At 40.9% G+C, this 144,179-nt stretch overlaps 2 long non-coding RNA genes across 3 annotated transcripts; one reads left to right on the forward strand and one right to left on the reverse strand.

The window, feature by feature from the left end:
* Positions 1–35,232: 35,232 nt before the first annotated feature.
* On the forward strand, positions 35,233–91,544 carry LOC125632505 (uncharacterized). 2 transcript variants are annotated; one of them, XR_007355331.2, is made up of 5 exons: positions 35,233–35,309; positions 83,565–85,065; positions 86,792–86,831; positions 87,293–87,372; positions 88,167–91,544. It is a non-coding gene; the product is annotated as an uncharacterized LOC125632505 (long non-coding RNA). The 2 variants fall into 2 exon arrangements; XR_007355330.2 differs by lacking the exon at positions 87,293–87,372.
* Positions 91,545–114,539: 22,995 nt separating this feature from the next.
* LOC125632506 (uncharacterized) lies at positions 114,540–133,079 on the reverse strand. The gene is made up of 3 exons (XR_007355332.2): positions 132,714–133,079; positions 117,971–118,076; positions 114,540–116,729 (listed from the first exon to the last, which is right to left on the reverse strand). It is a non-coding gene; the product is annotated as an uncharacterized LOC125632506 (long non-coding RNA).
* Between the last annotated feature and the right edge of the window lie 11,100 nt (positions 133,080–144,179).

A 144,179-nucleotide genomic window follows, 5' to 3' on the forward strand; every position in this document is an offset into this window, starting at 1 on the left:
CTTCGTCCCCAGCCCAGCTCCCATGACAGGGAGATTGCACAGACTCAGGGGAAAGTCATGCTGCAGAGGCAAAGATCCTTAGGCACAGGCTTGTCTTCACTCAGGTGCCTTCAATGCTCTGATGCTTTTTATTTTTGTGTTTGAAGTCCTATAGCCAGTCGGAGGGCAGACTAGACTGGAACATTGGCTAGCTTTGGATGGCTTGTGTTATTCGCACACTTGTCAGACAATATTTTACACTCTTTTAAAAATCTTTATTATTTTGTGAGAAAGAAATCTACATTTACAGTGAAGTTCTCCTCTCAAGTGTGCAAGTGAATCTGAGGTACAGGAGATGGCAGAAATAAGGGCTTCTCTTGTCTGCAACAAAGCCATTATTTTTGCACCCCATTTTATGGCTCAGAGGTTTGCATTGCATGCATTTTACACCTGCACAGGGGCAAATACATCATTGCTAATCCTAAACATTCAAAAAGCATGAGTTATGTCCCCCCAGATCATGAGATATTTCAAATAAATGCATAAATAAATTAAAACATATACTGTATTATGTACATCTTGGTTTTTTGAACCTATAGGGAAGGTGCACTTGGGTCATGTTCTCAAACTTTTATCTGCAACCATGAACAACTAGAAGCTTATTTTTTAAAAAGGAAAGCTGAGAGTCTCACATATTCACATGACTCCAGAAGCGGGGTCTTTAATAAAGCCACCAAATATTGTGAGGGTTGGCAACACAGCAAATAAATTACTTTGAGGTGTGGCCTGGCCAGAAAGAGCACTGACCCCCATACTGCCCTAATTCATGTACTCCTGTCCAAACACCAGCTGAAAGGATGGGAAGCCCTGGTATCAAGGCTCTGTTGGAGTTGCTGCTAGGGAGCAGGGGTTGGGACTTGAGTTGCTGGGGCTGCAGAGCATGTGAGGAGATCTGTGCAGATATTTTGGAGGATTTGGGGGCTAGATCTGTTGCTCATTCTGCAAGGGAATAAATCCCAAATATGGGGGAAACTTTGCAAGGGAATCATAACTGAGTTTGCCTCCCTCTTAGCCACCTTCTGCAGGTTATAGGGAAGATCTGGCCAGATATTTTCTGCATAGTGCACTTTGGGACTTTCACTGCGCTGTAGCAGTGTCCACAGAGGACATCACTGTATGGCAAGCTGGTGCGCTGCATAGGGACTCCCCGGTTTGCTGCACACTAACTTGGTGTGTAGACAAGTCCTTATACCTCAGGACTATTTGGAAAATGTCCCTTCTGAGTTGCATACTATAGGTTACAACGTTTCTGGGTTGCATACTGTGGAATCTGAAAGTGCTTACAAATAATACAGTCGTATGGAGACTGGCAGCTTTCAATTTTCATCTGGGCATTCATTTCTATTTTTATTGTTATAGTTATATAGTATTTATGGAATTACATTAGTGTATTTTGGCCACATTTATGCTTTTATAGGAACCCCAACTGCTGCATTTCCTGACTTTGAAAAAATATGGCCTATGCAACATTATCATGGCATAAACAATTGCATCTTTTAATTGCATTATACTCCAGTGATATCACCCCTAAGTACCAGGTATTCATCAGTAAAGTTTCAATATGATGAAGCACAACACTAGGCTCTTATAGACCAGTAGATCAGCATTCGACCCTATGAGGAAAATGCTTTCAATTCATTATCTAAACAGTGAGTGTTTTCATACAATATTAACCTGCAGTGCGCAAAGCATCCTCCTATAGGTTATAGGCAGTGAGACTGCCTAAGAGTGATTGGGCAGTGTTATTCTGCAGAGGGGATAATGTTTGTGCTTATCCAGTAAGATTTAGAAATAATCTGACTTCAACGTGAGTGCCTGAATTTATATTAACACACTGCTGATTTCTTCAGGTTGCAGACATCCCTTTGAAGAGATTTGTCATTGCTCCATGCAATAGTCTAAAAGTATTGCTCTTTAATTTTGAGAAATATTTTTAAAACAGAATTATAAGCAGTAGAACTCTCCATCCCTTTTCCAGCAATACGATGTGATGTAGAAATCAAAATAGTGATTTACTTCATAGGGAATATCAGGAAGGTACAGTCCAATTTATGGTCTGAAACAACAGAGAAATAAATGTCAGAAAGTGATGGTAATAAATAATAATAGTCAATTAGAAAGAGAGAGCTTTAATAATTGACATTTGATGGCATGTTACAATACTTAGGATCACCATTTAAGGAATTTTCAGTATTAATCCTTGATCTAATAAATCTGAATAAGTTACTGTTTTGCTTAGAGGGTACAAAATAAGTTTTGACAATTAAAACACTGATGAATCCATATGTGGACCATAACTTAGAGAACAGAATATGTAAGATCTAGGAATGAACCAGCAGAAATTAAAATGAGAGTAGTCTGTAGTTTATAACTTGAGTTGACTGAAAATTGCTCAGGATCAACAGTGGATAACAGTGTTTAAGTATTTCCACATACTAGCCAAACACGCTGTAAGTGGGATCTGAGAGTCAGTGCCTGGCAGAAAGTTCTCACACGCTCACAGGTTGGGCTTTGTGGCCCCAACTCAGCAAAGAACGTAAGCACATAACTCTAAGTATGTGAGTAGTCGCTTTGACTTCTGCAAGACTACTTGCATACTTAAGTAGCTTGCCTGTAGTAGAGCCTTTGATGGTACCAAGAGAAAATGAGCAGGACCCAAATCCTGCTTGTCTTTCTCACATGTGAGGCCCTCATGAAATGAACAAGGATTCTGCCACAGATCAGCAATGCTGTTTCAGCAGTAACTGCTCAAACCTGCTCCCTTCTATGGAAGGCAGACTCTGGCAGTACATTTCACATCTGGCTGCTGTTTCTGAAATCATGAATAATGTCACTGTAATGTTTATTTAGAGTCAAAGGTTAAATAAAAGGTCTGTCCTCGCCTATAACTGATATTACAAAAGAGAATTGTTAGTCCTCATTGTATACTCGAGATAGAATGGTTTGCTATAAATACTCAACTGCTGAAATGCCTGTAGCCACAAAATTCCCAAGACTGCCTTGAATGGCAAGGGTGCACTGAAATAGTGGTGACAAGTGGTTTGTAAATAAATTGACCACTTTCATAACACTGTCTCGGAGCTTCAACAGAGCATATGTATTTGAATCATTAAACACCTTTCATATTTCTTCTAACTCTCTTATACCATATTTCCCCCCTCAGCATTCCTAAACATGGTATTGGCTATAAATCTTCTTTTATGTTTATGAAACATTTCTCAGCTACTGTTGCTGTTTTTTTGGATTTTTTGTTTTTTGGTCATAGAAACATTGCTGTTTTGGGAAATTACAGTATTTAGTCACATTTAGTCATGATTTACAAACATATATATATGATGCTCCATAAGATTGTGCATAATCTTGGCCAGTGAAGTGAAATTACATTCTTCCTTGTCAAGGACAGATGTTTGCTTATGTTTTATGCAGGCTACTTTAATTTTTTCCGTTAAAAAGATTTATGTTTCTCAAATATCTTTCAAAGACAAAAAAATGCAGCAGCAAACTATTAATCAGGAATGTAAAATATAGTGAACTGTAAGTTACAAAAAGATATGGGCTATTGGTAGAGAGTTACCAAGCCAACATTAACCTTTTCATGGACTTCTGTAAGACATATTTGTGTGTGTGTGTGTCTATGAGAGAGAGCGCATGAGTGCAAGAGAGGAAGAGGGAAAGGGGGCTATACTTCAGTGAAAATAACAAGCCAAATCAATCCTGTTATTTTTCTAAAGCATGAAAATCACAGCCTTCTGATGTCACAAGTGCAGACATGAAATGCCATTTTGGCATTTGTAGCACTAGAAAGATGTACGTTTTACACTTTGTAATCTGAATTTTGATATGTCGGAACATCATTTCCTATGTGATTTATCAGAGCTCTCCACTAAAATTAAATTTTACATATTTTTATTGGAAACTTAGCTTGTTAAGTTTGGTGTTTTCATAATTTTAAGGAAGCAGCTATCAGCTTCTGTACTATTTTAGTAGTTTACATTTTTATTTAAAAGATCAAATTAGGGCGACTTTTAATACCATAGCTAAGTAACAGCAATGAAAATGCTTTTTCAAGCCACGGTCTTACTGAGACCAAGTCTATGGATGTGCACTTAGAGATGGCTCTAAAAATAAAAATATATATTTTTAATAATTTACAAGTTATTCTTTTTTCCAAGTAAAACTTGACTTTTGAAGTACTGTCTCTACTTTGGGCTTAAGGAGCCCTTGCCTTTTACTAGCTTCGTTTTCAGAAAACTCATTAATATTCATTAATAAAATGTAAATGAAAAAGACCAAATGCTGCCCCGTGGAAGAAAGAAGTGATTAAGCCAATAATTTCAGCAGATCTTTACAGACTGCAAGGGCAACAGAACTCCTCCTGAATTATGGGTTGTTGGATTTTCACAGATTTGGGTTGTTTGCAGATCCAGCTATTTGTGACTGTGCAAGTCATTTGCAAATCCTTACCTTCGAAACACATGCTCTGTTATGAGCTCATGGTGAATCCCATGTCTGGGACGGGGACTAGGTTACAGCATTGTTCTTCTGCATTTAAGGTGCACCAATCTGGCTTTGAAAGACAGAATGGGCTCTCTGCTAATCTCTTTCTTGGAGATACACTAATTTTTATCCTAACTGGGGACACCATTATCTGAACCACATTGATGTTTGTGCCTATGTTCTAAAGATCCAATGGATAATTTAAGCAGTGATTCCACATTGGATTACCCTGGCCTATATTTACCAAAATGTCACACATAAAGGCATAATAAAGGCAAAAAGGACGTACCAGGCAATGTACCAGAAAAGTGCCCATGGCAATGAAATATGAAGAGGTGTACAATGTGTTGCACAATATCTGGAGTGTAAGAAGTTTGCATGTACTTTGCTCAGGTAGCAGTCTAGTGCCCCTTTCAGTATGATCATTGTTTAAGTTTCATCAATGTTAGCTTGCATCTAAACGCTACATTATGTATAACCATGCCTCATGTATGCCACGATTCTGCAGCCACAGAATATGCCATAGAACTCACCACTTGTAAGGGCTGAATTAATGCAATCTGTGGCCCTGTGCACACTCCCATTATCAGCCTGTCCCAGCCTGTGATCCTGTTTTTCCTTGTGGTAGCAGCAGGTCTCAGCGTTAAGACAAATGGGGAAGTTCATACCTCTTGGATTAGAACTATTGTTTCACACTGTCTGCAGACTCAGACAGGCATCAATTACACTCAGGTTATGTTTTCAAGCTATTTTTTTTTTTGCATATAGGAGGGCTAGAAACATCATATATAGTGACAATTTGGGGAATATTTTTATGTGAAATATGAATTCTGATTGATCTTAATGACTCTTTGTATAACTCTAACTCTCTGTATATGTTGAATCAGCCATTTACTAGCAAAGTCTGGTCACGTATTTCACAACCTTCACTGAAAACTGCTACAGGACAATCGAAATGTCATTAACATTGAATGGCTCTGCCTTGGTAGAACAATGAGTGTGCTAAAGAGAGTGGCCAAACTAAAGGAAACTGGTTCTCCCAGATGGTCTGCAGGAGGTGAAGCTGGAGAAAAGAAAAATCCAGAGCAGGAGTAAAGAAAGAGATGCTAGGACTGGCGCACATACTCTCTGAGCCCCAGAACCTTAGACCGCTGCAACTGAACAAGCTAAGAGGAGCTTGCTGAAGGGGAGAGAGAGACCCTGATCAGAATCAGAAGACTCAGTAGAAGGAGGAGGCAGGAAGGAGCTGGGATGCCTAAAACAACTGACCAAACCCCAAAGGCCTCTCAGAGTGGTGAGGACCCTAAGGGGAGGGGTTTGTGTGGAGGTTGTGTTATTTTTCTGTAAATTGGTGCTTTCTTTCTGAGTAAAGTCTGTGTATGTTTAGAAATTCCTTTGCAGAGTCTGTGGGTTACTTGCTTACACTGTCACGTAGCCCTCCTCTTCCCCTGTGTGGAGGGGAACAGTAAACAGTAAACCAGAGTATGCCACAACTTTGGTGCAATCCTGAGTGGATGCAACAGCTGGCAAGGCTTGGGAGAGTCAGCACTTGTTTCAGCGCCTAGATGACTGGACTGTGGGGTCAACACTGCCAAGAGGAGTGAAAGACACTGGGTTTGTACCTGGAGGGTATGCCATAGGCCCAAAACCATAGAGAGGTGGCCTAAACTCTGCCCAGCCCCAGTAAGTCAAGAGCAAGTGGGACCCAAGTTTGGGTCCAGTACAATGGCCTGGAGAGCATCCCAGAGGGAGGAGTCATCAAGGGTTGTGACATATCTCTCTCTATATAAACTGAAAGCTAAGATTTTGATCTCATCATGTGACTCTAGCAGCTGGAGCCCTAGTCACTGGCCTAAAGTGCCTACTGGTCTTAGTTCAGTCCTGACCTTAGTTCAGTCCTGACCATAAACAAGATTATGCACCAGAATCTCAGCTTCATTTAAAAAAATATTTCTAGCCCTCTTGGTTGCAAATAAAAGCTGGAAAGCATGGCTTCAGTGTGACTGATGCAGTATTGTTTTCATGAGTTTGCAGACAATCTGAAAGAATACCCTGTACATGAAAACTGCCTCATTCATCTCACTGAGGTGGATTGTTCGTTCTCTCTCTCTTTCTCTCTCTCTCTCTCTCTCTCTCTCTCTCTTTCTCTCTCTCTCTCAGTTCTGTGATGATCTCTGTAGGCTCTCTCTGGGTGTCATGTTTGCTAACTCATGTTTCCTGTTATTCAGATCACTTGCCCTTCTTGTGTAGTCACCTCATATGACCTGGGTTCCACCTCTCCTTTCACTCCTTCTGGTGTCACTCCTTCTGGTATCTCTCTAATGGTTGGGTTCTCACAGAAGTGCCTGTTTCCAGGACTGGTGGCTTCTTGGCTGACCTGTCATTCTCTAGTGCCTGCTTTCTCTGATTGTTGGCTATCTCCTCTCGGTAGGGTCTCCATCCTTTTGGCTGCAACAGGTCTCCCTTCACTGGTAGCAAGGTTTTGGTCCTTCATTCCATCAATGCCTGTGCTGAACTGTTTTAGCACCCCTGGGATGGGTTTTCCTTTATGCCAAAAATGCTAACAAGGGGTCTGAAACAGAAGAAACAGCCTTGCGTTACAGGTCTTAGCTGTTTTTAAGCTGCTTCCACCTTACCATTACTCTGTGGATATACTGGGGAGGAGGTGAGATGATCAAACTCACATTTGCATGCCAATTCCTTTAAATTCTTTTGAGGCAAAGTGGGGTCCCTCATCATGAATACAGTGTCTGGAATGCCTTGTCTCAGAGCCTTCAGTTAGCCAATCACTCACTTGCTTCTTGCCTCAGGCCAGGCATCAAGCTCTGGAAAAAATTGGGTAGTAATACACTGTAATGAAGTACTGCTTTTCCAAGAAGGTAAATCAGTCTGCACCCACCTTTTCCCATAGTCAGATGGGCAGCTCATATGGTCACAGTCTCTTTCTGGTGGTGAAAAGAAAAGGAGTACTTGTGGCACCTTAGAGACTAACCAATTTATTTGAGCATAAGCTTTCGTGAGCTACAGCTCACTTCATCGGATGCATACTGTGGAAACTGCAGAAGACATTATATACACAGAGACCATGAAACAATACCTCCTCCCACCCCACTCTTCTGCTGGTAATAGCTTATCTAAAGTGATCACTCTCCTTACAATGTGTATGATAATCAAGGTGGGCCATTTCCAGCACAAATCCAGGTTTTCTCACCCCCCCCCCCCCAAAAAAAAAAAAAACCACACACACACAAACTCACTCTCCTGCTGGTAATAGCTTATCCAAAGTGACCACTCTCCCTACAATGTGCATGATAATCAAGGTGGGCCATTTCCAGCACAAATCCAGGTTTTCTCACCCCCCACCCCCATACACACACAAACTCACTCTCCTGCTGGTAATAGTTCATCCAAAGTGACCACTCTCCCTACAATGTGCATGATAATCAAGGTGGGCCATTTCCAGCACAAATCCAGGTTTTCTCACCCCCCACCCCCACAAACTCACTCTCCTGCTGGCAATAGCTCATCCAAACTGACCACTCTCCTTACAGTGTGTATGATAATCAAGGTGGGCCATTTCCAGCATAAATCCAAGTTTAACCAGAACGTCTGGGGAGGGGGGTAGGAAAAAACAAGGGGAAATAGGCTACCTTGCATAATGACTTAGCCACTCCCAGTCTCTATTTAAGCCTAAATTAATAGTATCCAATTTGCAAATGAATTCCAATTCAGCAGTTTCTCGCTGGAGTCTGGATTAAAAGTTTTTTTGTTTTAAGATAGCGACCTTCATGTCTGTAATTGCGTGACCAGAGAGATTGAAGTGTTCTCCGACTGGTTTATGAATGTTATAATTCTTGACATCTGATTTGTGTCCATTTATTCTTTTACGTAGAGACTGTCCAGTTGACCAATGTACATGGCAGAGGGGCATTGCTGGCACATGATGGCATATATCACATTGGTGGATGTGCAGATGAACGAGCCTCTGATAGTGTGGCTGATGTTATTAGGCCCTGTGATGGTGTCCCCTGAATAGATATGTGGGCACAGTTGGCAACGGGCTTTGTTGCAAGGATAGGTTCCAGGGTTAGTGGTTCTGTTGTGTGGTATGTGGTTGTTGGTGAGTATTTGCTTCAGGTTGGGGGGCTGTCTGTAGGCAAGGACTGGCCTGTCTCCCAAGATTTGTGAGAGTGTTGGGTCATCCTTCAGGATAGGTTGTAGATCCTTAATAATGCGTTGGAGGGGTTTTAGTTGGGGGCTGAAGGTGACGGCTAGTGGCGTTCTGTTATTTTCTTTGTTAGGCCTGTCCTGTAGTAGGTGACTTCTGGGAACTCTTCTGGCTCTATCAATCTGTTTCTTCACTTCCGCAGGTGGATATTGTAGTTGTAAGAATGCTTGATAGAGATCTTGTAGGTGTTTGTCTCTGTCTGAGGGGTTGGAGCAAATGCGATTGTATCGCAGAGTTTGGCTGTAGACGATGGATCGTGTGGTGTGGTCAGGGTGAAAGCTGGAGGCATGTAGGTAGGAATAGCGGTCAGTAGGTTTCCGGTATAGGGTGGTGTTTATGTCACCATTGTTTATTAGCACTGTAGTGTCCAGGAAGTGGATCTCTTGTGTGGACTGGACCAGGCTGAGGTTGATGGTGGGATGGAAATTGTTGAAATCATGGTGGAATTCCTCAAGGGCTTCTTTTCCATGGGTCCAGATGGTGAAGATGTCATCAATATAGCGCAAGTAGAGTAGTGGCATTAGGGGTCGAGAGCTGAGGAAGCGTTGTTCTAAATCAGACATAAAAATGTTGGCATACTGTGGGGACTTTGTCCTTACCCATAACTATTTTACATTTGGGGACAATGTATACCTTCAGATCAGCGGCACTGCTATGGGTACCCGCATGGCCCCACAGTATGCCAACATTTTTATGACTGATTTAGAACAACGCTTCCTCAGCTCTCGTCCCCTAACACCCCTACTCTACTTGCAAATACTCCACTCCACTCCAAATACCACAGCCAGAAGCTCTTTTTGGATGTACCCCTGTTCAGTCTCTGACAGGCCTGTGCTTGCATAAGTAAATGGCTAATCCTGCAAAAGAGCTATACCCAATCCTTTCTCTAATGCATTGTGCTGGAGTAACAGTGGCTCTCCTGGCTGGTAGTATTTCAGAACGGAGCTTCAATTATCATTTGTTTCTGTGTGTCAAATACTTGTTTTAGGGAACCTGCCCAGTCCCACCCAACATCCTGTCTTGTGAGCTGATATAGGGGTTCTGCTACTGCAGCCAGGTGTGAACAGAACTTGGACACAAAATGTATCATGCCTTAGAAGTTCTGTACTACTTTCAAACCCACTGGAGCTTGCATGTCTCTGACTGCCTTGCTCTTGTTGGGATCTGTTTTCAGTCCCTCCATTGCAAACAGATGTCCAATGTATGCCACCTCCTGCTGTTTGGGTCATATTTTTTCTGGGTTGAATTTTATGTTCTTGTCCCTAAAACATTGTAGAAAACTTGTAGTTTTCTATTAGTGTCTTGTTCAACTTTGGTGTCATTGATCCCTTCACCTACAGTGCAATTATTTTCACCATAGGCAGTCCTTCCAGTGCTTGGGAGAGCATTCTCTGGAACAATTCTGGGGCTGGGCTTATGCCCATTGGCATGTGCAGCAATTTGTAGTGACCAAATGGTGTTGCAAAGGTTGTCAGCATGCTGGACTCTATATCCAGACTTATGTGCTAAAGCCTATTCCTCTCATCACAGACCCGAATGATTTTGGCTTTGGAAGGTTGTAGCAAGAGGTCATCAATTGTGCATAGTCCACAGTGGCATCTTTTCAATGCCTGGTCCAGTGGCTTTAGGTCTATGGAGATGTGTAATTTGCTGATAGCTTATTTACCACCACCATGCTGGTTATCCAGGTTGTAATGGCCTCTACAGGTATTATGATACCCTTGGTCTGTGGACTTTTGAGCTCCTTTTGTGCTGGATTACATAATGCCACTGGACTTTTGCCACTGCCTTATTCCCCTATAAGGTAAAATAACTGTAATACTTTCCTGTTGTTGTTGTCCTTTTGCAAGGCAATGTCTGTATACAGCTCAAACTCCTCCTTCCACTGGGTCCATCGCTGGACTAGGTTTATGTCTGAAAAATCCAGGGTTCTGGGGACCTTCTGGCTGAATTCCATGGCTCACACTGCCAGCTACTACACTTCAGCAAACTCACAGCTCCCGCACTGCCACCATGTTTCATTTGCAAAGTGGGAAGATGAATGCATGATAAGTGGAACTTCATTACATCTGTGCACTTCTCTGTCCATGTGGCTGAGTTCCTTCCAGCCAATCTTCCCTGTTCCACTGGTGTGCCATCAATAACAGTGTCCCTCCAGGGAACATGGGCCCTCCGACTCCAGTTTCACTGATCATGATGCAATGTTAACTCTTGAAGATGTCAACCTGTAGCAGATTGAAAATGGAACCCAACAGGCAGTATAAAATAACCAAGAGACTTCTGTGCTCATTGCATTATTCATTTTCAGCAAAACCCATGTTCCTTAAAAATCTCCACTTTAATTATGTATCTGAAGTTGCTGCAAAATTTTCATCAGTGTGCTGCAGAATTCAGGGACTTTGATGCAGAATTTAGGCCTGACTTGCCACACAGTCCACTGGGCCCTGATTATAGTCCAGAAATGAAGTATTAATGAGTTTTATATATTGCACGCTATGCACTAGTAACTGTCCTATTTTGTGGCCTAGAAGTCACTGAAGGCAGAGGAGTGATCCACACCTGTATTTGGCAAAGGTCAGTCACCACATGGCACGGTCTAGATGTCATTTCCATTGAGATATGTGCAATCTTTATTTGTGCTCTCATATAGAACGTGCTGTTCTGAAACATGAACTATAAAAAGCATAGGGACACAGCTATACTTGTTACAGATGGCAATACTAACTTTATGTAGAACTGTAGTAATCTGTTCACTGGTTTACAGAGCCTAAATCCTGCAGGGAGTGTCAGAAAGCCACATGATGTTTTGAATGCTGTACTTTGCATTTCTATCCCTTAATTAACTGTGAGATGCTTAAAATACATATACACCGGCAGTTTGCTGTTAGTAACATAACCAATGATGGTCTAGAAAGTAACATAGTCCAAAAAAGGTTGTGTACTAGGAGTATACTATTATGTTTGCAGTTTATGCTCCCAAATTAGCTGAATGGTCACTTGTTCAGTGACTCCTCCGGTCCACTGCAATTGCACCATTATGCTTGGGGGGAGCTCGGAGGGTTTTGGGACAGGTGAGCAAAGGTGATTTTACAACCCAGATTTTTCGGACTCATTAAAAGTTTAGGTGGGGCCAGGGAATCTTTAAGTTCCCCTTTCAGCTGCACAAGTGGATTCCACTGATTTACACTGCAGGTTGTGCGTAGATGCCAAAATATGCCTAAGTTCTACAAGGTGCATTTGGGCTATTGGGCCACTAATCAGCAGAGGTTTGAGTGTGTAGTCTGGTGGATTTTAGCACTCATACAGCACTTTACAAACATTAGCTATTTTATCATCACAGACCATCATGATCATCCAGTCTGCCCTCCTCCACATGGCAGGCCACAGAACGTCACCCACCCACTTCTGTAGAAGGTCCATATCCTCTGGATGAATTACTGAAGTCCTCAAACCTTGATTTAAAGACTTCATGTTACAGAGAATCCACCATTTACATTAGCTGTCACAGATTGGCTACATGCCATTGTAGGCAGTCTCCTCATACCATCCCCTCCATAAACTTATCAATCTTGCAGCCAGTTAGGTTTTTTGCCCCCCTGCTCCCCTTGGGAGGCTGCTCCAGAACTTTACTACTCTGGTTAGAATCTTTCATCTAATTTCAAGCCTAAACTTGTTGATGGCCAGTTTATATCCATTTGTTCTTGTGTCCACATTGGTGCTTACCTTAAACTCCTCTCCCTCCCTGGTATTTATCCCTCTGATGTATTTATAGAGAGCAATCCTATCTCCCCTCAGCCTTCTTTTGGTTAGGCTAAACAAGCCAAGCTCTTTGAGTCTCCTCTTATGAGGAAAGTTTTCCATTCCTTGAATCATCTTAGTAGTCCTTTTCTGCACCTGTTCCAGTCTGAATTCATCTTTCTTAAACATGGGAGACCAGAATTGCACACAGTATTCCAGGTGAGGTCTCACTAGTGCCTTGTATAATGGCACTAACACTTCCCTCTCTCTGCTGGAAATACCTCTCCTGATGCATCCTAGGACTGCATTATCCTTTTTCATGGTCGCATCACGTTGGTGGCTCATAGTCATCCTATGAGCAATCAATACACCCAAGTCTTTTCCCCCCTATGTCTCTTCCAACTGATAAGTCCCCAGCTTATAGCAAAAATTTTTGTTGTTAGTCACTAAGTGCATGATTTTGCACAATTAAATTTCATCCCATTTCTATTACTCCAGTTGTCAAAGCTGTCCAGATCTTCTTGTTTGATATTCCGGTCCTCCTCTTTAATGGCAATACCTCCCAACTTTGTGTCCCCTGCAAATTTTATTAGCACACTCCCTCTTTTTGTGCTCAGGTCACTAATAAAAATGTTAAATCAAATTGGCCTCAAGACCAGTCCCTGAGGAACTCCATTCATAACCTCCCTCCAGCCTGACAGTTCACCTTTAAGTATGACCCATTGTAGACTCCCCTTTAACTAATCCTTTATCCTCCTTTCAGTTCTCATATTAATCCCCATCTTCTCCAGTTTAACTAATAATTTCCCATGTGGAACTGTATCACATCCTGGTCTACTGAATTTCCCTTGTCTAAAAAAATCAGTTATCTTCTCAAAGAAGATCAGATTGATATGGCATGATCTACCTTTTGTAAAACCATGTTGCATTTTATCCCAGTTACCATTTACCTCTATGTCCTTAACTACTTTCTCTTTGAAAATTTGTTCCAAGACCTTGTATGCAATTGAGGTCAAATTTACAGGCCTGTAGTTTCCCAGATCACATTTTTCCCTTTTCTTAAAAATGGGACCTATATTAGCAATTACCCATTCCACCACTTCTAATTTCTTTACAGTCTACCCCATCATTAATATACAATGCTAGGTTTTCCTTTATTTCTGTCTTTCCTGAACAGCACACGTACCCTTCAATTCCTGTACCCCTGTCATGACTACTATCCACCATATTTTGGTTATCCTTATAATATTTAATTTAAATTCCTGCACCAGTAGTTCTAGTTCCTCCCTTTTGTTATCCAGACTCCTTGTGTAACCTTTGGGTGCATTAGAGTTTACTTCATTTCCCTTCTCCAGTGCCTAATCGTCCATCTCCCATAGAAAAGCAGCTGGAGATCCAGAATTCAGTCACTGAGGATTTTCAGCAAGGATTGTACAGGCTCAATCTCCCCACAATCAAGTCCAAAAAGAACAAAAGGAACCAACTTAATTCTTAGGTAGCAACTATATAAAATATTATGATAAAGAAACATAATAAATAGTAATAATAACAATTTAATATTTAAACATAACATAGCTACTTTGAGTTGCATACATTATCTTCACAGTTATGCATAAACATAAATAAAACAAATTAAATCTAAATAGGTCAGTCCCCACAGAAACACAGTGAGAAGAAACTCAGAGTTCCCAGAAGCTTAGGTTGAGTTCCCCTGAGTTTCAGTTAGAGTAGTTGATCACCAAATCTGCTGAGTCAAAAGCAACATCTTCCCTCTACTTGCTTGTAGAAATCTTCAGCTGGAATCCATGCAGATTCTTCCTCCTCCTCTGCTGGAACCAGTCAGTTAGTTTGTCAGGTAATCAATTAACCAACCACAAAAATTACAAGAAAATACAAAACTGAGAATATGGAGGAAAACTGAGAATGGCAAAATATAAGTGACTCTTTCCCCATTATCACATTTAAATAAGAGAAGCTGGTGACTCATACTAGTGGAAACATTTTAACTAAAACAGTTTGGCTAAAAATCAAACAACATTCAAAGTATACAATTAAAATAAAATAAATTATTTTCCCTCTGTTTTCCCTTTCTATAATTAACATGGCCAGGGCTTCCCTGTTGGAATTTTAACAATATCACTAATCTGCTGCAAAATGCTTCAGAACTAGGGAAAACAGTCAGCTTTCTGCTCTGGGGGCTCAATTCTCCCAACCCACACAGGGCACATGGCCTTTTGCAAAGCAGCTGTCCTGACTGCTTGCCCTCATGGAATATGACTCCGCAACAGGGCACCTACTGACAATACCCAAAACTACCACACCCAATTCCAGAAAATTCTGATTGTGGAGAGCTAACTGTGCATCTGCCTACCAACAATGAGCCAGCCACAACTCATTCCTACCCCCCTTCCCTAATAGATTTTTTAAAGAGAGATCTCCCTATTAGGCATGTGGGTTACACTTGCATTGGTGTTCAAACATCTCAGTTGTTTCTGCTTAGCTTCACCCACATTCCTCACCCAATTGGATACAGTCATTCCTCTGCCAGTGTCGCCTATCTGACTGTTTGCCGATACCAATGAAGCTCTGTCTTTCCTCTTAACATCCATTCTCCTACCCACAGCTGTTCCTTTCTCCATTCCTGTAGCCTTTCTTACTTGATTTTCCTCTGGCTCAATATTAGAATCGGGGTGGAGATTACAGGAGAATCTCCCCACTGCCTCCCCCAGTTCCCAGTTTAAAGCTCTTTTAATCAGTTGTGCCAACCTCCATCCAAGAAGTCTATTTCCCTCTCTACTCAGGTGGAGTCCATCCCATGAGAACAGTCCTATGTCCATTAATGCTTCTCAGTGGTCAAACCAAAGCCCTCCTTATAACACCACTGCCTAAGCCATCTGTTCATCATCATAATCTTGTCTCGCCTTCACTCTTCTTCTTTAGGGACAGGTAGAATCCCACTGAGGATCACCTGAGCCTCCATTTCCTTAAGCATCTTCCCCAGCCTGTCATAGTCTCCCTTGACATGTTCCAGCAACCATCTAGCCGTATCATTTGTTCCCATGTGAAAGACAGTCAGTAGATTCTTTCCTGCTCCCATTAAGATCCTCTTTAGCCTCAGGTCCACATCCCATATTTTAGGTCCCAGCAAGCAGAATTCCCTTCTGTCCTCTGGATCAGCTCTGGTGACAGGTCTGTCTGTCCTTAGTAGGGAGTCACCAGTCATGTAGACCTGCCTTTTCCTGGTGATGGTGTGAATCTCCAGCCTTCCCCCTTCTGTTCTTTCTGGCTGCAAGTCATCTTGGTTTTATTTTCTCTTGCAGTCTTCTGCAAATCATCCTGTATCCTCCTGAGGCTCTGAACTCTGGCTATCTCCATGGACTTTCCCCCCTTTTCTTATAGGACTAGCTGCTCTTCTCTTCTTCCTGGCCCTCCCACCGTCAGTTGCTACCTGCTGTGCCCCTTCTTCATTTTCCAACTCAGAAAACCTGTTCCTGAGCTCTATTTCTCCTTCACTAGCCCGTCTTTTCCTCTGCCTGGTTCTTGTAGTCACATGCTTCCAATGGCCACTTTCCTCACCCAGCAGACTCTCCTCAGACTTCTTCAGACCAGCTTCCATCTGTGAGTCTTGACTTTTCCCTTCAGCCTCCTCTTGCTTTCCCTCCATCATCTGGTTGAATCCCCTTTAAAACTCAACCATAGTGTCCACCTGCATCTCCAAACTTGGATCTTTTCTTCCATCTGCTCTATCAGATGGCACTTCATACAAATAAAGCTAGTTTCAGGTACTCACTTCAGGACTATGTACATCCCACAGCTTCTACATCCAGGCATCTTCATTGTCTCTTCTATTCCTTAGGTCACGTCCTTCCTGCCTTAAGTCTTCCCAAGGAAAAAGAAAAACCAAAACTAAATCAGACCACCACATTCCCTTCTCCCCCAAAACTCCTCCAACAGAACTGCCATTCAAACTCCCCTGTTTACAGCTCTGCTTACCACTGGCTGGCTGTTTGGCTGCCTTTATAGGAATCCTAATCATGGAAGCCCTGCCCCGGTGCAGGGTTCTGTGTCTCACAGCACACTGCCCCCTACCAGCCTTGGCAAACTGAACAGGAAAAAAAAAAAGGCAGAGCAATAAAACAAAACCACACAACACACATAAAAACTCACTTACTGCCCATAAGGAACAGGGACTTGTCTCCTTTGTTCTCCTCCAGGGAAGTGCTAGTTTCCCAACTGTAAAAGGATAATACAAAGGCAGAAGGTTTGTGACTTGACCAAGGCCACAGAGTGAGCCAGTGTCAGAGCTGTAGTTAATAATCCAGAGTCTCTCATGCCAGGGCTACACAGCCTCTCTTTACTACTGAGCTCCCCCTCTTTCTAGCTAAGGGTAACATTGGCAGTTCAGAGCGAAGCTGGCCTAGCTGGAGGCATCCCTGGAGGCAGCCAATAGGGAGGAAGCTTTCATCATCCATAATGTGTGACCCAGGAACCTCTTGGCACCAATTAAAAGAGGGCACAGGGGTGCATAGGGGTTTAGAGGGATCCCCTGCGTCTACATAATAGTGTGCCAAAGGGTAGCATGAGAGGTCTCTTCCAATAGCCAGTAACACGCGGGTGATTTTAGTCACTGTGTAATGTATATATGAGTATTATTCAAGTTATGTATCTACACTGGAAAGGTATGTTCTGAGAACACTTATAGTTAAAAGTAGGTCACCAAGAGGTGACTGGCCTTACACAGATTCTGTTCAGGCAGGGGATAGGAGACACTTATCTCTTTTTTGTCTGGTCAAATGTGTAGGCTGCATTGTGAGATACACAATACACATAATCTGCATGCAGAGCCTGATGCTAATTAAAAGATTGCCAGATCAACAAGTGAGCGAGGCCACAGGAAAGACTATTCAGCAGGGGAGTGTTCTGTTTATGAATCAAGATCAAAGGACTGTTTTGACCTATCTGGGATTGCAAAGAAACACAGAGAATCTTGCCACTGAGGAGGCAAGAGGACAGCATGACTTGTCTTATGAGTTGAAGATCACAGTCAAGCCTGGCTGTAATATGTTGGAAGGATTTGGGGTGAAGCTTTTGCTCTGTATGACATAACAATATCTTGTTAAGTTTAGGCTCTAGAAAGTGAGTTAAGGTTTTATTTTCTATAAAACCATTTGTTTCCATTATTTCTACTTGCTTCTTCTTGAATATCTGTTCTGTGTTAAATAAACTTCTTGTTTTTACTATAAATAATCTAAATGCTGTGTGTGTTGCTCAGAGTGGTGATCCTGAGGTGTAACTGGGAAGCTGGTGTGTACTATTCTTTTGGGAACAGCTCTGGGGATTCTTTGAGTGTATAGAGGGTCGGGGCTGGACACTCCAGGGAGATGCCTGGAGTGCCTGGGAGCTACAGTGTGTCTTTTGTGAACATGTAAAGAGAGAGTGGGGCCTAAGAAGGCCTGGCAGTCAGTGCTTGCATCACCTATGGCTGGTGGAACTGGGGAGCTGACCCACAGCAGGCAGGCAAAGTTTCCTCATGCTAAGGGCAGGTGGTAGCGAGATGCCTGACAACCCTGGGTACCCCGGGAAGCATCACTTAATTCCAGCATGGAAGCTTGGACAGCCATGCTTCCCATAGCTGCAAACTGTGTTGAAGTACTCCCACAAAATCCAGGTACTTGTGGGCATGTTTTTCACAGATCCCAAAGGCTAACCCTGGGTGGCTGTAATGATGTGAATAATCTGTGATCTTCATGAGTAACCAACGCTAAACTTTCAACCCTGGTGATCAGTTTATATAGTTTTACATCTGCAAAGTTTAGAAACGCATGAACATTAAGATACTCCTTTGTCTCTAGGTACCCAAATCAGGAGCAGCCATTGGATTCACAGGCCACAAAGGCTAGCTTTCAAGTCTCCTAAGAGGTCCACTATCCCTAACATGAAAGATGTGCAAGGCCATAGTTTACAGTCTATATGGAAATCCCATGATACAGAGTACACACACAGCTCAAGATCTGTATATGTCCTGTGGTTCTGAATGTCAATGCTTAAAGGGGTATCCCAGTGGAATAAAAAGAACAGGGGAGATGCTTAGCTTATTCTATATTTTTTGTGATACCGTGTATGGTGCAGATCTGAGAGCAGGCCTAGACCTTAATGGATCTATTCACCCTTCAGTATTCATGTGCAATTCCCACTAACACCAGTGGGATCTATGCCTGTAGAGAGGAGAATGTAGCCTTAAGTAATGAAAAGGCTTTGTTTACTAGAAGAATACAGTGATGGACTGTGGTATAACAATTTCTCCCCCATATGTGAGAGAGCTACTTCTACACATGTATAATGTGTTGTTTGAAGATGGTGGGAGTTTGGTCCTACATATGTAAACATTGCATGTGTCAAGACCTAAATAAAGCCCATAGGATTATGTCATTATACTGAGAGAAGGGAGGTTCCCATCATATATTCATTCCATTCACTTCCTTCTGACAGTGGCTATTACTCTGCTAACAATTGGATGTTCAGATAGAAGCAAATGTTGGACATATGTTATATTCGTCCTTCATTTGCAATCAGTGAGGTGCATAAGCTAAAGTGTAAAAATGTTTCCTGGTCGTTGATTTTTCTAACATGTCTTAATTCCTTTCACCAATATTGTAAGAGTTTTAGCTGAAATCTTACATATCAGTGAAAAACCTATCATGTGATAGCACAATATTTGTAAGTCTTAAGTGGTGCTTGACATCATTGTAAGAACAGTTTATTTTTGATTTCTGCTATGAGATGTGGACTTCGTTATTTGAGCAATTATATAGCCAGGCTAACATGGTTTTGTTAGGCTGCAGAAATGTTTTTATTTTTTTCAGAATGCATTCTGCTTTTAAATAATCTAGTTGTAATGAGACTGTTAGCAATAAACCTTGGCAGTGTATTAAATGTTCTTAACATCTACATTTACAGCTTAAAAGAAGCATCCAAGTCTCACAAAAGTTCAGTAAAACAGTTTTTCTCTAGCTTTTATGGAATACTCAAAAGAGCTATTAATAAAATGTCTTTGATATAGAGTGCATTTGTTTAGGCAGAGTGTCAACAGAGAATCAGCTTTTTAAACTTATTTTCTAGTTTATATAAGTGACTTTTTTCTTGAAAAGGCAGCATGGAAATGGTTACAGAAAAATTATAAAGGATTATCTGCCCAGGTCAACATATGGAAAAGCACAAGGACTTGGTTATGCATGAGGCCTATTGGCCATTTCAGAGGAGCCCCTCCGTGTCACAGAACCCAGCTGATGACAGATGGTCAGATTGTCCTTGCAAATTTTTCACCTTACCATGCTTTATGGAAATGTCCTATAACCACTAGGGATAGTCCAAATGTCCCTTGATAATTCACACAAACTGCCATAGTTTTAAATTTAGAGCACTTAGGAATCATTTAATGATTTCTTTATATCTAAAATTTGTATGATATACATATCTGTATTTCTGGCACATAAACAATACAAATGGCTGACTATATATTATAATAAATCTTTAACTATTTAGAGAGATGGGACAGTTTAGTACATGTGTCCACTCGGATAGTAATATGCTCAGAAAAAAAATCAGCAAGGATGCAATAAATTAAAAAAGGAAACTAATATATTTCATAATCTATATTCAGGAAATATATTCAGAACCCACCATTCACCTCACCAAATTTTGATCAAGCACTCTTATTGCATTAGCTCTGTGCAAGAGACAGAATTCTTTGATTTTGCATTCCATTTCTTTTCAACAGGAAAACATTTTCTGTGAATTCAGAACCAAATGCCACTTGATTTAGCTTATACCCATCAACGTCAATAGGAATACTTGAAGAGCAAGATCCATCCTTTTAGAAAGCTTAATACTGCTCAGGGTTACAGCTGACATAAATTACTGTGTAAAACAGTTAAATCTCCCACCAGGGGCGTAAGTGGCCTACTCAAAAGCAGACATCAACTACACATCCAGATCTAGTCTTGGCACGTTACCAGACACCCTCCCCTTATGCCCTCATGCCACATTCTTACTAAATTTGCAGTTTTGAAAAGGGAGGGCATGCTGAAGGTGAAGATAGGACAGGACCAGAAATGGGCATTAAGTCCAAAACTTTGCACTAAATCACGATGAGCAGCAGCCCTGTAAAGAGAAAATCTTGTCTGAGTGGTGAAGTGGATCAAACCAGGGCCTACGCTGTAGTGAGTGCTGTCCCAGGGGTGAGTCGCAAGCTACAGTTTCCTCCTGGTTTCCCTGTTGTGTACTTTACCTGCATGGGCACTGATTTCAATAGGTTCTTGTTCAAAAGGCTGCCCCATGTTGGTTGGCAGGGTAAATGTTGAGATACTGTGGTGATAGGTGGGATAGAAAATCCCAAGGTACAGAGATAGACTATCTTGTCAGTGCTTTTGTCTTGAGGAGATGGTGCTTCCCGTCAGTGCAAGCTGGTGGTACAATGTGTTCCACTCAAGCAATCCCTCCTACATCTTAATGTGTGCATTTGTGCGTGGGGACTGGATAATGCTGTGATTGTGCTAGCTTTGTTCACATGATGTGCTTTCCTGCCCTGTCCTGTTCAGCAATAGCTGGCCTGCCCCAGGGCTTTTACTTTTGCTATCATGCCTGGATTTACCTCCAATTTATTGAAGAGAGAGCTGCATGTGGAGTAAGTGGCTGATTTAATCACGTGATTGCGTGGCTTCCCCCGACACATATCTTCAGTACTGTGTACTCCTCCCTGAACAGGATTAGTCTCTGATTGTAAGAGATCATAGGGGATGGTTAGGGAGAGTTAGCTCTTTCTTCAAGGGCTGGACTAAGGCAATCCAGGGCCCTTCCCACACCACACATTTCGGAATCCTTCCATACCACTGGGCATTGCACAGCTTCCTCTCCTTGGGATGGCTTTGGCAGGGGCCACTCACACAGGAGCTGTCTGCTGAGATAGTGGGGGACCTACCATCCCTCTTGTTTGGGTAGGCTGGGTCTCCCCCAACCCAAATCATCTTTCCCTGGCTTCAGTCAGACAATGTCTGGAGAAAGGCTTTCATTCCCATCCTACGGTGTATATAGGACTCTGCATAGGAGGCCCTCGCTGACACCACTGTTGCAGAGCTGTTATAGGGTGGCAGCATCGAGGGGCCTGCCATGTAGAGTTCTTAGCTGAGGTGGTATTGGTGGGGGCCCCCAAGTCAGCAACGTCTAGAGATAAGATGCATGGGACAGTTCACACCTCCTTGAGCTGTTGTTTCAAGCTCTCTGCAGACTCAAGTAGATATTGATTATGCTTGACTCATATTTTCAAGCTTTTCTTCACAAACGTAAGGACACTCCCACCTTTTATTTTTAAGGAAAGGTGAGAGTCTGATCTCATCATGCAGCTTCAAGAGCTGGGGCCTGAGACACAGGCTATAGTGCCTGAATCTTAATCTGGCCCGGCCCTAGGGTTGAACTAAATTTTTGTTTGGAGAAAATTTAAGGACCGTGCCAAAAGAACTAACTCTCTTTCTTACCCTCTTCCTTTGCGTGTAGATAGGATGGTGGTCCTCCATGAGAGAGTGAATGGCAGAGTGAGAGCATGCATCTGTGAAGTGGGAGTTTTGCCTGATTAAGAATGGCAGAACTGACCTCACTTGAACATGAAATCCATATTTAGGTACCTAAGTAATTTTGCCAGCTTTTCAGAGGTGCTGAATACTCAGAACTCCCTTTAAAGTCAATGAAAGTTTTATTCAACAACTTTGAAAATCAGACCACTTCAATTTAGATGCCTAAGCATGAATTTAGATGCCTAGCTAATTTATGTTCCACCCAGATTTGACAATTTTGGCCTTTCAAAATGTATTTACACAGGCTTTGTCTAATTCCCTGTAACCACATCCAACGTAGATATAAAAACTATAAGGATAGATTTCTGACTTGCAAATAAAGATGGTTTAGGTTCACTAGAAATTCAGCTGCTCAATATATATTGTGTGTTTGGCCAGAAATGAAACATACTAAAAAGCTTTGATATTTTTTTGTTTTCTAAAGGAAAAAGTTAGCTTTTACATTTTTCCAGCATGGATTTTAATGAGGAAAAACTCTGCTGTCATTTCTTCACTGTCAGCATCAGCTACTGTAATTTGCTCATGTAATACATTGTGGCCCAAAGGTATATTGCCGACCAATAGAATGATTTTATAACAAAGAATCAATAGCTCATTAGTTTTGGATTTAGAATAGTTTTCATGTTACTTGAGAGATTTCATTACATTTAGGAGATTATTTGCAAATTAAAACAATCTTTGGATCAATCCGTTAAATTGTCTGCTAATCTTCTTAAATTAGACTTTGTTTCAAGCTCCATGTAAAAGGAATATTAATTTTCTTTTTGCAAAACATGTAGCAGAAGATTAAACTGGTTATCTAAGAGCCCGGATGATGATGTTAATGTCTGAGTAGTTGTTCCTCCTGTTCCATATAAAAATATCAACAGTATATTAGTTGTAAATATAAAAAGTCATTTTCTAAACTATTTGGTCAGACAATTCCAACATGCTGTACTGTAGTAACTAGGTCCCCCCAAGCAGTGTTGTATTGCTATTTCTGTTATCCAATAGTTGCGTTTGAAACAACTTTCTGGTTTAGTCTCCTACTTGCAAAAAGTTGTGCAATGCAGAAATACAAGCGAATAACTGGCAAACTACGTACATGTTTTTCAAATGCTTTTCAATATTTTAGAAAATGTCAGTATTTGGACGTTATTGGTCTACTAAACAAACATATAAATAAGGGCCTGATTCTGCAGCCTTTCCACAAATAAGTAATCCGTATGCATGCAGCTAGTCCCATTGATTTCAATGGGCTACTTATGTTGGAGGTTTGGGACTCATATTTTTCAGTGGGCTTCTGATTTACTGGTAATTAAGGTCCCAGTCCTGCAGTGTGTGCACAAGTAGACTGAGCCTGCACAAAGCCGTGAAAACTAATGTGGGACTTTAAACTACTTTTTCATGGTAAGGTCTCATCCTCTTCCCAGCCTGCAGCCTGAATAGATGAGAATCTGCTCTGAGGAGGTCTGCCTGGGGAAGAGATTCCTCTCCCTAGAGGCTATATGGAATAACAGCTTCATGGCTGAATTTTGCTCTCACGCCTTCCCCCTTAACCTGGCAGCAAGAGGAATGGTTCTGCATATACAGGCCCCAATCCTTCCCAAACAATGCCCCTGCCCCTATAACTTTTTGCTTCAGAAGGAGCCACCGCTGTTCTGCCGTATGCATTGAATTGCTGAATCATGCCTCCCCAGCTCACACAATGGAGCCACACTGGTTCCTCTCTAGTCATAGCCTTCTGTGCTTGCAAGGGAGGGAGAGGGGAGTTTTTCTCTAATGCAGTTACTTTGTTTGCCTGCAGTAATTTTGAGTGCATAAAAATCAGAAGCCCACTGAGTATTTGAGCAGTGATGTTCCTAAAGCATCTTTTTTGGCATCAGGCCTTGCATCATGTGGAGCATATGCGCTAATAATTAGCATGTGTCCTACCTTCAAACTGAAAATGGCAGCTGTCAGATGTGGAGGAAAAGCCTGCCAAGTGTGCAGATTGAGCCCTAGAGGCCAAAACCAGGGCAATATCAGTGTGCCTCTTGGCTGTATCACAGGCATGCAACAATTGAAAGGTCTGCCCACTACAAGTCAGAACTGTGCTCTCAGTGTTCAGATTCCACCATGTCGCCTGAATGCCACATATATCAACATTCAACCTTTCCAGTTCTTCAGCCAGGAGAGTCATTTTCCCTAACACATTTTAATGATCAAACCATCCATGATTCCACCTTTAGATACTAATGTAGCTACAGAAGTGGATATAGAGTCTTTCTGTCTGGTGCTTCCCCCCATCTGTGGGTTATGGAGGAACCGTCATCATGTGGTCTGCCTCCTCTGCATGTAGTAGAAGATTTAAATGAATACTGAAGCTTGGTTCCATTGTGAGTAGCAGATGAACCTGCCAGAGTGTTATGTCCTTTTCTTGTTCATGTCAAAGCTAGAGATGCCTTGTAGGGATGGGTTGCCAGGCTATTGCCCAACTCTCCCACTTTAGCTGGGCATGAGATTGGCACAAAGAACAAGAAACCCAATGGTATAGATCTTATGCATTGCTAGATGACATTATATCCAATATGTCACCCTAATGATATAGTCATCTTAAGAGAGATGAATGCGAGAATTGGCCATGCTACATCTGGATTGGAACTGGAACTGGGACCATGCAGCTTACCAGAAGAGAAATCAGATAATGATGAGCATCTATTAGCATTTGCTTCCACACATGGCCTATTTTTAATGGCTACCTGGTTTCAGCACAAGAGTTGCCATAAGTATACATTTCAATATCCATTGGGTGAAAGTGCAACTTTGGATCACATTCTAGTTTGGAAACACTTGACTAAACTCATTTTAATAAAGTTCCAGGGATGGGTAACTATTGAAGCAAAATGCTTCATTGACGATAAGCATTATCTTGAAGTGATTGCTAGTAGTTATGCAATAGCAATTTTCAACAAATATTCTCTATTGTGTGCCCAGGGTTCTCAACCTTTTTCCTTCTGAGGCCCCTCTAAGATGCTATAAAAATTCCACCGCCCAGCTGTGTCACAACAACTGTTTTTCTGCATATAAAAGCCAGGGCCAGCGTGAGGGGTAGCAAGCAGGGCAACTGTCCGGGGCCCCACACCACGGGATGCATCACAAAGCTAAGTTGCTCAGGCTTTGGCTTCAGCCCCAGAGACCCAGGCTGCAGTCATCCACGCAGGAGATTTGGCTTTCTGCGCTGGGCCCTAGCAAGACTAACACCAGCCATGCTTGGTGGACCCCCTGAAACCTGCCTGTCGCCTCCCCGGGGCCCCCAGACCCCTGGTTGAGTACCACTGTTGTATGCCATCTGCCTACCATGGAGGAAGAGTGGATTTTATTTCGGGATTCTATCTCAGAGATTGCTAGAGAACAACTGGACTCAGGAGAATGAAAAAGCAATGTTGGATTACAGATGATACCATCAAATTATGGAAGAGACAAAAAAAAGAGGTGCAGTGAAGAATGGATGCATTGGAAGGTCAGAGTCACTGAAGAATGGGGGAAATGGGCAGGTACAGAAAAAGAACAGTCTTTGAACAGTCAGGCGGCCCTGTCGAAATGATCATAATCAATTGTGGGAATAGTATGATGCAGTGCATTGAAGAAGCTTCTGAAAGGAATGGCCAGAAATGTGTATTTGAGACTTTGTGAGGGTCCTAACTGGACATCCACTCTCACAGATTCTGCCAGTTAAGGACAAATTGGGGAATACAGACAAATGGGGAATACAGCCAAGACATTAATGCAGAATGTAAGTGTTGGCATGAGAATTTTTGTGAATTAATGAACAGATCCGTCCCAAGATGTAAACTACAACTTAATCCAAAAATGAATCCAGGAGAAAACAGGCCAGTGACACGGGAGGCAGTGATGCTTGTGGTCAAACAGTTACAAAATGATAAAGCACCTGTGTCAAAGTGTCCTGCACTGACTCAGGAGTGCAAGTACCAACTTCAGGGCAGAAAGTTAAAAACCAGGGCACAAACCCCAAGTTGGTTGTGAGTTCTATACTTAGATTTAACCAACCAATTATCAAGTGTAAACTCCTCAGGCACTATAAGAGTCTAATCATGGAGCCACAAACAGTCCCTTTGGGTATTCTGATCTGTTTTACCACCCAAATAAGCCTACCTTTGTCATAGATAGTCCTTTATACCAAGAGTCACTGCAATATTCAGGTTATTCCCAGTCCCAAAGGACCAGTCACTTATTCCAGGTCAGTTACACCTTAGAGCTCACATCAAAAGCAATGCTTGTGGCCAATCCTATCATAACTATCTAATGATTTATTAAATAGGAAAAGGAAATGAGAGTTATGTACAAAGTTAAAGCAGGTAAACATACATGCACAAATGAGTTACAATCTAAATTTCAAGAGGTAATAGAAGCTTCTATAATAAGCAAGCTCTATATGTCCCGTACGGCTTTTCAAGGCTAAGCATCTGGGGATCCCTTGCTTATGCTTAGAAAACTCGCCTCCAGAATCCAAGAAGCATAGAGGTCCAGTTCCTTTTTGTTAGGTGTTTTTTCCCCTTGTCCCAGTGTGCTCTGAGCTGCGAAGTCAGCTAATGGGAGGAATTCATTTGCGTGACTCATCTTCATGGGGAGGGGGAAGAGTAGAACAACAAAGTCTTTTGTTTTCTTTAATGTTCCAACACTTTACACTAGTTAATGTCTCTCTCCTGACTAGTGATTTATACAGTCGCAGAAGCTTACATCACAAATATTAAAATATTACCTTACAATATGGGATACAGCTGTTATAAATAAGATTAATGCATGCAGTAACTCGCAAGCATTCAATAAAGTCTAAACACTAAACACATTCTTATATAATCCTAATATCTGTTTTAACAATATGAACACACTGGTGAGTCAGATTGATTCCAGCTATGAGTTTGTCAGTGTTCAGTTGAGACCTGGAGACCTTGGCATGAGATGTCACCGGTCTGCCAGCATCACAACCTGGTCTTGTCAGTATTTAATCAGAACTACTAAAAAGTGGAAGCCCAGAGTTGGTTCACTGGCTTTGTAGAATTACCTTTAAAGTTTGGGAAACTGGACAAGCTCGAGAAGGTTGGAAAAGGGGCTGTATCTTCCCTTCATTCAAAAAGGAGAGAAATCAGCTTGCTCAAATGATAGAGAAATAGCGGTGTTGTCAGTCCCAGGGAAGGTATTTACGCTCATGCTACCGAACCAACTTATATATTATCTCAACCCCAAAAATGAGACAATCAATGTGGTTTCTGTACAGGTTGATCAACAATCCATGCTATATATGCTCTGTGGAACGTTACTTACAAATGACTAGGATGACAAACAGAAGTTAACGTCACATTTATAGACTTTGGGGCCATTTTTGACTCAGTGCATCGATCAGCCCTATGGATACTACTATGTCAATGCGGGTGCCTGAGGTGTTGGTGACTAGTGGAGGAACTATACCACGGTACATTTAGCTGTGTCGATGGTTGTATTACAGACTGGTTTTCAGTAGAAGCAGGAATACACCAGGGATGTATTCACTCACCAATGTTATTTAATGTTCTAATAGGCTATCTGATGACAAAGCCCATTGAGGCCAAAGTAGAGGATAAGATATTTAAAGATTCATCTTCTGAAGAGTTCAGGTATGTGGATGATCGTGGCTTACTTGGAGAGACAACTGACTGACTGCTAGAAATGCTGGAAGAGCTGCAAAAAACTGCAGAATCTATGGGACTTAAGACCAGTGGTGATACAACCAAACCTATGCATGCCTCCTATAAAAAGGAAATGAATGGCCTGCCAACACTGCATGTAGATGGCTATGACATTGAATGGGGAAGTAGTTTTATCTATCTGGGTAGTCAGTTGACAGCAGGAGACTCTATATCTGAAGAAGTCACATGTCAGCTGAGTTTATGCTGTATTTAGTGTACGCACTGGTCAAAATCATGGCCCTATTCAGGTCAGCGGGAGTTTTGTCATATACTTCAATGGAGCCAGGACTTCACTCCAAATGTCTTACAATTAGATAAACTTTTTTATTAAAAAACAAAAACAAACAAAACCAAAACCGTCTTATATATATGTATGATCACTCAGAATGTTTATAATGCATTTTAGCTTTGGCACGCATTGTATTTTCTAGTAAATAGAGTACATTTTAGTGTACTGATCAAATGTTAAAACTGCAGGACAATAGAGTGATGGACTCTATATTTCTGACTATCTATATGTTAGAAATGCAAATTAGATTTTAGTTCACAAGAATACTTTGTCCAACAAAGACATTATAAATACATTATTATGCCTCTTCAGATGTTCATGATACAAATAGTTAATTCTAGAATCAAATCATAAAAGCAAAAATTTGAGGGAATCTAACATTTTGTCTTCCAAAATCTGAGTGCCCTGAAATAACATAAGCTGTTTCTTCATTTTGTAAATGTACCATATTATATCAAAGTACTGGGGGCCGATAGCAGAGATGTTTATTCCATTAGATGTCCTGGAATTTATTATTGTCTGTACTGTATTGTCAGAGTCTTTTAAGGAGATTTGCTGGCGAAAATAATTTGCCATGTCTTAGAGTTGATATTGTCTTTCAGTAGCAGTTTTATGTCCTGCAGTTTTATGCATAGAAGATTCCCTAATTGCACAAATTCTACTGCTATTATTATTTCTATTGTGGTAGCTTCTATGAATTCCAGTCATGGACCAGGACCCTGTTGTGCAAGGAGTTGTACAAACACAGAACTAAGAGAAGGTCTGTTCCCCAAAGAGCTGATGATCTAAATAATAATCTTGCCCCTTCTTTTATCGCTGTTTCCCACACTGCTTTGTATTCTCCATCTTATCCAGATATATCCCATATCCAGAAATGTTAATTTTCCAAAGGCCATGTGTCCACGATCACTCATGTCGGCAAAATTTGTCACTCAGGGGTATGAAAAAAAGTCCCTCTGAGTGACATAAGTTTCATTGGTCTTAAGCAGTAGCGTGCACAGCGCTATGTCGGCGGGAGAGCTTGGTTGGGAGTGGTTTAATTATGTCAACGGGAGAGCTCTCTCCAGTCGACGTGGAGCAGCTACAGGAGAGATCTTACAGCGGCACACCTGCCTTGGTCCACCTGTGCCACTGTAAGCTCTCTAGTATAGACATAGCCTAAATGTTGAGCTTGCAGTTTGTTGTTGGGTGATAACTGCACCTCAGCACCCGGACTCCATTTCAACTGCAACTAATCATTTTTTTAAATGAGCACTCAAAGTTTGCACCATAAAGCATTAGAATTGTCTGTCATGAAGACCTAGGGCTCGATCCTGCACACTTCCCTGCATGTGTGGCCTCCATTGTAAAGACCCTGATGGCTGTTATCTCAGCTGACTCTCAGAGAAATGAACCGTAGACCTCCAGAACTAAAAACATGAGCTACTACAGCTTAAGCTAAAACTACCTAGCTAGGGCTGTAACAGACTCACATCCTCTGTGGATTGGGCACAGAGGGGGATTGTAACACATATGAACCAGTTTTCAGAGTAGCAGCCGTGTTAGTCAGTATCCGCAAAAAGAACAGGAGGACTTGTGGCACTTTAGAGACTAACCCATTTATTTGAGCATAAGCTTTTGTGAGCTACAGTTTTGAACCAGTTTTTTACACCTGCGCCTGCACAGATCCATTTCGTCTTGTTGCTTCTCACCCCCTCTGACTGTGAGGTACAACTGGGGCAGGGGGAGGAGCAGTAACAAGGGAAGGGGTGGGAGCCTTTTATGCCTGATCATCATGCCTGAGAATAGCGCCTAGTAGCTGGGAGGAGGAGCTGCATACAGAACACCCTCCCTACACTAGAAAAGCTTGAGATTTTCTTCCTGGGTGTCATGATTCCCACCCCCACTTTTATGTATTTATTTAGATCAGGTAAATATAGGCTTCTGCTAGATCAGTCTGGATGATGGTGAGGCTCAAGAACTGGCTTCATTGCAGCCCACTGGGCTTCTCTGTTCTGTCCCTTTCCTATTTAACATCCCTCTCTCACACACAGTTGCAGCGTCTGAGGGACACCTCAGCTGAGATGAGTGGCAGAGTGACCGTGGCAGTAAATCCGTGCCTGCCACTCAAATAATTCCATGAGATGAGTGACTCCTGGCAGTTATGACTCTTCTCCACCAAGGGGCCTGGAAGAAGGGGTTGATCTGTCTGGAATCCCTCTTTGAGGCCCCTCTCCCCCCCACACCATTAGTTTGCTTAAAGTGTGCAAAATACCTGTTTTACCAATGAGGGGGAGGTTTTCCTGTATCTCAGAGCTGAGGATCATTTTTTAATAATAGCCACAGTGACAATAATATTATTGCTACTAGGACTTGCTACTAGGACTTGCTGCTCTGTCTGTTCTGAGGCAGCAGCCTTTCTTTCTTCTTTGCTGCACTCATTATTCCCTTCGCTAGGCCCCTTCCCCCACACAGAGAAAGCAAAATAAAACAGGGAAGAAATTCCTAGGCCCAACCCCCACGAGAAACAGGAGCAGTAGTGGGGTGGCAAAATTCTCATGCCTTCACCTTCAGGAAGTGAAAAAGTAAAGAACTCTGTGCCCTCCCCAGAAGGAAGGAAAGATGGGATCATCTCTATGACCCCTTCCAAGCTAACCAGCCCCGCTGCTCCTATCTCACCGTGAGTGGCTAGAGAAAGTGGGATAAGACTTGTAATAAAGTTGCGATATCCAGGAGTGCTGGTAAGAGACTCATGTTCATTTCCAAGCCCCAGTCACATGACATGCATTGGCATTTGTGATGTTTTGGGGTCCGCCCAAGCCAGTAAATGGTTCTGTTACCACTGCCCTGTAACTTAGGGGGACTTCGTGCTGTGCAGCTATGGTTCAGTTCCCTGATACAGTAGCTTCCCACAAGCACAAGGATACACACTGGCTTTCACCAGCCTTGCACGGTAACATGAACAGCCCTTCCAGGCCAGAGTCCCCCACAAATACATCCTCCCTGAGTTCTTAATTACCACATGTTCAAACTGTTCTCCTCTGGTTTGTCACCCACAAAGGCATGAAACCAGCCCCTGCAGTTATCAGCTCTCGTTGACACACACACACCACACAGTTTACACACCAGAGATCTGCTTGAGGTGAAAATAAAAAAAAGTTGATTTAATAGAAAAACGCAAGTTTCAAAGATGAATTAATAAGGGGAAAGCAAACATAGACAAGTTACAGAGAAAATAAACATAAAGATGCAACGTCGGGCTTTATGCTTTCATGTTAGATAAAACCTCTTTTCTAAAAAGAGTTACATATTGCCTTAAAACATTTTCCCAGAATAATCCCAAGATAAAGGACGGATCCATCTTTCCTTGCCTTGAGTCTTTCCCCCATGTTCTGTATGCTCTTCAGGTTAAACCCCTTTCCATTTTAAAAGGGTTTGCAGGTTTGTTCCTTCCCTCACTATAGATATTCAAAGTGGGGAAAACTGCCTCCTTTCTTAGCTTTTGAAGCCTGGGGTGTTCTTTTCAATTTCAAGCTGTTCCCATTTGCTTTGATGGTTCCTCATTGTTTTTCCTGGTCTGGACCATGGCCAGGTGCTTGAAGCCAGGTCTCATCTGGTTGGGGAGGTAGTCCCTCTCTGCCTGATTGCTCCACCATCCTGTTGTGTGGTAATGTTGAAGTCGCACCACAGTTACAATTATATTTTTCTGCATATATATAATACATACATTGTTCACCACACCCTCTAGACATATCTCAGAATGACTAGTAAGTTCAGTGCAATACAAGCTTTCACAAAAAACATTACTCAATACAGTAAAATAATGTAGTATTTTTAGGTGGTTGGTTTAGCTGCTTATTTTGGACTGGGGTAAACATTCTGTTCTCCCATTGGGGTGTCTGGACCCTGATTTTCACTGGGTTACCCAAGGCTAATACCCCATCACATGCACTAGAGGCTAGTTTTACAAGACCATGCTCCGGTATAGGATGAGAAAAAGAGAGAAATTAATCTGTCATCTATGTCCTGAATATGCCGGAGGAGGGCAAGAGATCACCAAGGGGTTAAAAAAAAGGGGTAAACAGTGAGGTGGAAAAATTGCAGATGATACAAAACTATTCAAGATAGTTAAGTCCAAAACAGACATGACAAAAGGATCTGGGTGACTGGGCAACAAAATGGCAGATGAAATTCAATGTTGATAAATGCAAACGAATGCACATTGGAAACCATAATGTGTAATATTAGTGTTCCTGCTCTTATGCATGGCCTTAGGTCTACATTCACGGTAGCAAGGTTGATAAATTGTTGCCTTTGTTAGTCTAAAAACGCCTCACTGAATAAAAAGTTTCTTCTAGCAAATCATTTGTTAGTGGACAACTACTGTAATCAATGTTTTTGAAATGTGCGTCATAGCCATTGTTGAAAAGTTTCTACTCAATGACGTGAGCCCAGCTGATTGGTACTTATTATGGCAAGCAGTGCCATGAGTCCCATCAGTGAAATCACGGCCTCACTGAAGTCAATGGTAAAATTCCATAGATACAATGTGTACAGTTCTATTGGGCAAACCCATCAGGAAGGGTTTGGAAGCTCTCATTTGAGACCTGGGTAATTATGATTTTCATGTTAGACATAAGGTTATCTGATGGCAACTATGATGACTCTCTCCATTTGAACATCCTACCTCCCATATTGCACATAGTGCAAGGAAGCAGCCGGGGAAGGAAGCCAATGCAAACCTTTTATACTGGCATTAGAAAAGGTTCAGAAAAGGGCAACTAAAATGATTAGGGATTTGGAACGGGTCCCGTATGAGGAGGTATTAAAGAGGCTAGGACTTTTCAGCTTGGAAAAGAGGAGACTAAGGGGGGGATATGGTAGAGGTATATAAAATCATGAGTGGTGTGGAGAAAGTGAACAAGGAAAAGTTCTTTACTTGTTCCCATAATATAAGAACTAGGGGCCACCAAAGGAAATTAATCAGTCTCAGGTTTATAACAAATAAAAAGAAGTTCTTCTTCACTCAGCGCACAGTCAACCTGCAGAACTCCTTGCCTGAGGAGGTTGTGAAGGTTAGAACTATAACAGGGTTTAAAGAGAACTGGATCAATTCATGGAGGTTAAGTCCATTAATGGCTATTAGCCTGGATGGGTAAGGAATGGTGTCCCTAGGCTCTGTTTGTCAAAGGGTGGAGATGGATGGCAGGAGAGAGATCACTTGATCATTAGTTGTTAAGTTTACTCCCTCTGGGGCACCGGGCATTGGCCACTGTCGGCAGACAGGATACCAGGCTGGATGGACCTTTGGTCTGACCGTATGGCCACTCTTAAGTTCTTATGTAAACTCAGACAGGGTAGCAGAGTCATCTACTTGGCAGCTATTAAAGAGAAGAGTATCCCCAGAAGTAGGCTGGCACCTTTCTTTCCCAAGGCAGCTATCTTGGAGAGAAGGGAGAATGTACTGCTACCTCGGTCTATCTATTCCTTCCTCACCTTCTTCTCTACCTGGGAAAAACGGGAGAGTGAGAGTCCCCTTCAGCCCAAGGTCCTGATTAGCACCAACCACTCATGTTGCTCTATCTGCAAATACTACTTTTTCTACACCCCCAAATATATATAATAGATATACATTTCTAGTGAAATATTAACATAGGAAAGAAAATCTATATCTTAAAAAAAAAAAAAAAGAAGAAGGCAGAGGTCAACTGGTTCCTGCATAAACTCCCCTTTCTCTCTTCACCTTCTAGATGTTTATGATAAATTGAGAGCATCTTATCTGTGATTTGCTTACATAATGAGGTCAGTCTTTATTATCACATCACTGTTGTCTCTGGAAAGAAAAAGGGCGTGCGTTGGTTTTAGATCTTTTGTAATTACAGAGAAATATGCAGCTAAGTCATGTTGTTCTCGCAGGATTCTCAAAGCTTTTCCATTTGATCTATTTTACTATTTTAAGAAGAAAGTGTTTGGAAATCTCTGTGGTTCTTTTTTCATTGCTCAGATGCTTTAATAATGCATGTTGTGATTGCATCATTAATGCCATACTACCTGTCTAAGAAGATAATGTTAAAATATTTCAGAGGGTGTTTTCTCCAAGTGATGCCTGCATGGAACTCCCCTTAATGTTAATGTGAGCTATGCAGTTATACACAGTGACTGAAGAAAAGGCAGAAGGTGTGATAGTTATGTTAGGGCTCATATTTTTCATGGTATGCTGACTGTAAACAGCAGACAAGTTTCTTGGAATCTAACTAATAGCCAAGTTAAAAAAATGCCACTTGTGTGTGATATGCAGACGTATCACCATTACATTTTATGCCTAAATCTTATTATTGTTGCTGATTTTATTACATAAATAGGCTTCTATTAAAATGTTGCTTTCCAAACTAGTTTCCATCATTCCAGTACCATAACTGGAACTCAACAAATGATTTTAATAAATTGTCATAAACTGAAAATTGGCAAAGACGGCATTTAAAACCTCCCCCAAAACTACTATTTCTAGAGGCAGCAATGAGCATGAATTAAACACTAAAGCAATATGGAAAAGGCCCTGATCCTGCATTCCTTCCCTATTTTGTACTGCCAGTGCAAATTCAATGGGAGTTTGTGTACATGAGGAATGTAAGCTGATATCCAATGTTTGCACATACAACATCTGGCACAACTTCCCCTAAATGAACAGACAGGTTTTGCCACTCAAAAAGCTACTTTCTGGAAATGTCACTACCGATGACTGTTTGCACCTACCATGGAAACAGAAAAATGGATTTTTAAACAATTTAGTGGAATTTCTAGACTCGATGCAATATTATAAGTTTTCACTTTTCCTGTAAAACCGGTGAAGTGTGAATTTTTGCATTTTCACACCAATGAATTAAAGACTTTATTGCTGCTAGATGTTTCTTTTCCTCTCTTGTCTTTTTTAACAAGCTCTGCTGAAGCCAAAATTTTCAAAATTGGGTGTGTATGTCTATAATTAGGAACCTAAATGAAGATAGCCTGATTTTCAGGGGTGCTGATCAACTACCCTTAAAGTCACAGAAGCCAAAAGAGTTCATTAAAATGTACTTCTTGAATTGTTCCGGTAAAAGTGATAACATTGGAGTCTTGAATGTGTTTTTTATAGATGGGAAAACTCCCTGTGAGCATGACGCGTGAGAATCAGCAGCTGTACCAAGAGAGTTCTTATAACATGTGTTCTTGTAAGTGGTGCTGCCTGGGCTTCTATTTATTCATATTAATAGTGAAGTCAATTGTATTACACGGGGACATGTAGAAGCTCCTATTGGAAACAGATGTGCTGATACAGACCCCTGTATCTGAGAGGAGTTCTATGGAGGTCTTTGTGGAGGCACCCGTATTTGAGATTGGGATTGGGACCTAGTAAGTAACAGAGAAGACAAAAATATACTGATCATTTTGAGGTGTTTGTATATGCATGACATTGACATAAATTGCCACTTTGTCAAGAACTTTTGTAAATTTACACTAATTCAGTTTTAATGATACGTTATACTGTTGTGCTCTCCTGTCCATGAGTGCCATTCAAGGGCATCTTCCATTGCCTCCTGAGCACCTTGAGTCAGGAGGGGACAATATTTGACCCTGGGGTCTCTGTCCTTTCTTCCTCCCTTTCATATCATGCTTTGGTTACTAGCACCTTTAAAATACCTTTCTTGGTGGGCTATCAGTAAACCAGCAAGGAATCTGCCCCTGGTGAGGACCCCGACGGTTACATTGCTACTTTTCCCATTTACCTGAGTCCATGATATATCCCTGGGAAGGGCACAGGCTTGGACACGAATGGAATGGTTATTGTTGGCACTGCTGAAGGGGAAGTACCCTTCTTCAAGTGAGGTGCAGCTTCTGTGACTGTGGAATCCAGGAGGCTAGTGGAACCTGCTCTGGATCTACAGGGTCAAATTTTGTCTGGAGAGAGCCTTCTGTCTGGGAGGTGTCTTCTTATAGTGCATAGATACCACAGTGATAGAAGCTCTATAAACACCTAAGACAGATTCTTTAAGCCAGTCTCAGTATTGTAGTAGCTTTCAGAAAAGATCTTCAACAGAAACTGGGAAGTTAGACACACACTTTTGGATGTTTGCTCCAATTCAGCAGGCTTCCAGTCCTTAGTCAAATCAGGATGAAAAGGATTTCTATTGTTTCTGCTGTAGAAAAGCAACCGTGATTTTAAAAAAAGATGGAATGATGTTGTCCTATTAATTTATCATCAACTTTAACAGTTGGCTTTGGAAAAGCTAAGAGTTACCCTAGCTGAACTCTCCTATTTTAAGCTGTTACTAGCTCGGGATTGTCTTCCCTGGGAATCTCAAGTCAATACAGAGAATGTAGGATACAACAGAAATTGTGCATTAATCTATTAGTTGAATCTCAATCTGTAAAAGTCATTCTTTAAAACAAAACCCAGAATCATCCACTTTTTTGATTTGTTTTTTTTATTCTACAACCTACTTTGAAACCCAGAAGTCATAAAGTTTTGCCTTGTCATAACCTATAAGTTATGGTGGCACAGTAATATTTTTTACTGTCCAGATAAAAAAGGAAATTACTAACTCAGTCCTTGCCTGGTGAAGCAGTTAGCTGCCTGAGGTCTCAGTGGTTTCACTTCATTTAACATAAGAAAGTATAAAACTGACATATAAAAATTCCCTTGAGGGATCACTCATAATAGTTTTTTTTTAAACTTTTTCTAAGTTTTTTGACCTTGATTTCTATGCAGTGAGCATATCCCCTCTAAACACACTCTAGAGTTCCTTACAATCTTTATCCATAGCTGTTCATTTTAGTTTTCCTTTATTTTTGAGTGTTGAACACTGGATTTTTCCTCTACACTCATCCTTTGTTGTCCATGACATGATCAAGTATTTCCATTGAGATTACAGCTGTTGTGCTTTTCTCCAAGCATTCCTGTGTGTTGTCGGTATTGGTAATGAGGCTTTTCTAGTTTCCTTTCAATAAAACCATCCAAACATTTCAGCTTCTCACCAGGAAATTTATGATTGATGCTATTTGGAGAAGCTAGCGTCCGAAATTCATTGACAGAGAATAATGCGGTACTGTTAGCAAGGAGTTCTTTCAGTCATGTGCAACTGTACAACACAGATTTGCAACCTTTAATTACAGCAACTATAAGCTTCTGCACTTAAAATGTTTAATTTCTTCAAGTATACTATCATTACAAGAATAGAAGATGTTCATGCTGTGGTGATTGGTATAGCCAGATACGAAGTATTTGGAGCAGTTACAAATATGTAATAACAAATGTGCTAGCAGTAATGATTTGTGTCAGGCATTGAGGTCACTATCAAAGTTTTTCCAACTGTGTTGAGCGTGTCAGACCTGAGTGACAACAATTCCATGAACGAGGAGAAAGATAGCAGAAACATGTCTGGTGGAGGAAAGTTTATTGTATTAGCTCATGAAAATGACACTGTCAAAGGTTTGCAGACCCAAATTTGAGCTGCCTAATTTTTCTTTCTGTCTAGTTATTAAGTACTTATAATTCCTTAAAGTATGTATTTTTTTTAAACAGTGAGTTGCTGCTGCTTTTATTCTGAAGTAAAATAGTAATGTCAATAATCTTGTACTACTGAGTAACAAACAACTTCACTCATAGATGCACTGAGGTATTAAGGCTGATAAGGAAAGATTGGCTTTTCAAGCTTTCAAGTGGCAGATATAAAGTGAGTTTGAAAACAATGAACAGTAACTGCAAAAAGAACAGGAGTACTTGTGGCACCTTGGAGACTAACAAATTTATTAGAGCATAAGCTTTCGTGGGCTACAGCCCACTTCATCGGATGCATAGAATGGAACATATAGTAAGAAGATCTATATATACATACAGATAAGTTGTAAGTTGCCATACAAACTGTGAGAGGTTAATTAGTTAAGAAGAGCTATTATCAGCAGGAGGGAAAAAAAAACTTTTGTAGTGATAATCAAGATGGTCTATTTAGACAGTTAACAAGAAAGTGTGAGGATACTGAACTTAGGGAAATAGATTCAATATGTTTAATGACCCAGTTTGTTTAAATGACAGTATGGCCAACTCTCACAATTTTATTGTGAGTCTTGCAATATTTTTTTTAAGTCTGTGCTCCAGGAATCATGTGACTATGTCGGAATCTCAGCTTTCACTTAAAAACAGTTTCTAGCCCTCATACTTGTGGAGAAAAGCTGGAAAATGTGACACTTCCCACCCCAAAAGGCACAAAAGAATAAAAATAGAGACCCAATATTTTTGGCTTTTTTTTTTTTTTTAAAGTCCCTCATGTTTTTAAGACAATCTTATGATTGTTGGGGGGGGGGGCACTGATAGGGGACTGACTCATTCTTTTGGAACACATGGGATTGGTAATACTACACTATGATCATTTAATCTTATTTCTGCAATAAAACAAAGCCTTTCTAATGATTTTAGTGGCCCAAAATGATCTTAAATCCGATTAGGGCACGCTGGCAAAAAAAATAGTAAAATTTACTCCTAATAATATATTTTTAATCACTATATAGGTGATGATAGTATTCTGCAATGTCAAAAGTGCAAGATGAGAGAGTAGAAGGGCTTGTCTATAAGGACAGTAAGTGCACAGCAAGCTGGGGTACAGTAGCCTGCTGAGTACTAAGTTGCCATGTGGACCCTTCTGCCATGGACGAGAAGTTCTGTAGTGTGGTTTGATGTACTGCTGTTCAAAACAGCACTAGCTCTTCATATAGACAAGTTCTAAGTCCCAGGCAAAAAATAGTTTGCAATTTTATAATTAAAGATTATATCATAATGCATATGCACTTGGGGATCTAATTAAGACACTTCCTAACTTTTGCTTGACTTCAACATTGATAAATGCAAAGTAATGCACATTGGAAAAAACAATCCCAATTACATATATGTAATGATGGCTTCTAAATTAGCTGTTACCATTCCATAAAGAGATCTTGACTCACTGTGAATAGTTCTCTGAAAACTTTAGTTCAGTCCTCGGCAGTGGTCAAAAAGGTTAACAGAATGTTAACTACTGGGAAAGTGATAGACAATAAGACAGAAAATATCATACCACTATATTAATCCCGACTGCGCCCACACCATGAATAGTGCGTATGGTTCTAGTTGCCACATCTCAAAACGGACTGGAAAAGGTTCAGAGAAGGGCAACAAAGATAGCCAAAGAAACAGTTGAAACAGTTTCTATATGAGGAGATACTAAAAAGATTAGGGCTGTTCTTAGTACAGAAGAGACAACTATGGGAGGGATATTGTAGAGGTCTATAAAGTCATGAATTGTATGGAAAAAGTGAATAGAGGTGTGTTACTTTACTCTTTTTCACAATTAATAAACAAACAAACAGGAGTCACCTGATGAAATTAATAGGCAGCAGGTTTAATACAAACAAGAGGAAGTATTTTTTCACACAACACACAACTAACCTGTGGAACTTATTGCCATGTCATGTTGCGAAGGCCAAAATTATAACTGGGTTCATAAAAGAACAAGATAAATTAAATGAAGATAGGTCCATCAATGGCTATTAGTCAAGATGGTCAGAGATTCAGCTCTATGCTCTGGTGCTCCCTAAGCTTCTAACTGCCAGATGCTGGGAATGACCAACAGGGGATGGATCACTTGATGATTACCTGTTCTGTTCATTCTCTGAAGCATCTGGTGTTGGCCACTGTAGGAAGACAGGATAATGGGCTAGATGGACCATTGGTCTGACCCAGTATGGCTGTTCTTATATTCTTATGACTTTGCAACCTTGATAATGTCCTTTTAATGTAGTGGTCTGTGTCATTTATGGTCTAATTATTACTTAGTCCTTCCTTGAGTTCAGGGGACTGGACTAGATGACCTACTGAGGTCCCTTCTAGTCCTACGCTTTTATGATTCTATGATTTCCTTGGTTTTTTAAAAAAGCAAACTGATAAAACAGAAATTCCATTCATACTGACACACACAGAGATCATCAGCAGGACTAGAAACTTTAGATTCCCAAACCTCTGCCATTTGAACTAATGGAGTAAATGATGGCTATAGTAGGCTGTCATCCTCTACAGGGACCAGCATTAGTGGTGGATGGGACACTTTGCCAGTGGGTTTAATAAATATTTCCTGACACCAGAGGAATGGTGAGCTCAGTAATCTTGGCTCCATTGCAGGCTGTGGAAAAGAATGTTCTCTAGTGGGTACAGACTTTTCTGCCCATTCCACTCCCCTGTCCTGTCTTTTCATCACACGTGGCTCTTAGTCCAATTCTCCTCACCTAGCCAGTCCCAGTCTCCACTCTTCAGGCTTCCCATTCCCAATCTCCTTGCCCAGCACAGCCTCATCTCACCCCTCTGGACTCACCATGCCCATCTCCCTCCTCCACTCACAGTCCCAGTCTCGTTGGCCAGCCATGCCCACTCCTGCCACCCTCTGGGCCCTGTTCCCAGTCTCCTTGCCCAGCCAACCAGCCATAGTCCATCACCTCTAAGTTTCCTGTTCAATCAGTGTCTCTCCACCGTGGCCTCTTGTCACTATCCCCACCTGCTTTCTACATCCAACTGTATCCCAGTTCCAATATCACACCCCAGGCTCCTTGTACAGTCTGTGTCCCTTCCCCTGGTTCCTCATCTCAATCTCTTCCCAGCCAGTCCCAGCTCTCCCTGCATACCTCAGCTCCTTGCTAGGTCAGTCTCTCCTCTCCCCTCACCTCCTTCCCCTCACTATATTGGTTCTCAGTCCGAGTCTCCTTCCCACCTATTGCCTCCCAGTCCCTGCACCGTTTCCCTCTTCAGCTCCTAGTCTCCTTGTCCAGCCTATCCCAATCTCCCCTCTATCGCTAGTTCTCATTTCACTCTGCACCCCTGATAACCTTCAGTCCCAGCTCATTTCCCCAATCTACTCCCCCTACATAGTCAGCAGGTCCAGCTGTTGTCTCCTTGGCATTCAAATCAGGCAACATCCTCCTCCACAGTTCCTGGGCCTAGCTGTCAGAGCACTGAGAGCACAGGAGAGACAGGCTCCCAGTCCCTGTTCTCAGGTCAGGTGCCTGGATCCGACTTCAATTGAAAGGAAAGTCCCATTAGGCCCCAGGCTGGAGCATGTTCAGTGCAGACAGAATCTTCAGGGTATTTAGCTGCAAAAATCTAGCAAGACTGTAAAGAGCCTGTGTGAACTGTGATTGTTCAAAGGCTTATAACTTGGTCAAGTTTAGGTTGATTTTGACCGGGCTAGAAAAAGATACATCCCTGCCACAAAGACTACCCTCTACCACATTTCAAGTCCCTGATCTTTGAAAAGCTCTAGGTTGCCAGAACTTGTAAACTTATATATATGAACCTGAGGCAGACACCCAAGAATTTCAGTCCAAAGTGTTAAAGTTTGGCAAAGTAATAAGCAACTGAAAAAAAGGTCTTATAATGTGAAGTGTCAGGTAACCTTACAAACAGGCCGTGCTACTAGCCCTACCTATAAATAATATATATCAAAAATACATGCACAATCTATTAACGCTAATTATATATTTTATTACAGAATTGTAACATGCTCCCAAATAGACAATATAGTCATCATGAATCTCATACTTATGACAAATATTTTGTTAACTATAGAGATACTTATGCTGTAAAATATTGTTGCAGGTATAATATATATTCTCCATAGATTAATACAAATATAATATATATTTATAATGTGTGTGTTTTTTAAAACATACAGCAGTGAATATTTGAAACAGATTTTCAATATATACTGCTTAGACACCATAGTTATCTACCGTAGAAAGGTACCTACTTAATATCCATTTAATTATATTTAAAACATTTTCAGTGTTGAATAGCTCCTTGGGTGGACAGCAGACATTCCCACAACATTAGGTGCTTTTTGGGGGTGCTCAGTATGCTGACAACTGTATTGCGGTTTCCCTAAAGAGATGCAGACGTGTAAACTAGGAAATCTCTGTAAATCACTTCAGTGGAGTGTCTTTGGATTTACACCAATGTAACAGAACACAATTTGGTTCCTGGAGCTTGTAAACAGGAAATGGGGTACTGGAGACAGTGTGAGTTTACTGAAAATTAGAGCAGTGATGAAAAGCTTTGGAGATTGTGACTAGTAAGGAAGATAGACTGGGAAGGTGGGTTACTCATACCAACCTGCCAGAGGATATTAGCAATAGCATAAGTATGCTGCCAAATGCAAATAAGCAACACATTCTGTGTCTTGCACTATGACTCTCAAATGGCACTGACTGCCAGCTGTTTGCTGAGTGGTACTACAGCACTACTTATAAGGGTGCATGTATTATGTGCTCCAAAACCTGCAGGTTTTATTGTACAGGTATCTTCTTTTATGTGCTGCTCTCTGAACATAGAGCTCATTTGTGCACAAAGCTTTCACATTTTGAATGGGCCCTTTATGTTGGGTGTGTGTCAGATGCACTTTGGGATAGCACATTTTTATTTGTGTGTGTGTTGCTCTAGGAAACTGTGTTAGGAAGAAGTTTCATCCCAGTATCAAGACTTGCACTGCTGTGGTGTTTGTTTGCTCATGCCTCCTCGTGCTGCTATTGTACCTTAGTAATGGCATAACCTCACTATGTTCTTAATACAGGAGTTCTTCCCTGTACACTAGTTTGTAGGGTCATATATATTTTGTTCACCACTAACTAAGGTTGCCTGGAGAATGGTCTATTTTTTTTGCAGTGGATTTCACTCGACATTTACACAAGTGTAACCAAGATCAGATATTGGACTTCAGTCTTAAATGTTATACTTTTGTGTGCCTAATCTGTAATATTTAGGCGAATGCCCTGTCTAACTTCTTATACATCCACTGATACCTGAACAGGATGTGGCCTGGGATTTTGAAACTGTTATCCAAAATTAAAATGTCTTAACTAAGTAAATTACATTTTAAAATGAATATATTAATATTAAATATTAAAATGCAAAATATTAGCAATATTATACCTGCCACAGAGAAAAAACATCTGTACACATCTAGATCACAGTAATCCAGTCATCGGTGTATTGATTTTAAGCCCTGCAGGGGCGTCTCACAAATTCAGGTGATGTCCCCCGGTGTTAGAAGTTTGCATTTCAATCTCTGTGCTGTGTCGCCTCCCTATTGGTTACACATCTGACTACGTTCAGGAGAATAAGTTATTCTTTTCAGAGTCAACAGTGATTTGCTGTGACTAAATGGGCTGCAGAATCATCTATTTTATAGAGTAGCATAGTTAGGAATATTTTTTTTCTATTATTGGGGTTTGGGGGGAAGGGGAAGAGAATCCACCATTTTGCAGTCTTCCCTGACCCTGTTGTGACCCTCCTGTGGCTGGCTGGCAATTCCGGTTTCAGGGGCAGTTTGTGCTTAGAGTGCAATCAGAAAGTGGCACCAGCACAGCCAAGGAATGAGGTCGAAGTGTGGATTAGTGAGGTGCTGCTTTATGGTGAGGTTGCCTGTTTTAGGTGTTTCTGCTGTAGTGAGACCTTTTCTGAAGCTTATGTCCCAGAATCAAATGTACTGGGCGTGCACAATGAATACTTTGACACGCTGAAGAAGCCCCTTTTCTTTGACAGGTCCTGCACCAGATTTAGTCTTAATCCACAACTACTGACCCTTATCACGGTCCTTTAGGAACCATGCTACCATTGTCTGAGCCCCCTGCAGTTGCGCAGTGTTAGCTATAGATAGGACCAGCAGAGGTTAATGCTTCAAGCTGTATTAACTCCTGATCAGATTTCCTTTTGGAGATCTGCAGGGTCAGCAGAGGACAATTCTGTGGAGCTGGCTGTTCCCTTCATCCACTTCTTCTCACCCCCAAAACACACTAGAGCCCTAACCCCACAGAGTTTGTGCAGAACAGTTTCTGCATAGCCTCGCACAGTGAAAAATGATGCCACAGAGGATTCATTCCCCACCTTCCACATGACCAAGATTGGATCTGCCACGTAAAGTTCCCTCCACTCACACAGGTGGTGAATGGGGTCTTAGAACAATAGTACCAGACAGCCCCGTTAGCCTTGTTGAACCACAGCACATGACTGCCAGCTTCCTCTTGGCCCTCATTCCTTAGGTCAGTCACTAGACCACATGACACTACCTGAGGAGGTTTAGATGTTCCTGTTACATTATCTGCTTGGTCTGGGTCCTGCACGCTTAGACAACTACTTGTATTAATTATCAGCAATTGGCTATGCACTATTGCTAAGAAAGCATTTGGGGTTCTCTCTAGCACAGACTTCACTTCTCAAGGATACAGTGATATGACCTTATTTCCATTGACAAACTACTGATACATAGCAGAGCCCCTCTTATAGCTATGATACAATGAAATGATAGGTGTAGTCTTTAGAATATACTGCTGAAATTCATTTACTTAAGAAGCCATTCATGTACTCAAGGGTCTTAAATTTTGTGTGGCAACTGGCGAGGGTGGCAACTGCTGAGAATTTGTGTGGTTTATAGGGACAGAGCTGAGATTTATGTTAGAATCTTAACTTTAAATCTTGTGACTTACTAGGTTTAGTTTTTGTTTTCTTTTTTAAATTATAAACATTCTATTAATGTTCTTACATTCTTTAATAGGGCAATATATTTTCAACCTTACATTTGTGTGTGTGTGTGTTTTTGTGTGCGTGTGTGTATGGATTTTATTCTCAATATCTTTAAAAAGCTTAGTGTGACAAAGGAATGTACTGTATATCAGGACAGATGTGAATTTATGGCCGTTAAGCTGAATTTTATTAAACCTATACACACATTGTAATAGTGTTTGTCTTTGTTAACAAGGTCTGTATATGCTGCAGTTTTACTGTACAGTTTATGCAGGACCTAAGTATGAAACCAACTGAAGTGCTCATATATACTATTAAACCAGAGATGGGTTCCATCCAGCAACGGCCCTCTGGCAATTCAAGAGAGCAGAGCTTCAACCAAAAAACAATGTCAAAACCACCTATGGTTTTGTACCTGACATTGAAAATTGTCTAGATTTAACAAGGCATCTGTGCAAGATTATCTTTCAGGGCCTTAGTAATAATCATCTATATGATTTCCAAAGTAAAAATATGTCCATTGGAAGGCTTTTAAGAAGTATGGTTCCTTTCATCTTTATTTTAAAACTCATTATTTTCCACGGTATGATTTTTTCTGACATGTAGCTGGAATGTTGTGAGGATATGACAACAGCAGCCCAACATTCTGGCAAAGTAGAAAAAGTAAAAATGCAAAAATGTCTAGAATTAAGCCCAATTGCAAAGTTAATTTCTAATATTTTTGTGGTAAAATGTAGTAACAGTATTCTGAAAAGGAGGAAGGATGGTCTTGTGGTTAAGACAGAGGCCTGGGAGTTGAAATACCTGGGTTCTACCACAGTTAAAAATTATGACCACAGGCAAGTCACTCCACCTCTATTAGCCTATTTCTTGATCTGTAAAAAAGGGACAATAATCACACATTTGTGTGGAAGCTATGTTAATCAATAATTGTAAATTGCACTGAAATCCTCAGATAGACATCTGCAGAGTCTAAAGGTCTGGGATCTTCACTCAGATCCATCTGTATTACTAAGGGCAAAGCCATATAGGTTTGGTGTAATGTTATATTTTAAATCCCTTAGTGTTCAATTTACACAAAAATAATTATTTAACAAGATTTTTAATTATATCTCTAATTTGTTGTGAAATTCAAGCAAGTATTTCTTCCAGAATCCTGAAGATATTTCTCTCAAGGGGCTTGGAAGTCTGTGGATATTTCTACTGAATATTGTGGTCCAGGCTTCCACTGAAGTGAACCTGAATTTGGTCATGAGAAAATAAATGCACATTTATACGCTGTTGTCACATGCACAAGGACATGTTACTTTTACAAATATACAGTTGATGTGTGGACTAACCTCTACTTCACTCCTATAAATGCAGGGGGAAGGGGAGGAGATCTTCAGCAGGTGTAAATTATGAGAACATAACACAAAAGTTGCCATACTCGGTCCATCTTGCCCAATGTGACAGAATGTACCCTGTGTCCATACCCTACACACTATTGTAATAATAATTTTACATTATGAGTCATCATTTGAAAACTCATAATTTGCTGGTCATTATTGTCCTGATAAAATATATGTGTCAACATTGTATAAGAAGTTATTAGATTCCAGTGTGTTGTTATTAACACATGTTCCAAACTGAGGTTGGCAAACAGGTCTGTCCTAAACAAAGGAATGTGTGCTCCAATTAATTTCCATTTAAGCAGTAAACAGAGTCATCATACAGGTGAGAAAAAGCAGCAGGGAACATCTTTCCCCATAGACTTTTTCTCTCCTGGCACCCAACTGTAAATGTTTTTCAAGAGGGGGATTGAATCTATAAAAAGGAGGGACAAAAACCCCAAAGCACCCCTCTCACTCTCCCTAACCATTGCATTTATGGCACCTGAAGCAACACAGGAAGCCTTGGATTTTAGATGAAGGGGTCCTGACCTAGAGGGTTTGGTCAGTAATGCTCCTAAAAGCACATGGTGAGAAACTTTGCTTGAATCTCATATAGTTTAAGTTAGGCACCAGTAACATTTTAACTTTATTTTCTTGTAACCATTTCTGACTTTTATGCCTTTTTACTTGCCCTTACTAAAATCTATCCCTTTGTAGTTAACAAATGTCCTTTATTGTTTTATCTAATCCAGAGTGTTTAAACTGAAGTGTCTGAGGGTGGTAAATTGTGTGTGTATTATTTCTATTAAAGAAATAACAGACTTTATATAAACTTTTACTGTCCGGGAGCGGGCTGGGCAGTACAAGACATACATTTCTGGAAGAAAATCTAAGACTTGGAATGTGTGGTGCTCACCCTGCAGGCTGGTAAGAGCCAAGGTGTGGCGGGCTGGTTGCAGCCCACATGCAGACATAGCTGGGAGTGACTTGCATGCTGGAGACTGTTCGTGAGCAGTCCAGGCTGGACTGCCTCAAAGCAGTTTAAAGGGCACCCCAGGTTAGAGGGCAGGAGTGACACAGCTACTCATTAGTCTGCATTAAACTGTGGTATGTCACACCCACTGTCCTGTCTTCAGCAGTAGCCCATACCAGAACTTCAGGGGAATTATACAGAACAGGGCAATTATGGAGTGATCCATTCTCTTTTGTCCACTCTAAGCATCTGGCAGTCAGAGGCTTAGGGACACCTAGAACAGGGGGTTGCATCCCTGATCATCTTGGCTAATAGCCATTCATGGACCTATCCTCCATTAACGTAACCAGTTCTTTTTTTTAACTGTTATGTTTTTTGACCATCACAACATTCCATGGCAATGAGTTCCATGGGTTAGTTGTGTGTTGTGTGAAAAAGTACTTTCTCTTGTTTGTATTAAACATGCTGCCTATTAATTTCATTAGGTGGCCCCAATGTCACAGCTTCATTACCCCAGCTGAAGAGCTGCCCCATCCAGTATGGTGCAGGTACTCCGCAGCTGTAATGTTGGCTACACATAGCTGCATACACACAACAGAATATATTGGTGGATTAGCAGTGTAGTGGTACAGGTGGTGAAAGCAGATATATGGCCCTTAGTTTGTCATTATATCCTTTGTGGTAGGACTGATATGTATGATGAATGAGAATGGAGGGTGATAAGCTCAGTGGTGAAGACTGGGATGTAAATTAGGATGACTACCCATCTTTTTGATTCATGTTTGATTATAGAGTAGACTCTTTGGATAAGACCAGGTAGTTTGAACATCTGACCATTGCATGTATGCCAAACCAAGCTTCGGGGCCAAATTCTCTGGTTGTTAACTACACTGAAGAAAATGAGTTAGGCAGCAGAGAACGTGTCATAAGGAATTTCATATTTCAGTAACATACATATAGCAAAACTTCCTAACTTCACATATAATGGTAACACATAATTCAACAGGATAGTAATGATCAACAAATCATGACTTCTCAATGATACCTCACAAGGCATATTTTGTACAAATCATAATCATATAACAGTGGTGTATATTTGGGTACAGTGTGTCATTTTGAGGTACAGTGTGACATACTATGATACTGGAATCTTCAAGTGTTCTTATTCTTGAAGACTTCATTGTCTAGTACAAGTGGAAATCAAATTAATTGGTTATTAAGCTCTGCCAATTAATGAGCTTAGTAGAACTGTTTCAGCATGTTATAGAAGATGTTCAAGAGAGGGATTACATGTTGGACCCAATCTCTTTTTGCATAGCTATCTCCAGGATATTTCTTGACCCCAGAGTGATAAATGCAGTGGGGCCAAGAAAAAGTACTTGGGTCCCACTTCTAATGCTTATAAGAACCGAACCAGATCTTGAAATTCTTTTAGGTTTGCCCATCACTAGTGTAAATGTTTCCATATACATTTCAGTTTATGCTGTCCATGCTTACCTCAGCACTTCTAACCATGTACATATCTTGCTTGAAGACTTCTTTGTTCCTAGATCAATGGTGCAGTGCACTGTCATGGCATCTCTAAGATGAGATAGTTGTGCACAAACTCCATAAATGAACAATCTTTTAAAAAATCTTGCTAAAAGTAAAAGTAACTTGAACATGAGTGATTCTGTAGTTTCTTCGAAAAAAGGAAACTATTCTTTTCTTGTTTTTACTATCCAAAGGCAATAGTTCACATCATTAATGAATGGACTGCAAAATGTCATTTAAAAATAAAAGATTTGAGTCAGAGGAATAATAAAACCATCTCTAAAAAGTATCCTGTATTTCCTTCTCCTTCAATTTAAAAGTCACTTTTCGCCCTTTCCATTTTACAAAAAAAAGATTCTTGATCTTAGGCTAAAACAGAGCGTACTAAATTACAGTCCATACCAAGCTTTTGGAATCAATTTATGTAATCCTGACAATAGTGGTTTAAGGGAAGAGACACTAACACATGTTTAATTCTAGCACTGTTAATTGCATTGCTCTAAGGGGAGATCTGATCTAGAATGGACAATAAGTTGGTGGTTTCTGTCCATTTCATAGTGAACACATTACAAACAACACCACTCTAATTTGCTCTAATTGGCACCCATTTTGGCAGTCTCAGTTGGACAGGAAGAATGAACTATCAACTCACCCTTCCAAGTGATGCTTCTTAATCAAAACTGGTGCTCATTGGAAAGGTAGTGTAGGAAAGCTGGCACTTCTGATGCCCTGTGCTGTTCCTGTTCTGGGTATAAGCCTAGTACTTGAATGTTCAGGCTGCGACTGCCAGTCTGGTTCCTTTTGCAACACCGCTACCACCATACAGTGCTTTTCACCAGTAGATTGCAAAGCACTTTACGGGGGAGCACAGCATCATTATCCCCATTTTTCACACAGGCAGACTAAGGCACAGGGAGTGAAGTGAGTTGTCCAACATCATCCAGCAAGCCCATGACATAGCCAGGAACAGAAGTCATGTCTCCCAAGTTCTATTTCTTTCTCCATTAGGCCACAGGGCTCTGAATTAAAACCATATGTACTGAAATTAACTTTACATTTTTAAAAAGAAAGCATAACAGATAATTGAAAATAAAAATGTACAAACAAAATAGCATCTATGAATGTATGTGGGTCTGTGTGAATGGTAAATTTGGAAGGGAATTAACCTAACCGTAACAAGAATTTAATATCCTCTGAAGCCTGTTTGTAGGAGTCCATGATTTTAAAGACACGGTATAGCAAATGTTTTCATAAAGAATTTCTTTAAAAAAACCCTAGAAATCACTGCAGTAAGAGATCTGGGGTCAGGGTGGCAATGGCAGCAGTTTACCTTGATTAGAGGAGGCTTTGTTGGAACTGCAGCACTGAAAAAGCTGACAAGGCATTTAATCTGGCTTTGTAATAATTGGAAATGACATGGCCTATTGGCCTGGGATGTGCATTTGGTTTTTATGGAGCTGCACCAAATCAGATCTTAAGGTGGAATCTCTGAATGGCTATTGTACAACACAAGGCTATTTCATGCTGCTTTCGTTTCATGAGGTAGAGTAATTATCAGTATAAACTCGGTGCTAGAACCTGGTAAATTTCTGTCAGTGCCAGAATATCCAAGACCATATGTAAACAAAGGAGGTCTGCATAATTAAAAAAATATATACAGGCAATTTTAAATGTCGTAATGTTGGTACTCGTGTTAAGTAAAATGTCTCTACAGCAGAGTGCATGGCTGCCAAGATTGTTTCATTTGACAGGCTGTGCCAATATTTAAATTCAAATACTCCAAAACCCAGGGGAGAAAAAAAAAGACATTTTGAATGAAAAGAGAGTGCAGCCTGTCCTCCATAACACAGTGAAATGTGCTCTGGTAACTAAATGTGATCAGCTAGCAGTTCTGCATGCACTAACCATATTCATCTCTGATGCTTATTAATATTATATTTCCTCTGCAATAAATCCAGGTTATTGTTAAAAGGATATTGTTTGCATGCCCTGGGGTTCATTGAGCTAGAATTAGATGTAAGACTAAACCCTTTCCTTAAGACTGAGTGTAGTGAACACACACAGGCTGATGTACATTTTCACAAAGGTGCATTAGTAGAAATTGGAATTTAAATGTAGCCACTATACCTGCTGATCGTAGATAGCAGCACTCTTTTAAAACACAATTAAATCCCTTTGTTATCAATTGCCTGCACCTGGAAGAACGAGTGGCAACGCACAGCACTTTCAGAGCTGAACAGCTAGTGCTTATATGCTCAAGAGAGTAAATTCTGATTCCACCAATAGGTCAGGAATGGTCACAGTGGGAGCGTCAATTTGCTTTTAGGTCTTACTGTGTCGGATGAGGGTTGTGTTTGAGACACCATTAGAAATGTCACTGGTGAGGACATGAGAAATCCAAGAAAGGTTTGTATCAGCTGGGGCCTTCCCTAAGGGACCAAGGAGAAGAACATTAAAATGACGACTCTTAGTCCTCCTCCTCTATTGTTTGAAAAGGCCAGAGGACTAGCCAGAAGGGCTGGCCAACTGGGCATTTGCCCATGAAACAAGAGAATGAGGCCAGAGCAAGAAAGGCGGCCAAAGGGGAATATAAAGAGGGTTTAGGTACTATCTTTAGTGCTCATACACTGTAAAATGCATGGTTGATAGGTCTGCCTACTGGCAAGGACAATAGTACTGTAATGATTTCTCATAAAGGTTATGATTCATAATAGGGTAACAGGGTGGGTTTACTTTACATTTTGTTAATATTTAAAAATGCTGCTTTCTCTCCTATCTTGTTGGTTGGTGCTGTTTTCATTTAAACAAAAGGTGGAGGAACATACAAATATTAGTGCAATATTGTGCAATTGTATCATCATTCTGATTAAAAATCCAGGCACCATGTTAAGGTTCCCTCCCCATTCTGAACTCTAGGGTGCAGATGCGGGGACCTGCATGAAAGACCCCCTAAGCTTATTATTACCAGCTTAGGTTAAAACTTCCCCAAGGTACAAACTTTTACCTTTTGTCCTTGGACCTTATGCTGCCACCACCAAGCGTGTTAAACAAAGAGCAGGGAAAGAGCCCACTTGGGGACGTCTTCTCCCAAAATATCCCCCCAAGCCCTACACGCCCTTTCCTGGGGAAGGCTTGATAAAAATCCTCACCAATTTGCATAGGTGAACACAGACCCAAACCCTTGGATCTTAAGAACAATGAAAAAGCAATCAGGTTCTTAAAAGAGAATTTTAATTAAAGAAAAAGTAAAAGAAAAACCTATGTAAAATCAAGAAGGGAAATACCTTACACAGTAGTCAGATTCAAAACACAGAGAATCCCTCTAGGGAAAACCTTAAGTTACAAAAGACACAAAAACAGGAATATACATCCCATTCAGCACAACTTATTTTATCAGCCATTTAAACAAAACAGACTCTAACACATATCTAACTAGATTGCTTACTGACTCTTTACAGGAGTTCTGACCTGCATTTCTGCTGTGGTCCCGGCAAAAGTATCACACACACACACACACACACACACACACACACAGACCCTTTGTTTTCCCCCCCACACACACAGATTTTAAAGTATCTTGTCTCCTCATTGGTCATTTTGGTCAGGTGCCAGCGAGGTTATCCTTGCTTCTTAACCCTTTACAGGTGAAAGGGTTTTGCCTCTGGCCAGGAGGGATTTTATAGTTCTGTATACAGAAAGGTGCTACCCTTCCCTTTATATTTATGACATGCCCCCCAATCACAGAGAGGTCGAAACACTGGCTGTGATTTCTTCCTGGACTCTAGGAGAAAACAGAGTTAATAAGACACATGCACCTCTAAATATACTAGCAAGTGTATAAAGACTAACAATATTTTCCACATCTCAAAGACGATTTTAACCAGTTGATTCTGGGAAACTTTCACGGGAGAGTGCATCAGCCACTTTGTTCTAAGCTCTTGAGATGTGTTGGATGTCGAAATCAAAATCTTGGAGAGCTAACCTCCACCGAATAAGTTTTTTGTTATTTCCTATGGCGGTATGAAGCCGCTGTAGCGTAGCATGGTCAGTTTGCAGGTGGAAATGCCGTCCCCAAACGTATGGGGGTAGCTTTTCCAGAGCGTAGACAATGACGTAACATTCTTTTTCACTGACTGACCAGTTGCTTTCCCTCTCAGACAGCTTCTTGCTGAGAAAAACTACAGGGTGGAATTCTTGATCCGGTCCTTCCTGCTTTAAAACTGCTCCCACACCACGCTTGGACACATCTGTGGTTACTAGGAACACTTTGTCAAAGTCTGGGGCCCTTAGCACAGGGTTAGACATGAGTGTCGCTTTAAGCTGGTTAAAGGCCTTCTGACACTCTTCGGTCCACTGAACAGTATTTGGCTGTTTCTTTTTGGTTAGGTCTGTCAGTGGGGCGGCGATTTGGCTGTATTGCGGTACAAATCACCTGTAATATCCAGCCAAGCCTAAGAAGGATTGGACCTGTTTCTTTGACTTTGGGACAGGCCACTTTTGGATAGCATCCACTTTGGCCTGTAGGGGGTTAATAGTTCTTTGGCCCACCTGGTGTCCAAGGTAAGTTACTCTGTTTAGGCCTATTTGACACTTCTTAGCCTTAACAGTTAGTCCTGCCTCCCTTATGCGCTCAAAGACTTTTTGTAGATTTTCCAGGTGTTCTGCCCAGGAATCTGAAAATATGGCCACATCATCAAGGTAGGCGACTGCATATTCTCCTAATCCTGCTAGGAGACCATCTACAAGTCTTTGGAAGGTGGCAGGTGCATTCCGCAGCCAGAAGGGGACCCCATTAAATTCATACAGCCCGACATGTGTGGTGAAGGCTGACCTTTCCTTGGCGGATTCATCTAGCAATACCTGCCAGTACCACTTGGTTAAGTCCAAGGTAGAGATGAACTGGGCCTGTCCCAGTTTCTCTAATAGTTCGTCTGTGCATGGCATTGGATAGTTGTCTGGGTGAGTCACAGCATTTAGCTTACAGTAGTCCATGCAAAAACGTATCTCCCCATCTGGTTTGGGAACTAGAACCACTGGAGATGCCCATGCACTGCCAGAGGGGTGGATTACACCCATCTGTAGCATATCCTCGATCTCCCATTCTATAGCAGTTTTAGCTTGAGGAGACATCCAGTAAGGTTGGACTTTAATTGGGTGAGCATTACCTGTGTCAATGGAGTGGTATGCCTGTTCAGTCAGTCCTGGGGTGGCTGAGAACATTGGCGCGTAGCTAGTGCACAGCTCCTTGATCTGCTGTCGCTGTATACGCCCACGGGTCATGGAGAGGTTCACCTCTTCCACGCCACCATCACTTTTCCCGTCATAGTAGATGCCTTCAGGCCACTCAGTGTCATCTCCTCCCTGGGCTGTAAACTGACAAACCTTTAATTCTCTGGAATAAAAGGGCTTTAGAGAATTAATATGGTATACCTTAGGCTTTTGGTTGGAGGTGGGGAATGCTATGAGATAATTAACAGCTCCCAGGTGCTCTTGGACCATGAATGGCCCTTCCCACGACGCTTCCATTTTATGGGCCTGGAGCTCCTTTAAGACCATGACCTGGTCTCCTACTTTGAAGGAACGCTCTCTGGCATGTTTATCATACCAGGCTTTTTGCTCTTTTTGAGCATCCTGTAGGTTTTCTTTAGCAAGGGCTAAAGAGGTTCGGAGGGTGTTTTGTAGGTTGGTTACAAAGTCCAGAATGTTAGTTCCTGGAGACGGTGTAAACCCCTCCCATTGCTGCTTCACCAACTATAATGGTCCCTTAACCTCGTGGCCATATACAAGTTCAAATGGTGAAAACCCTAAACTGGGATGGGTACAGCTCTGTAGGCAAAGAGCAACTGCTGCAACACTAGGTCCCAATCATTGGAGTGCTCATTTACGAATTTACGTATCATGGCCCCCAAAGTTCCATTAAATTTCTCCATCCAGCCATTTGTTTGATGATGATAAGGGGTGGCAACCAAGTGATTCATCCCATGAGCTTCCCAAAGGCTTTCCATAGTTCCTGCCAGGAAATTAGTTCCTGCATCTGTGAGGATGTCGGAGGACCAACCTACCCTGGCAAAAATGTCTGCTAGTGCCTGGCACACACTTTTAGCCCTGGTGTTGCTTAGAGCTACTGCTTCCGGCCATCGGGTGGCAAAATCCATGAAAGTCAATATGTACTGCTTTCCTCTGGGTGTCTTTTTCAGAAAAGGACCCAGAATATCCACAGCTACTCACTGAAATGGAACCTCAATGATGGGGAGTGGCTGGAGAGGGGGTTTGACCTGATCTTGGGGTTTTCTCACTCTTTGGCATACCTAACAAGACTGGATATAAGTAGAAACATCCTTGCCCATTCCCTCCCAGTGGAATGACCTCCCCAAATGGTCTTTGGTCCTGTTCACCCCAGCATGGTCATTAGGATGATCATGGGCTAAGCTCAAGAGCTTTACCCGGTACTTAGTTGGAACTACCAACTGTCTCTGAGGATGCCAGTCTTCCTGGTGTCCACCAGAAAAAGTTTCCTTGTATAAAAGTCCCCTTTCTACAACAAACCTGGATCGATTAGAAGAGATGAGAGGCGGTGGGTTGCTCCGTGCCGCAGTCCAAGATCTCTGGAGGCTTTCATCTACTTCCTGTTCGGTCTGGAACTGTTCCCTTGATGCTGGAGACATCAGTTCCTCATTGGATTGTGGACCTAGGCTTGGTCCCTCTGGAAGCGATGTAGGGGATGGGGCTGTTTCCATTGACTGTGAACTGCTCTCCGCTGGTGCACTATGTTGGGGTTCAGGCTCTGGCTGAGCGTCTTGTGTAGGGTTATCAGCTGCTGCCAGTTCAGGTTCGGTGGGGCCCTCTGGTGTTGGGGTTGCAAGTACTGGATTCAGTGCTGGCAATGGGTCTGGTGCTGGTTGTTCCGCCGGTTCCAGTTCTGGGACTGGCTCTGTCTCTGGGACTGAATCCACTACTGCTGTTGCAAACGTTGGCATGGGGTCCGGTTCCATCACCTCTGACCAGGTCCTGGTAGAAGTTTCCGGAACGGAGCTAGGCGTGATGGCTTGCTTAGCCTGGCTGTGGGTGACCATTCCCATCCTCTTGGCTAGCTTCCATGATTGGCCAAGTCTTCTCCCAACAGCAAGGGGATGGGATAATCATCATAGACTGCAAAAGTCCACGTTCCTGACCAGCCCTTGTACTGGACAGGCAACTTGGCTGTAGGCAAATTGAAAGAGTTGGACTTTTGAAGGGTTGAATTGTTACTTGGATCTCTAGGTCGATTAAATTGGGGTCCACTAAGAAGCATGGATATCCAACACTTGTGCTCCGGTGTCCCTCCACGCGGTGACCTTCTTCCCGCCAACACTCATAGTTTCCCTCCGCTCCAAGGGTATCTGGGAGGTATCTGGGCCTGAGGACCTCTACTGTGATTCCAGTGTAATGAACTGTAATCTGTTGGGGTTCTTGAGGCAGTTGGCCTTTACATGCCCCGGCTCATTAGATTTAAAACATCGTCCAGCTGACGGGTCACTGGGGTGAGGCGGGTTGCTGGAGAACGGTGTGGCAGGACGATAAGGTGTCTGGAGTATTCCTTGGTGTGTAGTTGGGGCCTTGGGCTGCCCCCGGTAGTAGGGTGTGGTCTTAGGGTGTCCCTTCTGGTATCCGCCCCAATTACAACCAGGGTTGTTCCTCTCTCCTCCCTCCACCCGTTTTGTTCTGGCTTGCCCCGCCTCTCTGGTGGTCTGGGACTGCTCGTATTGATCAGCATAAGAAGCAAGACTTTCTGCTGAGTCCATTTCCTTATCCCATAAACACCGTTTTATTTCCTCCTTGGACATATTCAGGAATTGCTTCTGAGCTATCAAATCACACATTCCTTCAAAGCTAGTGACACCCGTTCCTTTGACCCATTTATCTAACAGATCCTTCATTTGGTTTAGATAAGCCACATTACTTAATCCAGGTTACTTAAGGGTTCAAAATTTTACTCTACGTTTCAGATGTAATTTTGAAATTGCTTTAATACCAAATCCTCAAACTTATTATAGTCAGAAGCCTCATCAATAGGCATCTTATTGAATATGTCCAGAGCTCTTCCAGTCAATTTTGCAACCAATGTGGTCATCTTGTGACCTTCAGGAATTTTATAGAGAGTGCACAGTCTCTCAAAGGTGAGAAAATATTCAGCAATATCACTGGATTCATCATACTGTGGACATAGTCGCTCCCATTTGTGGATTGTTGGGGAAGGATGGTTAGGGTTATCCAGTAGATTCCATTCAGCCCTTGCCTTCTCCATCTCCAGTGCATGCTTCCTCTCTTTTTCCTTCTCCCCCATTTCTTTTTCCCTTGCCTTCATAGCTCTCCTGTGGGTAGCCTCTTGGGATTTTTTCTGCCTCTTTCGCTGCCTCCAGTTCTCTCCTGTGGGCAGCCTCTTTGGTTTTTTCTGCCTTGGCTCTGTCATGTTTGCCTCTCTGTTTTTAACTAACTTTACACCTGAGAGTTAGAAATAAAACAAACAAACAAAACTTGGCTTGTCAAAAAATAGGTTGTGTTGTAACCTGATACCTATGTTCTCTGATAGTTATTCTCAGCCTGTAATGAACACCTCTGTCTCCCGGCCAAAAACCCTATAGCTGCTCTTATCTAAAAAAACACCTCTTCAGGTCTGTGAAGAACTTGTGAATTTCCCTGCAGGAGGTTAACTACCCTGCCTTTAGGTAGAAAAACTCCAGCTCACAAAAGCAAGCTCTCTTTTATTATGCTTGTTGCTTTGTCCCCTTTTACAAAACCCTTTAAAATCTTTTAAAATCCTTCTGTGCTTCTGGTTAAAAAAAAAATCTCAAAATGATTTCAAATTAATCCCACCACTCTGCCTCCATGTCAGGGTTCCTTCCCCACTCTGAACTCTAGGGTACAGATGTGGGGACCTGCATGAAAGACCCCCTAAGCTTATTATTACCAGCTTAGGTTAAAACTTCCCCAAGGTACAAACTTTTACCTTTTGTCCTTGGACCTTATGCTGCCACCACCAAGCATGTTAAATAAAGAACAGGGAAAGAGCCCACTTGGGGATGTCTTCTCCCCAAAATATCCCCCCAAGCCCTACACGCCCTTTTCTGGGGAAGGCTTGATAAAAATCCTCACCAATTTGCATAGGTGAACACAGACCCAAACCCTTGGATCTTAAGAATAATGAAAAAGCAATCAGGTTCTTAAAAGAGAATTTTAATTAAAGAAAAAGTAAAAGAAAAACCTATGTAAAATCAGGAAGGGAAATACCTTACACAGTAGTCAGATTCAAAACATAGAGAATCCCTCTAGGGAAAACCTTAAGTTACAAAAAGACACAAAAACAGGAATATACATCCCATTCAGCACAACTTATTTTATCAGCCATTTAAACAAAACAGACTCTAATGCATATCTAACTAGATTCCTTACTAACTCTTTATAGGAGTTCTGACCTGCATTCCTGCTCTGGTCCTGGCAAAAGCATCACACACACACACAGACCCTTTGTTCCCCTGCCCGCTCCAGCTTTGAAAGTTACTTGTCTCCTCATTGGTCATTTTGGTCAGGTGCCAGCAAGGTTATCCTTGCTTCTTAAGCCATTACAGGTGAAAGGGTTTTGCCTCTGGCCAGGAGGGATTTTATAGTTCTGTATACAGAAAGGTTGTTACCCTTCCCTTTATATTTATGACACACCATATAGTAGCCCATACATCAACAGGATGGGGAATAGAAATATAAAGGGTGGAAAGGGAACATTACAGATAAGAACATAAGAACGACCATATTGGGTCAGACCAAAGGTCCGTCTAGCTCAGTATCCTGTCTTCTGACAGTGGCCAATGCCAGGTGCCCCAGAGAGCATGAACAGAACAGGTAATCATCAAGTGATCCATTCCCTGTTGCTCATTCCCAGCTTCTGGCAAACAGAGGCTAGGGACACCATCCCTACCCATCCTGGCTAATAGCCATTGATGGACCTATCATCCATGAATTCATCTAGTTCTTTTTTGAACACTGTTATAGTCTTGGATTTCACAACATCCTCTGGCAAAGAGTTCCACAGGCTGACTGTGGGTTGTGTGAAGAAACACTTCCTTTTGTTTGTTTTAAACCTGCTGCCTATTAATTTCATTTGGTGACCCCTAGTTCCTGTGTTATGAGAAGGAATCAACAACACTTCCTTATTTATTTTCTCAACACCAGTCATGATTTTATATACCTCAATCATATCCCCCCTTAGTCATCTCTTTTTCCAAGCTGAAAAGTCCCAGTCTTATTAATCTCTCCTCATACGGCAGCCATTCCATACCCCTAATCATTTTTGTTGCCCTTTTCTGAACCTTTCCCAATTCCAATATATCTTTTTTGCGATGGGGCAACTACATCTGCACGCAGTATTCAAGATGTGGGTGTACCATGGATTTATATAGAGACAATATGATATTTTCTGTCTTATTATCTATCCTGTTCTTAATGATTCCCAACATTGTGTTTGATTTTTTGACTAGCACTGCACACTGAGTTGATGTTTTCAGAGGACTATCCACAATGACTCCAAGATTTTTCTTCAGTAGTAACAGCTAATATAGACCCCATTGTTTTATATGTATAGTTGGGATTATGTTTTCCAAGTGCATTATGGGACCTGATTCTCTTCTCACATACCCCATAACAAATCAGGAATAACACCATTGAAGTCAATGTAGTCTCCAGTGCATGCAAGAGGAAAATCAGGTCCATTATGCGTCAAAATTATTTGCCCATCTCTGGGTTTTGAAGTGAATAGCCAACTAAAATGCTTTCAAAATGACATTCGCTGAAAATGCCCAACTGAACTAGTGCTTCAAATGATATTTTCTTGTGTTCTTTGAAGCACTTAGTCAACTAAATCATTCGAAATATATTACTATAGAGGCACTCAGCATCATCACTATAGCTAAGGGTCTATTAACAGATCCATTATGAACCTTGTGTTTGAGCATTTTCCACAGTAACTCAGACATTTTAATTTGCTTTGGACTGATGCATGACATGGAAGTTCTCAGTCCATACATGTTTTTCCCCAAAAATGCATTTAAAACAATTTAGCTGTTTTTTAGTTGACAAATTAGCATCTTAAACCCATCAGAATGGTTTTAGATTCTTCTAGCTAAAAAGAAGGCTGGCTATCTATCTATCTGTAGACTGAACTTTTTGTGTTATTATACATAGATTATAGGAACAATAATAATAATTATGAATAATTAACACTTACTGGCCTACAACTTCAAAAAAGACCTCTAATATTGCAGACATAGTTTTTCACCCATACTTAAATGAAGGTTCACTTATTTTCACACATAGCTGTACCCATTTCAAAGTTTAACAACATGGCCGTACCCACAAGTCAGGTGGTTAGGCATCCAAATGGGTGTAACTGTGGGCCCCAAAACTGTACCCACAATATTGAAGTTTAAGTTAACCAATAAAAACATAATTCCATAAAGCACTTCCCATCTTCAAAGCACTGTATACACATTAATTAATCTTTACAATGCTATGATTATGTCATTAAGTATAATAATTCCAGTTTTACAGATGGAGTGAGAGAGATAGTGACTTTCCCAAGGTCTGGCAATATAAGCCTGACCTTGCTCTATTGAAGTGAATGGCAAAAATCCCATCGTCAGATTCTCAAAGGTATTTAGGTGCCTAATTCCAATTGATTTCAAGAGGAGTTAGGTGTCTAAATACCTTTGAGGATCTGGGCCCCACGGAGTACCATGAGGGTAGGGTTCGGACCACAGTCAATGGGAAGACTGGAATTAGAACTCGAGTGCCTGGCTTCTAGTCTTATCAGTTCACTGGCCCATGTTGCCTCTCTGGGTTCTTTAATTCATCAATTTATCCTTGCATGTTCCTTTCTTAAGAAAGTAATTATAGTGTCCTTAATATGCAGAGTTTCAGCATATTATTGCATTAACTGCATAAAGTCTTGACAAAAGGCTGACCTTGCAATTGCTCCAGGAAAAGTGAAAGAATGCTCTAGTCACACTGTAAATGGTCCTAAGATCTGTGTACATGATACAATAGCCAAGGTGACTTGTGACACTGGCATTTCCTCCCTGTTGATGTTTTTTTTCTTTTTCTTCCCTGTTTATTTTGTGCTCCCATTTAAAAACAAAAAGAATAAAACACATCATCTATTAAAATAAGTGATAAGAACAGGTCAACATTCTTATCTCCACATGGTAGTTTTCTACTTTGATATTCTTCCTATCTGCATGGAGCTCCCATTGATGTCAAATGTGCTATTAAAAACTTTGCACCTTTGCATACATGAAAAATGAAGTGATGGTGACAATGTAGTAACTTCTTTGCTTTTGCTAGTTTAAGGTCAACATTCTCTTCTCAGATCCACATAGTAGCAAGTTTGGTAATCTGATTCTATTCTTATGGGAGCTCCTGGTATGAAATGTCACACTGTTTTAGAAACACCTGTAGAACATAGCGATACACTGAGCTCAGTTGAGGCTGAAAGGGCTGCTTTATCTAAGAACTTTAATTCTTTTAGTCAATTTAAGTCAGACAATTAACTCTATCTCAGCATAATTCTTTGTATTTCTTTTACTAAATTGATTTGAAGCTTGTTAAAACCAAATGGCAAGATTCTAAATTTGGTGGCCAAAACCCACATTATATACCAAAATGGATATAACCTACTGGATGTCAGACAGTATGTCCTTCTGTACATATCTTGGCCTGTATAAACCAAATATTTATTACAAGCACAGCTGGTCGCACCATCTGTCATTAAAGTTGTGTGAACTTCCTTTTATAAAACCCCCTGTTTCAATTGCTTGTAACTATGTCAAACTTTAACCATTTGGGCTGAAATTTTCTAGGCCAGATGTCAGTTCTGTTTTTTTAATTTCAGCAATAAAGTTTCAGCCACAACAAAGAACCAGGCACAGGAAAAATATATTGTTTTGCCCATGTTAAAAAATTCTTGTGACCTTTCATTTGAGAAGTTCTAGTGCCACTAGACTTTGGTGCATGGACTTAAAATTCAGCAGAGTGGCCATTTTGTCACCCATGAAAACCAGCCTAAATTTGGCCTAGTAACAAGCCTTTGAAAAATCACAGTTCATACATGCTTAGTACAGACTTCTTAGATTTAAGAAGCTAAGTTCCTTGAATATTCTGTCCACACAGGGGTCCAGCTCAGGGCTGAACAGGACTTTCCATGTCTAGGTTGTTGCTAAGGTTGCCACCTCTGAGGCACAAAAAAAAAACAAAACCCCAAAAAAACCAGGACACCCAGGATGATTCTGAGCCCATATAGCTGGATAGATGGCAGTGGGTAGTGAGCACCCTGAGAAGATTTCCCAGGACAGCTACCTCAAAGAAGAGATGATTCTGGTAAAACCTGGACCTCCTTGATGGGCTCATGGAGGAGGAAGCTGCTTGATTCAAATGAGAGGGGACAAGAGTTGGAACTGACGGGGGAGTAGTTTGGGACGAGAAGCCAGGAAGTGGGATTGGAGGCTGGCAGAAGTGGAGAGGGAAACTGGAACTGGGATTAGAGAGTGACTCTGCGACTGTCTAGGCAAGGAGACTGGGATTGGGATCCAGAGAGGGGAACAGGGAAGGACTTTGAGCCAGTAGATGGAGAGAGACTGAGATCTGATGGGCAGCCAAGAGAGATTGTTATTGGCTAGGCAAGGAGACTGAGAACTAGTGGAGCAGGGTGGAATGAAGTAATGGGGGAGAGGAGACAGATCTGAAAAGCAGCTGGGGTGCTGGGACACAACTGGGACTGGCCGTGAAAAGGAGCAGTGGGGGGAGAGGACACTGAAACTGGAGACTAGGGAGGGAGATTGGGCCTGGGAGCCAGTGGGAATGGGGAATGTAGGTGTGTGTGGAGGTGACCGGAGGCCATGCTAGGGGAGAGGGACTGATTTAGATGAGGAGCAGTGGTGGGAGGAACTGGCTATGTAAGGAGACTGAAGACAAGTAGCTGGGAATTTGGGGGGCAGAATTGAAACGATTGGGCAACAAGACTGGGACCGTGAGCGAGAGGAAATTGGGATTAGAAATTTGGGAGATTGGGATGACAAAACTGGCTAATGAAATGCCAATTGCCAGAACTCTGATCCTGGCATAACTCATGTGTCCAATGACTTCCCACTGAGTGCATCTCTAGCAAGAATGACACAGGGGAGGTATTTTCATCCCCCCCCGAACCATGAGAGTTTAACTAGAGGTAAAGCATATTACCATATATATAAAAAGAAAAGGAGTACTTGTGGCACCTTAGAGACTAACCAATTTATAAGGTGCCACAAGTACTCCTTTTCTTTTTGCGAATAAAGACTAACACGGCTGTTACTCTGAAACCTACCATATATATGTGACCAAACACTTGTGAAATAGCCTTATCTCCAAAGCAGTTACTTGGGATGTACACTGATGTAGGTGAGATCAGACTATAACACTGCGTGCATGCGTGTGTGTGTATTACCTTTATGCAAAATTGTCCATTGTTGTTTATCAGCTCTTAGTATATGCCCAAAGTATTTATTTGATTGTGACCTTTAATATCATTTTTTTCAATTTGCTGTTTAGCAGCTGCCTTCAACATATTTCAAATAGTGCTATTTAATAGAGCCCATTATAATTCTCCAACCTCATCATAATCTATTTTTCTAACAGGGTCACCTTTAGCACATGATGAGATGAATGTATTTTATTAACATAAATTCTTTTTCTAAGGATGTCTAATTTGAGTAGAAAGCTGAAAGAAAAATTCTTTTTTTTTAATCTGTAAGAAATACTTTACAATCATACATAAGACTGAAAAAAATTCAAAACGGGTTATTCTTGGATAAAAACAAACCATATTCTTCAAAATGTCTCCTTTCTTGAATAATATTTTGTAATCTTCCCATGACAACTGACTCTAAACAACATCTTATCTGTTGTGAGATATGCCATAAAACTGACAATGGTATAATATCTGTTTCTGCTGAAAAGGACATTTAAAATAGTATCCTACATAATTTAAATGTGCTCTATAGAAGATTCATTTTTTGAAAACAAGGCAACTCAGAGTTCCACTGCCGGAGCTTTCTGCTAATCTTCTTCTATTGTTTTGTTTATATAGATTTATGAAATCCCAACATAATTATATTTGTTTGTATGTAGCGCTGTAAACTACTTTGATATGAGGAGAAAGTAGTGTTTTTGCCTCTCATACACAAATGCATCAAACAGTTTATTCAGTTTCAGCTCCATTTGTTTAATCTGTTAGCCAACAATAAGAATTAAAAAAAAAAAAAAGCTGATCAACAGGACTTTTGTTTAGGCCAAACTCTAAAAATATAGATTTTTTTTTTAATCTGGTAGAAGGTTTATTCCGGTCTGCTCTGACAGAAGGGTGATAGGTTTCTATCTCTTAGTCTAATTAATACCTTTAATCTTTTTTAATGGTTAAACAGTCTCCCTTTGGATGCAAGGCAGACTAGAGATAAAGGCACATAAGGCTGGAGGTTAATCCCTGTATTTTATTTCTTAATTTCTGCCATTGGGATTCCCTTTCCATCGTTTGTGTTTACTTTTAAACACTCTTCAGATGCGGGGAGAAAGAGACAACAGAAAGTTTGATTAGGACTATCATTCAAGATTAGCCAGACATGAAACTTTCTGGACCTTAAAAAGAAATAATTGTTAGCTGAACAAATGGACTAATCTGATTCTACGTCCTTTTTTGATTATTATGTCTGACAAACAAACAAAAACAATACTTTTATGAGCATGGCTTTGCACAGGATAGTGCTGTGCCTAGAATTATTCTAAAATAAATAAATACATAAAACGCATATGACACATAGCAACCCCCCTCTTCCAGCCCACCCACACCCCACACACATATTTGAGTAGATCAAGAAATAGTACTGGATTAGGAAAGTACTATAAGTATTTTAGCTGGGTTATAGCCGTGTGAGAGATTGGTCCTCCTCGGATACAGAATGTAATGCCAATTTTATGTTAGTTTAAATATGAAATTAAAAATGTCAGAAAACTTTAATGGCATTTTATATGGTGTGATAGTAGTTTTACAAATATTGGTGTTAGAAGAAGAGGTTTGATTTAAGGAAACTCTTGTCTGTTCCAAAATGCCCTATACAGAAATAAACAAATGTATGGGTTGAATAGAAACCCACTGAAGAGAATGGGAGTTTTGCCACTGACTGCAGTGGGGCCAAGATTTCACCCATTGTCTCTTCTGAAAGAATATAACCAAGCTATTATGTCTCAGTAGACATTAACAAATGTGCTGAAGGCTGACACAGTCCCTTTAAAAGTTGTGAAAATGATCACACAAAGAATTTGGTAACAAAAATCACTTTTTCCAGACTTTTCCATTTTGAATGTTAATGTGTTTAAGTGAACTGTAGACATATGAGTATTCTGTAAATAAGATTAGAAGCTCTGATGTAACCCCTTCAAACAGATTATAAGATTTAGGATTTGGGCTCAGACACATACATGTCCTCAATAGAAGACTTGAAAAAAAGTTTTGACAATGTTTTTATTTTTCTGTGCAATGTATGTATAATTCACATTTCAAATACTGTCTTCCTCCATACAGAGGTGCATTGATGTTAAATTAACTTGGAAAAAAAATCTTCCCATTGTCAATGGAATTATTCTGGCAATAAGAGTTAATTTTTTTTTTTTTTTTTTTTGGTGTTTGGTAAAGTTTACTTTAAAAAATTCTATTAAATGGACCATTCAATTCTTTTTGTGATCAGCTCATTTTATTTTCCTCCTATGGGACAATTCTCTCAGAGACACATGTAAAATATACAATGGAAAAATAGGGCAAACAGACTAGAAAACAAAATTCCCTTGTCTCCCAAAGATACAGCTGAGATATATTTATAGGGAAGAAACACCATGAAAGATTACAAATCCTGGTGCTTAAGGTTGCATTTTGCTGTAGAAATAACCATTTACTAACCAAAAAACAGGGACCGCACAGCACAGCCATACCCTGCAATTTTCAAAGAGACATGCAGTTCCACCAGGACAACTCCACAGCTGAGTGGAGACTTTGGCCCATAATATTCTTTTCTTAGTAAAGCTCACTTTTCCAATAGTATGGAATGATTAGATAATTAGAAAATATCTTCATAAGGGAAAAAGAGGAGGAGTAAGAGTATTCTTAGAGAAAAATGTAGGGATTAGTTCCATCTCTTCCTCTCCCTCAGAGTTTTAGGAGGCATAGTAAATATAGTCTTTGCCTACAGTCACCGTACAATACAGAAGTACTCAAATAGTTAGAGCAGGATACTGGGAATCAGGAAATACTGAACTTCACTACTGACTTGTACATCCTTCTGTTTCTCTGTATGTAAAATTGGGATAAGTAATACATTCGTCTGAGGGGTGATCTGAGGTCTACTTAATTAAATAAAGACTTTGAAGTGCTTTGAGAGGTGTTGTGTAAGGGCTTAATCCCACAAAGTGTGGAGCAACTCTGGCCCCAGTCCAGCAAAGCACTTATGCATGTGCTCAACTTTAAACTCTTGAGTAGTCCTGCTGCAATCAGCTGACATTGCCTGGGAGCCATGGACTCCCCCACAGCCCACCAGGCTGGCTACCGAGGAGTCGGGTGAGTGAGCTGGCAGAAAACCAGATGGTCAATGGAACCCTGCGTGGGTTCCAGAGGCACTTTATTGAAATTTAACTGTCTCCATAAAACATTTAGCTTTCAACAAATTGGCAAATTCCAATGAAAAAGTGTTTAGAATTTCTCCAACCAGCTCTTCCTTAAAAATTCTACCCATGGAATTTAGTAAAACACTCAATAATGTCCTGGGAAATCTGACTATCATAGGGCCTGATTCAGTAATCTCAGTAAGGCTTAATGTGCAGTATTAGTTCATTGTTTGTTTGTGATCTGACTGTCTGTATCCACCTGTTGGTTTTTGTCCTGTACTTAGATTGAAACTCTACTGGGCTGAGACCATCTCTTTTTTCTGTGTTTGTACAGTGCCTAACACAACGGGGCCTTGATCCATGACTGGGGCCTCTAGGTGCTACAGAAATAAAAATAATTATTAATAATAAGTGGGCCTAAATGAGGGATTTAAAGGAGGAGAGCATATTGGCTTTATAGGCTACTTCATTAGCCGTGGAATTTGCATTACAAAAAGCCCAGTATAGTTTAGGGTTGCATAAACATGAATATCTATACGGCTCTGCCCCTGGAATTTTGCAGTTAGTTCTGAATTATTATCATTATCAGAAGGATATTAATAGGCTATTGTTTGAGAGATTGTTAGAAGAAAAGCAAGAAGAATAATTTGATGTTTTCTGACCGAATTGTCTCCTTAGTGTCTCTTTTATGGATTTTCCTGAGGAGGGATATCTTGATACATTGAGATCTATCTCCACACTTAAACGCAGTTTCTGTACACAGAATCATGCTCATGAACTATTATTTGACTTCTGCAACTGATTCTTTGCAAGAATGATTTGTAATTGTTTCTGTCTTAATAGAACATACATTTAAAATGATTAGTGGGCTGGAGGGATAGGTTTACTTATGGCAAAAGAGCTAAAAATGTATAATTTTGCAACATGATAATATTAGTCTACAATATTCAAAGGGTCAGCCCTCACCAGAAGTTATTTAATGGGTTAAAATTAAGAGTAATGGGCTGAAATTAGAAAGAGAAAATTTAGGCTGAATAGCAGGTAAAACTTCCTGACTTGTGGGTTGATTAGGCTTTGGAATAGTCTCCCAAGAGAAATGGCAGAAGACAAGAACTTGGTAAATTGAACATTGGACTGGAAAATTCCCGGTAGGAAAGAGTCCTGCCTTGGCAGGGGGAATAAACTAGGTGACCCGATAAGGCTTTTGAATCTCTCTTGTAGCGTTTGTATTAAAGGAAACATTGCTTCACTGGGCAGCTTTGGAACAATTGTCAATTCCCGTTTCCTGTTCTCCTAGGAACTAATGCAGCTTCTTAGGTCTGACTTCTCACCACAAAACCACAATTAGTATTTCTGATTTTAGATGCTTGTAAGTTAAGTGTCAGAAGTACACAAAAATGGCTTAATAGGTATCACTATACTAGATAGTGCAGTGCATTCATGCTGGACTCTGAACTAAATTAGCAAATTAAAAATCAAACATGTTAATGTACTTAATGAGGCATGAAGAACAGAAAGGACTACGAAAATGAGAGGTTGCTTGTAAATGCTTATGTGGATTGATTGGCGTAAACCACAAATATCTTGGCAAAACAAAATGAGATAGAGCATAACATCGTCATTCTTCAGAACATATCCACTGTTTATGCTGCTTTGTTCATCCATGAGGTATAGTTTTAATAAATTGATTTTGATACTGAAACAACTATGCTATAACACAGTATTTTTCTGAGATAATGATCACAGGGTGATCCAGTCTTAGATGAGATGTCCCAATTTTATAGGAATAGTCCTGATATTTTGGGGCTTTGTTTTATATAGGTGCCTATTACCCCCACCTCCTGTCCTGATTTTTCACACTTGTGATCTGGTCACCCTATCCGGTCTTAAACAGATAGCGGTCAATATACACCCATAAACTTCCCAGGTTTTCATCTCTTCTAACACAATGACTGTGTATTGAAAGCAGCTAATCTAGATAAGGCTGGAGAGAGAGGAAAACAAAACTGGTGTACATCTCTCTTATGAGGAATATTGTCTTATTGCTATTTTTGCTCTATTTTGTCCTAATCCTAATGTATAAGTCACCCTATGCTGCAGTTGCATTTTGCATAAAAACGAATGTTAAACATATGAATTTTGGCCAGGAGGCCCTTTTGTGTTCTGATAAGCACCATTTATGATTTTATTCAGATGAACTATGCTGTGGTTTCCCCCACAGCCTGGAAATACCTCAGAAGCCAAAAACACCATTTGTAACTCCATTTCCTTTTTAAAGGATTTAATTTGATAAATAGAACAATATAAAACAGCTTTGAGTGACAGCCTTCTCCTCCTCTCTCCAATCTAATTGTCAACTTCTTTATTGTGTAGGATATCAAAAATCTGGGTTGAATCTAATTTTGGGATTATTAAGCCCAAATGACAACATCAATTTCCAGGGATGGGGTTTTTATTTAAGTAATAACTTAAAGTAGATTTGACTTCGTAATCACAAAGGATATCATAGTATTTTCCAGGTATATGATCCTCAGTTTCCTTCAATTTATAATAACAACAATCCAGAATAAAAATAAAACACTTGCCCCAAGACATAACCACCCAGCCACGTAAGTATTTCCCATAAGTCTCCAATTTTCCTTCTGAAGACAGCCTCTTTCATTGGGGAGAGGATCCACCTGTTCTTGCTATTGAAAGAGGACCCACCTGATTAAGCTTCTTCCCACAATCAGATCAAGAAGAGGGAAGCAGTTGTGCCTGGTTAAGTCCAGATGTTTTTCCCCCTGTGTGGGCTTTTGGTGATGTTAAAAGGAGATGGAGTGTCTCTGTCCCAAAACAGTAACCCCTTACATTCCCAAATGGCCTGTACACCCTTGATTTATGTAATAGTCCATTTATAAAATGTCCTCATCCTCAAAAGTGAAAACAATAAACAACCCATTAACAGTATAAAACCAAACTGACTTCCTCCAGCAAATAGCTCTATTTCCTCCCTATTATCCCCCTTCCTCATTCAGGGAACAACCTGAGTAAGCGTAGCACACACCCTGAAGGACAATAGGCTTGAGGTCTGATGGACCATCAGTGGCAGTGAGTGTTGGAATCAAAGACCAAAAAACACCTTGCATCAGGTACACAGGCTTGTAGAGACTTGCAAAGAGTATTTCAGCTAATAATCTCAACTGTCATGGCAGCAAACAGGGAGAGGGGCCATCTCTTAGGTGGCCAAGGTTCGAAGGTCCATCAATGGCTATTAGCCAGGATGGGCAGGAATGATGTCCCTAGCCTCTGTTTGCGAGAAGCTGGGGTTGGGTGACAGGGTATGAATCACCTGATGATAACCTGTCTGTTCATTCCCTTTGGGGCACCTGCCATTGGCCACTATCAGAGGACAGGATACTGAACTTGATGGACCTTTGGTCTGACCCAGTATGGCCATTCTTATGTTCTTATGAACCATTTAGGACTAAATAGACCAAAACCAACAAATATGGATGACATGATAAGCCATGTTCTAGACTAGCTGAAGAGCTGAAGTTTCTGAGTAGTCTTTGAGTGTTGCACCACATGGAGTGGATTATAAAATCCAGGTGGGAGCCACAAAAGCATGGACAAATACTCTATGGTCCACATTGGAAAGAAAAATGGCCATTATAATTGTCGAGCTATTATTCTAATGATGAAGCTGATCAGGAAGCATTTTTATAGCCCACTGATAGGAATACCTTTGCAAAATGTGTATATTTACTTTGTGAATTAAGCAAAGAATGTGTAATTTCCTTCTTTCACCATTTCTTCATTAAGCCACAGTGCTGAACTGAATTATATTTGCTCTAAAATTTGATTGGTAATTTATTTCAAAATATAAGGAATGCATCTCTGTTTCATAGTTTAAATAGATTAAGCCTGCTAGTACACCAATTTTAACAGCGGAGTTTGGGTCAACCTTTCCTCTAAACACAGTGGGTCAGTTTGCTATATAGCCAGCATCTATGCCTTTTCAGTATTTGGACTACTGGAAGGCCAAATATAATATCTACTTTGTCAAGCAATGAGTAGTGCCCATCATTCTTGCTCAGAAATAACCACCTCAGCTGCTTATCTTTTCATCTGCACATGTATTTTAAAAGTAGTGAAGTAAATACTAAAATTAAATAAAGTATATTAAAACTAGCAGCTGCATATATGCATGCTTAATTGGTGGCTGGACTGAAGAGATGAAAATAGAAGGAGGATTAATGAGATGGAGAGCATTGTGATCATTTGAACTCAAGGAAGGTACGCAGATAATACATTGATGAGTGCCATATAAGTACCCGGGTAGGTAGATTGTGACTGAGTTACTGAGAAGCACTTTATTTTAAGTAAAATGAATATAATAATTAGTCTATGCTCTATAGTGGATACAATAATTATAGTACTTATACTACCATAGTGCTATATGAATATTAGCTATATGGTATATTGTAAAAATATATAATGACAAATTTTGCCCTCAGTTACATCCCATGCAATTCCACTGAGGTCTTGAGGGATGTGAGTGAAAGTGGAATTTGTCCCCTAGAGAAGACTTGATTTTTTTTATTTTAGCTACGTGTATGCTTCAGTGAGGATAGAGACAGTCATCTTTGGATGAAAACTAGGTCACAACTTTATTAAATGTAATTCCAAATTATCTAAGCATGAAGCAGTCCTTACAGCTTTCAGTGTTTTAACAGACAAGACAAAAACATTTGTAAATGCTTTTAACAAGAATATAAGGCCCATGTGGTGTTACTAGGCTGAATTCTCCACCACGCCTCCAGGACCATGCACTCTGATGCAGGTGACAAATTCTCACACTCTGCACTCCTCACACCATATAATGTGCCTCCCCCGATCCTCCCCCCCATGGAACTATTGGGGTATATCTTCACTGCATTGTAAACCCAGGTTTGTGGGCATAGGCGATGCATAGGGGGGGAAGTGCAGGGTCAACGCCCCCCCCCCCCCCCCGGCACCAGATTTCTGCCTGGCCTGCTTGGGAGGAGAGAGAAGGGCTCTGTTCTTCTTCTGCTGCACTTGATCCTCGGCACACTCGGCCCCTGTCCCTGGCAGCTGGGCTCAGGCAGAGGGGCCGGACCAGCCACTTCTCACACTCTCCACTCAGGGTCACTGCTCTGTGCAGCACGGCAGCTGCCTGAGAGAAAGCCTGGCTCGAGAGGCAGCAGCAGGCCACCCCTTGCCTGGGCCTGGCTGCCGGGGGACAGGGGCCAAGCAAGCCAGAATCCTCTCCCCCATCCCAGGCACATTTCTGGCTTGCTTGGCCCCTGTCCCCAGCGGCCGGGCCTGAGCAAGGGGTGGCCACCCCTGTCGACCCAGCCAGCCTCTGCCTCAGGCAGCCACCGTGCTGCACAGAGCTGCAACCCTGAGCAGCCAGCTTCAGCCGTATGAGAAATGGCTCTGTTCCGCTCCCCGCCCAGGCCCAGCTGCCAGGGAGAGCGGCCAGACCGGATGGGGGAGGTGGGGGAGAGATGCAGTGGGAGAAGGACAGAGCCTCCCTTGCAGGTAAGATGGGGCGGGGAGAGCATGGCAGCCCTGGTGGTAGGGTTACCAATGTTCTAATAGAAAAAACTGAACACCCTTGCCCCACCCCTGCCCCGCCCCTTCTCTGAGGCCCCACCCCTTCTCCAAAGGCCCATCCCCGCTCAATCCATCCCCCTTCCTCTGTTCCTGGCTCTCCCCAATCCTCACTCACTTCCTCATTTTCATCAGGCTTGGACAGGAGAATGTGGTGTGCGGTGTGTCAGGGTTCCAGGAGGGAGTTTGGGTGTGAGAGGGGGCTCAGGGCTGGGGTGGGGGGTTGGGGCACGGGAGGAGGCAAGGGGTGCAGGCTCCAGGCGGCACTTACCTCAGGCAGCTCCCAGGAAGCGGTGACATGTCCCTTTGGCTCCTAGGCTTAGGGGCCAGGGGGCTCTGCGCACTACCCCCGCCCACAGGTGCCGCCCCCACAGCTCCCATTGACCGCAGTTCCAGCCAATGGGAGCTGTGGAGCCTGCGCTTGGCGCGGGAGCTGCGTGCGGAGCTCCCGTAGTCACCCCTATCACTAGGAGCCAGAGGAACATACCAGCCACTTCCCGGGAACCGCGTGGAGCCAGTTAAGGAGCCTGCCAGCCCTGTGCCAACCAGACTTTTAACAGTCTGGGCAGCTGCCAAGGTCCCTTTTCGACCGGGTGTTCTGGTAAAAAAACAGACACCTGGCAATCCAATCTGGTGGGGAGGGGAGGTCGCTGGGCAGAGCAGACACATGGGGCAGTCAAGTTCCTTCCCTTTAGATTGTGCCCCCTCTCCCCAGAATGAGGAGGCACGAGTTGTCTATGTTTGTGGAACCCAGGTTTGTGGATACAGTGTTTCCACTTCCATGCTTGAGTGTCCACATAGTATTGTAAATATGGGTTTACAGCTGCTGGACCTGGGTCTCAGAGTCGTGCTAGCATGTCCATAGTGCACTACGCAGACCTTCTGACTCGGTTCTGCAGCTTGAGCTGGATTCATGCTTGAAAATGACAGGGCTTGGAACCGAGTCCCAGGAGGTCTGGGCTTTGACCCAGGCCCTTAGTTACGTCCTAGGACAGGGTCCTAAGTGCTTGCTGACCCGAGTCAAACTGATTTGTGTGTGTAAATGGAAGGGGTCTTTGGTTCAAACCTGAGTCAGAGTCTAGGCTTGATGCAATGTAGACATACCCATAGGTGCCGGGTAACTGTGTTTGTCTTTGACTCTCGGGAATCAAATGATAGCCTCTCTTCGTTAAATAAGAGTAGGAACCACTCGGCTCCCAGATGCCAGATCTAATTCACTCCTTATCGAACTGCAAGGGCTAACCCCAGAAGTCTTTCTCAAATGGATTGCATTGTACAAAAGAAAAGTAATACAGAAAAACCAGGTTGTTCAGGCAGATAAAAACACATTCAATTTTTTATTATAAGAAAGGAAGGTGGCCTGAGTGGGAGTTCCATGCATAGAACAGCGAGGGGATTGGGCCCAAAGTGAATACATTTAATTCATTTTATACCTCTTATTTCATTTTACAAGTTGTTTTAATAAAATATATCTGATAATTATTTTTTTCGATAAGGGGAAAGTATTGACAATACTTGCCAACAAAGGACCGCTCCGAGCAAGCTGCAATATAAATAGCCGTACTTTTTCATCTCCGATGGCTAGCAGTCCCAGTTACAGAGAGGACAATTTTCAAGTGTCTAATCCACTTCGTAGCCTAAATTCCAAAGTTCTTAGGTTCCTAAGTATACTTAAGAGTTTAAGACTAATTTTCAAAAGCATCTAAGTCACCCAGGAGCTTTTGAAAAATTTACCCAGTATTGCTATATGTGGCCTGAATCTGCAAACCCTTATGCAGGGTGAGTAATTTCATGCATGTGTGTAGTCCTATTGAGTTCAATGTGTGTAGTGCCAGAGTAGATACATTACAAAATAGCACTGGGAACTTTTCATTTAAGAACTTAATAGCCTTCTGTGGAAGTTCATTGTTTTTGTGATGTGTCTCAGTGAACAAAAATACTTTTTCTTTCTTTCTCCAATTATACATGGGTTTTTTTACTATACCCTTCCCCCCACACCCATGCTTATAATCATTGATATTGTGTGAATTTGTGAAGTAATAAGATTTTAATAAATAAGCAGAATCAATTTGTGGTGGTATGCTAGGAAGGATATTACCATGGCTATTGACTCATCAAAAAGCAGGATTCCCTGTTGCCATTCTATAATTCATAGTGAATGCTTCTTTATATTTTATATTTATTTCTATGGAACCAAATCAAATATGCTTATTTAAAGAAAACCAGAAATGGGTACTAGACATTTGCACCCAGAATTACTCTGTCAATTTCTCACCTTGGCATGATGTAACCCTCTTGCTGAAATGATTATAACTGGATAGTAGCATAGGTAACAAAACCGTTTATTCCTATTATCGGTATTCATGTTTTGATACCCAAAATGCAATTTGTAAAACAATTTGTACTAATAAGGTTCAGGGATGTTCCCAGTTTGTCTTGATGACTAGTAATAGATTATTAGTATACAGTACCGTTATCCATCTTTAGTCTAAAAAGTACTTGAGTTGGCTGTTGTCTATAACATTAGAATAGTGACGGACATGTAGGGTAATACAGTCAAAAGGCAGGCACTGCCTTCAGGAGATATAGAGATGAAACTGAATATTTACAATTTGCACAGCATGTTATTTCTGATGTTTCTAATTTGAGAATGGGTTTATTTAGGAATAGGGTAGGGTGCAGTAATTTTTAATCATTCAGAACAGATGGAATAGTTAGCTACTTACTGTTGCATATCTTTATTTTCCATAGACTGGTTATTTTCCAGAACATTTTTCATAAGTTGCCAAGAACGAGGACTGGGAAACAATTATAATTGTTGCTAGAAGAATTTTTTTGTTTCTTGAAACTTTTATTATCAGTTAGAAATCTTATGATTGAAAATGTGAAGATTATTTGATTAATATTAAACTTCAAATTTCTATGTAATTTTGATTTAAAAAGATCACCTTGCTAGTGCACAAACTTATTTTCTATCTACCTATGTTCTCACATAAGCGTCTAATTGTCCCTATTTGACTGCCTTCCAAGAATTCAAATATAGAAATAATAATAATAAGATCTGTTTCTTCATTTCCAGGCTGTAGGAAAATGAGCTTGATTAATTTAGAAGAGAGAGAAAGAGAACACAAGCATATGAATGAGTGTGTTATGTATGAAGAACTCCCTGGGGGAAAGCTAAATTCAAAGATTAGGTCTGAAAGCGGTGGGAACTCTGGCCATTCTTGTCTCTTGCCGGTGTGAATCCCACAGCCAAGGGCCAGCCCCCGTTAAAGTTCTGTCACCTGCACTCATCAGCCTCCTCCTATTGGTCGAGAGCTTCATTGCTGCAGTAGAAGGTCGCTCATGGAGGTTATGTTCACAGGTGAGAGAAGCTGTTCATGTTTCAAGTAAAGGAGCTGTGGGGCTGGGTGTCATCTGAGTATTACTGACATTTCACTCCACATCATTTCTCCATCTGTCTCACCAGCTTCATATAAACACTGAATAATATAATTGAGGGGATTGAGCCTTGCGGGACTCTGTAGGTGAGGGCTTTGGAGGAGGAGGAAAATATATTCGTAACGATCCTCTGTACTTGGCCTTTGAGAAAATTAACCCTGCAGCTTTTTGGCGGTCCAACAGGAATATGTGGCAATCAGTGATACCACATGCTGCAGAGAGGTACAACATGATGAGTGTGGATACACACCTGTCTATAGGTAAGAGGAGCCCAACTGCCAGAGCACTAAGTGCTTGTTTCAGTATCATGCCCTGGCCTGAAACCTGACAGAAGGATCCTGGAGCCTGGCAGCTGAAAGATGACACTGGAGACCTCGCTGCCCCAGCCCCCCGCCCCGCTAGCTTCTCAATTAGTGTAATTAGAAAATGGAGGTTAGACAATAGCTAAATAAGCTATGTAGCTGAATACATTAAAAGATCATGAGGTGTTCAGGTACTGTGATAATGGGGATGTACAAGAACCTGAGATAAAATAGAAAGACATAGAGTGGTCAATAGTTTGTGAGGTAGATAATTTGCCTCAAAGCCTGACTACAGTGTTCAAGAGAATAGGGTCTCACTGCCAATCAGGACTGTTTTAGTTTAATGAACTAATATTAACAAGCTTCACATAGTGTGTCTCTCACCACCTTTCTGTTGTATAGCATTCATTATAAAAGAATATGTGAAAATTTTAACAACAAAAACAGAATTTTAAATAAGGAGCAACACCATAAACATTCTAGAAAGTGTGTTTTCCTTTTAGAACGTGCTGTTCAAAGCTCATCATACCTTGGAAGACTGTCTACCACACCCTTACCTCTGATCTATCCCTTAAAATGAGGCCACCACATTGATTAGAAAGAAGAGGCCACAAAATTACTTCACCAACAAAACATTAGAAACATTATCCCATAGACATCTTGACTACGGACTAACACCATGTGTCAATCCTGCTTCTATTGATCAAAATGGGCAATGTTCCCCTCCCCATCTGAAGCCAAATCTTTCTCCGTACAGCTAGGACTCTTCAGGATGAATATAAAAAGGAGATGACATCCTATTTTACTGCTTTACTAGGCAGAATTCAACCCTCAATGCATTCAACAATAAACTCTTTTAAACATTTACATGACTTGAATTTGCTTACTTCAATGACCACCATTCAAGCAGCTACCACTCAGAAGTTTGTTCAATGTACAGCCTTTCATCCAGCCACAGCCCCATATGTGGGGTGGGCAGCTCAGGTAGAGCACAAGTGTTCTAAGCCTGCCTTTCATCCTTTCCTGGCTGGTTTCCATTCTCTCTTCTTTTGTCTTTTATGTTGTCAGTTGACTCCCTTGGCTCTTCCACTGCTGTTGGGAGATAATGAGCTACCAAGTGGCCCACTCATATCAAGGAAAGGGAAAGGGGACAAGCAGCTCCATTGTAGTCTCCTTCTTTGTAGTGAATTTATGATTTAATAATTTATTTTGTACCACTTGCCATGACCTCTGAGTTTACCTGCTTTAAAAACAATTAGGTACTAATGTCTGTATTGGTCAGCACTAATATCAACGCTCCTATCAACCACCCTAACAAACCAAAGGGAAAAGAACTCCAATATCCTTAGGCTAAAGGCAAGTTATTCTGTAGAACAAGTGACATATAAATAAATAGATTATATATAATAGTACTTATGATAGGTGCCAGACTTACAGCCCTGAAGACTGAAGTCCTCTGATTATCCATAGCAAAGATTCAGCATAAGCAACATCAGTGCAAGTTTACTCACACCATTACATCTACGTGCCTGAAGACTAATCGAGAGGGACCACTTTTAGGAGTATAGTTCATTGTCCATAAAGCAAGCTGCTAAAGGGAGAAAGAGGCTCCAAAAGCCTGAGCAAAGGTTTAAATTAATGAAGAGGAGGGAAGCAAGGGCCAATGAGCTCCCATCTTCTTCTGGTTGGCCAATGGGAGGTAGAGAGCCCTTGGAGGAAGAGGGCTCCATTCATTCCCCAGCATGTACTTCCTCCACCCCTTCTGGGGCTGCCTACCCCTCCTCAGGTCCAAAGAAGTTTGCCACCCAGGGAGCTGAATGGAAGGCATTTTAGGTCCCAGTCCTACAGTGCATTGTAGGATGAGCTTGTGCACCTTCACAAATTTATAGGAGTCAGCACTGGTCTGACAGTAAACTTCCCTCAATGCAGAATTGAAGCCTTAGTGACCAAAAACGGAACAGTTGAAAACATTTCTTCTAACTGCAAAATAAAATTTAACTTCCTGGGGGAAAAAAGGTCAGATGAGCCAAGGATACAGCTGGCTAAAACAATACATTAGGGTTTTTTCCTCCCAGCTATTAAAAAAAAAGGTGTAAAAGAATTTAAACTTTGTGATTTGCTGAGAAAAATGAAAATCATTATTGCATTTCATAGAATGGTAAATTGTACAACTCTTTATTTCACTAAATGAGAATTGTAGTAAAGTAGAAATCTAAGCTTAAAACCCTTCTTGTTGTTTAGGTGTATAATACTTTCTCCTGCTTTACATGTCTGGAACAAATGTGCCATTAAGTATATTCTAATTTTAAAGAATTTAATACATGCATAATCTGCTTTACAAGCAGAGATTAGATTTTGTTCATACTAAAATAAATCAGCAGGACAACTGAGAGGGCACAACTTATGGAATATTCATTTTAACAAAATAGGCAAAATCCTTTATTTTTAACATTCTTTTTAAAGCATTGATAGACTGCATCATTAAATGTACTGTGTACAGCTTTCGTTGAAAAGTTCTCATATACTCTGTTACTTAAAATGAAAAATAGAGGCCTAATGATTAATCCTAGATGCAAATTTATCATATGTATATACATGTTTTTCATATTTTATAAAGCATTGGAATTATGTTGCAGTTCAGAACAGTAGAGTCTTTTGCAATGAAACCTCAACCTTGCAAGATTTTTCAGAAGTAACTGGTGATTTGGGGAGCTTTTTTTGTGTGTGTTCTCAACTGGAGACACCTGAAAGTGACCTGATTTTCAGACAATTTTGAAAAACCCACTATCTGAAAAATCAGGCCTCTTTATAGGGTATTAGATTAGACATGTAACAATTGAGGACCTGGAAATCGTTAGTCACTTTCAAGAATCTTGGTCACCCAAATTCCTAGAATTTCCTTTTATCCTCTCTCATGGTAATATCATTCAGTATTAAAGCATGTGGGCAAAAATGATTTGGCAAACGTCCAGTATCTCCTCCCTGTGCCCTGTCCTTTTGTTGCATTATGTAAGTGAATCACTGAAATCAACGAGGAATACTCCTACCCTGCAGCAGGGGAATTGGGCCCTTAGTTTTGCATAGGTAGGCAGTCATCCCTGGGATGTCTTTCTAACCCTAAAACTCACAAAACCCCCATTGGAATAAAAAACATTCCTGTCAATGAATGGAATTTTGCAGAGTGCGAGAGAGAGCCCCTTGTTACTACTTAAAAGGCTCTCAATTAGTGTATGAACCTTTAACAGCATTCACCATTTTTATTTGCACATCATCTCTCTTATGATTTTTATAATCAACACATTATAAAAAGCTGTCATAACAATTTTACACTGTTTTTGCCCATGTGACCTCCTGCAGATCTTGGCCAAGGAATAATATCACAGACTTGATCTGGCTTTCACTGATGTCCCTTCTAGACTTTTAGGTAACTACATATGCTTATCTCCCTCAAAAGTCACAAGCAAACACAGCCTCACTCTCATTAAAAAAAATGAACAAGTTCCACGTAAGATTGTCATGGATACAAAGCCACAATCACGTTCCTTTCTCTAATATTTTCAGCTGCTCAGGTGGCATGCAACTGTAGCTTGCAACTGTAAAATGGGAGACTCCTGGGCTCAAAGCAAGCATTATATCACAGTTCCCTCTTTGGACCTGGATCAGCCCCCTAAGATTTGCAAACAAAAGGGACCCCCTGCATGTGTAACTCTCCTGTCCTGCACAGAAGGTGTCTTGGCCACCTCTGAGCCTCTATTCCTTCTGTGCTGGACTCCACATAGTCTGAGTTCTGTACTGGAGAAGTGGGCAGTGACTGGGAGGCATTGAGGTGGCATTGTCTTTTCTGCAGAGCTCTCAACCATGTGGTTTGTGGGGGCAGCCTCAGCCAGGATGAGTCTCTGGATCTGAAAATAACTCTCAAAATCTGTTAAATATTGACACCAAATGTAAATTTTGAATCAAAGTCAAGATAAATAAAGAAGCACCGAGTACTTTCCAGGTAGTGTAAATAACAGTTCCCTTAAGATGTCTTTAAGCAGTTGTCTGTCCTATATATGCTTTATATTGCAACATAATATCTGACTGCCAGATCACTACAACATAGATAAGATATAAGGGATTTTCAAAGTGACACAGCATTGTTACTATAAAGTGATAAACTGGGAAAGCTAACTGTGTTGAGGGGGTCCTCACACTGTCACCTGTAGGAATTTACTTTGGCTACACTCAGCTAAGCAATAAAACATAGAAGAATAGAGGCAGGCTGAAGAAAATAGAAATAGTTCTTACCAGAAGCATGAGAAATAATTGCAGCAATATTCTCTATATTTCAGTTTGTTCAAGATAAAAAGTGTGTACATTTTGCCAAAAATTCAATGTGTCATGATTTTTTAACTCAAAAAATGTTCCAGTGGAAGAGAACTCATTTCCAAGCAAAAATGGACCTGTTCTGGGCAAAAGGTGACTTCAAAATTCATAGTTTGAACTTTGAATTGTTGTGTGTTTTTGATTTTAAAAGGTCTTTTAATCACATTTCATAAAGGGAACTTTGAAGGGGTTCAAAATTACCCAAAATGAAATAACATTTTTTCATGGGGGGGATCTTCATCAGTTTTGCATAATTCTAGCTTTTATCCTGCTTTTATTGAATTGTTTTTCCTGCACATATATGTGTCATTAAAAGGATAATCATAGTATTTTTACAAATACTTGACACAGATAAAACTTGACACAGATAAAACTCAAGATATAGTCAGTGTGCCATAATATATAGTAGGAGAGTTATATGAGTACCTACGGTATGTACAGTAAGTAAATGTTGCTTTAAAGCATAAGAAAAAGTGGGGCATTAAGAGGGAGAGAAATGAGTGAATGTTTAGTGTATCACATGGCGCATTTGTGTATCATGCAGTATGAGGGTCAGCAAAGCAGTTCAACACATAATTAAGTGCTTTCCTGAATAGGGATGACATAAGCATGTGCTTAAAATAAAGTATGTGCTTAGTGAACTTTGCTGAATCAGGGCCTATCTAATGCAGGTATATTTTACTAAATGTAGCTTTAATCATATATAAGGAGAGAAAGTGTTTATCTCCCTCAAATAAAATAACAGGAGACAAGTTAATACAGTAGTCCATGGGATGGTGCATCCCTTTGCCAAAGACTGCCATGTACAAGTATTTCAGGTGAGAATTTTAAAGAGGTACATAAATGTATAAGTTGCCTTTCTATAAGATTAACCATTGCCATGCCTCAAACATATTCTTCACTCATTTCAGAAAAAAAGGGTTTTTTAAAAACATTGTAATAAATATGGTGGTACAGTACCAAACATTCAACCTGCAATTATTTTTGGTCAGCTCCACGGGTTTAAAAGATGAGTTGCAGGTATTTCAGTCTTTTCTGTATTTTAGATCATCTGTATTCCCGGGTAACTACATATATAACCGTGTTTTGCATTTTGAATTTATAAGTAGACTACAAAAAGGGACATAGACCCCTCTTTATATAGAGTGCTTTATTTATAGTCCTCAAATTACCAAACTATGCTACAGTCGATCCTTTACCTATGCAAATAAATGTAGGGTTTAATTCTTAATAACATGTACTGTAAACACCCAGATTAATTTGATGTCTTGATAATGACATCGAATTAATATTAGAAAAGAAGTTCTGAAAAACTCTTTAACAAACACATTTTGTTATTGTCTGTATTTATAGAAAAGATTTCTAGGGGAGCTTTGTTTTTGGTTTTCGGTTTTTTGTTATCAAATGAAAATAAAATCCTCCAAATATTTTTTTAAAAAGACCTCTATGTTGTTTTGGATCAAATTTATAAAATATGTAGATGTTTTTCAAGAATGAAACAATTACAATAATTTTATTAGACTTGTAAATCATTGTCAAAACATTTACTATAAGTTCTGGTAGCCATTATTTATGATAAGACTGAAGAAACAATTATTTAAATATTCAAGTTTTCCATTGATTATAAAAGTCATTAATTTTTTTAAAAAAATTATATTTAAAAACTAGATATGTCTTGTTTACAAATATTTTCCAAAGCCAGACCATTTTTTATTTATTTGCTCATTTATTTATTTATTTATTTCCTGTGTCATTTTTTTCCTTCTACAAATTTGTTCTTTTAACAAAATACAACATATTAAAGTCATCACACTATCATGCACCGGCAATCATAAATAGTATTTTTATACTTTGAAGCAGATGATGACGATTACTACAGCAGTAACAGTTCAAAATATTCTTATAAAGCAAAACGCAAACCTTCCAAATATCCAGAAGTGACAAGCTTCAAGATGCTGACTAACCAAAATATTCAATATTTTAAATCATGCAGCATAGCTCAGTTTCTTTCCAAGAAGGCTTTGGAATATTGCAAACATCCTTTGAATCATTTCTATCAAAATAGAGTGCAGATAGATTTTTGTCAAAGTGCAACATAGTTTTTTACTTGTAAATACTAAATTATTGATCACTTTATTTTTAACTACTATTTTAAGAAATTTAAAGTTTCAATTTAAATAAAATATGGTCATAACAAAAGCATTGTGTGCACATATTTAGTGCAGATAATGGAGTTTTACTATAATTATTTCTTACAGTAATATTTTTTACAAATGATTGTACTGTACATATATAGAGAAAATTAATGTGTATATATAATTTGGTCAGATGAAAAATATGGTTTTAATGGATACATTTTATGCATATTAGAAACTCGACTATGATACCTTAAAATGTTCTAAGGCTTTTTTACAATACATTTTTTCATACTACTATATTTGGTTTGATTGCAAAGATTACATTTGCTTAATCTCTGTTGTGAATTGTACAGAAGATAAAGCAAATACACAGAAAATTATTTATCCACAAAAATCATTTTTACTCACAAAAATCCCAAAAGAGCCTTCAGATCATCATATTTGCTTTAAATGTCCTTTTAAATACTCTGTGTACAAAAACATTAATTATTTATTTCTTAGTTATAAATGGACATTTTTATATTTTATATCCTACTGTTAATCAAAATACATCCATAGAATATTACATGGCCTAAGTTTTTGTTTTGGAATAATGACTATGACCTGTTTCTTTTTAAACTAGCCATGCAATATTGGTGTCATGTTAACTTTATAATCATTTGGAAACGATAGATTTGTTACACATACTTAATACTTGCTTTACAGAAAATATAAACTCCTAAAACTACTTAATGAGAAAACAATCTTTCAAATGCAAATGTACTTAGAAAAAAATCTTGACTTAGATTTACTCCAAATAGCATTTATAAAGCTATGGATAATTATTTTCAAAACATGTGATTAATAAGTGTCCATTTTCATGCCATCATTGGTAATAGATGCAATCTCACTCAGGCACCCTGCCATTCTGTTTAATACAAGTGTATCCTAGTGTAAAAAGGAGCTTGTCATACTTATCTCTAATGGTGAGTGATTTCACTTCCCCTTCATGAAGACACTTTGCACCCAATATTCTCCAGTCCTACCAAGTACACCGACAAAGAAGCTAACAACAACATAGGTAGCACAATACATGTATGTATACATGGCATATAAAATATATATAGTGTATAATTTTGATAAAAAACGTACATATGAAAAGACAGATAGAGAGGAAGAAATGCAAAAGTTTTGCATTAAAATAAAATACACATTCTGGCAGAGCAATATATTTAGCAAGTGTAATTATGTCACCAAAAAGTGAGAAAAAATTGACGGATGTCGTGCTCTTGGTACCAGTTCAGTGCCTCAAAAAGCAGAAAATGCTTGCAATTAAATCAGTGTTACAATTAATACTTGTAACTTTTAGTATTCTTGATGTGTGTTCTTACTTTATATATTTTGCTATTTTCAGGCAATTGTACTATTTGAAACTGACAACAATTGTTCTGATTCATGGTTTAGGAGGAGTAGCTGATTAAACCCATGTCAACACTCTTGACCCTGCATGGAAACTAGAATCATAGACGATCTGCTTAACAATATGTCAAAGGGTACAGTTGCTTAGTTTCTTTATTTTGTAAAATCTATAAATCACTTGTAAATACAATGTAAGTTACCTTACCACTATTCTTTTTGTCCTGATCATTCCAGGGTTATTTTGTTACGTAGAATATCTTGGTGAAAAACTACCACTCTATTAACATCCGCTTGGGTTCTGGTTTTGCTTTTTCATTCTATAAAAAAGAACTAGTATTTTTAGCTGTTGCTGTAATAGAGTTAACATGTTCTTTCTACCTTTAAGATCAACATCTGTACAACATATCAAAGCTGCAGGGGAAAGACACCTCAAAAGCTGTGATGGGAACCTTTACATTTTTAAGAATTGAGGAGCCAATCCTACAAACCCATGTTTGCATGAGCAGTCTTAACTCACAGGAGTAGTCCCATTGGCTTCAATGGGACCAGTTAGGTGAATAAGAGATTGCAGGATTGGGTCCTTACATCAAAGCATTTAAAGATTTAATTCAATTATTTAAAGAGATGCTTTGAGGAAATCATTTTCAATGTTTAGCGTTCTACAGTAGAGTCTGTTCTACAGACACTGAAAATAGTGTGACCAGATGTCCCGATTTTATAGGGACAGTCCCGATATTTGGGGCTTTTTCTTATAGGCTCCTATTACCCCCCACCCCCTGTCCTGATTTTTCACACTTGCTGTCTGGTCAGCCTAACTGAAAAAGTGTATGTTCCTTCATTCGTTTAAGTATTAAAATATAATATCTGGTTTATATTAGACCTGAAATTACAAGACAAACCAGATGGAGGAAAACAAACATAACAGTCATTTAAAATATAGTTCATGGGCAAGAGAGAACTGATGTATGCATTTTTGTTTTACTATTAAACCATAGTGAATCACCAAAGCCAATTCATAAATCTTTAATAAATTTTACATCTTAAGGTGTGCAATCCTATATGGCAACACCAAAAGTGAATGCAACTTTCATTATTGTAAGCCATGAACAACTAGAAAAAACAAAACAAAAAAAATGTTCATGGCATAAATAGATAAAGCTGAAATCTGCTGAAATTTTCTCATGTAAACTGCATAATAGCACTTCAAATGGCCCCTTTCTGTCATCCACTGTAACCATCACATTCCCATTTCTGCTGCAGTCAGGTGAACTGTCAAAGAGCTATTACGGTTGGCTGCATAGAATTCCGAGGAAAGACAAATCTATACAATTTTCTCCTTGGACAATAAATGGTTCTGTTGGTGCTTTTAGGTTTTCCTAAACAATTTTGGTAAAGAAATCATAAGATTTTTTTATTTTAATTTAATTTAATTTACTTTTACTTTTTTTTTTACATGTACATTAAAATAAAGGCTTTATTTGTGCTGAAACCTTTACTATGAATGTATAGCTCTTTGATGGATGCACATTAGCATTTCTGTATCTGGGTAAGATTTTATTTACTTTTTCCTTCTATAATATGTAATATAGCTTCAGCTATGCTTAGAAACATTATGATGTCATGTAATATTTTGGTGTATGTTCACTATTAAAAAATCAACACGCAGTGAACAGTAGAACAAAATGTATATACAACTGCAAAAATACCCAGTTTACGATTCAGAACTAATAAAGACCGTACAAATATTACATCTATTTAGTTTTCCATGGTTGCTTAAGATACTGCACGCTCAAAAATGAACACATTATTGTGATATGTAACAGTACATCTTCTGATAAGCCTTATCTCATAAATAAAAAAGATGTATAAATGATGAATTTCTGAAAGGCTTTTCTTCAGAGACAAGTATTTTGAACATTCTGGTGAGGCGTGTAGCTTAAGCAAAATGAGAGTTTGATTATGTCTTTCATAAAGTTAATAATAAAAAATGTGATAGTAGAAAACCACAATGAAGACTCCTCTGCTTGTTGTCTTGTATAAAAAAATTAAGTATTTTTAAAATTTCCTTTGCTTACCGGAATAATTTTTAATACAAGAATGTACATCGCTCACTGCAAGAATTTACTTTCCTGATAAGCAGAGGGAGCCAGATTTCTTATTCTCTAAGAAAGATGGCAGAAGACAATTGGCTCTTTATAATTTTTGAAAATTTCTGGTGTTTTTTTTTTCAGGTACACATTTGTGTCTATTAAAATGCTGCACGTTACATTAAAAAAAAAGTTGTCAAAAATTAGTAATTCCAAACATTGTTGTGTTTACCTTGCAGTGAATTTCCTCATAGTTTGGAGCTTTACACTTACAACCCTTCCAGACAGTAAATATAAAACAGGGCATTCTTTATATTTAGTTTGGAACTATAGAATAGTAGAAATTGATTTGAAGTAATTGATTTTTATCTTTTAGAAGATAAAATTTTAATTCAATATAGCTATTGGATTCCACATACATATAAGCACATTTCTTTTCAACATTATTACTATTCAGCATATAGCACCATAAATAGGCTAGCCTTTATAAAAAATAGTATAAAAAGTGTCCCTGCCCCAAAGAACTTACATTAGTGATAGAAACTTCAATAGCGAAGCATTGTCAAAGCATTAAACAAATATAAAAGCAGAGCACAGAACAAATTATATAGCACTCAGTAAAAGAATTTGTTTCTAATATCTACAATATCCTGCATTATAGAAGAGGCAGCTTTCAAGTGTCTTCACTAATCTGCTAGTTCTTTCTGCTTTTTTTCCCCTATGGAGATATGCAGCATCTCTGAAGATGCTGGATGTTTCTCAGATACTATAGTTTGGAAAATGCTGTTTGCAAGCTTATTTGCTTCTGTGTTGTGTTCATAAGCAGGAGAATATAATTCATTTCTGCATATCTGCTAGACTGGACAAATCAAGGTGACAATCCATGGTTAGCTCTGTCAGGCCCTTTGTCCTGCTGTTGCTGTGAATCAAAATACAATGCAAGCAAAGTGGAATATATAACTGTCCAGCTGCCTTGTTGTGACAGCACAGTCTTGCTATTATGGTGTGTCAGCTCTTGTTTGTATACTGGTAGCCAATTCACAAGATGACAATGCAAATTGTGTGAAAACTCTTCTGTAAGATAACAAATCATGTCAGTGGGAGGGGAAGGATTCAGATTTGTCTTGAAAAACAATGCCTTGTAAAAGCTTCTATTTTTGGTACAATGATTACTTTCTTACACAGGGCCCACTTTCTAACTATGGTATGCTTCTAAGAGACACAGGTAGGCTCTTGCACTTAAATCTATCACATGGTGTCTGTTTGCAGAGCTGTGCATTGATGTTACTTTGAAGGCAGTTTATATTTCATTTAATCACGCAATTAATCATCTTTATGGTGTTGGTGTGACTGGCAGCAGCAGAGTGATTTAATTAAATCTGAAATTATTGTACAGTAAATATAGGCTTCCAACTAGCCAGTCCAAATTAAATGCTGAGGTCTATTTCTTACCCATGGTGTTTCCAATTTAAGTGTTCATCCAAAAGGTTACACTTCGTGAATTGAAATCATTTTTGTGTTTTAACTGTTGTTAAACTAAAATACCATCTGTACAGAATCCTGGCATCTAGGAATATGTATGAATTATCTATATTTTTCATATTACATATTATATTTGTGATTTTGTAACTGATGTTCTATAAGCACCATTTTTCTTCTAATGCTTTTTCTCTTCTGTCATGTCAGCAAGGAGCTGCTTTTGCAAAAAAGTCTTTCCTCCATTTTGTTTCAGTCTGGTAATCAAGCAATTAGTTCACAAAATGGAGGTACTCTGCTTTGCTTTTTATACTGCATGTTACTTTGGGAGATCTTTACCTGTAGGGAAACAACAGACAGACCAGTTTGCTGTTGATCTTGTTAAATGGACCTCCAAAGAATCTTCCCATGATGTCGAATAAATGATTATTGCTTAAGGGAAAACTTAGAAGATTGAGACCTTTATGGGGTTAGCACTAGAGAATTACGTACAGTACATGCCATACCTGCGATATCGGCACACGATAAACAAGAGAGCAAATGACTGCATTGCTTTTCTGAAAGCATTTAATCGCTACTTTCTATAATAAACTTTAAACATTGCTAACTTCATGTTTTTAAAAAATGTGTTTTGTGTTACAGTTTTCCACAGACAATTTACAACATGTCTAGCAAAGCAAGGAATCAGACCAGAAACACAGTCTCACTCCTATCACACACATATAAATATATAATACAGCTTCTGAATACTGGAAAATTGGTCATCCGTTCAGTGCAGTTCAGGTCTTCTGTGTGAAAAGCATAAGCTTTTTTTTTTAATGCAGTGCTTCCATGTCTGCACTTTTTGAAATTGCATATTTATCAGGCTATGAATTATTTATGAAGTGGGAAAGTGGGGGGGTGCATAGTGGAAGGACGAGTGCAAGAACATATGCTTGGAAAGAGGAATACCTTAAATGTACACAGAACAGTCTTTTGAAGGAGTATTCCATGTAACTCCTCTTTTTTAAAAAAAAAAAATTTCTCATGCATGTTTCATTTAGTTTTGCAGCCTTCTGATTTTTTGTTTGTTTGCTTTTTTGAGGGTGTGGCGAGGTGTTTGCAGCTAGCGAAGAGTTGGAAGATTTCGCTGCGGAAATGAATTGAGCATTTCTTTGACTTCTGAAGGATAGGATGTTTAATAAATATTAATCCTTCAAATGTCAGGCTGCATTATTGTCAAGAAGGGGCTGACAGATTGAGGATTAATGAAATGTTTCATAAATTAGAAATGAAACTATCAACAGAATGGCCAAAGTAGGGATCAAGAGTGGACCAGGCTTATGCTTTGGACCAGCTGAATATCCTCTCTTTATCAGATCTTAGCTCAACCTCCAGTTTGAAAAAAAGAATCCTTCTGCTCTTCAATCACCAGGACCTGACATCGAGATCCTTTCTTCTTTGGGCTCTGTGTGTACAAAAATAGCAAGGTTGACTCAGACACCAGATAATTTGATTAGACAGAGTCAGATCCAAATTCTTTTTTCTTTCTGTTTCGTAAAAGGAAAATTGGGGCGGGGAGCAGAATACTTTCTGTTCAAACATCGTGATGTTGTATTTTCCCACTATGAAAAATACAGTATCACAGAAGCTGAAGACATGGAGTTATAATGGTAAATTGGAAAAATGGTAGCTGCCTCTTCAAAAACACACACAGAATTTCCTATATAAATTATGTATTAAAGGAAGAATGTTTGAATAAAACAAGTAGCAGTAACTTAACAGGAGGTGACAGGATTTTTAGGAGAAGCTAATGTACGTCAAAAAATATTGTAGTGTATAGCCTTTAATCAAACTCACAATCTCCAGTTCAAGGACTGAATGTAAAGCTGATTTTACTATATTTTCCGACTTATTAAAAGAAAATCATGCTCTGTATATATTGCTTTCTGCAATTATTAGAGGGAAATTAATTTGAATTTGTATAACATCAGGTCTTTTTGGTGTGGGTGAGTCAAACAATTATCTGAGGTGCCATTCTTTCTATCAGCACAGAGATGCACAATATGAAACTGGGCTACCAGAGTGTATAAAAATGTTTAGCCTAATCACTCCCTAATGACAGCGACTTATGTCCTTAGTGCAGTCGATTTGTTTCCTGGGTTTTAAAAGTAGATTATTTCCATGGTGCAGGCTTAGTGTAAGCTGTTGAGAAACCACAAGCACTGCACTTCAGCCTGAGTTTGGGACGTTCGCCAAGGGTAATCTGATTAAAAGGGCATTTTTTACAACATAGTGGTGCTTTGAAAATTCTGTGCAGCCAGATAGAGTGGGGCCAAAAAAATTGCTTTTTCAAGGCTAACAATTTCGCTCAGGCAGAATTAAAAGCGCGATAAGCAGCATCACACGGAAGATTCTCTTCAACAGACTGGCAACTGGGTAAACAAAGCATCCTTAATAACACATCTGTTACAGACCCACAAGCAAATTCATGATCTATTTAATGGGGCTTTTTTGCTTGTTTGTTCTGCCTTAAATCACCTTTGATTACTGCATAGGTGTGAGGTTCTGAGGCCTTGCTTTATCTATAAGAACTCAAAGTGTTTCCCTTCCTACAGTAGTTTTACTCTTCTGTGTCCTGACATTTATAAAAGTCCTACTAGGAAAGTGGTTATTTGTGATGTGCTCAAAAAAATCATTGTTGGGTACTGTTTACCTGAGAAGTTTAGCAGCTGTACATTGTTAAAAGGTAATTATACTATCTCAAATCTTGGGTTTCTTACAAAAGATAGAACATAATACTAATTAAATATGTCATGTTTGCACACACCAGAATACACTTGAAAGAACTGTTCTTGGATCATTTGCCTTGTTGAACTACTTTCATATTCTTTTGCAGTATCTAAATAGGGAAGAGCAGATAATAGATTCCTGTTCTTCTTTTCTCAACAGTCTTGTAGATCTATGTATGGCAAGTTCATCTTGGTCTCCACACGTACTAATAGTAAAGGACCCTTACACCAAAATGTTTGTGTACACAGCCTACTTCAAAATCATTGGGTTCAGTCAGTATTCTGTGCACCAGATCTCCCTGGTATGACGCCCTCCTGTGACAGGCAACATGTAATTTGTTTTCTACAAAACAGACTTTTTTATTATGCTTAATAAATATTGAATGAAAAGGCACAGTCTCTTATCTTCTGCTACATCACAGGATGGCTTTTTAAGGGAAAATGTATAATGAATTAAACTAGAACAAATTTTCAACACTCGTCTCTTAATTGTAATGAATAAAATAACAGATAACTTGCAAGAAAAGAAAGAGTACAATGCATCATAAACTATAATGTTGCCCAAATAAATACCAGTGATGGGATTGCAATTAGAATGATATTTCCTGCAAAATGAAGCTTTATATTTCATTTATCTTTACTTCATGTAGATAGGTCAGAACATCTATATCCCTTCAGTGTGTTTAGTTAAGCAAGGCTTCCCGCTCTTCAGGAACATCTTGCCATTTCTCTACCTATCGACTTTTCAAATGTGAGATAATTCTGAGTAAATCAGCCTATTCGAATCTCACTCAGATTATTCACCACAATCCTCTACAGTTATCATAGTCTTACCTCTGTGTATGTGAGTATATACCTCATATGCACAGGCATGTATTCATACATAAACATACACACGCATTATATAAATGCACAAAATACCTCAATTTTCAGGGAAGCGCTTCATGATATTTGACAGTTTCTTGCTGAACATATCCCACGTTTATGTATGAATGTGTGCATGTGTGACACATATACACACATACATAAATTATGTTACAGTAGGAAAAGAAGAAATGTTAGTAGCACAAAAGACAACAATAGAACCTAGCACCAGATTGTGCATGCTGGAGCCCTTAGTTAAACAGGATCTGGAATGTTTGGGTGCGATAATTTTATTTTAGAATATTTACTGATATGTGTCTTCAACATCAGTGAAAACAGTGTGAAGCTGTAAGATTCAGTCTTTTCCAATCCCAGTGACCAAGCAGCCTCCTGAATCAGGAAAATTGCTTCAGGATAACTGTATTCCATCAATTTACAGTGTGTGACCATTAAAAAAAGACAGAAAAAATGCTATTTTACTGGGGAGGAAGACTGAACCAAGGTGTCCTTGATTCATGCTCTGTATATGGCATGTTGTTGATCAGATGTGGAAACATAGTGCAGGCAGAAATAATTGTGAAACATCTGTTTCCCATCACTGTATATACCAAGTAGTTGGAACAGCATCACTTTCTAGAATATTGAATGTTGTTAACCAATTTTTATCTTCAAATTCAATGCATGTTTTTTTTCTGGTATTTTAATTTTTCCTTTTAAATTTGAATTTTGTACCGCTTAAAATGATATATTCATGTCAGAAAGATGACCTGCTGTTTGAGGGGAGGGAAGGAGAAACCATTAAAAAAAGATTTCTTGATAATCAAGTACATCTGTGATCCTGTATTACTTTCTAGAGCACAAAGACCTATAGAGCTGCTCTCCCTTCCAAAGTAAAATGTCTGTGATCCATAAGAAGCTCCCATCCCTCTTTCTCTCACCCCAAAGAAAAAAGAAAATTATGCACCAGCAGATCAGCTGCTCTGTTTCTTCTTTAAAAAGCTGAGGTTGTTGCTATTTAACATAAAACCTTGTGACCTCACTACTGTGGGTGATTTGAAACACCAAGCTATTTAATGATGCAAATTACAAACAGAGGGAAAACATCAGAAGAATCTATCTGGAAATTAGCTTGTTTGACTGAAAATTAGCTGGCTTAATCGAACTTGCTGGACGTAGATTTTCTATTCAGAAGCCTGGCTTGGAGCTTGTGTCCATTTGCATTATCTTAATGCTTTGTGGGACATTTGGAAGCGTGTTAAGACTTAAGGGACAAAATTATATGTGCAGTACCTTGTTTATATCTGATCTGCTCATATTTAGACCTAAAATGTTCCAACAGGAGTACCATATATTAGGCAATACTAAACTGTATTCAGTTTAAATCCCTTGGACAAGTAGGCCAAGTAAACACAGTGGACCCAATTCTGTACTTTGGTATACTGGTGTTAGGTCAGTGTCACTAAAGGTAGAATGTACCCCTCTGCCAGATTGTTTCCCCCACCCCCCAGCACCGTGCACAGAGGAGACCCTCCACACATAGATTTCTTCCTTTTTACAAGGAAGAGAGAGTTCACCTGCTTATGTGGCACTGGTTTCCCCCTCTGGGCCTTGTAGCAACTTTTCTGTGCTGTCCAGGGTTTACATTGAGGGAGGTGGAGGAGGCCTATATGGTAGACTGGGCAGGCTTGGAGCGGTGTCTACTGGGCGGCCTACGATGGTGTCTCCTGCTGATTGTTAGGGGGCAAGCCTAAACATCAGCAACACAGTGGGGCAACCTCCTGTACCCACCTGCCTGAACATGTGTGAGGATCTCAATGAGGGGATACTCACTGAGATTTCTTACTTCTAAGATCCCTCCTGTGGGTTTTGTCTTTGGAGGGAATAATGTGGGCCCCTATCCTTTAAGAGAAGAGGAAATCTAACACCTCTCCTTTCAATTTTCTAGGGCTCTTCTAACACTAAGTGCCGTATAATTTCTTTCTAGCCCCCAGTTGGAAGCAGGTGCCCATCCTACCTCATGGCATCTGAGTGTAGCATGACCCCTAGCTCCGATTTTTTCTGATCAGCTACCTACAGACCTCACCGTACACATAGTTCTTCTAACTGATTCTTGGTGAGTTCAGCATCCATTTCTTTGCTCCTCCTGCCTTTTCTGCCACCTACTCATCTTTACACATTCTCTTGTTCTATTTCCCTCGCCTGAAATTAACAAACAGAGAATAATATAACTGCAACCATTCTTTGACTGTTCCCAGCCATTTCACTTGAGAATCACTTAAAACTATTTCACCAGTGCTTAAAGTGTAAACTGCAGTTAAGTTAATAATGCTTTTGTCTCCTTTAAGGAGCAAACAAACCTTAACTGTTTCTTGGCATGATCTAGGCGAGGGTTGGACACTTCAGGGCACACAGGTGTTGTGCTATTGGCTGGCTGCTGGATTGCTGATTCAGGGATGTACAGCACACTGGCGCTCACAGTATGACCTGCATGCTTGGCCGCTGGCGTCCTGGCTGTGAGCCACAGCAGCAGGGCATTTTAGGTGCCCAGGCTAACAGAGCAGGTGGTGACACAACCCCACTCTTGTCTGGATTGCACCCCCAGAAACTGACAGACAACATAATACCCTAGAACTGTACACACAGCTTCCATTCATTTCAGCGGCTGTTCTGCCATGGAGTGAGGGCAGCATAAAACATGGTACCGTCTATTAAAAACAATGTTCTGCATGTCATCTGGGCTAGAGGACAGCTTTAAATGTATCTCTGTAAATTCATCTCCTGACTTTTTACATAACAAGAACCTAAATGAAGTTCATTTTAGTGCATTTGTGAGAACAGAAGATGTCTGTGTGGCTGTGATCTGAAAACTGGACTTACTGTGTAAAGGGAACGTTTAAAGGTTACTAATTATAATAGTCATACTCCATTACAAGCTGAAGTTAAAAGGGTGACTAAGTAGTAAAGAGCTGGCTGAAAAGACTCACATGCAAAGGCCAGAATTGTAAAGGCTGGTGCCTAAAGTTAGGTTCCTAAGTCCATATTTAGGCAACTTAATAAAAATGATCTGATTTTCAAAGGTGCTGAGCAGCTCTGACTGTCAAGCCATTTTTATTTAGTAACCTAAATATGGATTTAGGAGCCTTACTTTGAGGACCTAGGTTTAAAAATGTAGGCCAAAGGACAAAATTTGTTCTGCAGGCCAAAGCTCATGTTAAAGTCAATTGGAGGTTTGCTTAAGTAAGCATTGCAGGATTGCACCCAAGATGATGGCAAATTTGCTGCATATTTATAGAAATATTATATTTATTGGAAGCAGAAACATTTTTAGAATGTTTAGGAAAGATTCTCAAGTGTTGCCAGAAGTTACTGCAAAATTAAGGACCAAATGGACATTACACTAGTTAATTAAATTTGATACAATTTCACACTGCAACTATTTTCATGAATGTCTCCATTTTTTGCTAAGAAGGCCAGAAGCTCTGAACTGCTCCACCCAAACAACCACCATTGCTTTTCTGCTGATCTAACACTGCTGTATTCCTGCCTTCATTTGATTCAGGAACTACAGTGTATCCCAGTGCAAAAATATCCATAGATACAGTCATATTTACAAGTATATCTAGAACCATATTGCAGATGGAAATTCACTATCAAGAAACTTAATTGTGCCAAGCCCTTCTATCCTGCCACACTAACATGTTTATTACAAAGATATGTATAAAGAAAGATGTTTTACTTCTTTTATTCCACCATCTCCGCAGTTCTACCATTCCAGTGGCACAAGGCAGGAGCCATCAGAGAGATAACAGGCAGATATTTTTCATATTTCAAATTTTATCAGCAAGTCTTCAGTCCTACAGGGAGGAATGTCTGCTTGGACACAGGAATCTATGTGGATGATGAGCTCCTTGCAGGCTTGAGGTGTAATGGGCCAGTCCTGTAAACCCTTACTACTCAGCATAGCCTCTGCAGAATCCATCACTTTATGTGAATCTTTTTATCCAGCTCTACAGCTTGGCTGCCCGTTTTATTTTGTACCATAATGTCATGATCACATTGGCTTCAGTGCAGCTATTTGCTCCAGTAACCACTGTACTCAGTAATTAGAGGTTGCAGGATTCAGCTGCGAGGGCCAAACTCTACTTTTTGTATACAAGTAAAAGTACCATTGTAATGACTGTAATTACTTAGGTAGCTACTGCAGGACTTGGCTCTTATTGCATTTGCTCTGTGTAAGCACTAGAGGAATAGGCCCTAGCTGACATTTTAATGAATTGCTCAGATAAAAGTCAACCTGTGGAACTTGTTGTATAAAAGTATAACTGGATTAAAAAAAGAATTAGATAAATTTGTGGAGGACAGGTCCATCAGTAGCTATTAGCCATGGTGGTGAGGGATGCAACCCTATGCTCTGTGTGGCCGTAAATCTCCAACTGCCAGAAGCTGGGAGTCGACAACATGGGATGGCTCATGCAAAATTGCCATGTTTTGTTCATTTCCTCTGAAGCATCTGACACTGCCCACTGTCAGAAGACAGGATACAGGAATAGATGGACCATTGGTCATACTCAGTATGGCCGTTCTTATGTTATTAATTTCAAGATGTTGTTCATAGAAAATTAGCAATTAAAAAAAATTTGTAGGTAACAGAATTGAATATGTTTGTTTTCAATGCAATATAGAAATTCAGTATATCTCTTTAAGTATTTACCCAAATTTAAACTAGGTATAAAAATAAGAAATCAGAATATTTATACAGTATGGTGAAATCTGGAAGATGCAAGCTGATGACTTGTAGCATTTCACAGTGTAGTATTTACATCTGAAAATTGTTAAGTATAGCTACTATCACTGGAATCATACAATAACTATGTATACTTTAAAAAGAAAAGGAGTACTTGTGGCACCTTAGAGACTAACCAATTTATTTGAGCATGAGCTTTCATGAGCTACAGCTCACTTCATCAGAAGTGAGCTGTAGCTCACGAAAGCTCATGCTCAAATAAATTGGTTAGTCTCTAAGGTGCCACAAGTACTCCTTTTCTTTTTGCGAATACAGACTAACACGGCTGTTCCTCTGAAACCTATGTATACTTTGTATTTGCAATACAGCGCAGCTAAGCAAGTGAATAGTATTCACTATCTGGTTAGTCTTTTATAAATCTTTGAGAAATATCTCCAAGGTTTAATAATCAGAAATCATTTACATCAGCCTTTTTAAAAAAATGTTACCCTCTCCACAGAAATGATATGTACACACATTTCAGAATTTTACTTTACTATTAACTGGTCTAAATTTGGAGGAAATACTGAAAATCCCTTTATGCTGTTCCATCTGGTATTTGTCTTGTTTAAGTTTTAAAGTATAATTCATACCACTGCAGTGCATGAGTTAATGATGAGTCCCAGTTCAATGTGAAGTACTGAACTACACTAAAAACAACAAAAAGACTCCTGAGACATTAAAAAACCATTTCAAAATAGTCGCTGAAATAAATGGCAATGTTACAGAGGAGGAAACAAAAAGTCAGTGAAAACTGAGTCAGTGAAAACTACCAGTCTCCTACGTCAACTAAAGTATTGGCAGGTCTGAATCAATAGAAACCACATTTTTTAAATGAAGGTGCCACGTCAGCTATGTATTGCATTTACTCATTCAGTTCTCATACTATCGCCATATGGGGATTGCTTGGCCACTGACACTAAAGGATAAAAAGAAACTTTGCTTCAGAGCATGATAAAAACTAGAAATTTTATTCTGAGAAATTGATTCAAACATTAGGATTCTATCAGTTTGGACGTTAGGAGGAATTTTTTCATGGGAATGTATGGGGTTTAAGCCACTCAACTTTCACCAACTTCTTTATGTCATATGACCAAGCCCTACACAGTGTTTTGGAATAGTACCACTAAATGCATTCTTGGTATATAGTTCAGCCTCTGAATGTAAAGAAGGCAACCTCAAGGACCTCACTAAAAGGAGAACTGTGTTACTATTCTATCTACACTCAACACTGTGGCACTGATACTGTAGTTTTATCAATAGGAGAATACAATATCACAGTGTCCTGTATTACTTGCTCTAAGGGCACTGCCTTCATCTAAACATCATCTCTGGTATACCATAGCATTTAAACTCTTTGGGCCAGGGACTGTTTTTTTGTTGTGTGTTTCTCCTAGTACAATGGGGTCCTAGTCCATGTAATACTTGACTAAAATGAAATAATAATAATTAATACAAGCACTTTTGCTTTTTTTCCCAATGAAGATATGATCCTATAACGTGTTAAAAACCTTAACATAGCCCTCCATAATCATGGACTTTGCACAGGAAAATTTACATAATTATATGCCATATATTCTAAACTTTAAAATATGTGCTTCTGTTCTGTATGTGTAATGAATTAATAAATTATATACCCATTTCATTTAGATTTAATTAAACTGTCCTTGAAAAAGAACCACATTTACTAAGGACTTTTTCTGTCCTTTTAAAAGTACATTTCAAACAGATTCAAGCTGCTGATTTTTTCAGTTTTAAGACACGCCCTCTCTAAAGCCCCGCTCATGGGAATACTTAACCATGTGCATAGCTTTACTGATGTGTGACTAGTCAATTGAAGTCAATGGGACTAGTCAAATGAGTAAAGTTTGCTTAAGTATTACAGGTTCAGGGCCAAAGTTGGCTAACATTCCTCACAGAGACACTTATGAAAATAAGGGATTCCTACAAACTCAGACCTATATTCACAGTGAAAATCCAACTTCTGTAAATCCTAAAGATGTGAAAAGGGAGATTCAAAAAAGGGAGGAGAAAGCTGGCTTGGATACCCAATTTTTCACCTAAGCCAAACACTGAAGGGTCTAAAACATTGTTAACTTAGACATTATTTTTCATTTTAGCATCTCTCTGGTTCCAGCGGTGTCCTCAATGTGAAAGTGATGCCATGAAGGCATCTTTAGAGACCGTACAAGCCCTTATCAATCATTTTATCTCTTGTGATCAAGGGGACTATGGCCAAGCGTAAAGGTTTGCGAGTCTGACCTCGTGATGCTTTTGGCATAAAGAAAACCAGGGCATACTAGCAATTTCATAAGAAAGCCCAGTATCATGCTGTTTCCAGCTGAATTTTACAGGATTTCTTAAGTACCTAGAGTTTGCGTCTGAGTTTAACAAAACATAAGCTACAAACCTGCTGAAGTTTGCCCATCATCTGAGTCAAGAAAATGAAGCGATGCTTCCCAGCCTCCTTGGAATGTATTACTTCTTCTTGCACCGACATGATTTCCATTGATGCCAGACAGAACCTACCAGTTAAAACTGCTCATGACCACATTGCATACTGTGAGTAACAAGTTTAGTCTTTTCACCACATGGATTTTAAAGATATCGCACAATGGAATGCAGCAGGTTCTGAAAATAGTGTCCAATGTATATGAAAAAAAGTTTTGCTCTTTTTGTCATTGGCATTTCCACCGTGTCTACACATTGTAGTTGTTGTCTTCCCACCTCCCTTTAACAAAAGGAGAGCTGCTGTAAACATTTTTTTTCTGTTCTCTTAGTTTCATTTGTCGGGCAAAGATCATCATGCTCTGATTTAGTGTTTTCAAATAAGTGTGCCCTCTGGTGCAGCGTCTATTGAGAGAGAACACAGCCCAGACAGGAGAGTTCAGCATGGCCACTAATAAAACACAAGTGCTGCTTTGTCAGGCCACGAGTGATTACTTGAACAAGTGCCAACCAAGAAACCAAACATTAGAGCTCAGCTCTTCAGACCCTCAAGACAAAGGGCCAATTGACTTTCCTCATTAGTTTTTGTGCCAAACATGTAAACACAGTTTCCTCTCTATCTTTGATGCTCAAAACATGCCAGCTTGTTAACATCTTGGGTGGTATGGTAGTTTGTGAGCCTGTAAAGACTATTGAGTAATGGTTGTTTTCATCCTAATTGAAATGATTTATCCTATAAATGCCCTAAACCAGGATCTTTTTGGCAATTTAGAAATTCTGTCTTTGCTGTTATAGACTCTGATGAAGTGAGCTGGAAAAACTAGACCACAACTCCTAAAGGGGATGACATTAAAGTTTTATTGGAATTAGTATCAGTCCGTAGATTACGTTCATAAAATAAAAAGTTACCTTGAAGAGCTAGGAGCGGCTTTTGTTACTTCTAGTGAGTGATGAAACATGAATGGTAACAGTCATATGGAATGTTTTCTAAAATTATTTTCCTTTTCTGATATTTTAAAATACCCTTATTTGGGGGGCTGCTGACATTTAAACTTCCTTGCCCTTTTATTTCAGTCCTTCTTGCCTGTAAATGCTGTGACTAGACAGATAATGGAAGTCAGAATACGGAAATCAATTCCAAACAACCTGAAAGGTTCAAGGAAGGTGCTGAATTTTAGTCAGTATTCAGTGAATATGTTTCTTCCTGTCACTTTCCTCTGCATACACTTTCGCTGCTGGAAATCAAATCTGAGTAAAACATTTAATGTATCTGAAAGTGTTCAGCTCAAGAATGACTGTGCAAGATATTGAGTTTTATGGGCAGGATTTTCTTTTGTTTGTGCAAATGAAATACCCCGCTCTATTAGCTGAAAAGTCTGATCTGGCTAAAACAAATATTTTTTTTCTTTTGCCCAAAAATATTTGGAGAAGTTTTAGGAAATAAGGATGAATGTGTTAGAAACCAAAACTATTTACAGTTTCTAAATAAAGCCAAGAAAGTGTGAAGAAACTTACTTGATTAGCCAGCATCTTTTTATAAAAAAAAAAATAACTGAACTCACCAAGTTCACAAGTCAACTTACAGTTAATAAGTTTTTTTTTTTTTAAAAAAAATAGGGATGTGACTAAATGTCTGTGAATCTCCGACCTAATATAACATGTAAAAAAAGCTAACATATGTACATGGAAAAAAGAAAAAAAATGCTGTAATCATCACTCTCTCTCTCTCTCTCTCTCTGTGTGTGCTAATTCACCTTTTTAAATAAAGAAACTGACATGTATGGTGGTGTTATTTGCAGCTAGAACAGTGAATACACTGTGCATAGCTGGAATGCAGTTTGCTGTTCTATTTGACGACTGTAGGTAAAAGAAGCTGCAAGATTTTTGTGGATTTGCCCATAATTGTTGATGGGTCAGGGAAGGCATTGACCTAGCTCTATTATTCCTTTACATTCAGGTACCTCGTAGTGGGGCATTACGAAGAGTGAGTGCTGGTTGGAAAAGAGAAAAAATATGATGGCTAAAAAAGTATCTGATCACTAAAGCCCAGGATTTCCAGAATCCCCAGCTCTGGGGCAGCTCTGGGGCAGCCTGGCAGATATGGTATCTCAGATTCAGTGCTTCCAGGCTCCCAGCTCTGAGCTCCAACCCATCTGGCAGGCTACTGCACAGCTAGGGATATAAAAGCTTTCAGAGCCCTGGCTTTGGGGCAGCACTCCTGTCTCCCAGCCTCCTCGGCTACACACATGGCAGGTTAACTAGGCTTCCCAGCCGCTCACCTCATGCCCTGTTCCACCCTCCACCCCCCGCTCCCAATGACCTCTGGGTTGTTGTGGAGCTGACCAGCTGTCTCCCCCATGAGAGTGTGTGAGTGAGCTGCCCGCCTTCCTGGCTGCCTGGTTGGCAGTTGTTGGTGCAGTTCTGCCTGGTAGGCTGCAGTTCTGCAAAAAATTCCGTTCCCACTCAGCTTTAGGTATCTACCGTTACCTCTAAGTCCTTTTCAGTGTCATTGTATTCCAGGATATTGTCTCCCATCTTGTAAGTGTGATCTTGTATTTGGACATATTAAAACGTGTTATTCAAATGAGCACATCCTACTCAGTGATCCTGATGGGACTGCATAACTTACATGCTCACATCATTGTTTACCATTCTTTCAACTTTTGTGTAATCTGCAAATTTTACCAGCAATGATTTTATGTTTTCTTGCAGACCATTGATAACTATATTGACTAGCACTGGACAAAAACAGATCCCCCTGGAACCCCACCAGAAATTTCCATAGGTTGATGATTCCCTATTTACAATTATTTTTTGAGATCTATTAAGTAACCAATTTAAATCCATGTAATATGACTACACTGATTTTGTATAGAGCTAATGATTATCAGAATGTCATGGGGACTGAAGGTATATCTACACTGCAATTGGAGGTGTGACCACAGCATGTGTAGACATACCTGAACTAGCTTTAATCTAGCTAGCGTAAGTACTAAGAGCATCAGCTGTGGCAGCTCTACACAAGCCTGCCTGGGCCCTGGGTACTTACTTGTGGAGCTAGGCCACGCTGAAGTCCATGCTCCCACAATTTCACTGCTATTGGTATTTGCACTACCTGACTAAAGCTATCTTGGGAATGTCTACACATGCTGTACTCACACCTCCTGATTGCAGCATAGACATACCCTAAGTCAAAAGCCTTACGGAAGTCTAAGTATATTATGTTGACACAGCTAAATTTGTAAACTCATCAAAAAACTATATCAAATTTGCTTGGCAAGACCCATTTTCCATAAAATCATGTTGACTGGCATTAATTATGCTACCATCATTAAATTCTTTACTGACTCCATCCCAGATCAGCCTTTCCATGATTTTGCCCATGATCAATCTCAGGCTACCCAGCCTATAGTTATCCAGGTCATCCTGTTCACCCTTTTTAAATCCTGGTACCACATTAACTTTTCTCCAGTCCCTTGGAACTTTCCCCGTGTTCCAAGATTTGTTAAAAATCAGCATTAGTGGTTCCAAGAATTCCTCAACCAATTATTTTAAGCACCATGTCTGAGGCAGGTGATACAGCCCCACATAGCTTCCTACTCAGAGCTGTACCTTAATGGAACAATCTGGAGCCAGAGAGCTTAGAGATAATGGGCCTGATCATGCTATCCTTTGCATTGTTTTCCCTCTTGATTGGACTGGAAATGTCATGCAGACAGCCTTCCTTGCAACAGTGAATTTACACCAGGGTTGAATTAAAGTCAACCTGTTTTGTGTCAAATGTTCCTTTTACAGATTGTTTTTAAAATCCTCTTCTCTTTCTAGTTAGATTTGCTTAAAGAAATAGTCATTTCAAAAATGTATTTCCAATGGACTTACATTTCGGATTGTATGATGTTCAGGGTGAGTACGTTAATAATGCTCAAAATGTGGCTTGCAGGCTTTCTGACAGCCCAACACAGGAGAATTTCAGCAGTCGAATCTGACCTGGAAGACCCTGCACTCAAATCCACTGAATCAATCATGCTGCACAAAGCAAAGCTTGCTATGGAATGTAGCCTTGCTGAAGTGAAAATTGAAGTGTACAGTACAGGTCCTCTGCTACAGAGTTCATCGTTGCAAATGCATGGGCTTACATTAGACCACATAATTATAATGAAACTCTCAATGGTATGATGTACAAGCCAAAACCAATGCCCTGGGCTTTTTATGTTTGTCAAATGGAAGCAGAAGTAGTGCAGCAAAGACATATTCTTTTACAGCTGCATACAGCAGATCTTAGTGTGGAGACGTGGCTACATTTGTATAACAAGCATCATTCTAGACATGTTGAGATCTTTCTGTTAGGGTTCAGAGTTGTGCCAAAACAAGGCACCTACAGCAAAAGTGACAAATTACCCCTTTTCACCAATTTCAAATACATCACTGAGACAGAGAGAGAGCACATGAGAGAAATCACTTTTTGCCAGTTTTGTCATTGCAGAAGCAAATGACTGTTTTTCATCTCCTGCAAAGCAGAATGATTATGTCAGCAGGCCGGTAAAATGAAGGTTAAAGTTTTTTTAAAAAAAAAACACAACTTGATGCATCACTTGGTCTCAGTCTGAATGTTACTCATGTGATCATCTGCTCCAGAGTTCATTGTTAGGGAAGAGATTGAGAGATCCCCTTAGGAGAGGGAGGTTACTCAAATATTGGCAGAAACAAAGTGCACACTAAAATAACTAGTATTATGATTGAGAAACTGCATAAGGACACAGATAATAATAATAATAATTCATACCTAGCTCTTACCTAGAGCTTTGCATCCATAGATCTAAAACAAGCTTTATGAAGAAAATCAGTATTCTTATCCCCATTTTTGCAGCTAGGGAAGCCAAGGCACCAATAGGGCACTGGTTGCTTACAAAAGAGTGTTCTATCGATAAGGTCCTTCCGTCCTCTCTTTCCTCTATCTGTCATTCCAGACATGAATAAAGAGAATAGGACATTGATGATGTTCTTGATCCCAAATGGACTGGAGCCAAAGGCTTTTGAAGTCAATGGAAGGACACCCATAGGCCCCAGGCCTGCCATGAGTTCTGTAGAAGCAAACCCCTGTGCCCAAAGAGAGGTCATTGTAGGACTGGGGCCTCTGAGTTCAATGGGCTTTGGTGGAAAGGCAACCAAATTAATCAGGTAGTGAGTATACTGATGCAGTATTGTTTGAAAAAGAAAGAGGCCACAGATTCCTAAGGAAGCAGTGTTGAGATAGGCCTAGTAAAAGAAAGGAAAAAAGTGACTAAAAATATAGACCCAGGAAAAAAAAAAAAAACCTCTACAAACTCTGTAAATAGACAATGAACTCCCTCTCATCAACCATCTTTCTAAATAGTAATGATGCCTCTAGCATTATATCTGACTGCTGGGATGTTCATCCACTTGTGTATATACTTTAGCCTGGTTCACAGCATTGAGAAAAAAATCTGCAGAACTTGGCATTTTCCCATTGCCTAGTTTCCTAACATTATTAATATTTAATGTGTGTAAATATCATATGCATTTTTATAATATCCCTCGCCTCCAGCCTTTGTATGTCATCTGCCCCAGGCCAGAACAAATGGAGCTAACAAGATGTGTTTTTCTCACCAACTTGACCACTGTGCTTGTATGCTGTGTCCAACGCCCCCTCCCTTGTTTTTCTTTTGTTACCTTATACTGCATAAGCTTTTTAGGCTGAGGAGTGCCTCTTACTATATTTTTACACACTTACCACAACAGGACCCCAATCTTGTTTGAGGCCTGAAGCACAACCGCAGTACAAGTAACAACAAACAATAATATAAAATTTCCAGGCCAAACAGGCAATTTAGTGGATCATCTTATAACTTCTAGTCAACTGGAAGTTAGAGTAATACTATTCTTCTGAGATTCTGAAGTCAAACTTTTAAAATAGTATCTTTTGTAATTACACTTTGTCCTGGGTAATGCACAATTTTATCTGTGTATGGAGGATAAACTTTCCACTTTATTAAACACTAGGGGTTTGTAAGTTACAAAACCAACCAGAGAATGTGTACAATGATGCCTCTTTCAAAGCAGCTATAAGGGAGGTTACATACTTAGAGCTCTACTCTAATCAGTCATTTTAAATATCAGATTATTGAATTTTGTTCTGTTTTATATTCAGATTGCCTCTCTGTCATAAATATAAGTCCCCACATCTGTACCCTAGAGTTCAGAGTGGGGGAGGAACCTTGACACTCTCAAAATATGTTAAAGATCCTGTGCATTGAAATTCCAGAGTGGGTGCTGGGCTCCCTACTTTTGTTCTTCTGCACTGATAGTTTTTAAAATGAAAACTCCAAGCTGTATTATATAGGATCATTTATTTCTGCATTTTACACTTGAGCAACAGCATTCTGATTATCTTCTGCGATGAAAAGTAAGCAGCCATGCGGCTGTAGACTTAATGACTTACGGCAGGTCCCATCCCTTCCGCTATGGGGTCAAAAGCATTATTAAAAAAAACAAATTACTCAATGGATAGAGAGAGCACACATGCAACACTGCACTACCAAAACTCACCTACACAGGAGCCAACGCACTGGTTGAATTGAATGGGAGTTAGGCTCCTGAATACATTTGCGGAACTGAGCCAGGCCCTGCTATACATATTACACTACAGTGTTCTTGTAGCCATGCTGCGGCAGGATATTAGAGACACAAGGTGGGTGAGGTAATGTCTTTTATTGGACCATCTTCTGTTCATGAGAGGTAGGCTTTTGAGTTTACACTGAGCTCTTCTTCAGGTCAGCTATGTGTGAGTTCGAAAGCTTGTTTCTCTCGCCAACAGAAGATGGTCCAATAAAAGATATTACTTGGTCTCTCATATACGTGTTATCAGTCACATGGGCCAGAATTTGCAAAAGAACTTAAAGGAGTGTCAAATAGAGCATTCAGAAAAGGAGACACCCCAAATCAGTCACTTTTGAAAAACTTGGCCTTGAAATAATTGTCCACTACACACCTACATACACACAGAACACAGCATTTTCATATATGCTTTGCAAAGTCTGCATGACTCCATAGGTGGTCTGCACACTACTTATAGATGCAGATGATTATATGGAGGAACCACATGAAGGATAAGTGGGACCCATCTGGGACTCAAAGAAGAGGGAAAACCTCATGAGGAAATGTACCTAGCACTGGGGATATGAGGGAGGTTGTCTGGGAAAGACATTCTGTATGGTTTGCAAGGTCTCTGCATGGTTTGTAAATCCTACAGGGATTCCTGTAACAGAGAAATTCTTACTCCTCTTTTAAAATGTAAGGAAATTTCCAGATCAACCCCCCCCTCCCCCCCAAACAACCCCCCCCCCCAAGCAAAAACACTTTGTGAACCCATAATTACATAAGAACGGCCATACTGGCTCAGACCAATGGTCCATCTAGGCCAGTATTCTGTCTTCCGATTGTGGCAAATGCCAGGTGCTTCAGAGGGAATGAACAGAACAGGACAATTATTGAGTGATCCATCCCCTGTCATCCACTACCAGCTTCTGGCAGTCAGAGGCCAGAGATACCCAAAGCATGGAGTTGCATCCCTGACTATTCTGGGTATTAGCCATTGATGGACCTACCCTCCATGAACTTATCTAATTCTTTTTTGAACCCAGCCTTCACAACATCCTCTGGCAATGAGTTCCACAGGTTTACTGTGTGAAGAAGTACTTCCTTTTGTTTGTTTTCAGCATGCTGCCTATTAATTTCATTGAGTGACCCCTGGTTCTTGTGTTATGTGAAGGAGTAAATAACACTTCCTTGTTCACTTTTTTCACACCAGTCATGGTTTTATAGACCTCTATAATTATCCCCCCTTAGTCATCTCTTTTCTATGCTGAAAATTTCCAGTATTTTTAATATTAAGGTTAAAGGAATCTAAAACTTCAGCCAAAACACTCAGAATAACATTGTAATTTTCCAAAAATAACTTCCCTCTCCCATCCTGTGGGGAAAAGGGGGGGAAAAAAGGAAAAGAAAAAGAAAAAAGAAAGTTTGAAACTAGGGTAATTCCAAGGTATAACTTGGAAAGCAAACATTTAAAAGTATGCAAATGCACATTTAAGGTTACTCAGACAACCTCAGCTGTCCCACAGTACCACCCTGAGACTATTATGAACTAAACAACCTTAACCCATGTGCATGGATCAGTTAGACTGAGTGCAATTTTGTGGTCACTGGGATACGTCTGTATGATAGAGAAGTTTGTCCTAGAGTTTCCAGTCAGTCTTTAGTGTTGACTGGGAACAGAGTTAAGATTATCTGGGTGACCTTCACTGCATATTAGTTTCCCTTAATTTTTCTGTTTTGTTTATAAAGAAAGAGGAACCTTATCTTGGAATTTCCAAGAAAACATTTTCTTCTCCGATAAAGCTATAATATTCTCAAGGCTTTTTGGTTGGTAGGCTTTCTGACTGAATAAGTGAGTTATTTTTACAAACTTGATCTCAGCTGAAAGTATTTATCTTTTTAGCTATTCTTGCACATAGTACAAATACACTAATTAGCATAACTCCTGTCCTTTTTAACCATCAGAAGTCTGAATACATATATTTATTAGAGCTTACAGAAAATATTTGAAATTGGAATTGCAAACACTATTAGCAATGAGTCCTTTTGAAAAGTAATAGCCTATTGTTTTAACACAATGTAAAAGAAAACAGTGTAATATTTATAGTATTTTTTCCATTTACATGGATGAGAAAAATGTATCTCAGATTTAGTTTTTCCCTGTCTAAGAATTTAATGGATGATAATAGAATTTTAAACTATAAATGAAATGTTGATCAATTTATATGAACATAGATAATAGTATTTGCTTGCAATATTTATGGCAATAGTATGCTTATTTAATTTTTAAGACTCTGGGCCAAAGCATCTATTGTTTTAAAAAATACATAAAAAAGCAACAGTAAAAGAAAATGATGAAATATTTAAAGTGCATACAAGGAAACTGAGTCCATATAATACATAGTTAACATTAAAAGATAGCTCAGTACCATTTGGAATTTGTCTACTTTAATACATTGTCCATAATGAACTGTAAGCCGTGAAAATGGCTGAAACTTAAAAGTATGATTCAGTCCAGCACAGCTTTCTTAATAACAGAATAGTATTTGTAAGTGTGTCGAAGATAATATAAAAACATGGTCAATTTTAAAAAAGAAAACTCAAGTAAAATGATCAGGTCACACCTCAAAACAATTGCAAGTTTCACATAAAAATGAGAATGCGAGAAAGAGAGCATGAGAATATTACTCTGGAATTAGCAGCAGCAGTTCCATAGTAAAGACGGTTGTGACTAAAATCCCTCAGTTTCACATTTATTGAATTTAGTTTTCAAATCTGGCACAACCAGAGAGCTGATGGGAGAGCTGATTTTTTTTAATGTAATTTATTTTTCATGAACTACTAACTTTTTCCAATGATCCCCTTTTGAAATTATGCCCAGTTTGCCTTACTTTTTGGGGGGTGGCTGTAGGCAAAGAAGTACACTCCCCACAAATTCCCAAATTCTCAGACATGCGTCGAATACCTTGGATATAGGTCACATTAAATTTTACAATTAAACACATAAGGAGTTGTTCCCTGTATTCAGAAATAACTGTTTCAAATTGGCAAACTGCTCTGATGTGTCAGCTGCTTCTGTCTTCTGAGGCTGCTAGCATGCTTCCCAGTTCACCAACTGTCCATATACCCCCCCAGCGAGTCCCAGCGCCAGGCTGGGGGGAATGGGGTGGGCTTGTGGGAGAGAGATGGGGCTCTGGAAACCATATGGGTAAGCAGGGATGTGGGAGCAGTGGTCTGTAGACTGAGCAGGCATTTGGGGGTAACAGGCTTGAGCTGGATTTATCAGGAGCCTGGGAAGGCATAGCAGGACTGGGGAGGGCTTGAGGGGCAGGGCCTTCGGAAAAAGGATGTGGATAAATTGGAGAGAGTCCAGCGAAGGGCAACAAAAATGATTAGGGGTCTGGAACACATGACTTATGAGGAGAGGCTGAGGGAGCTGGGATTGTTTAGCCTGCAGAAGAGAAGAATGAGGGGGGATTTGATAGCTGCTTTCAACTACCTGAAAGGGGGTTCCAAAGAGGATGGCTCTAGACTGTTCTCAATGGTAGCAGATGACAGAACGAGGAGTAATGGTCTCAAGTTGCAGTGGGGGAGGTTTAGATTGGATATTAGGAAAAACTTTTTCACTAAGAGGGTGGTGAAACACTGGAATGCGTTACCTAGGGACGTGGTAGAATCTCCTTCCTTAGAGGTTTTTAAGGTCAGGCTTGACAAAGCCCTGGCTGGGATGATTTAACTGGGAATTGGTCCTGCTTCAAGCAGGGGGTTGGACTAGATGACCTTCTGGGGTCCCTTCCAACCCTGATATTCTATGATTCTATGAAAAATACTAGTGCATGGACATAGGTACGCCTGAGATCAGGGAGACCAGAGCTGTGCAGGGGGACTGGGAGAAATGTACCTGGTGTCTCTCTGTGCCAGGGCACTGTGCTTGAAGGTCTCTTCTGGCACTGCTGCCTCATTTCACCACTTTATCGAGGCAGCAGCACAGGAGCAACTTCATTGTGGGTTCATGGGTTCAACTGCACCCACTTAAAAATGAAACCAAGGGTGCAAAACCAGGCAAATATACACTTACCCTGGGCCGGTGCAGAGAGGAGACCTCCAGCAGGATGCACGGCTAGAGAGTGTGCCTGCCCGGCACTTACCCTGCAGCAGTGGCTCCTGTCCCGGTGGTCTGGGCTCGACTCCTGCTCTGGGCCTTGTGACCTGCCACATGGGGTTGCAATGCCACTCAGGTTTGGCCCAGTTGCCCTCTGTCATGTGCACTAGGTTACAATGCTCAGAGAGGGAGCAAGGCCTGGCCTCGCAGGAGAGGAGCTGCTCCTGCAGGGTGAGTGCGGGGCAGGCTCGTTCCCAGGCCCCTTGTTCCCCGCCAGGGCTTCCCCTTTGCACCAGGCTGGGATTAGTGTCGCGGTGCCACCGTGGAGGCTGCTGCTGCGGGTGGGTGATGTCCCCTCGGCAGTTTATCATGGTTCACCCATTGAACTGGGAGCCTGCCTCTGCCCCGTGGCAGCACTGTGTGGGGCCTTTCATGTTCTGGGCCCAGAGACACTTCTTGTACTGCTCCTTCAGCAACCCAGACTTTACAAACTGAAGCTGGGCTCCTGATGCATTTTGTAAGAGTGCTTCCAAGTTACTTCACTAACCCTCTCCGATCACTGTGGTACAGCATTCTGTGTACCAACTGGCTTCTGCTGCCTTCTCCAGAAACTGCTGCAGTTCAGTGGTGCTGCATGTATATAATCTGTAATATGCTTTTGGATGGAAGATGCTGTGTAAACGGACAATACGTATTCTCAGAGTACTCTATTTATTTGGACTCGCTAAAGCCCTGATCCTGCAAGACCTGCAAGTTCATCTGCTTGTATTGATGCTGAACTCCATTGACTCCGGTGGGTCTTTGCCCCGGCCAGGTGTCTGTTTAAATTAATTTGATGGCAGGACCTGGGCCTAAACTGTGATGTCTGCTTCAATGGGACATCTCTACACCGTGAAGTGTCAGAAATTGTGGATCTCTTGTGCTGGTGCAGGCCCTCTCCAGTTGGCCTTTCTGGCACTGTTGGCTTTGCATAATGCTAAATCCCACACGCACACATGTACACACACATCGCCCCACATTGTTTGGGTAAAATAAGTCAGGTTGTTAGGTTAGACAAGAAGTATCTCCTAAACATCAGATGATCAATTTATCATCAGAGCACTGAATCTTATCATTTTGTTTTTTGACACAATTCATTGTAACAGGAGCAGTGTGTCAAGTAGAAAATCTAAGGGCTTGTTGTTGATACAAACATTGGGGTTTTTTTACCTGTTTTAAAATCTGTCTTTGTGGTCTGCAGATTTACAGGTGATATCAATTGGTATATTTCTAAAGACCAGGCAACTACGGACCCTTGGCGTAAAGGAAATAAATATATCCTAACCCCAGTGACTTGCTACATACTCCAGGAGGATCATTAAATCAAGTCAAAATTATTTCTGTAATATTTACACTGTGAGAGTGGAGTTTCTTTTTACTTCTGTATCTAAAAATGTTACTGAAGCTATATGCATAGGAGTGGTAGTGAAGTTGTCCCCCACAAGCACCAGAATTGTAATTGGGGATTGCTTTTGTGTTTGTTTGATATATTCATATCAAATATCATATACATTCATATTCATTCTCCCTTCTCCTGCAGGGTTTTCCTGACCTCAACAAACTATACAGAAAAACTGAAGACAACTAAACTGCTCTTGTCTCCACACTCACCAGAAGCTCGTCCTTCCTGTTAGTTACTCCTTTTCCCTCTCCCTCTTGCTGACCTTCCCACAGCACTGCTCGAAATCCTTTCCTAGTCATTTCCTCCCCATCACTGAAGTGGTGCATTTCCATTTCTATTTCCCCTGCTATGCCCTTCTCTGGTTCCAAGCCATTTTCTGCCTCAGCTTCCCAATTATGCATTCATTTCTTGGTCTTGAGGAAATTGGTTTTGATTGGAGAGTTACTGATCATGCACAGTTGTGGGTTTTTTTCCCCCTAAGAATCCTCACCATCTTAGCATCTAAATGTCATTTCTGATAAGCCTGTAAAGTGCCTCGCTCGCTATCCATCATGTAATTGTGCAGTGGTCCACATGCACTTTATAAAGTGTACCCATCAGTTCAAAGCAGGAAAGTGTCTGTGGCTCACTGCATTGTGTATAAAATGTGCAGGTGTCTGTAGGAGTGCTTGCTTCAATCATTGAGCACCTTGCCTGTGAACGATTTTCAGAGAGTTATGCAGTACTACCAGGTTGTCACAAAAAAGTGTCTGTTGTATTACTTGAACAATACTTTGCAATCACACAGTGTTGCTCAATTCACTTTATCACAGGTCTTGTGATATTTGGTATTTTTCTTAAAGCCCCAGATCCTGGAGACAAGTGATTACATAAGAATCTCAGCTTTCATTTAAAAATAATAACAACAACGTACGTTTCTAGTTCTCGTGGATGTGCAGAAGAGCTGGAAAAGTGACCCAATTGCACCGTAAAGCCTCAAAATATAGTAAGCAAATAAAAAGCCCCCCAGAACTGTTGGCTTTTATAATCTCATGATTTTTAAAACAAATTCAGTTGGGGGAGGGTGTGTGTGTGTGTGTGTCAAATCCATGATTTTTGAATAGTTGGGGTTGGCAATGCTGGATCATGTAACAAAATGCTATAATGAATGCATACAAAAAGGAGATACAGTAAAAGCTGTATAAGCAACCCTAGCATTAGCATCCTCTTAATTAACAGTACACACTCAATGTTCTTTTAACATAGTTCTATATAAAACATATATGTACACATATGAATATTTATAGGGCTGGTTAATCTTTTCTTCAGCTTGATAGTGTAGGGCTTTGCATAAGCCAGTGAAAACTGGGCTTGGTGCAACAACATTATCCTAACACTTTTCAATCGTGCCATTACTAGAATGAATGGCATGCTAAAAGAACCCAGGTCAAGAACGCCAAGCAGAAGGACAATCTCAGAGAGAAGGAAAGCTGGGTGACTCATCAACAATCAGTGCTGTGGCAAGGAGGCTGCACCAAACAGGGCATCAGGGCCTACTTTTAAATCCTCACCCTCTGTTCCTTGAATGATCAAATGGCAGGCAGGTCCCATTCATTCATGTCCATTAACAAAATAGAAATGTGAGCATTCATACAATATCTTCCCTATAAATAAGCTACATGTGTCCTGTCTTTACACTTACATAGGCTGAGTTATGCCAATAAAAGTTGAGTGGCGTTATCATTTTGTTCCTTTTCATTTTAAATTTACAGTGACTATGTTCAGACAATAATCCTGTCTCTTAGCTCAGCAACATCTAATATTACAGTTAAAAAAAACCCCTAGAATCATTTTATCTATAGCCCTTTCTTTATTATCCTGTACTGTGATAAATAGACGAAACATTTTTTCAAAGGGGGTACTTGAATGAGTTCTGCAACAGGATTTTCTTTAAGGTTGTACTTTAAGGGCATAGAGCCTATGACAGATCAATTGGCTACTGTATTTTTAAAGGCTATGGAGACCACTTTTAAAGTACTGTCACTAGGTCTTTAAGGAATAGAAGAAATAAACTAGCCTTTTAAAAGATTACCTACTATTGCTTGATTTTAAATAATTAAAGTAAGTGTATAGTAGGCTATAACTTTGCATGGTCAGTAGTGCACATTTGTACTGATGACTTTCTAATAACACACCTTGTTTTGAAGGTGAAATGGAAAGCGATAAATTATGTAAACTTCTCCACATATAGTTCTGAAACATTGTGTGATGCAAATTAAATGTATAAAATGTTTGGATGAGACGTCCAACTTGTACATAAGACAAATTAGGTTTACCCTTGCAAGTAAGAGAATATACTAAGATATGATACAAACATTGCTTTTTAAAAAAATTGTGAAAGCAATTTATATATTTTTTAAAGAAAGTTAACATTTTCAGCATATTTTTACATTTTTCAGACCATTAGATAAGAATAATATGTGAAATGAGTTGTTAGAGTTGGTGATGAACCTTGCAGAGTATCTATCTATTCTTTTACAATGAATCTAAATAAAATGTCAATAGATCTGGAATGCAAATGGAAGCAAATACTGATAAAGACAAAACCATGCATGTCAACAACAGTGTTAAAACCAACGTACTTAATTAAAAAAGTGAAGTCAATTAAAATCAAAACAACAGTGCAGCAAGTACAAATGCTGGAATAATCATTAGGCTTTGCTGAATAATGGAGGACTATAGAATTTTTTAAAGTGAAACAGCAGGGGTGATACATTACACAAAGCAACAGTCTACAACAATATGACAATTGAATTACTTCAGCCCCATTAGGCAGGTGCAGAAGAATAATTAACATGAATTTCTCCAGTGGAAAGGGAAAAAATAAACTTTTTTGTCTAATGCAAACTACTATTTCCCTGCCCCCACCCCCAAATTGATGAGAAAATATGAGAAGGAGCCAAGTGATTAAAAACAGTGGCTTTATGCCATTGTTGTGAGGTTGGGTAATTGTGGGATAAAATATGCAGACAGTGTATTCTCTAACAGCCTGACAGTGTTAAAACAGGCCAGGATGGCAACGCTTTAACTTTTTCTGTTCTGTCTGTGTATAAGCTTTGCTTGTTTAGATTAAAAACAAAATATAAAAGATGTGCTCTAGTTTTTGATTTTATAATCATCTTCTGATATACAAGGCATCCAGTCTCGCCTCAGGATCTATCTGATATCTAGTTTTCCATTTCAAATTCAAAACAAATTGTGACCTCCAATTTCAATCTGTTCCCTAAAATGCCAAAAAGAGTGAAAGAACTTCACATTGCTCTTGAAATGTAAGCAGGTTCAAAAACGACCGTTCTTTCCAAAAGAACCATCCTATTCTAGAATCTTCTGATTAAAACCAGAACAAAACAAAAAAACACTTTTCTTTACTTCCATTGGGAACTATTGATATTGAGAGAAATGGCTGTATAGTTTAGGGGGAAGATCAGAGACATTTGATTTTCTTTAGGATTAAGAAACTGGGAAAACTCCAGCCTTCATCTTGCAATGACCTCCCTCCTTTAGAAATACAGAAATTAGGTCACATTCACATCTTTTAGTAAATATATCATGAATCAGATCACACAGAATAGAAAGAGACCTGAACCTTTGCCCAAAATTCAAACCAAACCCAAACTGAAATGAATTTTTGAAACACTATAAATGATCAGCCATCCTTTAATATACAGTATTTTGTAATTCACATACTTATGAGCTTCTTTGACGGACACTGGAAGCTCAGGTGCCAAAACAACATGAACATTACCTTAGTTCCAGGAATATCTCCTCTGAAGCCAGGAAATAGTACTGTAACCCCTGCTAAAAATTCTGATTTGGTTCTGCTTCTGGCTTGTCGGGGTTAGTTACAGTATTGTGCTATTGCTTGTCATGTTGATTCCCCCCCTCCGCCCCAGAAGGGAGGGTTGGTCTTTGTGCAGACGTCCCTGGCTGTGACCTGCAATCCCTCTCCCAACTCTAGGAACCGCCCACCTGACAAGTGGTGTCATGAACAGGAGTCAGGGAGTTTAGCTAGGGATCCCTGGGGACAATGCCTGAGGTTCCGGGGACACCTTTGAACCATACAGACTCTCCCACAACCCCCTCCAACCTCGCATCCCTCCTGGCAGCCAGCCTGGCTCCAATGACTGATATATCACAAGGGAGGCCTGTGATTATCCTGGTTTATGGGAATTGGCAAGACCAGCTTCTCAGCTTTCCAGGCAGGGCTGGAATCCACATTTAACAAGTACAGCCACCCTGAGTGCCAGAAGGTGAAGAACCTGTTCGGCCAGCTCTGGGGAGCTGCCCTAGTGGAAGTGCAGGCCTAGCCCAATGACCAGAAGAGTAACAACAAAAATATTTTTAAGTGACCGGACTGGATTGATAGGCCACTGACACTCCCCCCCCCCCCCCCCGTGAACAAATGGAAAGGCCCAAAAAATGACCAAGACCCTCAGAAACTTTTCCAATAACTTCTAAGTGATCCTCTGCATCACCAAAAAAATGAGACCCTTCCTGATCCAGGAGCTAGAACAGGACTTGGTGCAATGATTGTCAGAAGGGACCTGGTTGCTGTGCAGGCTCCGAACTCCCTTTGGGTCCAAAACCCCAATATGGATTTTGAGAACTTTAAGGAAAAGGCTGTGAATGCAATTGGGTCACAAATCTCTAAATGCCAGGAGCAGACACAAGTCAGAATCTTTAGCAGGGGTTACACAGACTCCCTTGTCCTGGCACAGCATACAACAAAACAGCCTGCCTCCCACTCACTCCGCACCTGACTAGACACACACAGACTCTCTGCCCCACTTTTTTTCACCCTGACTCAGGGCCATACTCGAGTGCCCCTTTCCTGGGTCCAGTGACCTTCTCACTCTGCTGTAGCTTAGGGCTCCAGCCTCTTGCCCTACTGCTTCTTTCGTCTCTTCTTCCAATCTTCCCAGGCCAGTGTTCTCCACCCCACCCCTGTCATCTGCTCACTAGATCCAACCATCGCAGAGTCAGAATTAATTCTGTGTCCTTGTTGTGGGGTAGCACTCCCCCTCAGAGTAGTTGAGGTGGGAGGGAGGGGAAATGGGGGAGACAGGAAGGGGAAAGGGATCTGAGGGAGGATCTGTCTCACCAGCTCCACAGTATTGCAATCCCCCAAAAATACCTGTGTTCACATTTTCAGCCATTTTTAGAGACCCAAGAAATATGAAATGTTCAAAAATAGCAGAGATGCATCAAATTGCTTAATCCCTGACCATCTTGGCTAATAGCCATTGATGGACATATCCTCCATGAACTTATCTCATTCTTTTTTTGAACCCAGTTACACTTTTGGTCTTCACAATATCCCCTGGCAATGAAATGCTACTGGTTGACTGTGCATTGTGTGAAGAAGTACTTCCTTATGTTTTTTTTTAAACCTAATTTCATTGGGTGGCCAATACGGTAGGTGTGCTCAACTATCACCTACCAGATTGGATCCAATTCAAAATCTGGCTGGGGAAGGAGATGGTGGTGCCCATTTGATAACTTTTAACCCAGTGGTTAGAGCATTCACTCAGTATGTGGGAGACTTCAGTTAAATTCTTCTCTCTGGCTGAGGGGGGAAAAAGAATTTGAATAGGGGTCTTCCACCTCTCCTGAGAGTGCCTTAATCACTGGGCTATAGGATATTCTGATATGGGTCTCCCTCAATCTCTCCTGTTGAAGTTCCACTGTATAGAAATATTTAAATAGTCAATGGGCCAGAGAGAGAGCGAGAGAGCGTAGGCATGAGACTGACTCTATAGCATAGTAGTTAGGGTACCTCTCTGGGAGGTGGGAGACCAAGCTCCTGATCTAATGATTTTTTAATTACTTTTATAATACACAGCAGAACAGCTTCAACAGGAGAGATTTTTGAATGTGGCAATAATTAGGACAGGCCTAAAGCATTAGAAAAGTTGCATGGTGTAAAAAGACCAATTTAAAATTAGACTAAGTTTCAGGGTGTAACTCTCTAATGAAGACATTCTTAATAAACCAGTTTACATTTTGATTTAGCCTAATTGTGTACTCAACACTTTCGAAAATAAGCACATGTATTTGGGAGGCTGAATCAGGATTTAGAGTCTAAATTTAGGTGGCAAATTTTGAAAACCTGGTCAAAATATTATAAAATGTTCAAATTTTGCAAACTGGAAGAACCAAATATTTTTTTCTAAAGTTTCATTTATAATAATCTTAAGTGTTGCTTGAATCAATACCAAGTTTAAAAAAAAATAACACAGGATTTTTTTTTTAAGTTGACCATGTCCCTTTACCTTGGCTTCAGCACAGCTTTCTTCACATTTAGTTAAATGAGTTTTATTCAGACTTCTTTTTATCAGCTGCCAAAATCCTCTTCTTGGCATAATGAGATCTAGTGATCATGGAATACCATTTATTCAGCTGATGTAGTACATACTGGGTTTCAGTTTCCAACTTTGACCTCCAGCTTTAACTCGGCCGTGACACAAAGCAATGATTCCCGGATGCTTACTGTAGTTTTCTGTGACAAATCCAGTGAAAACTAGTTTGCTTTTGTGATGCTGGCAATATTACCCCAAGGGAAAAAGGAAATTTTCTGCCCAGTGCTGGGAAAAAAAAGCAAATGTTGGCAGTTTTATTGTAGGCATGGAATTAATAATTAATCCTTGGAAGTTAAATTAAGCATTAGTCTCTATGTCTAGCAGTACTAAGCTGCATTGCACTGTCTTTATACCAGGCTGGCTTTATGTACCAGCACATTCATGCAACTTTAAATTTAATATTTAAAATAAATATCAGGTTCATATTTTTAAACACAAAGTTCTAAGGGCTATAATGTACCACTTAGGCAAGACCTTAACAAGGAGTCACATGAAGCTATACCACCAGACAGCATCTTAGCTCCTGGATGATCCCATGTGGCTTGCCAGTGAGTGTATATAGAGGGCTATGTTTACAGCTCCTGCTTACCCCACTTCATAGTTCTTTGCACTCTTGAGGAGTCAGGACAAACCCTGTACTTCTGGGGTCTGCACTGCAATTGGAGCTGTGATTGCATCTTGGATAGACATATGTGCATTAGCTTTAATCACGAGTTCAAGTAGCAGTGACGGTGTGGTAGTAGACGCTTCAGCATGGGCTGTACGAGCCCACCCAGAATCCTAGGTATGTAGTCGTGTTGCTCACCTGTGCTGAAGCCCATGACACTGTGCGTCTTCACTGCTATTTTGAGCAATGCTAGACAGATTGCAGTGTAGGTAACCTATACGTGGGGAGTGTGACGGGGTCCCCGCGGTGCAGCCTGGCATCATGGGACTGCTGTGCCCCCTTAAGTCTCCAGCCTGGGCTGTCTCTCACAATGCTTTGCTAGTGACAAGCAGCAAACCCCTCCAGGCGCTGTTATCACTCAGCACAACTGCATGTGGAGCCCCCACCCAACTAGATTGCATGAATGCTCCCAGAGCCACTCAGGAATCACACAGAGACAAGCACCAGCCAAATCCCCCCACTCATTCCTTGTACCTCAGGAATATACTGTCTTGCACTGCTCAAGACCCTTTCTTGAGCAATACAAGTTTATTAATCAGTTCACCACTTCATCTATCAAAAGTGGACATACACAAGCCTTTGTAACCTGAGCAGATTTACCAAGCACTTCAGGCAAACTCACTGGTAAAGATAAACAGTTAAAAAAAGTTTACTGATTACAAAAGATAAATTTTAAGTAATTAGAAGTGATAGGCAAAAAGTCAGAGTGATTACCAAAATAAAATAACATATAAGCACACAGTCTAAACTCTCAATCCTATTAGACTGGACAACATCTAGATTAAGCAGTTATTCTCACCCCACTGGATATTGCAGTTCATAGTACACAGATTTCATCCTTGAACCCTGGGCCAGTCTCTTCTCTTGGAGTCTCTAGTCTTCAGTCTCCATGCTTGCTATGGCGTCTGCACGGGTAACCCAGGAAAAAAGAAGAGAAATTATTGTCTGCAGTTGCTTTCACAGAGGGAGGGAGGAGAGACTGATGACATATACCCAAAACCACCCGTGACAATGTTTTTGCCCCATCAGGATTGGGAGCTTAACCTAGAATTCCAATGGGCAGTGGAGACTACGGGAACTGTGGGATAGCTTCCCACAGTGCACCGCTCCATGAGTCGATGCTAGCCATGGTAGTGAGGACACACTCCGCCGACTTAATGCGCTTAGTGGGGGCATACACAATCAAATGTATAAAATCAATTTCTAAAAATCAACTTCTATAAAATTGACCTGATTTCATAGTGTAGACATACCCTGAGCATCCTTGTTGCTTACAGCATAGGTGTGGGGAGGAGAAAAGATGAAGCATGGGGCATTGTGTTCTGCTTTATACCCTTAGTCCATGTGCTTGGAGAACACAAGTCCAGGCATGTCTAGTGGGCATTGCTGAGTCACCAGGCAAGGTTGAGCAATTTCTCTGGTGAGGCCTTGTGCAAGTGAGTCATTGATTTGTAACTTCCTTGGTGGACAATGGCTGTTGATGGTTGTTCAACACCCGCCCAGGCATTGGTTAGCTCCCTTGTCCTTGTCTGTGGTGATCGAACATCTGGGCAATTCCCCAACTCACAGCATATTTTAGTGACAACCATACAACACAATCTCATAACTTCATATGCATTAATGGTATACATATTTAGGTAGAACAATGGCTTTCAGTGACTCATAACCTTTCCCCTCATACCTCACATGATATGCTTTATGTGAAATATCACAATTATATATCACTGATGAATATGGGGGTTATAGGGTGCTCCCCCAATGTATAGCCTGTCACAGGGGGCAAGACTCCTTTATATCCTTCTCCCTCCCTGCCCCCCAGCACACTCTATGTATTCAGGTAAGGGGCAGCAAGACTTCAGGCTTAAATGGGCAGCTCATTTAGGGTCTGATCCAAGCCCATTCACATTAACAGTCTTTCCATTTACTTTGTGGGTTTTGGATTAGGCCATTACTTGGGGGACATGTTCTTCATGTGAAATCTGCAGCAGAGGAGTGGAATCCTGACATGGAAACACCACATCCACCAACTGCAGCGATGTGCTTCTCAACTGAGGTACCTAGCATTGGTCACTGTTGGAAGACAAGATACTGGGCTTGATGGACCTTTGGTCAACCCTGTATGGCCATTCTTATATTCTTAAGGAGTTACTGTACTATTGCACCATTGCTGCATTAATCCTCTTGGCCTTTGTGTGTGGGGGAGTGGGAAAAACTCTGTAGAGAGCCACTATATGGGGTGGTACTCTGGGGACCTTCTTTGTGAGCTCTTTCCCCTCCCTTTAAGTAATTACTAGTCCATTCACCCTTCTGCACTAGGCTCATTATCCTAAAAACTGGTTGAACCAGTGCAAAGCTGGCATAAATAAGAGTAGTGAGTTAGTGCACCTCTGTAGTACAGCATGACAAAGTCATGATTTTGCCTATATGAGACTGTATTAAAATAGTGAACATTCAGGTGCAGGGATTAATACTCCTTTGTAACATGAGAAAATGAAGACTTTAATGGTGTGAAAAGACTCTTTGGGATTCTTAAAACCCACAAACTTCCAAGAGGGAAAAAATGTATGCAGTTGTTCTAGCCATGTTGGTCCCAGGATATTATAGAAACAAGGTGGGTGAGGTAATATCTTTTATTGTACCAACTTCTAGATGGGATGACAATAGTCTCAGTCTTCTGCTGGCTGAGTGGTCTCTAGACGGTACTGTGAGACCATGGTAATGGAATGCTATAGCAATTACAATACAAAAAAGACATATAACAAACAAAGTAGTAGTGGTAGTTTTTCTGGCTATGTCCCAGAGAGAGTTATTACTGGTCTATGCACCGTAGAAGGATTAGGCATCTTGTTAGTTTCACTACGAAGCCAAATAAATAGTAACTGAGGCCGAAAATTTTCCCTAAAGGTAGTAGTAATGACAGACACCCTTGATCACAACATAGCCTAACCATTGTGATCAGAATTTACTGTTGGATAACATTAGACTTTTATGTGGCCAGTGAGTTTTACGTGAGTTTCATCCCATCTTACAAACAAGAAGGTCTTTTCCTCCAACTCCTCATCACATCTAGCTCCTCACATTCACACTATGTTTGTTCCCACATTTCTTTCTTTGCCCCAGGCATCCTATTATATAGCTTCTTTTACTGAATCTCCATCTCATGGGGCGGCTCTTACTGTAGAATACACCATGACAGATCAATGCCACATCCACCCAGTTGGGCAATTATGAGGGAGACATCTCTTGATGCCCTCAGGGCCTTACTCGGCACTGAGAAATGCTGTCAGAACTGGCCTCTTAATCATGATATTTTCATACATAATATACCCAAGTGTGTTGATTAATCATGTTACTTTTATGCATAATAGTAGCACACCAAGCTATACACAGAACTTTCAGGTGCATCATACACAAGTTAGTCTGAGGACAGGATGTATTATAGCACTGGACAAGTTAAGACACACTGTAATTTGAAGCACTCCCTTGAGTGGGAGAAAAGATACAAGGAGACAGAAGAGGAACGGTGAACCGAGTAAGTCTAAAACAGTGTTTTATTTTGAATGCAGTAAGCAAGAATTTGGTGGGGTTTAACTGGATTCTTTCCTCAAATAAGCTCACAAAAGTGTCACCACTTCACCATCTTGCTGCTATTCTCTTCTTTCCTTAGTCCTTCCCAAAATTCTGTCTTCTGTTGTCCAGAACGTATTACATTAACTTCAACTCTATCAGTTGGCATTAGGTACAAGAGAGGCTTCTGCCCATCATTGCCATTAATATGCACTGTGTGGGTCAGTACTTAAAATTTAGGGTTTAAGATTGAGATTTTTCCAATAAAGCTAAGGGCGCTAGGCACAAAACTCCCATTAATTCTCAGTGAGATTTGGACATTTAGCTGCCTTATACCCCTTTGAAAATGGTTAGGTTGGCTAATTCTCATGCTGTCTGTTGGACAGCATAACATCCACCAAACATGTTATGTGCCTCCATGATGCTCTGTCCTGTGCTAAATATGGAGCATTACAGGGTAGGATGTCTGTGAGAGATTGGACTGGACACAATCCAGCCATTGGTTTTGATCTGGTAGGGAGGCAGGGGGTGTCTTTTCCATCCTGCAGTCATTGAGTCAAAATTAAAGTTAATTCTCACAGGGAAGTTGATAGGTGTTCAGAGCAGATGACGACCGGTTGCCCCACTCTCCTCCCCCATTTAAAGAAACAATCACTACTATGTTCAGTTCTTAAGAAATGGACAAGCATTGTGAAATGGAATTTTTTCCCTGTTCTCAAAGCAAAGTCACAAATAGAGCTGAGATTCATTTGGCTTTACACCTGGATATTTATTGTGTAATATTCTGAATACGTAGGTGTATTTATTTTGCTTTCATTCAATTTCCTTATTGGTCATTCCTATGACTTTAACTAACTTATTAAATGTCATTTAAGAAGAACAATTTGCTAACTTAATGCCTGGATCTGGTACAGTGAAGTCACTGCAATGCTATATACCACGAAGCTGTTTTTCAAATGGTATCTACTACAGGTTCCTAGACTCTGATTACAATGCACAGAATTTAATTTTATAAGCAGGAAATTAACTATGATGATTACTCACAGGTCATTTATATTAGATCTTAGCAGAAGGAGGTCATTTTGGCTGCAACATGGTATTTAATAATATTGCTTGTGTTATATTGAATATAATTACTGTATCTAACTAGTGAGTGCATGCAGTTACAAGAGCTGTGGATGCAAACAGGTACTTGATAGTAAAATTTTCAGTTACTGCTTTACCTAAGAACATAAGAATGGCCATACTGGGGGGGACTAATGATCCATCTGGCCGAGTATTCTGTCTTTTCACAGTGGCCAATGCCAGATGCTTCAAAGGGAATGAACAGAACAGGGCAATTATCAAGTGATCCATCCGCAGTCATCCGGTTCCAGCTTCTGGCAATCAGACACTTAGGGACACCCAGAGCATGGGATTGCATCCCTATCTTGGCTAATAGCCATTGATGGACCTATCCTCCATGAATTTCTCTAATTCTTTTTTTAACCCAGTTATTGTTTTGGCCTTCACAACATCCCCTGACAATGAGTTCCACAGGTTGACTGTGTATTGTGTGAAGAAATACTTCCTTTGTTTTAAACCTGTTGCCTATTAATTTTATTGGGTGACCTCTGGTTCTTGTGTTATGTGGAGGAATAAATAATACTTCCTGTTCACTTTCTCCACACCAGTCATTTTTGTGTAGTTCCCCTTTCTGAAGTTGAATGCTACTGTGGAAGGGTTTCTTTGGTATTCCCTGCTCCCCAAGGATGTTAAATTTAATTATATTATGGTCACTATTACTGAGTGATTCAGCTATATTGACCTCCTGGACCAGATCCTGTGCTCCATTTAGGATTAAATCAAGAATTGCCTCTCCTCTTGTGGATTCCAGGACTAATTGCTCTAAGATGCAGTCCTTAATGGTGTCTAGAAACTTTATCTCTGCCTCCAGTCCTGAAGTGACATGTGCCCAGTGAATATGGAGATAGCTGATTTGTGCTGCTCTGGTGGTGCAAAGCATTTGTAAAGACAACCATGTGGCTGGGGATTTCCCTAATATAAGGGAAATTCCTTAGGTGACAGACCTAAAGTAATGGTCCTGTGTCATCTGTTCCCCACACATTAGCACTCACTTGCTACTTCAATGGACCTTTGGAGATTGTTGCAGCTGGGCACAACTTAGAGCAACTCACATGCTTCTCTGAGTTGCACCAGGGGCGAAACCAGCGATAGGTGATCCCAGAATCAGATGGCAGCACCAGCATAGCTGAGGCTCTACTCCTGTGTGAGCAAGTGACCAGTTGGGTATCTAATTGGCCATTTGTATTTGCAAATATGAAATTTGCACAGGGTGGCCATAGTCAACCTTTTGTTAGAAAAAGGAGATGATAAATTTGCACATGCAACCTTGGTAATTGCACCTGCAAATTTTCAGCTGTGCACACAATTTTCATGCACACCTTTGTGGACACACAGTATATGAAGGATACCACTGAAGGCTGTCATCTAACAAGAGAAGAAAATACACTAACTTGTTAACCTCTATGTGACAAGAGAAAAAGAGTGTTATAAATACATGCAACAGACAAAGTCTGACTTTGCTAGATATCTATTACATATTCCCAAATCAAAACTACATTAAACTGGAGTTAAAACTGAGAATACATATCAGTAATTTAGGGTAACATACATTATAGGGAAATGGAATGTTTCCCCTTAGTGGCACCATGCAATGACCATATGCTTATGATAAAGATATTTTATTGTCTGTTAGATTAAACATTTTAAAGATACATTCCATTTTCTCTCTCTCTCTTTTTATTTTTAAACCATCATAGTGTCACGGCAGGGCAGAGTAAAGGTTGTTTGGGTTCCTTAACTGTGCATTTCTGTTCTTTAATATGTTTGGATTTTTATTAAGAATAATCATAACTCTGAGTTTCATAGATTGGTAATACAATAACTCCTCACTTAACGTTGTAGTCATGTTCCTGAAAAATGTGACTTTAAGCTAAACGATGTTAAGCGAATCCAATTTCCCCATAAGAATTAATGTAAATAGGGGGAGTAAGGTTCCAGGGAAATTTTTTTCACCAGACAAAAGACTATATTCACTATATAAATATATATACACACACAGTATAAATTTTAAACAAACAATTTAATACTGGTACACAGCAATGATGATTGTGAAGCTTGATTGAGGTGGTGAAGTCAGAGGGTGGGATATTTCCCAGGGAATGCCTTACTGCTAAATGATGAACTAGCAATCAACTGAGCCCTCAAGGGTTAACCCATTGTTGTTAATATAGCCTCACATTCTACAAGGCAGCACAAGTGGAGGGAGGGGAGACAGCATGGCAGACAGGGACAGAGACACACACCATGTGTGAGAGAGAGAGATGTGCATTGCCCCTTTAAGTACGCTGACCGCACTCTAAGTACATTGCCATTTTAAGTACATCAGCAAGTTGAGACAGAAGCTGCTGCCAGGAAGCTCCCTCTGTCCTCAGCCCTATCATGGCCCCCCGCCCTCGCCCCCACTCTATGGAATGGGGTAAGCGGGGTCCAAGAGCAGAGTGGGAAGAGGACACCCTGACATTAGCCCCCCACTTTCCCACCCCCTGCACAGCAAGCAGGAGGCTCCAGGGAGCAGCTCTAAGGCAGAGGGTAGGAGCAGCACATGGCAGTGGAGGGGAAGGACAGCTGAACTGCTGCAACTGATAGCCTGCTGGGCAGCTGTCGCACAGGGCACTTAAGGGAGTAGGGAGCTGCTAAGGGGGCTGCCGGTCCACCCTGGTTCCAAGCCCCCACCAGCTAGCTGCAACGGGCTGCTCTTCCTGCAAGTAGTGGACAAAGCAGGCAGCTGCCAAACAACGTTATAAGGGAGCATTGCGCAACTTTAAATGAGCATGTTCCCTAATTGATCAGCAACGTAACAACGAAACAACAGGATGACTTTAAGTGAGGAGTTACTGTACTTACTTTTGGAATTACAACATCCCTGTAATATAAGTATAATGTCCCTGTAGTGTATGTTGCTGTAAATTACTGATCTGTCCACTCAAACTTAACTCTATTTTAACAAAAATGTTTGGCATTTCCTTTTTTTTTAACCTAAATTTTTCTCACAGGAACACTAAACAATAAACTCCAAGAATCTGTTACTATAGAATATTTCTAATGCTTCGTATATATATATACTGTTAACCTTACATTATTTTTGTATTTTAATTTTTAGGGTCAGGTACACGGCTAACCCTCTGGCTGCTTTTTGCTGGTAGGAGCAGCACAAAGCAGTCATAGACTACTAACTAGCTGGGTTCACAGTTGCTTTGCATCGCCAGAGTAGTGCAAAGCAGCTGGTATGTACACCCCACGTACGCGTTTTCCTCTCCCATGTTCCCCTGCATGCATGCATTCACATACCTTATTTCCCACTCCCTCCAGTCCTCTTTGTTGACTCAGTCTTGTACAATGGATAGTTTTGAAAAGGAAATATTTCAGATTAATGGTAATTTTTTACCATTTTTTCCTACCTGGAAGTTTATCTCTCAGCAAAGGCTGGAGAATAACATCATCTCCCTGAGAGACACTCATGAAGAATTATCCTTTTTCAAAATGACCGCATCTCTAATTTTCTCAGTGGCACTGAGGCCACTGACTAGTCTCAGCTAAAGATGTCCATTTTCAAAATACCCACTGCCTTAAGGGTGACCAGATGTCCAGTAATTCATTGGCGGTGGGAAGTAGTGTCCAAGTTCAGATGGACTTTAGCTGTTGTACGGGGCTGCTGGTGATACCTTCTGTTTGGGTATTCTGCCACTCAGGTATAACGTCTCCCAGAACTTAGTCACCATTATGCAAATAAAGTGAGTCATTTGGGATCAGGAAGCTCCTTTCTGTCAGCAGACAGCAATTTGTTAAGGGATTTAATAGTGGACAAGCTCAAAGAGCAGAGATTAGCCTAAAAATGAATATTCAAAGTGAACGAAATACTGTACTATGCTACCTTCACTCTGCCAAGTAACAAGATATTCAGTGATGTATGCCTTAAAGTATCCAAACAAATAAGAAAGTAGTATCTCAGAAAGTCACTTGTCAGAGATTTAATCATTGTCAGAGAATTCTATCTTTCAGTCTTCTTATCTGTGCTAAAAGTGGTCTGTACAAATTGCAAGTGCCTAATCTACATAAAGTGGAACTAATATGCTGTCAAAATCCCATACAGGTAACAATCAGCATCATTTTAAAGGAGATACAATATTGCTAAGATGTTTTAAGGATGGACCTGCCAGACAAGCATTACAGTAATTACCCCTGATTGTCAGAGTACTGGCCAGACCTAACTCTCAGGTGCCAAAGCATAGAAATGTGGCACCCTCCCACGCCCCTGTTCACTGGCCCAGTATGAGGCTGTTCAAGGGGAAGCCTGCCTTGCGACTTTTTACACAACTTTGGGAAATTGGGCCTGAGGCTCCTTTGTGTGCTCTGCATTGTGTGTCAGTGTGTGTTCACCTCAGACCAGACCCACTCAGACAAACCACCAGGAAGAAGGCTTTATTCTGTAAAGAACGTAGAACAGGATTACAGTTCAGCAGCCTCCTCTCTGCTTGCCTGCTATGTGCTCCCAGCTCAGTCAGGGCTGAGACCTCCTGCTGAGGGCTGGGGGAGCAGAGGGTACATCCTGGAAGGAACCAGGAAGTTCTCCCAACATGCCGCAGTTTGTAGTTGCCATGGCTGCTATTGAAGCACACTGGACCTTGGGCTACACCCTTCCCCCACTTATTGAAAGGGCGATCTCGTCCCTTTCCTTAGTCAAAAACCTCTTGAGTTGAATATCACATGCCAACCCCTTTTTTCAAATATTTCCAAGAGCTTCCTTCCACGTCGCCCCACAGCAGCACTGGCCAAACCTGCGGTCTCTGCTCCTCTTTCATCAGGCAGCCCACTGTTACCAATCGAGCCAGACAGGTGCCGTTCACTGTCTCGTTGAGTACCGAGGAGCTGGTGAACTATCTCTGGGCACCTCTCCAATCTGGTCCAACTCTGTCTGCCCTTCTCCAATCCAATTAGTTTTGTTCAGACTCTCCTCAGTTTGGTCTGTTTCCTCCATGGTCCCCATGGTCTGGTCAGAGTACTGAGGGTCTGAGTCAAAATGGTCTGGGTCTGGGTCTTGTGACTAAATACATGATAGCCCTGGCTCCCCTTCATTGCACTATCCATCCCCCATATCCCAGGGATCCTCTGTGTACGTCATCTCCCTACTGGTTTTCTTTCCCCTATAGCAGGCTGGTCTATCCTCAGAGCTCCCAGTAAGTTCCTTCCCTGCCTGTGCCTCCAATGGGAAGTTTCCCTCAAGTCCCAGCTTGGCTCCCTCCATTTGTACCTCCCTGCCTCTTGGTTGATTGACTCCACTGATATGTAGGAACATGCATGGTGTAATTCGGTTATGGTGTATTACCTATTCCCCTTCTGATTCTGGCCACACAGCATAGACAGACAAGTCCCCTTGTCTTCTGATCATGATATTGGTTCTCAGCTGTCTACCAGTTTGTCTCCCTTTCTTCTCCCTGGCTACTAGTACCCTGTCTCTAGGAGCAAGTGGGGCTTCTCACGTCTGACAGTCATAGTACTGTTTCTGGTGAAATTTGGTGGCTTCAGATGACTGTGCAGCCTGATGATATGCTCTCTCTTGGTATTCCCTTAGCCAGGAGACATACTCCTCCACCTCCACCCCCTCATCTCTCTGGTGGGGAAAACCCAGTGCCAGATCTACCTTCAGCCTTGGGTGCTGGCCAAACATTAGGAAGAATGGGGAAAACCCAGTGGACTTGTGCCAGGGCAGTGCTTTAATGTCCTTGCCCCTTTTGCCCCCCCGCCCCCGGGGCTGCCGACAGCAGGGGCAAAAGGGTAGCTGCCCCAGGGCCAGCGATTTAAAAGGGCCCGGGGCTCCCAGCCGCCACCGCTACCACAGCAGCGGCCAGAGCCCCGGGCCCTTTTAAATTGCAGCCAAAGCCCTGGGTGGCAGAGGCCAGGCAGCACAGATGGGCTGGCTGGGGGAGGCTGATCCCCAGCCCCGCCCCTTCCCGGGCCCCCATACCGGTAAGAATTTATTATTACTTTCACCTTTGGAGAATACTAGGACATGCATCATCATCCCCCAGACATGAATCATCAGCCTCTGGAAGGTATCTGGGGCATTCTGTAGACCGAAAGGCATCCGATTACATTTGTAACCCTTCTGCCAGGCCAAGTTGATAGCAGCAAGGGCCAGGTTCAGTACACAGGGGTTCCCTCTCATCAAAGCAAATGCAAAACTGGCTCGAGCCCCACCCAGTGACCTGAGAAAATCTTACACACCCCCTGGGCGCCTCAAAGAGGCAATACTTCCCCTCTCGCAAGCACAGAGTCTCGGTGTAGCAGAGAATCTTTAACAACATGAGGTAAACGACATCAGCATTAAATTGGGGAAACACCACAACTAGTGTTCATTAACCAAACCATGAGCAAAGACCCACCCCAGCAAATTGGGCCACATCCTTTCCCTCGGGTTCTTGAGTCCCAGAACCCAAACGTCTCTTGAGTCCAGCAATCCAAAAATCACCCAAAGTCCAAAATGTCCAGCCCCAGAGTTCAAAAGTTCATCTGCAGAGTATTACTCCCCTGTCTGGGTAAAATTGAGCCTGTGTGGGGGGGAAAGAGGTAAGGGGCACCTTACATGACCTGAAGCTGACTGCCCTACAGCTCCACAGGGCTCCGCTTCGCCGTCTCACGAACGGCTCCGCCAGCCGTCTCACGAATGACTCCGCCAGCCTATCCACGAACAGCACCACTGCACTCTAGATCTTCAGGCTCCCCACTACTTGACACAGTGCTCAGTGATTTCAGCTCTTAGTAATTTTAGCTCTTTAGTGATTTCAGCATTTCTCTCTCCCGGATGCCCTGCATGAACTGCTGTGTCAACTTATAACAGGGAAAGGATGGCCCTCTCGGAGCTTCTCCTCTACTACCCTTAGTAGGGCCTCTAACTTGATGGCATAGGATGAAGCTGTCTCTCTAGGGCATTGGCGTCTCTCATGAAAGTCTGCCATGGGGTCCAGCAATAAATGGCAGTCACTGTACTCTGCTCTAAGCTCTTCAATAGCTTGGGCTGGAAACTTCGCCTGAGGTGGCAAGTTAAGGACTAATTTACGCCCCCCCCCCACACACACACACACCTCAGGTATTTGACAAGGGTGGGGAACCTCAAAGGCTCAGGAATGCCAGTGGCTGCTAGCAGGTACTGGATACCTTTTATCCAGTCCTCTATGTCTACCCTGCAGTCTGCACCACCCCTGAACACAGGAACCCCACGGATTTGATGCTGTGCAGGGAGGTATGGCATTACTGTATTCCTCCCCAAAATTTCCCCCCCAGTACCTTCACCCTTAGTAGCAGGAGGGTCCTGGTTAAACACCCATTGGGGGTCTCAATTTTCACTGACACCAAACCAGGGTCAGGCCAACTTCCCATGGCTCCAAACTGTGAATCCATGCTGCCCTGGTTCTCTTCTGTGGCAGCTTCCCTACTGTGTGCAAAAAATTAAACTTCCCCTATCCGAGTCACGGCACCAATAACTAAGAAAATGTAGCCCACCCCCTGAGGTTGTTTAGGATAAGGGAAGCCTGCCTTGCAACTTTAGGGACAACTCTGGAAAACTGGGCCTGAGGCTCCTTTGTGTAATCTGCATTGTGTGTCAGTGTGTGTTCACCTCAGACCAGACCCACTCAGACAAACCACCAGACACAAGGCGTCATTCTGTAAAGCAGGTTCTCAACCAGTGGTCTGGGGCCCCTAGGGGGCCTCGAGCAGGTTTCAGGCCTCCAAACAGGGCCAGCATTAGACTCGCTGGGGCCCAGAGCAGAAAGCCGAAGCCCCATCCCATGGGCCTAAAACCCAGGTCCCTGAGCCCCTCCACCTGGGGCTGAAGCCTGAGCAGTGTAGCTTCATGGGGGCCCCCTGTGGTGTGGGGCCCCAGACAATTGCCCTACTTCCTGCCCCCTAATGCTGGCCCTGGCTTTTATATGCAGAAAACCAGTTATTGTGGCACAGGTGGGCCGTGGAGTTTTTATACCATGTTGGGGGGGCCTCAGAAAGAAAAAAGGTTGAGAACCTCTGCTGTAAAGAACATAGAACAGGATTACAGTCCAGCAGCCTCCACTCTGCTTGCCTGCTATGTGCTCCCAGCCCAGTCAGTCCTGAGACCTCCTCCTGGGAGAGCAGAGGGTACATTGTACAATTCAACCCCCCTTACAGACAAGTTCTAACTCCCACAATAACTAAACTCCAAAACAAACAAGCCCATGTTCTTCTTTTGTGTCATTTGAACTCCTCTCAGGGTGCTTTCTAAGCCCTTTTTGGTCCTACCTGTAAAGAACATAGAACAGGATTACAGTCCAGCAGCCTCCTCCCTGCTTGCCTGCTACCTGCTCCCAGCTCAGTCAGTGATGAGACCTCCTGGGGGGTGGGGGGGGAGGGCACAGGGTACATCTTGGCAGGAAGTTCTCCCAACATGCTACAGTTTGTAGTCCACAACTTGTAGTTACCAGGGCAGCTGTTGAAGCACACTGGACCTTGGGCTACGCCAATAAATAAATAAAAGATTGCTTGATGTGCATCATTGCGTAGGGACCACAAGTCTGAAATGAACAGCCTGAGTTTGTAAAGATAATGGCTCATTCACAATTGAGCTGAAGGAACAACAACAGGAATAGGAATCTTTAAAGATGACCTGCAAAAGGGGAAAAATGGGTTAGTACCATTTTCACTTCTTTGTGATGAATAAAAAAAGACTGGAAAGCTATTTTTTCTCCTTTCGAAAAAAAAATAGAAAAATCATATCTTGTTTTCATTGTTTTCCTGGAAGAGTCTATAGAAGACCAGAGAGCAAGTATAATTATACTAAGGATGTGAAAACCAATTAACAAAGATAAGTGATTGTTATTAAGACCACTAAAAACCTTGGGTTTTGTGTCTTTTTATTTAAAAGCTAGTTAATTCAAAGGCATTTTCACAAGGATCTTTTCTTCCATGTGTTCAAAGATTTAACACTCCCAGTCCCTCAATTAAAGGCTGAGAAACCTCCAAAATCCACTTCTTTGAATTCTCTAAGGCAGCTGTCTTCAAACTTCATTGCACCATGACACCCCTTCTGACAACAAAAATTACTTCATGACCCCAGGGACAGGACCAAAGCCTGAGCCCACCCCAGCCTCACTGCCCTGGGCGGGGGGAGGGTTGCCAGGTATTTGGTTTTCAACTGGAATTCCCGGTCAAAAAGGGACCCTGGTGGCTCTGGTCAGCGCTGCTGATTGGGTCATTAAAAGTCCAGTTGGTGCGGGGCTGGCAGGCTCCCTACCTGGCTCCTTGTGGCTCCCCGGAAGCAGCGACATGTCCTTTCTGCTCCTCGGCAAAGAAACGTGCGCTGCCCCCGCCTTGATCACTGGCTCCACAGCTCCCATTGGCGGGGAACTGTGGCCAATGGGAGCTGTGGGGCAGCGTCTGCAGACAGAGGCAGCATGCAGATCTGCCTGGCTGACTTCTTCCTAGGAGCTGAGGGACATGTTGCAGGGAGCCACCCGAGGTAAGCACCGCCCAGATCCAGCACCCCAAAATCCCTCCTGTGTCCCAACCCCTCTCCCTGAGCCCCCTCCCTTACCCAAACTTCCTCCCAGAGCCCACACACACCCCCCATAGCTCAAACCCCACATCCCCTCCCACACTCCGAACCCCTAGGCCTCAGCCTGAAGCCCCCTCCTGTACCTCAAACCCCTTATCCCTGGAGCCCTCACCGCCTCCCACACTCAACCCCCTGCCTCAGCCCAGAGCCCCCTCCTACACGCCAAACCCCTTGGCCCCACCCTCAGCCTGGAGCTCCCTCCTGCACCCCAAACCCCTCATCCCCAGCCCCACCCCAGAGCCTGCACCCCCAGCCGGAGCCCTCACCTCCTCCCGCACCTCAACCCGCTGCCCCAGCTGAATGAAAATGAGCAAGTGAGTGGGGTTGGTGGAGAGCGAGCGACAGATGGAGGGGGGATAGAGTGAGTGGGAGGCAGGGCCACGGGGCAGGGGCAGGGCAAGGGTGTTCAGTTTTGTGCAGTTCAAAAGTTGGCAACCCTAGGAAGGGGGCCAAAGGTGAAGTCCAAGGGCTTCTGCCCTGGGCAGGAGGCATGTAACCTTAGCCCCTCCCTGGCTTCGGCCCTGGGCGGTGGGGCTCAGGCTTTGGCTTCGGCCTTGGCCCCCACAAGTCTAACACCAGCCTTGGCAACCCCATTAAAATGGGGTCGCAACCAACTTTGGGGGCCCGACCCACATTTTGAGAACCCCTCTCTAACGAGATATCCAGAAAAAATCAGGATAAACAAGATATTACTGATATTAAGCTTCTTTTTTTTAAAAAAAGTAGAATTAAAAAAAAAATCTAATTTCAGGCTGCCTTTAAATATTCTCATATCCATTTCCTTCCCCATCTTTTAATTCCCCTCTAAGCACTCTAGCATTGAAAGATTGATGATTAAGCTGTTTCATGGGATCTTCTGTGACCAGCATCAGTATCTGACACATTAGTGTACAAAATGTTCCTGCAGAGTCATATGCAGCCTTAGCAATTCAATAGCACAGAAACAAACCCAGTCATCAAAAAGTGCCACAGACAATAATTTGCATGTCAGACAAACATACATAGAAACCGATGTAAGGATTTTTAGGGGGCCTATCTGACCAGAAGACTTCGGGGAGCCTTACAGTATACCTCCCACTGGGTCCCGCCTTAAGCCCATCTATCAGAGCTGGAACAAAAGAAACCACCACACTGATGTCAACTGACAACAAGACTTTATTTACTAAAGGAGAGGGAAGGCAGGGGAGGGGGATGAATTAAGGACTCTAGAGATTTGGAATAGAAACACACACATGCACACACACTTGATAAGGCAAAGGTGTTCTTCTACCTTCTTCAGGTGCTGCTGCTGGAGAGGCTGCAGAGTATGGATCAGCGAGGTCAGCGATGGACACCAACAGTGGATCACAGGTGTAGAAGACAGGTATGTAATCCTATCTCAGACCCCCCCTATCCCTCACTGCATCATCTATGGTTGTAAGTCTGAACTAACTAATCGGACCGAGTCTGCACATGCAGGTCTGTTTCCCAAAAGAAAATAACACACCCCAAAATGACAGTTCTGTTTAGTGAGTGGCTACTGAAAGCCAGTAGCCAGTGTGAAAGGCTGTATCACACCACAGAGAGAGAGTGTTGGACACCTGAGACCCTAAAGACTCAAGAGCCCCTGGCCCTTCCCCTCATCTGCCTTTATAGGAACTGGTTGCTTAGCAACAACAGATTCCCGCTCTTTCTACTTTCCTGCCTTTTGCTCAGTGTAGGGGAACAAGAACCTATCACAACATGGAGGTCACCTTGTTCTTATCCCAGACCAAGATGGCCGCCTAATAAACAATACCTTAAAACCCAACTTGGTGTGTGTGCGCCTTTCCCATTAATTTGTCCAGGGCGAAGCTGTGACTAACACTGATGTTTTGTGGATAAGTTAAATCCTCAAAAGGCACCTCACAAATCAAGACTGGGGTTGGTGGAGCTCTTTTGTAACTGAGGGCATTACTCAGCAACAGCTCTTACTACCTGGGAAGGAGAAAGAATAATCAGAAGTGACTCAAACAATATCACCAGAAGTTCCACCTGCGGAAAAAAATGCATGATTTATGACAGCCAATGCAGTCAATAAATCCAGAAGAATATGCATAGATGGGGAAACAGTTACAGCTAACCAAAAAAAAATCAGAAAGTAACCCACAGAAAACTTGGTGCCAAAAGTAATTGACATAGTCATCAAATCAATTTCTGATGGTGCAGAAACTCTAGAAGAGAATCTGCTTCTCTATGCTACAAAACATTTGCATTATACACTTGCCTTAATCCAGATAGTCAGTGCCCAATGTGAGCCTGGTACAATGAGCAGACAGAGATGGTCTAGATCAGTGGTTTTCAAAGCCGATTCGCCGCTTGTTTAGGGAAAGCCCCTGGTGGGCCGGACCATTTTTTTTTACCTGCCGCGTCCGCAGGTTCAGTCGATCGCGGCTCCCACTGGCCACAGTTTGCCGCTCCAGGCCAATGGAGGCTGTGGGAAGCGCGATCGGCCAAACCTGCGGACATGGCAGGTAAACGAACTGATCCAGCCCGCCAGGGGCTTTCCCTGAACAAGCGGTGGACCGGATTTGAGAACCACTGGTCTAGATAGTACTTAGTCCTGCCATGAAAGCAGGGGACTGGACTAGATGACCTCTCGGGGTCCCTTCCAGTCCTATGATTCTATGAAGTAAACAGTTAATTTCCTGAGTTTACTTTCCACACATTTGTATCCTAGCTGTGGATGAAATTATTATTTTTGGTAACTGAGCAGATACAGAACTTAATTTAGAGACAGCATTTCCTTGGTATATTTTCGCCCTCTTCCTTCCCCCTCCCACTGCCTGTGACACTAGGGAGATACAACTCTGGGACATTGCAGACCTTTTCATAAAATATTCTTCACAATTATTTATTTTTTAAAAATAGTACAAACCTTATGATTGCAAATGTTCTTTGAAATCTTAGCCTTTCTGTCATTAGCCACAGCAATACCAGTGAATTATTCTTCTGCAGTTCAAACTGCCCAAGGTCATAATAAAGAACATTTCCCACCAAGAAATGTATTGTTTTCACATAACTAAAATAATTTTCAGATGTAAAAGTAAAAAAGGAGTGTGTATTGGTGTATATGACTGAGCAAGAGAGACAGAAGAGAATAATATATGGAGGTATAGTCACAGAGGAATTGAATCATAAATTGACTTTAGTGCTTCTTTACTGTAGCAGAGAACCAGTAGAGTGGGAGCACATTTTGTTTGTTATTCAGATACACTATGACCAGTAGAATAATCCATGCACTGCCAATGTCCAGCTATTTATCTATGGTCTTTCTAATGTTCCTATCACCTTGGTATTGAGATACTGAAAGATCTTTAAAGAAGCAGAATGCTAAGTCTTTGCATTATCAGTGTATGGAGTGTGCATATGTGTGCAACTGGGGAAGTGAGCTTTCTTGTTTTCATTTTAATCAGTCTGGAGATAGTGCTGTACTGTTTATGGTACACTTGGACAATAAGAAAAGCACACAGACTTTCCTAACCCATTCTGTTTCTTGAAGGAAGAGCTAGGTAATTTAGAAATCAGACATTTCTGCACCCAATGGAAATTACAGTCACTTGAGGGTGAGATTGGAGTTTATGGACCAAAAAGCCATTCATTAGTATCATGAACACTTGGCTACTTATTCTTGGAATGAAGGATACTGAAAGGTTAAGCAGGTACCTTTTTCAAAGGCATACCAGAATTAGGGACAGATGTTCTGTGTTAAAAATAAAGGACACAACATCACTGACACTTAAATACAGCATGGACACCAGACAGATTGTCCTAGCCAAGCCGATACTGTTATTCTTCCTAATAATACCCACACACAATGCAGCTCCAGAGTGGGCCACCCTTCACCTCTCCAGCTCAGAGTACCACCCACAAGCTTAAAAATACTATGTACATGTAATAAATCTATGACCACAAACAAGGATCACCACAAGTGCCAGCCAAATTGCACACATCTGACACTGGGGATAGAACTCAGGATCTTCTGCTACAAAAATACAGGCTGGGAATTTTAGTGGGAAGGTTATATCCAAAACCCCAAATGTTACCCCCCCCCCCAATTATTGACATTTTCCTTATTTTGATTTCAAGATTTTAGATTGTTTATTTGGGATATCTTATTTATTTGGTTAGCTGATATACTCTGAATCTGGTTAATCAAGGTCACAGAAAATTTGGAAGGGAGCATGTGATTAAAAGAAAATTGCGTCTAAGGAATTTCACAAAAGCATTAAAAAAGCGGGGAGGGAATCCTTGATAAAGTAAAGGGAATGCATTGGGATAATTATATCGCAAGAGGAATTTTTAAATCCACAAATTGGTTTGACTAAAATAATGTTATGAATTCACTAATTTACTATTAAAACATAAATTATATTGAAATGACCACTGGTCATGGTGTTGAGAATATATGCTAAAGAGTTCAAACTTCCATTCATTCACTACAAATACCTCTTGAGATATCCTGTTTTGTAACTCAATACATCAGGCACTGGAAATATACATCATTGTAACACAATTGGTGAGCAGGATCTCTACATTCTATGCATTCAAAATTTAAATAAAGAGATAAAGAGTAGACTAAGAATTGAGGTAAAAGTATGGGTTAAAGATGTATGAGATCCTAATTTGGAACTGGATCTGTTCAAGATTGATAGTGGTAAAAACAAAACATATTAACACCTTGGAAGATATAGAAGCATTAAGTGGAAGAGACTTTTCCACAAACTTAATGGTGATTGATTTGCAAAGGGGGAGGGGGGGAACTTGCATAACAGGAGAAAGCAAGGCTATCGTAAGAATTTTTCTGAAAAGACTGGTGCCATGTTCAGTATATATAAATAGGTAATGGATATGATGCATGTAAATTAAATAATAATGAGATGATTATTTGACTCGTCTGTTGTATTTTATTTTATTTTTTCACTCATATTTGAAGGCCAGGATTGTCAAAGGTGAGTAGTGATTATGGGGGGCAACATGAGGGGACCTGATTTTCAGAAAGTGCTGAGCATTTGCCCTCCAATAAATCATGCCCTTTTACAAGGTTTCAAACGAACACCAAAAAAACCAGAGGCACTCCAAATTACTAGTCATTTTTGAAACTCTTTGCCTAGTTTATTTTGGACATCCAAGGAAGACGTGCAAAAGAGTGCTTACGGTAAAAACAAACAAAAAGTTCTTCCGAACTTTAATGCTTTTTAAAGGAGAATTTCCCCTCCTTACACAACAGCATAATAAAAAATAATAATCAGTTCATATTATAAGTTTCAGGGTTACAGCCGTGTTAGTCTGTATTTGCAAAAAGAAAAGGAGTACTTGTGGCACCTTAGAGACTAACCAATTTATTTGAGCATAAGCTTTCGTGAGCTACAGCTCACTTCATCGGATGCATACTGTGGAAAATAGAGAAGATGTTTTTATACACACAAACCATGAAAAAATGGGTGTTTATCACTACAAAAGGTTTTCTCTCCCCCCACCCTACTCTCCTGCTTGTAATCTCTGGTCACTCAATTTCTGATCTCAAAGTGACTATCCTTCAACAAAAAAACTTCGAAAACAGACTCCAACAAGAGACTGCTGAATTGAAATTAATTTGCAAATTGGATACAATTAACTTAGGCTTGAATAGAGACTGGGAATGGTTGAGTCATTATAAAAGGTAACCTATTTCCCCTTGTTTGTTTCCCCCCCCCCCCACTGTTCCTCAGACGTTCTTGTTAAACCCTGGATTTGTGCTGGAAATGGCCCACCTTGATTATCATATACATTGTAAGGAGAGTGATCACTTTAGATAAGCTATTACCAGCAGGAGAGTAGGGTGGGGGGAGAGAAAACCTTTTGTAGTGATAAACACCCATTTTTTCATGGTTTGTGTGTATAAAAACATCTTCTCTATTTTCCACAGTATGTATCTGATGAAGTGAGCTGTAGCTCATGAAAGCTTATGCTCAAATAAATTGGTTAGTCTCTAAGGTGCCACAAGTACTCCTTTTCATATTATAAGCTCTTCCATAATATTTCATTTTTAGAGAAGACTTTTGAAAACTTATTTAGGAAAGTGCAAAATGTAAAACTCCACAATGTTTGTTTTGCTCCAACCAAACAGTAGTGAACAATGTTTAAATGAAATGTAATTACCTTGTACCTCCTCCCTGCAGGACTTTTTCCAGTTATGTAACCCCATTCCTTTCCCTTGACACAGCCTCATATCACCAGACTCAAAAATTAGGTAGTAACAAATCTTCTACATAAACTTAAGTAAAACTCAGTGATTTTGCAGTGAGAGCAGAGAGCTTCACCATCCACCACAATTCGCTTTCCTGCCAACAGGATCATGTTCTCTTCTTAGCAATACATGTCTTGAGTTAAGGCTGGAGTAATCTGCTACTCACATTTCCCTCCTGATGTCTTCATTGGGTAGCTAACTAGCCCACTCCCTCTTTGGCATTTTAGGTTCCAGAATGTAGGCAGCTCCCCCTACATTTCATTCATGTCTTTGTGGACTCTGCTGGCTTGCACACCTTTATGCTGCTCTGTTGCAACAGGGCCATGAAAACTTCCTGTGATCCAGCTCTTGCTACTTATCCAGTCCCTTTACCACACTTTGGAACTGAAACATACCAGAACACAAAGTAATTGTGAGCTTCTGCATTCCTCCAGTTGGGAATTCTTATCATCCTAATGCATTCTGCAGCATATCATCTTTAGTCCTTGATAAGGGGAAGCAAGGGGATCAGAGATACTTCTGTAATAGGAATCGAAATGTAAAGTGGGCATGTAATTCTTCTCTGTCTAAAAACTCCCCCAAAGAAAGTTCACCAAGATTTAGAGGGCAGCTAGCTGCCTCCTGAAGTCCAAGATTGAGAGCTAGATGACTGTCCCTGAAAACATTAGGAATGCAAGAGAATAGAAGACCATTGAACCCTTCATCTCATGTAGTTATGGGGAGCCTAGGCCAGTTGTAAAGAGAAGGGAATGTAAAGGGCAGCACTGGCCTGAAACCAGACACCAACTACCTGATCCAAAGTCTACTGAAATCAAAGGAAAGACTCCCATTGACTTCAAAGGGCAATGGATCCGGCCCCAGCTGAGTTTTGCCTGGTGTCAAGTTTTGATGCAAAAAGCTCACAGAGCCCTACGCCCAAAGCCCAGGTCAAAGAATGAGAATCAGTGAGTACCATCGTTGGAACCCAGGTCTCCCGTAAGCAGCGCACTGCACTTCCTTCTGTATCACTGAGCCAGCTCCATGAATAGGATTTGAAAATAATAGATAATTTTAAAAGACTTTTAAAAAATCATTTAATTAGTTTTCATTTCTCCTACCTGCTCCTGATAAATGAACATATTAAACTGCAAAGACTCAGGAACCTCCAAAAGCCTTTGATGTATATTAGAATAATCTAATAATTAACCTCAGGATTCACCAGCATGACACATTTAGGCAAAATGAATCAGTGCTTATGATGAAGGGAATTCCAGATCTGCTAGCCCAAGGTATCGAGCTGGTTTTGTTCATCTCAGTCTAGCAACAGAGAGCTCTGAGCTTCTTTCACTACATTTTATTCTTGGCGAGAGATTCTTTTTCAATGCGTACTTTTCTAAACAGTTTTCCACACCATTGCTTCAAAAGACAATACTGAGAAATAAAATTTGGTTTGCTTTTCTGCCCAGCTTAAATAATGCTTATGTGAAACAAAGCTCTACCTACTCTCTAACTGTTCTGTATTGGTGTCTGATTTTAGAGGGCATTGTTCAGCTTAGAGTAGTTATTAAACACCTCCTACTGATGTAGCCACCAGGTCTAATTGTTAGGTCTTTCTATATAATGAGTTAGAGATAGACATGCTCACTATTTATCTCACTCATTCTGATACCACTCTTATTTTATGCTTTCTAATGAAGGGCAATAGTTACTCAGATTGCTACAAGTCCATCAAACAGAAAGATTCGATTTACTCCTCTAATTCCACACAGACATATACACGTATGAAGTGTAACTATGTCTCAGCAAGCGAGCTTAAATGCTAGTTTGTTGAATGCGAAATGTCTTGGCAAAACAGTTTGGGTTTGACAAATTTTTGTCACATCATAGGCAGGGTTCCAGTGGAACTCTGTCTGCCAAGCACAGCAAAACCTACCTGGTTCCCTGCCAGCTAGCCTGGTGGGCTGCTGGGGAGCTCAGACTTCTGGGTCCTGGACTTTGCCCTGCTATACAAATAGCCTTGAGGCCAGGTACCCCAGTTTCTAAGGTCTGTGACTCAAAAACAACACAGACTCGAAACCCCAAGGCTTCCAGACTGTCAGCTAAGCACCAGACTCCAGCCCAGGTCAATCCACCTGGGAGCCCCGGCAACTGCTGACAAATTGACACTCTTGTCAATTTCACCAGGGTTAAACTGACAAAAATGTCAGTTTCACTCAGCAGCTGCTGGTCCCAGAGAACATATTTAATTTCAGAAACACCATGTGTCCCTGTTTCCAAAACACCGTTTTGGGGTTTCCAGTTCACACAAAATCTTGAAAAATTCAGTTTCGTTCCCATTCGGAAGGAAATCAAATTTAAAAAAAAATAATTGAAATTTCTCACAAACCAGAAATCCTGAGTTTTATCAGGCTCTTCAACACATTGTGTGTTCCAAGTCAGTGTGTCTCTAGTGGGTTGTTTTGTGTGTGTGTGTGAATCAGCTTGGTTTCTCTCGACTTTAAGTGTCCCATAACAATAAATATATTAATAATGTAACCCTTCTGCCCGTCAGAGTTGGCAGCAACAAGGGCCGGGTTCAATATCTAGGGGATCCATTCCAATAACACAATGCAAACCAGCTCGAGCCCCCACCCAGTGACCTGGGACAAATATATACCACCCCTGCTGGGCGCCTCCAAGAGGCAATACTTCCCCTCTCGCAAGCACATAGTGCTCTGAGTGTAGCAAAAAGCCTTTTAATAACAGAGAGAAACAATGTGGCATTATGTTGGGGAAACACCACAGGATTCGTAACACAACCCATGAGCAAAAAAAACCCACCCCAAGCAAATTGGGGCATGCTCCTTTCCCTTTGGTTCTTGAGTCCAGCAACCCCAAATCACCCAAAGTCCCAAAAGTCAAATGACCCAAATGTCTCTGTCCCTAGTCAGGGCAGCCTCAGAGTTCGAAAGTTTATCTGCGGAGCTTTACCTCCCAACCTGGGTGGAGATGGGACGGGGGTAAGAGGCACCTTACATGGTCTGAAGCTGACCGCCCCACAGCTCCATAGGCCTTCGCTTCACTCCGCTCCACCAGCCGCCCACGAACTCCTTCGCTCAGCTCCGTGGCCCACAAGCAGCTCCCACCGTCCCACGAACTGCTCCACCAGCCGGTCCACAAACTGCTCCGCATCCCACCAGCAGCTCCCGCCGTCCTACGAACTGCTCCACCAGCCTGTCCACAAGGCACTTCAGCCGTCCCGCAAACTGCTCCACAATATATCTTCAGGCTCCTCCACTACTTAACACAACGCTCAGTGATTTCAGCTCTTAGTCAGTTCAGCTCTTTGGTGAATTCAGCTTGTAGTAGGGGAGCCTCAGTGCTGGTGCACTATTAGCCCAAAGTGAGCTCAGCAACCTGTAACTAGACTCCTAATGGAATCAAAATTAGCTCTGATATTCCACAGTGGAGAGAGGAGGAAGTGCAATTAGCATGTAAGGCCCTCACCAAGGGGCCCATGCCACCAAGTATTAATACTTGTCCACAGCCTCTCTCAATTCACAGAGTTTTGGAACCCATGACCCTTGCCTAGCGAGTGCTACTTAGTTGATGGTGAGTCCCTCTATCATAACAAAAGGCCAAGTACAGTTCCAAGCACAGTTCCCATAATCAGGGTAATAACAATTTATTCTTCCTGCCCAAATAAAGGAGACACTGGGGATCCCACAGCAGCCAAAGTGACCATTTAGGCAGCTATGTCCTCATTCTAGGCGGGGTGGGTGTGCCTATGCAAATGAGATCGGCCCCTGAAGTTCTTTTCCACAACTTGCCACACCTCACCACCAGATGTCAGGGTGGAGCTCATCCTGACACTGCTTACATCAATAATAAACTTTGCATTTATATAAGGGTCAAAAGTGACCCCTGATTTTTGGGTACTCAGATTTGAAACACTTTGGGCTGGATTTTCTAAAGCATGAACACCTTTGATGCCAATTTAAATCAATGGGAACTGCAGGCGTTCAGCACCCCTCTCAAGCTGGACACTCAAAAACTGAAGCATTTAAAATAGTGACCATTAGAAAATGTTGCCAATGGTGTCTGTTATCTGAGAATCTCAAAGTACTTCAGTGACATTCTGTGAGGCTCAGGTAGGTCTCAGGACCAATAGAAGAGGAACACAACAAAGATCTAATATATCTGGCAGCCAGCTCAAGGTTTTCAGTTGTAAAACAGCACTTTCATTCAGAATGACCATTATTATAGATGGAGCTGGCAGCAATGTTAAGGTTGTCTAGCACTTTGAGGCAGGGGTCTTATGAGAAAAAGCAGTATGTGGACATGTAGTTCAAGACAGTGTGGGGGTGGGGTGTGGATCACACAGACTGGGGTTCAGAAGAGCTAGTGGAGAGGGGCAGAGGTATAGGAGCAGGTGGGGTGACAACACTGAGCCAGGGACTCAAGGGGAGTGGGGGTGCAGGGATACATGGGGACAGGGCAGCTATGTCTGGTTGATTGAGGGTGCAGGGCCATATAAGGGAGTGGGGGTCCAGGACCACATGGGGACATGTGCATATATGCCTGCCTGAATGGGAAGTGCGGGTGCAGGGACACACAGAGACAGGGACAGATGTCCCTGACTGAATGGGGGAGACTAGGGCAGCCAACCAGGGTCTGCATGGGAGAGGCTTCTCAATTCCCTAACAATCCCCCCCACACACACACACACAAAACCCTGTTCCATACTTCTCCCACCCACACTCAACAACATTTCAAGTGCATTCCCAGGCTCCTTCCCAGCAATTACTTCGCTCTCTCTCAGCTCTTCCATTACCCCTGACTCCCTCAAGCCTTTGCACTGCTTCTGAGGGGTGCAGGAAATACTTTTCTGTATTGTAGTTTAAATTAATTATTACTCAAAGTTCTGTATTAATATTCCTAGTAAGGAATCTATTTGTCAAAAAACATTTCCTGAATCTTTTTTGTTGCCTGTATTGTTACAAGCATACTTGCTAGCAGGTCTTTTTAAAAAATTACCAAAATAATTGAAACTGGCATGATTATATAGTGTTATTTTGAAAAATAAAATATCCAGAATTTTGCAGAATTTTAAAATATTGTGTGCATAATTTTTAATTTTTTGACACAGAAATTTTATTTTTTGAGGTGCAGAATTCTCCCAGGAGTAATATGCACAAGAGGGCTGAATTAAGATTGCATGGGCTAACTCATACTATTTTTACAGAGCCATCTTTCAGAGTAAAACCACAACTAACTAAGAAATGATGTAACATGATAACAAAACACTGGTGAGACTCAATTCTATATTTCAATTTCCACAGATGAAACCACAGCTTTAACAAGGATATCACATTGACCAGAAGAGATCAGCTCCCAGATGAAGAACAGGTGGTTCAATCTGAATCCAGAAAAGACAGCTAATGCTGTTTGGAAGACGAACACTTTGAACACTGGCTACAATAATGTCCTCCCCTTCTACTGAAGGGATCCATTCCTCATTTGTTAACAGAGGTCCTCCTGTTCAACTTATCATCGAACACAGTAGATCAGTTACTATACATGGTGAAAAATGCTTTCTTCTACCTCCAGTTCGCAATGAAACATTGTCTTTTCCTCCCAGACAAGGATCACAGTGATCTATGCTTTCATCAGCTGCAGACTGTGTTGCTATCATTCATTGTAACTGAAGCTGAAGGTGGGAGCAATGCAGAGGCTCCGGCTTGTACAGAATATGGCTACTGCTTCCTCAGTGGAACAGGCTGCTATTAAGCACATCCATCTCTATACTTTAGTCCCTCCACTGGTTCCTAGTCCACCCCATTGTTGGCTTTGTACCTTAGCTTTGATCTTCAAAGCCATTAACAAGTCAGGTGCCAACTACAGCAGCTACCGCATCCCCATTTGTGAGCCTACAAAACATTTGTACTCTTCTGAGACAATGTATCTTCACCTGGTCAAAGATAAAGCACTCTCCATTCAGACAATTCAGCTGTGGAATGAATTTCCTAAGGAACTCAGGCTTATTCAGAGTCCAACTAGTTTTAGGACATATTGCAAGAACCTCTTTGATCAAGCTTTTCTTTTTTTACTGGAATATTTTTAAAACATATACATATATTTTAAGCAGAGACTTGTATAACCAAAGAAGACCAGAAGATCCCATGAGGTCTACTAGGTATCTTCCTATGCCAACCTAATTTACCTGGGGAGTATTTATATAATACAGTAAGGGTGCTGTAGAAAACCTACTAGTAGACACACACCTGGCACTATAGTAACAGATACCAGGACTCAGGGTAAATCATGTTTATTTCTATCAAAAGGGCTTTCTCTTTTCCTTTAATTGTCAACCTTCCAAAGGCTAAATCTTCACCCCTCTGCTAAGCCTGAGTAGGGGAGGGCTATATATTGTGCGGGCTAGAAGATGGAATCTCTCTCTCCTGTCTTTAGTGACCCCACTTTACAGCTTGTCTATCTGTCTGGAAAGAATTTTAGGATCTAGACATTCTA

The sequence above is a fragment of the Caretta caretta genome, chromosome 2, assembly GCF_965140235.1.
Source record: "Caretta caretta isolate rCarCar2 chromosome 2, rCarCar1.hap1, whole genome shotgun sequence".
Taxonomy (NCBI): Eukaryota; Metazoa; Chordata; order Testudines; family Cheloniidae; genus Caretta; species Caretta caretta.